The 144,179-nt window shown below is 40.4% G+C and overlaps 4 protein-coding genes across 15 annotated transcripts; 1 reads left to right on the top strand and 3 right to left on the bottom strand.

The window, feature by feature from the left end:
- Window positions 1–6,290: 6,290 nt before the first annotated feature.
- MEP1B (meprin A subunit beta) lies at window positions 6,291–33,312 on the bottom strand. Of its 2 annotated transcripts, none has more exons than XM_079982690.1 (15): window positions 31,034–33,312; window positions 29,453–29,471; window positions 28,180–28,230; window positions 28,020–28,063; window positions 25,821–25,899; window positions 23,214–23,331; window positions 19,470–19,648; window positions 18,490–18,708; window positions 15,157–15,309; window positions 13,592–13,807; window positions 12,340–12,777; window positions 10,369–10,533; window positions 9,244–9,376; window positions 8,203–8,404; window positions 6,291–6,722 (listed from the first exon to the last, which is right to left on the bottom strand). In XM_079982690.1, the coding sequence occupies exons 1-15, from the start codon at window positions 31,073–31,075 to the stop codon at window positions 6,708–6,710; spliced, it is 2,073 nt and encodes a 690-aa protein (XP_079838816.1). In that variant the 5' UTR covers window positions 31,076–33,312; the 3' UTR covers window positions 6,291–6,707. The 2 variants fall into 2 exon arrangements, with proteins under 2 accessions (XP_079838816.1, XP_079838815.1); XM_079982689.1 differs by lacking the exon at window positions 31,034–33,312 and adding an exon at window positions 30,860–30,960.
- A 7,877-nt stretch (window positions 33,313–41,189) lies between these two features.
- RNF138 (ring finger protein 138) lies at window positions 41,190–52,029 on the bottom strand. Its single transcript, XM_079982769.1, is given in 9 exon segments — window positions 41,190–41,349; window positions 43,737–43,844; window positions 45,080–45,185; window positions 47,431–47,502; window positions 48,249–48,364; window positions 49,108–49,273; window positions 50,555–50,681; window positions 51,856–51,961; window positions 51,964–52,029. Coding segments are annotated over 9 exon segments (921 nt in total). The 5' UTR covers window positions 52,015–52,029; the 3' UTR covers window positions 41,190–41,280.
- Window positions 52,030–55,670: 3,641 nt separating this feature from the next.
- Window positions 55,671–69,202, bottom strand: RNF125 (ring finger protein 125). Of its 2 annotated transcripts, none has more exons than XM_079983875.1 (6): window positions 68,610–69,202; window positions 61,265–61,418; window positions 60,713–60,807; window positions 59,820–59,910; window positions 58,687–58,794; window positions 55,671–57,442 (listed from the first exon to the last, which is right to left on the bottom strand). In XM_079983875.1, the coding sequence occupies exons 1-6, from the start codon at window positions 68,756–68,758 to the stop codon at window positions 57,350–57,352; spliced, it is 690 nt and encodes a 229-aa protein (XP_079840001.1). In that variant the 5' UTR covers window positions 68,759–69,202; the 3' UTR covers window positions 55,671–57,349. The 2 variants fall into 2 exon arrangements, with proteins under 2 accessions (XP_079840001.1, XP_079840002.1); XM_079983876.1 differs by lacking the exon at window positions 68,610–69,202 and adding an exon at window positions 61,517–62,322.
- Window positions 69,203–81,914: 12,712 nt separating this feature from the next.
- TRAPPC8 (trafficking protein particle complex subunit 8) lies at window positions 81,915–141,082 on the top strand (the record flags this gene model as incomplete). 10 transcript variants are annotated; one of them, XM_079984858.1, is made up of 32 exons in its annotated part: window positions 81,915–82,331; window positions 85,965–86,159; window positions 97,641–97,724; window positions 102,316–102,405; window positions 103,259–103,433; window positions 106,395–106,548; window positions 107,073–107,163; window positions 109,891–110,144; window positions 113,287–113,402; window positions 115,087–115,237; window positions 117,653–117,753; window positions 118,297–118,402; window positions 119,371–119,391; window positions 120,162–120,293; window positions 120,872–121,096; window positions 122,809–122,917; window positions 124,240–124,434; window positions 124,611–124,741; window positions 125,577–125,651; window positions 126,154–126,280; window positions 127,497–127,654; window positions 128,160–128,599; window positions 129,878–130,025; window positions 131,582–131,678; window positions 132,150–132,218; window positions 132,311–132,351; window positions 132,994–133,179; window positions 133,660–133,761; window positions 134,373–134,420; window positions 136,414–136,559; window positions 137,775–137,864; window positions 139,971–141,082. In XM_079984858.1, the coding sequence occupies exons 1-32, from the start codon at window positions 82,175–82,177 to the stop codon at window positions 140,203–140,205; spliced, it is 4,449 nt and encodes a 1,482-aa protein (XP_079840984.1). In that variant the 5' UTR covers window positions 81,915–82,174. The 10 variants fall into 10 exon arrangements, with proteins under 10 accessions (XP_079840984.1, XP_079840983.1, XP_079840982.1 ...); XM_079984857.1 differs by having other exon boundaries at window positions 132,147–132,218; XM_079984856.1 differs by having other exon boundaries at window positions 109,888–110,144.
- Window positions 141,083–144,179: the final 3,097 nt, after the last annotated feature.

Raw genomic sequence — 144,179 nt, 5'->3', positions numbered from 1 at the left:
ACAGAACAAAATAAAAAGTCAGTTATATAAAACACAGTTTAGGGTCCTGAATCAGCCGTCAAATAGTGGACCTTATTCTGATTGCCCCAGCTAGAAACCTTGCAACCTTTGTAATCATCCGCTCCTCTTGATCTGCCAGGAGAAACGACACTGTGGCAGTGGTTGGGTGACCCAGAATGGTCAATAAAAGAGGCATGATAATATTGTTCCTCAGGTCTTTGTAAAGCATGAACGCTAGGAGGGCATGTGCCACTGATTCGCCACTGATTATGGCCCCTGTTCTATTCATGTTTGATAAATAACTAAAGTGCTGTCTGAAAGCAGAACTGATACTGCTTTTTGTTTCGGAGCAGTGCGATGGACATAGTTTTGTATTTAATCATCTTGCTGCAAAATCCCTTTATGTGCAGCACATTAATACCTTGTATAATAGTCCTTTATATATGGGTGTTCTTGTTTTCACAACAGGATTTCAGTAGGTTTTCCTTTAAATAGGAGGCAGTCTGGGAGTATTGAGGCCATCCATAAGATACCTGTAACTGTTGCTCTGGTGTGGCTAATCCTATAGTGCAGTGTAATGTGTTTAGTTTCTTTAAGATGCTTACAGTGCAGCCCTAAGTCTGTTTACTTGGAAATAAGGCCCATCAAGTTCAGGAAGACTCCTGTGTGCATACTTGGGATGGAGCAGCCATGCTTAAGTCTGTGGAACATTCTTCCAAGTAAGAATGGATTGTACATAGGGGCGGCATCAGACTGCTAATGGCAAAAACTAAAGCTTTAGGACAGATGTGGAGAACTTTGGCCCTCCAGATGTTGCTGAACTACAGTGCCCACAGCCCCAGCAAACATGGGCAAATGCCAGAGATTATGGGAGTTGTCGTCCAGCAACTTCTAGAATGCCAAAGAGTTCCCACACTTGTCTTAGTGAATGTTTGCTTAATTGCATAAGGTAAATGCACTTTTGAAAGCCAAGGGGGCAACTAAATTTGGGGGGGGGGGGTTAAAGCTAAATTTATAACAAAGTCCCATAATATGTCTATGATTATGGTATATATAATGCTGTATAATAAGATTTCATAATGGCAACAGTTTCATTAGAAGTAGCCACAATGATCGAGTCAGTGGTTTGGGTTGTAAGGTAAGTTAACTTCAGGACGTTCAGGAAAGGAAAGTTTTCCATCCCTTCTTCCTCCCTGTAGGTTATGAATGCAACCAGTTTGTTTTCAGATACAGTAGGAGGTGGAGAGATGTGTTGGCCAAACAGACTTAGGCACTTCACAGCATTGCTGAATGGATGTGGCTCTATCTCTCAGTTGATCTGCATTTCCAGCATACACAAGTGTAAGTGGGTTCTTAACAGTTGCATCGCGAAACACAGTAGTAAGTCATACCTGATGCAGTCTGGACCATGAAAACTTCTTAACGTCAGCCCCAAATCCCGTAAGAGGTTTGGAGAAACAATCCTGCATCTGATTAATTACTTGTACTGCCTCGGGGAAACTAGAGGTGGCAAGAAAACCTTTTTAGTATGAGGAACAAGCTGCCTCTTAAGTGGCAGGGTGTGAGAGTGGGATGGATGGACCTCCAAAAAAAAAAAGTGATACTCCCTTTCCTACCGCCACTACTAGTATTGTACTGGGGCAGTTGCAATATGAGCATTAACTTCCACAAATTTAAGGTGTGTCAGTTATGAAACTGAAATGTAAAGTTAGTATTTCAGCATGCAGTTGCCTTATAGTTGAAACACTACAAGATGAGACTATAAAGAATAACAGCAAAGTAGTAAAAGACCCTTTTCATGCATACATCGTGCATAAATGAAACACATAAGGCTCAGTAATATCTAGAACAAATGAGCTTTTTTAAAAAAATGGAACTCCTTTAATTCTTAAATAAAGAAGCTGATTAGACATTAAAGAATAATGGCAAAATTTTAGCTTCTAGGCTCAACTATTCAATTTCCAAATGGGTTCCATGTATGCCAAAAATAAACAAATTTCAAAACAAAACCCAACTTATTGGCTTAGTAAGTATATTCTATTGTTAAAACTAAGTATGTGTTTGTGAAAGTATGTGCCGGTTTGATAATCTCTTTACAGGTTTTGGGGTGAGGAACATTTATTTAAACCAGAAGCAAATAAATAACCCTACTATGTATATGAACAAATGTCAATGGTGTATTGTAAGTATATATATAACTGTATATTAAAGATATTATTTTCATGATATTTTAAATGTGTAGAGTTTATTATTTCATCCAGAAGTTAAATGGACAGATTAGAAACACAGTATTGGCATGCTAAGGTCTTAATTGCTAGATTCTTTGGGTAAAATAATTGAAGTGAAACACAGGAGTTCTTAAAATGAATTTCTTTCATTAAGTTGGAATACTGCCAAAGTGCAAAGCTGATCAATTTGTCTGCATACTTATGAGATCTGTTTTTTTAAAAAAAAGGACTGCTGGTTTTATTGCACATCTTGATCTTATCTATTTTCAGGACTGTTTCTTGGAATCTTTTTTAAAAATACTCTCGTGCAATCTTAATATATGCATCTGTGTCTCAGAATCTGTACAGATGTATGGTCTGGTTTCTGTCCTAATTCAGAAGTAATGGGAAACTGGTATAATCACAACTTGTTATCACTAATGATAGTTTAAACAAACTACAGTTCCATGAATTTGGACATCCTCGGAAGCTGTGATTACTTTAAAAAGGAAGCAGACTCTTTGCATTTCCTGTGGCATATAAAAGAGGGGAAAATGTATGAGCCTGAGGCTCACCACAACTTGTTGGGGACTGTGATTTCCTGTTAAACTAGCCCTGTCCATTGCTAAGATCAGACTACTTCTGCTATTTCACTATTACTTGACCGCCAGTCACAAGTATAGATGCACAGGTGGGTCTGCAACAAAATGTAATTGGGTGTTATGCCATGTTCTCCTTCAGTAGTTCATTCCATCACTTCCCCAAGTTTTCCATTTTTCTTTTCCGAATGACAGTAAAAAGTCCATGGCTACTAAGTATGCTCAGGCCTAATTTGGGTTTTGGAGAAAGGGTTTGCCCTCTTGGGCTTTTTGTATTTTTTTTTTTTTACCTTCTGCAAACCTTAAGAGTTTTTCTGAGAATACTGACACATCCCTTTTGTTACAACCCTGCTGGCATTAACCATCCTAGTTTGCTATCGAAAGAGTTGCATTTGGGGCTGTGTTAGTGTTTAGAAGATTAGAGAAGATTTATGATTAGAAGATGGAGCATTTCCTCAGTCAGATGGATTTCTCCAACTTAGCTTAACTGTGATGCAGCATTTCATCTGAACTCACACTAGCAGCCTGAGAAGCTGTGAAGTTGACCCATACTCCTGCTGCATTTCCAAGTGGCTTTCTCCCATCACTGTGCACACCAGTGCAAAAGTGTGTGTGCCTTCACTTGATTTCTTTCCCTGCGCCATGTGAAGCCATCATCTGTGCACCTGCAAAAGCCGCCCAAACTGTCCACAGCACAGCGTCGCTTCCATTTTCAAACTGGATGGGAGCTGGTTTCAAGAAAAACACATCAAAGAGGAGTTTTCCCTAAAAGCTGCAGGACACAGGTGGATTGAGGCTGATGATGTGTGAACCCAGCTTTTAAAAAAACAGTGGTAGGAGCATGTTGAGAGTCACAGTAAGTAGTAACATGAACATACCCTAATATTGATCAACCAAGATTTGCAAACCTATTTCTAACCTATAGTAGGTTAGTGCATTAACAACTTTTAAGATTCAATTTTTCAAAGGCTGAGCCATAATACAGGGTTGCAAATTTCAGTCATGCCTACCATATGCAGCTTGACATTTTTAATCTGGGTTGTGTGCAGAGAACAGAAGGAATATAACCGCTAGCTGTTAGCACCCAAGAAATTGTGCAAGTGTTTATGTCATTTTAAAGAAAGCCGGTTTAGAAACTACCTGAATTTTTCCTGTGCATCCTGAACATCTTTAGATTTAGTTTCATTTTTTAATGTATGCTGTAGCCTAATATGTAGAACAAGCTCTAGGAGGATACCTTTTATTTCCCTCAAACACTTCTTCCAAGGAGCTCAAAGCAACCTAGATGGTAACCCCTTTTTATAATTACAGCAACCCTTTTGGGGGGCTGGGGAATCCAAGAAAAGCAGTAAACTTTGAAGCAGAGTGAAGATTTGAACTCTGTGCTCTCTAACCACAGTACTCCACCGGCATTCTCATTTCTTTGTGTCTTCCACCCTCAGAGAGGCTAGCTATTGTACTCCAAGGGGAACTCAGGTGCAAATATTTGAAGAACACTGCCAGCAGCTATTTACGTCCTGATTATGGTTGTTTGGATCCAGCCAAGGTTTGTCTGCTGCCTGCCCACCTGGCAAGAGAGGAGGAGAGGAAGATGGGGAGATGGTGGTGGCAGAACCATCTGATGTACAGGCCGCATACTTTCTGAAGATACGTAAATGGTATGCAATTAATCTGTCCTCCAGTTCAGTGTGTTTCTCAGATGGTCGATAATATTTTACAGCTTAACCACCCCTGCCATAAATAACTTTATGGATGTAAATAGTCTGAAGTTTTACCTAATGTTCGTGTGTCTGATTCCTATTTAATGGCTAGCATTATCATAATGGTATTACTGCATTAGCTTAGATCTGTTACAGAAATATTTAAGTATTATTCCAACAGCATAATGATATGGGCAATTTTATTTTTCAGTCCCTAATTATCCCTATTTTTTCAGTTCCTGCTTACTGAGCTGATATCTTTATCAAGATAGCCACCCTGACTGCAAGGTTTCATTTCTGGTCTATCACCACCAGTTCAGATCCTATTAATGCATATTTGAAATTAGAATTTTCTGCCTCAAATGTGCATAATCTACAGTGAGTTGCATTGTGCCATTTTACTTCCCATTCACCTCAGTTTGGAGAGATTCTTTTAGAGCTCCTTGCAATCTTTTTTTGTTTGTTTTGTTTTAAACATCCTGAATGATCTGGTATCATCAGCATACTCTGCACGTCTTATAAGTTAAAAGGAATAGATTCTCAGAAGACTCCACTTCCTACACCCTTTCACTGGGAGAACTGTCCATTCTTTTCCCAGCTTTCTCTCATCAGCTGAGAAAGATATCAAAGACAATAATTTTAAAGAAATGATATGATAGCCGAGTTGGCAAAATTAACTGGGAAAATTTGGAACCAGCAAGACCAGAATTTCCTGAAAGATTGGAATAAATTTATGATATATTATATTTGAAAGACAATTGTAATCACTTGTAGGGTTGCAAGAAGTTTTGTAAAGAAAACTATATGAATTATTGCGAAAAAGGACTAAGAAGGAATTTGTTTAATATTTGGATTTTATAGCAATAACTATTAAAATAAAATGCAAAATCAGAAAGAAAGTTAGAAAACCATTAGTCGAGGTTGACAGAAGTCTTAGGCTGTGATAGCCAAAGGTTTGTTATATTGTATAAGATGGGCTGTTGTGTTTGGAAAACATGTGCAAAAACTACCATATATATATATATGAAGAAATGATATGGCAAAGATACGGTTTTCAGAGAATTCACATTAAAGCAACTGATTAAATTTCTAATAAGACTAACAGCCTATAGTTAAGATGATACATACATGTTTTTCTTCACTGGCACCTTTTAATACAATACATTCATGGCTGCAAGTATATTAAAGCTATTTTGTGTTTGATCTTTGAAGGTAATGAGAGTTCTTTAAAATGGGGACATTCAGTAGAGAAGATCCATCTCCTATTAATACATAGGAGCATACAAAGTTAATAAGGCATTGATGTTTTTATTATCCTTTGCTCATCATACTTGTACAACTCTGTTATGCAGTCTTAGCAAGATAATAAAGGCTAACCTCAGTAATACTACTCTTCTCCCCGTTTTGTCTGATGGCGCCTACAATAAGCTACTTTTATCCTTGGGCACATTTTAACAACCTAATAAATAAAATTGGGAAGCTCCATCATTCAGTATATTGGAAGAAAGGAGGCAGGTTCTGTTATCCCCAAAGAGGTTTTGCTAATATTTTGCACAACTGATATAGCCATCCCCAGTGGAAATGCCCTAAACACATCTTAGAACTTCGGTTACCTCCCTAGAAGGGAGGTTAACAGCTTTTTATACCTTTGAGTTCACAAAGCAGCCAGGCAGTTGATGAGTTTTTCAGAAAAGGTCTGCCACTGAAGCATATGTGATTTTCCACCCACTTTCCCCCTTGAAATGCTATCGTGCCAAATCCCCAAACAATTTTTTGAACTCAGATGTTTAAAAAGCCATTTAAAGATTCTGGAGGGGAACCACCTGCAAATGACACCCCTCTAGAAAAAAAGTAGGACACATGTCTTCATTCTGGGTCCATATTGCTTATACAGAAGGGAAACCTCCCAGTTTCGTTTCATAAATTATGTGGTGGAAATAAAGAAACCTGACCACTTTGCTTATCCAGGACATGTACCATGCTAGAGAAATCCTTAAACTTGCACCATCTCAAAATTTAAAATATCACTTTTAGCCGCCTTTTTTTGCATTGATTTAAACTCACACACAAATAATTTCCTTTCCCTTTTTTTCCTGTAAGTAAAATGTCTGTTGGCAAAGGAGAAGCTGTGCTGGACATGAAGTTATGAATAAGGTGTTCAAGTGAGGCCATCCATTTTGGTTTCCAAACTTTCACTATCTTCAGAGAGGTGTTTTCTGTCAAGAGAGCAAAAGGCATCTTCTAAATCACTTGGATAGAGTACAATTATAATAATTGCAAAATAAATGTGGCTATCCTGCATAGAGCATAGTATATTGAACACATAGCATGAATCAAGCTCAGGTTCATATTTGCCGGCCTAAGTTTATCTTGCTTTTCCATTCTCTTAGATGGGAAATGGGGGTCTCAAATTGGAGTTCCTGTGCAGAATTTTAGGTCAGAAAAAGTCACAGCTTCTTTTTAAATTTTGAGCAATTTATTTCAATTAAATCCTAGAAGTGGCATATAGCTTTTGTCTTGTTTTTAATGCAAAAGAATGGCTGTTTCCCCTAAAATTGTTTCATCCAAGAGGAGTTGCAAACCCAGAATGAGAAATACAAAAGGTGATGCTTTTCAGTAGGCTAACATACTGCTGGCAAACTATCCAAAGTTGTATACTTTGTTTCAAAACAGGTATAGAAACAGACATTTCTATGGCAAGATGGCTGATTGCTGCAGATGAGAAGAAAGGAGATGCAACTGCCATTTTGAATCTCTTTTGGGGGAGGCGAGGGGTGCAATAAAACATATTATGTACTGCTACTTCTAAAATTATTTGATGCTGCTTTGATAAAATATATTTAAGGACTGGTAAGGTAGTTTGAGAGAGCCTCATTCTTTGAAACTTGTTTAGTTCTTATACAGTTTAATCACATTTTCAAGGTGCAGTCCTTGGGAGGGTAGCCCAGGGCACACAAGATTCTTTGACTCTTATCTTCACATGCCAACCAGGAGGTCTGCCCACAGAGGCCTCTTCAATGCAGTTGCGGAAATTTCCAATGGCAGAAAGAGGGCAGGAAGTGTTTGGGTACACAGTGAGGCAAGTTTAGATCCCAAACCCTTCGCATTCCCGTGACATGCCACTGGAAGGCGAGGGCGGGGGCAGAGGGGGAGTAGAGAAAGCCAATACTCCAGTTGGGGAACAAATTTTCATTTCCATTGCATCAATGGAGAGAAAAGCCCTTTTACCCAAAAAAGGGGGGTGTCAATGAAGTTCAGTGGAACTTCCTCACACATAGGTTTGTATAGGAATGAAGTCCAAAGAAAGGAGAAGATGGGGAGGAAATCTACATTTCCCCTCCCACCTTCTACCCTGTGCAATGACCCTGGGAATCTGGTTGTTCTTCTGCCTCAGTTTCACCCTCCCTCACTTGGATTGCTGTTTCAAAAATGTAGCCGCCCAAATAAATGCCACACTATGCAGCATAAGCTAACAGAAGTCCGTGGGGCTCGGTAGATAGTGTATCCAGAGTTGTGTTAGCCTCTGTGTGCGTTGCCAAAGGCCACACAACCGTTCATCACAAGTTCCCATTTGTACAATTAGAATACATTTGAGGGCAGGCTAAGTATTGCACCTCACAATCTTACCTAGCAAGAAAACAGTTCAGTATTGCAAAGCCACCTAAAAGTTTGCACCACCGGAAGTGCAATACTTACATTTTGTAAACCCAGGCTTTCCCTGGCTTCCATTTTTTTCCTATATTTCTTTTTAATACAGCTGGTTGTTACAATGGTGATGATCAACATAACGGCAAATATAGATAGAGATGAGGCAACTGCTATCACAACTGTGTCCTGTGTGGATCCCTTCTGCTCGCATTTTTCTCCAACATACCACCAATCTGCACCTACAGGGCATCTGCAAAGCATGGCAGCGGTTAAAGCAAATCACAAACACAATTCAACACACTGCAGCCCCACCCCCAAATTAAGCTCACAGGCCAGAAACCCCCCATTCTAAGCTAAATGGCCCACAATCCTTTTCACCCAGAAGTGAGGAACCTGTGGATCCCCATAGCTGAAATGACAAAACTGCACACAGTATCATGGAACTACAGAAAGGCATTTTTATATTGGCTGCTGGAATGTTCAGTCCAGCTTTAAATAATACGGAGCATGGAATGTGCTCTCCACCATGACCCCAGCACATCTTTCCTGGTGAATTAGCACTCATATATTAGTGTATGTATGTGAGGTTAGGATCTCCTACCCTACCTGGCATCTCCTTATGTTGGCATGCACTGCCTGTTGGTGTATAACCCAGTTAAGCGTGCTTAAAGCCTGTCTAATTCTGAGAATTGTAGGGAAAAAATACGTAGGCATTCCTTCCAAGCCCATACTGGATGGAGGGAGAAACGCAAAAACAGATGAGCATGAAGGCCTAAAATAGTTAACTCCCATGCAAAAAACCCACAAACATAAACCTGGACTGGATACCGTTACTTATTGTCAAAAACAGCTAAAGGAACATAGCAGATTATTACTGTAGTGACAAATGCGGAATGTGCACAAAATGTAGCACAACTGAAGTTCAGTTCAAAATGTCCTCTGTGGGAGTACCACAAGATGAAGATCTCAGGTTCTCTCACCCCACCCCACCCCCACTTCACACTGGATTTTGAAAATAAAGGATTGCTACACACGATGCCTCCCTAGAAGGAATTCCACAATATGAACACTTAAGAACACATTGCTTACCTGCAAACTGGCTTCCCCTCTTCAAGAATGCAGATTCCACCATTTTGACAGCCATAGGCCTCACACATACTAGTGGCTGTAGTTGGAGTGATGGCTGTAGAATTTGGCTGAGTTGATATTAAATGTGATATATCTGAGGTGAATAAATGAGGCAAAACATAAATTCTTGCAGCTTAACCAATACATCTTAAAGTATTTGATGCTATTACTTTTATTAAATTAGGTTTGGGGCTCAGAATTTAGAGATCTTTTGTTTATAAGCTTAATGGCAAAGGAACAAACCTTTTCCCATTATAAAACAATTTGAAACTATGAGTGATGTAACCTTTTGGAATAAATGTTAACCTGTGATTTTTGCTTAGATACATAAAGGTGTAATACAGAATAATACTTCAGCATTATGAAAATGGGATGCAGCAAATGTCACATGTCCCATCCTTCTTCTCTGGGGCAGCCATGAGGAAGAGTTGGAAAGCTTCCAATTTTAGACTAGTCACATTATGCCTGAATCCAGATAAACTGCCGTTTGTCTCAACTATGGCTAGTCAGAAAAAGCCACCTCTAAACCTTTGTTTATGCAGTTGGTTTCTTAAAATAAAGGATAGTAAATATTCACCACAGTTTGGGGTTTGGAAGTAACACTGTGTTTAACTGAAAAGTGAAAGCTGCTAAACTTCTCACAGCTGCTCAGGGGAAGGAGAGGGGAGACACTGAATGTTTAAGTCCAAGCCTTGCCCAGGTTCATTGACAAAAGGCCTCTGAGCAGCTATATGAGTTAAACTAGGGAAATATTACAAAAGTTGCAAGTTCCAATATGTGGCAGCTGCCATAAAGGTTGATCTATTTGCCTTTCGGAAAAATTAACGCCTCCAGATATTGGAACTCTGCATATTCAAATGACTGCCTGTCTAAGCAGCTCAGCATACATTTTGCAAAACATTTCAACCAGTGGCCATCAGCAGATTCATAAGCAATCAGGACCCACCTTCTAGTCTCAACTCTTAAGTGAGAGAGAAGAAAATATACAGAACTATTTGTTTTAGGGAGACTCCCATTGACTATCATGGGATTATTTCTGCTGAATCCTTGATACTAACAATATCACTCATAGCAAAACCCACATACCTTCCACTGTTGTAAGAATGAAAATACTATCCTCTTTAACAAACTCACGACTTTCAAGCCTTTGTTGTGTTATAAAGGAACTGAATTCAGTTGCAGGACCTCTCATGAATTCAGTGCCATTAGGAAAAGTAGCGACTATTCCTACGTTGTCTGGTCTATCATATACTATGAAAGAAGAAAAAATTAGTAAAGCTAATATTTTTGGTAGAAAAGGGGTTCAGCAAAATATGAAATGATACTAACTATATACCTTTTTCCAGCAAAATAAGAAAAAAAAAAAGAATGACTCAAGATTCTTGTGTAAGCAGGAAGACAATGTGACTCAATTAACTCTTGTAGGCTGTGAACATCAAGGCCCAATGACTATCTAAGCTGGGCTGTCATTTCCAACTGGGGCAGGAAAACTATGTAGCCTGGGTAATGCTAAAAAGTCCAAAGATAACCTTCTGCATGGGCACTGGCTGTGAGGATTTCGAATCCACAGTGGCACAAAAAAATTACCAACCTCTAAAAACATTTCAGTTCCAACCCACTAGGTCTACTGCTTGAAGGCCGCAAAACATTTGGAGAGGGAAGGTTTGGCATCTCCATTATTCATCTTCCTATTCCAGAGGTTCCCTCCACTGCCATCACTACCCCATTGGCTTTGTCTTGGTTCTCAGATGAGCAACTCAAACAAGAGACTGTAAGCGTCCTTATTGCCCAATGTTGGTCTCTTACTGCCATTTTTATCTCATCCTAAGGAGCAACCTAGCAGTTCGAAAGCACGTCAAAGTGCAAGTAGATAAATAAGTACCGCTCTGGAGGGAAGGTAAACAGCATTTCCATGCGCTGCTCTGGTTTCACCAGAAGCAGCTTAGTCATGCTGGCCACATGACCCGAAAAAACTGCGGACAAACGTCAAACGTCGGCTCCTTTGGCCAGTAAAGCAAGATGAGCACCGCAACCCCAGAGTTGTTCGCAACTGGACTTAACTGCCAGGGGTCCTTTACCTTTAAGGAGCAAGTGGAGGCCCTCCAGATACTGAGGCCCAAAGGAACCACTGGCCAGCTTTGAACAAAATGGAAAAAACCTGGATATCTCATGTTTAGTGTTTTAAAAACAAAACTTTTTGCTATCAACTTCCAGAGAGTCTTTAGTCCTACAATAACTGCACCCTGCTGCAGATAAATATATGTGAAAGGAAACATAGTGCACAATAGGGATTGGCTTAGAAATGCTGGCTTTATGTAATCCTGCCTTACCTTGTCCCCACCCATCACCATTAAGGTCTAGACCAGTGAGGTTATTATTACTGGCATCTGGCAAATATACTTGACTTATGCCAGAGGTGGCCTCCACATGTAGACTACAACTCCCATGAGTGCACTTATACTGAGGAGTCAACACACATGCCTTTGCTACCTCAGGGGAAATAAAGGATTCTTACTTCTTTTCAAGGAATGGAGCTGAAAGAGGAATGTGAATCCCGGGGGGGAGAAAAACAGACCGGAGGGCTAAATGTTTACCAGAGGAGTATAGAACACACACACACACACACATATATATATATATATAAATAAAGAGTGGAGAATGATGACAGCCACTATATACCATATTTTCCCATGTATAACACGCCCCCTGTTTTGGGGGACTCAAAATTAAGAAAATGGGGGGAGATTGCCGCCGTGTATAAGACTACCTCCCCTTTTTAAGACTTTTTTTTTTAGTAAAAAAAAACAAAACCTAATCTTATACACAGAAAAGTATGGTATTTCACAATGTCTACACAAGGAGGTAGTCGGCTCAACTTTTTTTAATATAGATTATTTTGTTTTGCATTATCTGGTCTGGGGGCAGTTTCTCATGCACCTTAGGAATTTTAATACACTACTGTTGGCGAAAGAAAGAGAAATAATTTTAAGGCATTATTGAAGCATATATATATATAACCATAACCATTAGGGTAAACTGATCCAAGTATTAACCTACCTAGTTGGCTTGGGTCTGTAGTTATACTCCTTTGATTTGACATACGTTGGCGGATGTCTGGATGTTGATCAAGCAGAAGCACTGTAGCTTGTTGCCATGCACAAGGCCACTGCAACCGGTCATCATTTGCACCAGAGATCAAGTGCAAATGTATGTTTAAATTCAATGAACTGGTGGGGAACAAACCAATCTGAAATGCATACCCTTTGGGAGAGTAAAAGGGTGGGCTATATAGTATTGTAGCGCTTGAAACCAGTTGAGTGAAATTTCTTATATGCCAAACATGGTGAGGGCACTGAGTTTCTGACAGGTTGATATCATCAATGGAAAGGCCTCCATTAGATGCATCGGATCCTTTTATGCCTTCAAATATTACTCGGAATTTACTTGCAACATTTAAAGACACATGGTGTAACTCCCAGTAGCCTGCAGGTGAACCTGGAAAAGAATAATGAGGTGCATTATATTGACAACATGTTTTAATGTTACACAAACAGATTTTCACATTCCCCATGAAATTTAAAAGGGGTTAAATGTTGAACAGTTCATTTAGTCATTCATATTTGTGTACTTGAGTTTTATGCAGGACTTATCCTTAAAGACTTTTCAGTGCTTCCCCTGACGCAGACTACAGTAGCCTGCCTCCTGACTGTGGTGGATCACAGGAAACATTACTTCACAGATCTCAATCTACTGGTTTTTAAATGTAATATATTTAACAGTTTAGGCTCAAAATACAATTTAAAAGTCCATCACTACAGTGTCCCATAATAATTTCAGATCAAGACTTCCATGGATCAATACAGGCCTCCTTTTTGTGGGGTTGGGGCACGAGAAATCCATTAAAAACACCATGGAGAACCCAGACCAAAGAATAAAATACTTGTGGTCTCAGAACTTTTCTTGTCAAATGTGAAATGTTAAATTCTAGCCTAGTCCTCACCAGCATAGTAAACTGGTGTATGGACTATACAGCTTCAAACTCTATATTTTTTAATTGATCTCCATTTAAAAAAAAAAACACACCTCCACATCAAAAAACTTGATGTTATGGGGTGAGGAATGTGGCTTAATCTTCTCTCTGACATGCTAGCATTCTATACAGAGGAACGTTTTGTTATTTTTAAACAGGAGCATGCAATAATTTGAGCCCCCACCTGCAGTCTAAAGTGATATAGAGTAGGCACAGATTTACTACCCCAGTGTTAACTAGAACAAGAGCGTATACATATTAAAAATAATGCTTTCATACCTTGTATCGTTTTTACAAGCCTTTGGGTACCATTGGGGTTTGCATCAGTGTATTCCTTGACTAAAACATTCAGCTGATCACTTTCACTTCCGCTGTTGTAATAATAGAATTGTAGGCACTGGAAACCTCTCTTGGGATATAGAAATCGGCTCTCTAAAACCGCTCGTTCTGACACACTTCCAGCACTGGTGTTAAAATGCATAAAGTAGCCAGTCTCTGTCAAGGAGAAAGAGAGAGAGGAGGGAAACTTTTAGAACTTCTTCACCCTCCAGACACTGGCATGGAACCCCCTGGAACTGTTGGTGCTTATGGAGACTCTGGTGTCTTTATGATATATGGCTTGTTTACACATATATGCAACCTGAGCCTACAATGGAGGGGTTCACAGGATTAATACCACAAGAGGACCTTGCTTCCCCCATAGCTGCAACCTTGGATTCAAACAGGAATCAAACATTGCTGTCTCTCTCTGTCTTCTCAGCTTGCTGGTTTGCTTCTAGCTCACATCACTCTACTCTCAACTCTGGTTTTGTCTTTCTAACCAGCTGTAATTTGGGGGATAGGCCCCACCCATTTGCCATCTCGCACAGATCCACTTCCTTTGTTACCTTAGAAACCCAGAACTTAGTGAGTCTCCTGAGCCCTGTACAGGTGTGTCTGTTTTGCTGGCAGACAAACTGGCTAAGTTTTAGAGTTTCTACTTGGGTGTCTGTTCTTGCACCTTTGAACTGTAGCTGATTCTTGTGTGGTAAGTGCAGAAGCACAAATTCCAGCTTTGTGTGCTCTTTTTCTAGACTCCCAGTTCCATCAGACTCTGCCTAGCAAAGCCTTGCTGGAAAGAGGCAAGTCTTTTTCAGTCTTCTTTCTGGATTTATGCTAAGCATTCCCCACTTCTCCTTCCTGCAGTTAGGACAGGAAGGAAAGGAATAACCCCCTCTTCACCTTGCTGCCTTCTTCTTATCAATTTTCCAACTTCTACTTTTCCAACTTCTACTTCTACTATTCTCCTCCCATGCAAAATGAAACATCACTGTGCAGCTTCCTTGGCCTGCCATAGTTTCACACACACCTCTCCTCCAGAACAACTTTCAGAATTAAATTACCATTTTCAAATATTTTTAAAAATAAATCACCAGTTCTTGAAAAACTCTAGTCTTGCCTCTGTTGCTCCCCTGTGTATCTTATGAGGACACTTCACTATCCAGGCTCCAACCCACGTTTATGCATGTTGTTCTCCAGCGTATTTTGGTAAACATTCTAGTTTATGGAACAGCTCTACGGAAGGGGCAACATCCTGTCTTCCCACAAGAACCAAGGTCACAGTGGGAAGTGGCTCCCCCAGCCATTCAAGTTCTGAAAACAGCTTAATTCCCTTAACATGGAAAAGTAGGTTGCAGACATGTATAGAGATACGACTTGAAATAATACGGTAAACATTCTAATTATCTAACAGGCATGGTTAACAACGCAATAGCAATTTATCAGCAAGTTAGTGAGGTTATGAAGATCAGATACATCCACAGAAAATACTTATCTAAGAGATAATCATAATTGCTGTACATTACCTTGGCAGATTCCAACATAGGTGTGATCCGTTTGTGGTCCACTAGGAACCTGGGTTATGCGCTGCCAGTCAGCATTATCTTCTGTACTTTGAATCATGCCACACACGTTTTCAAATTCAAAACTGCACGTCTCCATAAAGCTTAAAGACGAAGCTACCAGCATTAAAAAAAACAGAGCAGATACAGTGTTTGTTTACTTTAGTGGGACTATTCAGTCAGCTGCATCAGGAAATAGTTTGGACCCAACTAGATATGCCATCAGGAGATCTGTGACCCATTTGTACTTTTAAAATACAAAAGCTGCTGTAAACAGTGGCGAAGTAAACAGTCAAGGAGCCTGCAGGTGAGATGGCTAAACCCTTTTCCATCTCACTTTTTTCCTAATCTATATCCCCACCAGCTGCTAGCTGCCTTGTAGGAGGAAACCTGTCTGTCTGGTATTGTTTTACCTCTAGTAGACAAAACAGTTTTGGCATGAATGGCATGAGAGAAAGGTTAATCTCCCCTAGGACCATTGTTCCATATAATTCTCAACCTTCACCCGGCAACTGCTGTTAAACTTTTTTTTTTCAAAGTGGGAAATCCAATTACAGATCTTCTCATATCTCAATTAGTTAGAAAAACCACAATGTCAAAAGAACCAAACTCTGTTCTAACTCAAGGTGGGTTCACATCACAGAGAAGTTTCCGTTTTTCTGTGCATTTTAGTGCCCCCCCCCAGCTGTTCACAACAGCATGGCTTCTTTAGTATCTGATTCACATCTGTTGGGGGGGGTGTTGACAGGCAGGGATGTCTTTATAGTATGCAAAGGTTTTCACACCTTGGCTAGAGATAAATTAGGAATGGCCTGAGGACTCTGATTGCTGGTTTGGGAAATAACACATCAAACAGTAGTATTTTATAACAAAGAACAGGATATATACACATTTTGCATGTTGTCGTGTGAACACGGATTTAAAACCCAGTACTACACATGCAATGAATGCATGGTAACTGAAAGTGTGAACACAGCCTCAGTCACTCTATGATCAATCTTTTTTTTTTTTTTTATAAATATTTATTGAGATTTTTTTAAAATACAAAAATACAAAATGCAAAAATAATAAACAATATAACATGGATCATAACACATTTTTCAGAACTTCTTTGGACTCCCTCGCGTCTCCCACTCCCACTTACATCGTTGTAAATTTTTTCCAGCAATTTATCCTCTTGTTTATATTCTTAAATTTTATTCAGTTAATTTAATCTATTCTCCACAAATTTATGTTTCCCTCAATCTCACTTATCGTCAAGTTCAATCTAATTCAATGGTAGGCAATTATTTATGATCTAGCATCCTTCTTAGCATTCAACCAAATTACAATACTTTTGTAGATAAATCTTGAATTTCTTCCAGTCTTCTTCAACCCTCTCTTCTCCCAGGTCTCGGATTCTGCCAGTCATCTCGGCCAGTTGCATATAGTCCATCAGCTGCATCTGCCATTCTTCCAGTGTGGGTAGATCTTGGGTTTTCCAGCTCTTGGCAATGAGTATCCTTGCTGCCGTTGTTGCATACATAAAAAATGTTCGGTCCTTCTTTAACACCTTCTGGCCGACAATGCCCAGAAGGAAGGCCTCTGGTTTCTTAGTAAAGGCACTCTATGATCAATCAGTGCTATTAGCTGAATCCATAAACCACTTCAAGTAGAAGTAAATGAGTTTCATTTTAAAAGAAAATAAATAAGCTGGCTTGTTTTATAGAATGAGCAGTATCCTTCTTTCACTACTAGGACAATCAAAAGGACCTTTAAAGGGCAGATTTTGCACGCTCAGCAATTTAGTGTGTGGGTGTGGGTCTGTGTGTGTGTATATATATATATATATATATATATATATATATATATATGAAAGAGTCGGGTGGCACCTTAAAGACTTACACCTGTATTATGGCATTATGGCATGTGTTTTAGTGGACCACATTCCTAACTGAATTGGATGTAAGTAAAATCAACTGACCATATAATGACCACCAGGCCACTTATACTGCTTTTCAGCCTTAATTTTTTCTTCTTTCTTTGTTTAGCATCCTACCTGAGGAAGCAGTAGCTTCATGCAGAATCAAACCATTGGTCCATCTGGGTCAGGTGTAGTCAGTGCAGCACCTTTCAGTTATTGTTGCACTAGAATTCCTATCAGCTACGGTTGCCATATTTCAAACAGTGAAAAGTTGTTGAACTTTTTTTTTTTAGTTTTGCCCAAAGTTGTTGAGGTTTTTTGGGCAAAATCACTTTAATAAATGCAAAAAATGGCACTGCCAACATGCGCACCACCCGGACACTGCTGCTGACAGTGTCCAGGGAAATCCAGAAGCATGAGAACGTTATATCAGCCTCAGTCACATCAGGCAATCCCAAACAAACAATCCTGTGATCCTTTGCAGCGCTGGTTTCAGTTCAAACCACCAAAGCACAGGGAAACTTATGCTTACAGCAAATCCCACTCTGGGGTCTGCTGTAAGTGCAGATCCCAGCCAGCTTGCTGTAAGCACCAATCAGCCGAGTGGCATATACAGGCAGTCTGCTAGGGGTAGGCATTGCTTGCGCTAGAGAGTTCCTGACTAAGAGTACAGTCAATCCCAGCCACCTTGCCATAACCGCCAATCTACAGCCCTTACAGGAAGCCAGATGGAATCAGTTTGTGCTTCTGAGCTGGTAAGTGCTAACAGGAAGTTAGCTAAGGCGCCCATTTGTTTTCTGGCAGCTAATCCTCCACCTCCTCAAACCTGACATCACAAATTATGTCAGGTATGGGACAGGTGGGTGTGCTTTGGGGAGAAATGGCACTGGAAACCCAATGGGGACATGTGCTGGGCCTAATTGGGTCCTTGGGCTGGAGGTTCCTCACCCCTGTCTCAGATGCTAGTGGGGAATTTATTTGCTACTATGAAGCTACTGTATTCCCAGGCAAAAGAGCAGATTTAACTAACAGGCACTGCTAGTGGAAGCCTGTGCAAGCACTTCTGCTAGCACCAGAGGACTCTTCCCCTCTCCTCCCCTTGTGTGCCCCCAAAATTGGCTCAGGTGGAGGGTTGGGAGGAGAGGAGAGATTGTTCCACCAGTGCAAGCATCTCTGGCTGCCAGATGGAACAATCAGAAGAGGGCAACACTGAATTCGTCCCAAAGTAAAGTTCAGAAATGAAACCTAAGCAAACAAATCATAGAATTGTGGAGTTGGAAGGTACCCTGAGGGTCATCTAGTCCAACCCCTGCAATGCAGGAATCTCAGCTAAAGCATCCATGACAGATGACCAAAGGAGGCTGAAAAGATATGATGGGGTTTCAAACACTTACTGCAGTTGTAGAGTCGACTCAGCTTCCGGATATCATATTCACTGAAATCCATGCGCTGTCCAATCACATCAATGAAGGCTGGTATATTTGTTACTATTGTTGGTTCTGTTCCATTCCTGAAGGCATTTTTACTGTAGTGCATTACAGAGTTATAGTCATATGGGACATTAAGGAAGTCAGATGTTTTATCATTATATTTGTTGAAGTTTCCTTCCTTACCTGAAAGAAGCAGAAGAACTTACCACGGTGACTTATACAGATCACAATCCAGCCAAAGGAAAGCCCTTTTCAGTCCCACTGGTTTAGGTGACAGATAAGCACACTCTTCAATATCTCTCCCATTGCAATGTAACAAATTTATAATTTATGTGCTTAGCCTGCTGTCCCATCGCTGCTTCTTTGAATTCCATACAGAACCACAGAGTATTTATTTATTATAGTAGTTCCCAATTTACAATGCTTTGCAAGCAGAAAGAAATGAGAGAGACTTGATGCAGCAGGCATACACAGAATTCCAAATAAGTCAAGCTTCTTGGTAAAAGGAGAGGGGGCAGATGTAAGGTACATGTACAAAGAAACAGAAGTTTCCTGTTTTAAAGAGAAAGGGGAGTTTCTAGCTGGAGCATGGTGAAATTGGAGGTGCAGCCTGGAAGTAGATCAAGATGCAATTGTGGGGGAGATCACTGTAGAAGAGCCCCGTTTACCTTCACTCATGCTCTGCTCACATATTGAGAGGTAAAGCAAATATTCTAAAGATGCCGCAAGTGTGTGTGCCATTACCCAGAGGGAAACCTAAACCTGGCAGCACTGCCCCTTGAACTTTTCCCTGCTTGGAGGAGCAGGGAGTATATAACAATGCATCAAATTTTAGACATTGCCATCCAAGTCAGAAAGATTTAATGAGATTCAAGTTGAATGAGAAGCTGTACAGATGAAATCTATCAATGGTTTTAAATTAAAAGGAAGGTAAATTAGCTTACCCTCCTGAATTCTGTCTCGCATTATTGTGACATAATCATCTCGATCAGATCGTGACTGTTCATGCCAGAATCCCAGTGCATGAAGGAATTCATGCTCAATCGTCCCAATCCTGTCACAGTTGGCTCCTATGGAGAGTTCTTGCCTCCCTTTTCGGCGGTTTCCCACAGAGGACCAGCAACTGACAAAAAATGCAAGAGTGTTCAAAATCTGTGCTGTATACAGTCTTGCCCTAGTCTAATTATCCATCAAAGGGTTCACTCAGAGGAAACCCTTTTCACTTGGTCACACTAATTCTGCAAGGCAGAACTTGCAGAGACATTGCTTCTGCCCAGATTCCCATGCTGGATTGGGTACTGTGCATACAAACCAAAGGAGATGCACACCTGTACTTAGAGAGTTTAGAGAGAGATCTGAAACACCTTCCATTTGCTCTACAAGGCGTGAATGGTGATGGCATAAATTCCCATTTGCATTGTAAGGCCTTAAGCAGTGTACATGTCTTTATGACTATGTATCTAGTAAAGCTTTGGTGTGAAAAGATGAATTTTATATGATTATATGGTTATAGAATTGGGGGTTTGGTCTACATGTCATATTTAGGACCCCTCAAGGCCTGTGGTTTTACATCTGTAAAATGTGATTCTATAGCAGAAGGACTGACTGAAATGGTCAAACCAGTTCCTTTATTAAGTGAATGGGGCTAGCCAAGTCTGTTAAGTTATCTCTTTGCACAACTAAAGACTTGGTCAAGTATAAGTGTGTTGCTGTAGAAATGACTGGCTAGTGATGTTCCTAGAGGGGAACAGCCCCCACCCCCATTGCCTGGAGATGCGGTGATGATTGGTGGGTTTAGGAGAACCAGTATTGTCTCATAGTGAGGTAGATTTGGAAAGAGGCTTGACTTGCTCTCTGTGCTGAAAGCATCTAGAAACGAATGCAAAAGCGAAATATGCTGAGGTGCTAATGTTGTGAGCCCTTTCATTTTATGCTTAGTTAGTGTATGTGTGTGAATAACACCACCACAAAGATATTCCAGTGACCTTCTTTCAAAGGAAACCAAACCTGAAGTGTGTGCTGGCACCCCTTACATCTTTCATAACTTGGAAATCAGGGTGTGTTTAACAATATTGTATGTCTTGAAACTTTATTCATTCAGTGATTTGCCAGCTCCAGGTTTTGGGAAGGCCTTAAACAAGATGTCTTCAGTGCCTCCTCCTGAAACGAGCCCTTCTCTCTTTGGCACAGTCACTGCTGCCCGTTCACTTGCCTCCTTCCTCTGGGCTTAATCTGCATGGCCACCTCTAGAGGGAGAAGGCAAAGTGGGGTCCTCTTGCTCCTATCTCTAGGCAGAAGAATAGGCCATGGCAGCAAAGAGAAGCAGATTTCAGGAGTTGAGAGTGGGGAAGCAACTAAAGATATGGCCCACACAGGTACCAGGGAATACTGACTTCTGACATATAAGCCAGATTCACTGGGTTGTGCCCAACCCATTAATTTCAGTGGGTCTACTCTGCATAAGAGTAGCATTAAAATCAACTCAGCATCTGCAGAATGCCTACAATACAGCCGGAATGCCCATTGAATTATGTGCAGAAAGGCTCTGGGATAGAACAGGATGTTGAAAGTAAACACATGGTCACTTTTAGGAGTGTTCCATATGACCAAGCAGTCACACAGTAAGCACACATGGCAACCAACTATGCATGTCTGCTGTACAGCATCTTCAGTTTTACTATGCCATTCAGAAATGTGAGTGGATCCAAAACCCAGAATACACACAAATGAATTGCCATGAGGATCAGCCACCATATAGATCAGTGAGCAAACAGGAATGCTGTTCTCCAGCCTTTGTTTCTCTCACAGAGAGCCAAGGCAGATGGTTTAAATAGATCAGTATGGATCCGGCAATGTCCTCCAGCAAACACCATGTTTTTTAGAGACACGGGGAACATTACTCAATCCACCAGGCAAGCTGCTTCTCATAACTTGCTGGCTGTGTGGGCCATCCATGTAGGAGGAATTTTAAGTAGCCTCCACCCAGCCACTTATTCTGTTCAGCCCTGACTATGCAAAACAATGCAGACATGGATGAAAGGAAAACAGCAGCCTTTTGTGGTTAAGGGACTGAATACACCTATTGACATTCTCTCAGCGACTTACAAATTTTAAAATAGAAAAATACAATTAAAATAACAAAACAATAGAAACAAAAACAAGGAAACAAGGAAACAAGTAAAACTTACCCACCCACCCCCACATATAAATCCTTCCTCACTCAACTAAAAGATGAACACTGAGATGAGCTAAACATCACATCACATCACATCAATTAATATTAACTCCTTGCTTATGAATTTTGTAAAATTAGCTCCTGACTTTATCTGAACTTCAAAACAATAGCCAAAAGACCAGCCTCCATATCCTGCAACAACCTTTCAGAAAAACTTACAGGAAGTTCATGATCTTTTATCTCAGCTGATTCAGTTCTCAGAATCTGACAAACTCTGAACTTTGAACTCAAGGCCCAAACTGAAATACAAGTTTTATTGCTTTTCACAGTTGCAAAAATAATAATAATAATGTTTGAAGTTCAGCCAAATCTTAAACAGTTTATCACCTTTGATTGGTCAAACATTCCTTTAACAAATGGACATTGAAACCTGTGATTTTGCAAGGCAATGAGAGTGGAATCGGGTTTTTTTTAAAGTATTTCATGCAGCCATTCCTGCAGACTATAAATTCATATTGGCTGGGTAAATAACTTTTATCACCAGTTTATCACTGTTGCTAACAAGCCACCATAAAAAGCAAGAACATACAGCACTTCGTAGAAAACAGAATTCTGGATAAATGTTATTTATAAATCTATAAACAGTCTACTCTTGTTCAGCACTCTGAGCAATGACAAGGAACTTTTGGTTGAAAGGAAGACAAATTCCAAGAGCAGACAAGATGAATAAGCAGCCTCTCAAATGTTAAAGTAAATATGATCCCAGCAGAAGAAAGAAACATACTGAGACTTAAGAGCTGCCTTGACTCAACACAGATTTCTTCATTGGTTCCCTACTTTTATCCTTTAATGTAATCCAAGCCAAAGGTTTGCAGTATAAATCACAGACGACTCCAGGTGACCTGTTTATTGAGCATTCAACCTAATTTGCTTGCTTACGCAGAGGTTACACTATGACTGTCCTTAACTGGGTATTCCTTCTGCTTTGCTTGCAGGGAGGTTATACAACAATGAGCATCGAAGCTGATTTGCTGTGCACTGCTTATACATCTTCCAGTTATTCATTTGTTCATCTCACTTTTCAGTGCATTTTCCCATCACACAAACTAACTGTTGTTTTTTCTAACTAGGCTTGCTGCATAAATCCCCTTTAACTGGGCAAACCTAAATTTCCATTATGCACTTGAATCCCTACCACAAAATATTGACAGTCTGGAGGCAACCATATAACTACTTTGAATGGGATGTACAAAATACTCTTATCAGCACAATGCCACAAAGAATGAATGTTGCACCAACGTTCAGGCTCATAAACCCAGAGTTGTGACTCGACCTGACAAACATCTCTACAGATAAGCAAAGTTTTAAAAACTTGGAGATTGGAGTTGGTGGGGCAGTGCCCCATTTGCCCTAATGAGCCAGTCTCCACTGACAGGCACAGATCTCGTATGTGAGACTGTACAGAGACTATGAAAAAGAAAGAAACATTACTTAAAAGGATGATTTCTCTTACCCACTCCCTTTGAAGACAGATATGTAATTTGCTTCGCCTTCCCAGGGTTTGAAATCAATACAGGATTTTAGGCGATACTGTTCAAATGCATTGAGGATCAGCCCCTTTGCATTCATATCTGGAAGAAAAAACAACGGATTGGTTATCGCTCACCTAAAGGAGCGCCCTTTCAGCTAACCCTCCACATAGCAACTGGAAACTCTGCTATTAGTACTAATGAGTATAAATTTGGTAGACTAATATAATTTAAATTGTTGGGAGAATTATTAAAGCCTTTTCAAATATGCCTTTAGCATAGGAAAGTGGACTGTAAATACCTATTTCAGAAGTAACCCAATTTGCTCTACAAAGCTCTCTTTTGCTTCCTTGGATTGTTTTGCTACAAGCCTTCAAGCTAAGCAACTAGTTCTATTTTCCAAGCCATTATACTCTGAAATGTACTGGGATCCAGTAGAGCTGTTTTAACACTGAGTTTCTGTCCTTCCTGTAACTGGCTACCGTCACCAATCTGGCTGCAGCATCTTATAAAGTGATAAGCAACCAGATCTTCACTGTTAATCCCAAATTGGCACTTTTGAGTTTGAGAGAAGGTGCAAGATAGTGACATAATTACTTTATTACTACAAGCAGCATACAGTAAGTGGAGTTTGTTGTAAATTTGGAAGTTGGGCAATCTTTTGCCTCTATTTCTTTGCATTGCTACTCTTACCCCAAATCTCTGAGCTGCTAAGACACGACAACTTTCATCAAGGCTTGGTTTCTTTTAGAAGGAGGTCACTAGAAGCTTACTGGTGAGTCATAATATTGGAGTGTAATATTTATACCCCTGTTTGTATACAGGCTGAGCTTAATGAGGCATAGCTTAAACATTCAAGCAGTCAACCCAAACCCACGGCTTGCGCATCAGACCTTCTAGGGTCCTGGCCAGAACTCTAAGATGTTTACAGACCCCAATTTCAACTCTTTGTGTTTCTATGCCTTTGCAAGTCTCTGTTTCAAAGTACAGTGGTACCTTGGGTTAAGAACTTAATTTGTTCTGGAGGTCCGTTCTTAACCTGAAACTGTTCTTAACCTGAAGTACCACTTTAGCTAATGGGGCCTCCAGCTGCCGCCGTGTGATTTCTGTTCTCTTTTTTTTATCATAAATTTTTATTATTTTTCAATACAATCATACAATTTTATCCAGATTTTAACTGATTTTAACAAAGTACAAATTTTGGTCTTCCTTCAGCTTCTCTGGTAATCATCCATATTTACCCTTCAATACGCATTCCTTTAATTGCATTGCCATTTGTCTTCCCTCCCTTTTCTATTTTCTTTTAACAATACCTCTTAAAATTTTACAGTGCTTCTTGAAACCCCACTAGCGTTGTTTGCACCTCACATATATTTTTCAGATAATCTATAATTTTTCCCCAATCCTCGATGAACTTTTGGTTTCGCACATATCTAATTTTCCCAGTCAGTTTGTCCAGTTCCGCATAGTCAGTCAGTTTCATTCTCCATTCTTGAATCGTCGGTATTTCCTCTTGTTTCCATTTCTGGGCGAATAAAATTCTTGCTGCCGTAACTGCATACTGGAAGAGTTTATAGTCTTTTCTTCTTATTTCTTTTCCTGTAATCCCTAAAAGAAAGGCTTCTGGTTTCTTAACAAAAGTATATTTTAACATCTTTTTCAATTCATTATATATTGCTTCCCAGAAACTCTTTACTTTCTTACATTCCCACCACGAATGGTAGAATGTTCCTTCTTTCTCTTTACATTTCTGTTCTCATCCTGAATCAAAGTTCTTAGCCTGAGATACTATTTCTGGGTTAGTGTAGTCTGTAACCTGAAGCATCTGTAACCTGAAGCGTATGTAACCCGAAGTACCACTGTATGCATTGTCCTGTTGTTCATGGTCCTTCTCCAGGCTATAAGAAAAGAGAATCTGGAGGAGTCATCTCTTCTGACAGCCCATAAAAATCTGATAGAAAACTCATAACTGCTTTGCTGACTCATGGCACATTGCTTATAATGAAAGATACAGTGGTACCTCGGGTTACAAACACTTCAGGTTACAGCTAACCCGTAAGTAGTACCTCGGGTTAAGAACTTTACCTCAAGATGAAAACAGAAATTGCGCAGCGGCGGCAGCAGGAGGCCCCATTAGCTAAAGTGGTACCTCAGGTTAAGAACAGTTTCAGGTTAAGAACGGACCTCCGGAACGAATTAAGTTCCTAACCAGAGGTACCACTGTATATCATATCTGTCCAAGGTTTGACTAAACCAGATGTATCCTTTACAACTTTTTGAATAGCGCTGTTACCTTCCACATGCAGGCCTAGCTGGTTTTATTTACAAGTTGAGCTTGCATTTTTATCAAATGCTGAAGTTTATTTTTCTCCATATTGCTGTATTGAAAGGTGGGTTTTGTAATATACTTTTTAAAATTGTTGGTAAAAATCAAAGTTTAAGAAATTATATCCCATTTGTTCTTATGAAGTAAGCCTTTTACCCCAAATCTTGGCAAATATACCACCAAAATTAATACTGAAGAAAAGAACAAATGTTCATACTGAAGGTTGCTTCTGCAACAAGTGATCTTTAGAAATTAACTGCCGTACCTAGGCTGTCCTCAAGGACATATGGAATGGTGTGAGGCCATCGATATTCGTTGCCGATAATGGAGTTACGTTCTAGTCTCTGAAAAGGAAGGCAAATCCAATAAATTCAGAGAAAGAAAGCACAAGAGTTGGCACTGTGACTCCTCTGAGTTCAGACTTTTGCTCTTTAGGCACCTGCAGTGTGGTGCATCCAGTTCCTCATTGTTCTTGCACACTGGGATTGGATAATTGGGGCTGGTCTGTTGGAAGTGCCTCAGTGTCGCAGAGTTGCAGCTATATGCAAGACTGAATATTCTGTGCACCCCTGGGATTTCTTTACAAATGTAGACTCAAGACTCAAGCACTGAATGCAACATTTCAGAAAGTTGCGCACTCAAGTGAAAACACACACACTACCTTCATGTTCCTTATAGCTATTACGAAAAGGTATTCAAATGTGTGCCTTCCGCATGGTGCAATTTCTGTTGCAGTAAAAAACACCTGATCTTACTCAAGTAGTCAAGGGCAAAGCTCACATGGTTTCCCAGTGGCAATCCTTGAAATAGTGTATTAGTCATAGGCATGAAATCAGTTTCTTTAGATGCTTCATTGTGACATCCCAGAGGTCTTTTGGAAGGCCCTTAACCTCACATTCCACATGTCATCGCTTGATATGCCAAATTAAATGGGGGTTTCATTGCTCCAGTTTTTCTCTGGGACTAGATTCACCCTAAAAAGAGTCAACAGCTGCTGCCACATGCTAAGTTGTCAGAGCAGTAGGGCTATTAAGTATTACAAGGTGTAAGATTTAACTGGGGCACCAAGTCACTGCCATCTTCTAGTATCCCTGCATCAAATTCCCCTGGAGGGTCGTCAGTACTTGTTGTTAACTTGGAAGAGTACCAAAGTAATCACAGGGAGTAAGAAACATTCTAAATTCTCTTGGACCGGATCATACCAGTTAGCTAATAAAAACCTTAGATTTATTAACACGAAGAACGCAGAATTCCAAACAATGAAAGAAAAAGATAGTATGTTTAAATCATTGCTCTTGCCCAAGTTGGTGGAATAGGCAGGCAGGTCTTATCTCACATGGTGCACAGGATTCATTTTTAGAAGTAATAGTTGGAATGAGGGCGGGGGGGACTGTATCCACTTGTAGTTGCAACATAGACTCCAGGGAGCATTGCTAACTAACTCCAGCCAGACATTAAGAAACGGCATTGTTTATACGGCCTTCCCTGAAACACTGAGGCAGTGGTATGTCTGCCTGGGCAAAAATCAACAATGGAACCACAATTTAATCTGCTGCATCCCAACTTTGCATGACACTTAAGTACAGGGTTATAACTTTCTTTGGAATCTTCTGACCATACAAGCCTGTTAAATACAGTGGTCTAATCATTGAACTGAATTGAACTATCAGCATAAGATTGGATGAGATGTACAGGCTGTAAATCTCTCTCTCTCACTCACTCTCTCTCTCTCTCTCTCTCTCTCACACACACACACACACATACACATACTATAAGATATACTGTAAACCTCTCCCATCCACTGTGGTCTGCACAGGGTTAGCATTTTTGCTTTCAGCGTTGTACTGGCATCTATCTCAATGCAAGGGAAATTAAAATGCTAATAATGGTAACCTAATGGCTGAATTGATTATATTCGGTGTCATGCTTCCACATTTTTACAGTACTCTTTCCTCTTTTATTATCTCAGACATTCTATATTAATTCCTCTCCAGACACTTCCAGTTATAGCTCCATAAAGAAAACATTTATAGCTAATAAACAGGGTTAATAGCTCCTCACTCTGATGGAGCTCTTGTAGCCTTAGGCATCACATGGAGGAGGAAGCTCCTGGCTCAACCTCAAGGTCTAACTTTCCCAGCCACTGGACTGATGTGACCTTTATGCCCATCTCATCCTTCCTTTCAACTGCCTGGTGTAGTGCAATGCTAAAGATGTAGCAGTCTCCATCGGCAAGGCACCAAAAATAATAAAGTGTGAGGAGTAGAAGGATGGGAAGCTTCAAAGGGGCTGCAGTGAAAGGCGGGCATTACAAAAACAGCCAGGAGCTTCATCAGGAAGCTATGAAGCAAGGGAAGATCTCAGACTAGGGCAAAATCCTATCACCTTTTTACAATAGGGAAGCATGGGCTCATCATCCCCAAGTTAGCAGTCATTTATACTGCTGCTTGTCATTTCAACTCACCTCATCAAGTTTGATATCACCCTCAAACAAGTTCAGTCCCAATGCTAAAAAAGAAACCCACAGAAGGTTAGTGCATTTTAATCCATGATCACACACACACACAAACACACACACAGTATTATAAAAGACAATAATAATTAAAACATTAGGCTGAAAAAACCTTCATTGATATCAAAGATATCTTGATCTATTCCACTGTCTTCATTTCTTTCTGAAAAACAAAAAGAAAACAGAGATAGTTGCAATTATAGCCATTATATTTTATCCAATACAACAAGCCCTGGCAGGGCATCCTAGCAGTGGCATACCAGGGTGCAGAGGTCAACGGAGCCCACCATGCCATCTCAGTCCTTGCTGCCGCCACCAGAGCAACCGCCTTACCGGAGCCAAGCGGGCTGCGCTGCACCACCTGCCCGCCTACGCAGAGGGGAGCCCAGCTGGCCAACACAGCCCTTGGGTCATCCCAACCTTATAAAGTGGCTTGAGGCTGGCAGAGTGATGTGGGAAGGATGCAGCAGCCATGCACCCTTTGATCCCAGTCTCCCAAAGCGAGGGCAAGACTGGGATTGAAGGCCACATGGCTGTTGCTTCCTGCTCGTGCTGCCCAGCCAGCCTTATGAGGCTGGGATCCGATCTGCATGATTTGCCCTGTGAATCATTCAGATCTGATCCTATCCTCACAAAAAGCAGCACAGGCTGACAGGGCAGTGTGAGGAGCCAAATGCGCAACACCTCCTAAAACAATGTGCCTGGGGCTATTGCCTCCCCCCCACACACACACACACTATGCCCCGGCATCCTAGAGGCCATACTTTTCTGTGACTGTTCCTCTCCACAGGGGGAGAGAGAGGTCCTTCCACAGAGAAGGGAGATCAGACCTTGTAAGCCTCCTCCATGAGGCTGCAGAAAGATGCATAGCCAGTGTTTTTTTCCCAATAGAGCCCCAATGTCAAGAGGTCAAAAAGGAAGCATGCGGAAGTCATGCTAGGAGAGGTTTTGGATTTGCCAGATCCTAATTCTTTTTCTTTCTGTTCCCCCAACACAACTCTGGAACCAGGGACAAACCACACCAGACCTGGAACTGATGTAGCCCCTCCAAGGTGATAAATGGAAGGGCAAAAGTTGTTCAGAAGGAAAGCTCCTGGAACTGGGGTGCGGGGAGGGCAGAGAAGGAAAAACAGACCCCACCTTCCATCTGGTCAGTGCACACCTTTGGTTCTCCCCACCTCTGTATTGTTCTAGAAGCATACCTATTCAGAGGCAAGTTCCACTCAACTCAATGGTACTTAATTTCCAAGTAAATACACTTAGGATCAGAATGTCAATCTGCTAACCATAATTATAAATCAGCTTTTGAGTCTGCTGTGTTCATGAGCAGCTGCTTTTGTTGCCCCTATTTTGTTACAATTAGTAAGATACAAAATAGAACTCACCCTGTAGTTCTTGAACAGGCTAGAATAAAAGAAAGGAAGAAACAGTCAGATGTGCAATCTGTTCTTTATAGATTACATGTGATACCTAATGGCAAGTGCAGCCATTCTATCAGCCAAATTCATTTGGCAAGTTTTGCATCAAAAGTTTAAAGTCAGATTCAATGCAATATTATACACCTATGTTTTTCTGTGCATATATGAAAACATGTTCTACCTGAGACATGGGACTAAACCCCGTTTCTTGCTATATTTTAAAAATATTGGTTAACCATTGCTTTCTCTTGTTGATATATTTATATATTAGAAACTGTGGTGATAATATTCCTGATGGTGTGCTTAGCAATTGCGTGGAGCTGGGATTAAAATTCCTAATACTCATTCTATCACAGAACAGTTTAAGAGAATTTCTTTTTCCATAATCCTACAATTGCTCAACTGGAAAGGAAGAGGAACTAGTGTTGTACAAAACAAGAGAATGGTGTGCATATGGAGGTGCAAAAAAGACACAGCATCATTTCCCAGGCCTCAGCTCAAGAAAATCACTATAGCCTGGATTAGGTGTTTAAACAAAATTAAATATTGGTCGGTAGGATACTGGGATATTATACATAACCTAGCATATATGAAAATACTGGATCCTTAAAATATATTCATTACCCACACTTCATAATAAGGATATTAAAATAGCTGGTGTGCCGTTTGTCTATCATGTTGTTCTGTGGATACAACACTGTGGTTTATACTAGCCTCTTGGACCATACAGTTTAGCCAGTTTGTTATATTAGAACACATACCATTATAATAAGTGGGAGGATACAAGTAGAAATAACACTATGGTACAAATGTTATTTCAGATATTTATTCATTAACAACTTATAACAATGCAAGCTTCTTTTTTTGTATTTGTATAATTACACTTTGAAAACTTTTAAAATTGTTTTAGCTTTTGATATACAAAACAACTACTCTAAAATAGGGGACAGAACACACAGGCTGCATTTACTGTGATGGGAACCAACATATCCTGCCCCTAGGCTCATGCACATCCCCCTTCTTTTCTGGCATAGATAAAATTAACCACAGTTTAGGTTAAGCCACAATGCTAAACTGTTGTGTAAGTTGGAAGTAAAAGCTTCTGATCTCATCCTTGTGGCTGCACCAGAAGTGAAGGGAGGGAGAAGCATGCAGTCTTGGGCAGAAGTTAACTCCAAAAGAGTGATTTGTGTCAGAACCACAGCCAAGGAGAAAATGATTAAACTCTCCCTCCCCACTGCAACCCCAATAATTATGACCCCTGGCCTCGATTTACAGAAACTATTGGCATTTTTTAAAAATATGCACATTAAATACAAATGTGCTAATTCACTCTAATCCTTAAGAATTAAAGTATGCTTTTTATTGTCTTACCAGACAGCAAACTATCTGCAGAATAACCCCGCTCAGCAGCACATAAAATAGCCACAAATCCATGATGTACAACTTCAGTAAGAGCTGTAATCTTTTAATTTTTGTGCATTTATATCTAGAGTGCCATCATAAATGAAAACTTTGACCTTTGTATTGCAGGTGTTTGATATATACCTTTTGACAGAATGAAGCAAGAGGGCATTTCAACTTTTTCATCGAACATCAGTGCCAGAATAAAACGACTGTTGATTGGTCTACTTCTACCTTTATATATTTCTCATTGGATAAAGATGGTGGATGTAACCAAATGCGATGCCTCAAACGAGGTATCTTCACGATGAACCTAGACAAAGACTCAGTTATTTGAACAGCCACATTCAGCCACATTCCCACATTCTGGGAAACCCAGAACATTTAGGGGAAGGACAGCAGGGATCATTCCATTTGGGAAGCTGAAATGCTTATGCTGACAGTATTTTGGACACAGTACATTTAATTTCTCCCCTCCTCAAAATCTCTTTGGTTACCTTGATCAGCCTAGTTCTAGGATCCTGCTGATCTTTGTAGAAGTGAAGATCTTTATTTAGAAGCCAGTCTTAAAATCCTTCATCGGATTTTGTCTGTGTTGCCTACATTTCTCTTCAGTTATTGTTATGGGAACACCTTGGTCAGGATCACACTGCAATTGACTCCACCCCTATCAGTACTATTACGTGATGGCTTATCCAGATAGTTATGGGGTAACTATTCATCAACCTTGATCATTTTTCAGTGGTGACCCTCTTTTTCATTAACTCCACTGAAATAAATCTGTTTCCTGCCGATGACTAGAAGAGGAGCTCACCTTGGCCCTAGCCTGGAACATCTCCCAGGAAGGGAAGAGAACCCTTGCAGTTATGGCTATTTGACACTTGCAAAATGGAAACTGCCAATCCTACCTTGTCTCTTGAGTAAACAAAGTGGGCACAGCATCCAAAGTTTGAGAAATACAGATTATGTCTAGCATAAGAGGATCCATCTCATTACAAAGGCGTACATCTTCAATGCCAGCTTTTGGACCTTTCAAAGTGCGACGTTCAAAGGCTGTTTGTGTTTCGGTTGTCATATTGTTTCAGAAAGCATAAATTAGGGTAGGTTGGCTTTGAAATGGAAACTGAATGAAATTACTCCCCCATCCCTACTCTCAGGTAAGTGTATATATAGGATTGCAACCTTAATGTGTGTGATGAAGTAGCAGGCTGCTATGTTAGAGAGAAAAGTAAATGCTAAAAAAATATATCCATAGATCAAATAGCCCACAAAGAACAGAATAAATTCCAGTTGCCAAGCAGATAACATGAATGAAATTATTGCTTATACTGTAATAATTTACTACCTATGTTGTACTTCTCCCTTAATCAAAAGCCAACTGTTCATTCTTTACTTCTCTCTCCCAGCAGCTATGAAGTGAGTTCAGCATGGTTATTTTGAAAGAAAAACACTCAGCTCTCAATTTGTACTTTTCCTGTATTGTTTTTTTAAACAGTAGAAGCCACATAATTCGGTAGAAAAAGGGCAATCAATAACCTTCTCCAATCAACTTCTCCCACATTAACAAGAGAAAGCCACCAGATTCAGAGAACTAGTAAATGGGATCATAAAACTGAAAATGGAATTATAGGCACATGTAATCCATGCAATCAGTCTAATGCACATAGCTAGACTTCTGCTCATAAAACCAGTCGAATGAAATTGAATTAAATACAAAAACTGCAAACTGCATCAGTGCATTTTTTTTATATTAGTCATTGCCATATATTGCAGATTGCCTGCTTTCTTGGATATAAGCTGCTTTGTAGTATGCACAAAAGGTTAAAGTGAAGTTTTAGCATTACTTTCTTTACCTGCAGGCAATTTTGCACTGCTCCTTGGAACGTGGGGGGGGGGGGGTCTGGACTCAATGAAGCACACCTTCCCAGCCCTTCACAAAGCTGTGCTGTGGCAGAGCTGTCAGGGGCAGACTTTGGTCTTTCACATTTCAGCAATGCCGTGCGAAGACAAAATTCAGCCCAACACACACACACACACACACACACACACACACCGCCTCTCACCTTCCATTCTGCTCAATTCACAATGTCATAGTTGCAACCCCCTGCAGCGTCCCATAGGCTTGGCACCCAGTGTGGCAGAACCAGCCATGCTGCCCTAAATTCGCCTCTGGAGCAGTTTCTAGGAGTATCTCAGTGCTTAGCATTAGACTGGCGAGGGAAAGGGCTTGTACTCACTATAACAGGCTGATTCTTGACCTCATCATCTAGTAGACTTTTGTTACAACAGTTTTGATGGGAGGATTCCCCAAACGACTCAGGTTACTGGCCATTTCATTCCCATAAAATGTTCCAAGTCAATGTTGAAAAACTGGAAAGGCTGGGGGAGGGGGAATAGCCAGGGGGCAATCTAGTTATGTATCCACAGTGGTGTACCCACATATGTGCAATAATATAATAATAATAATAAATTTTATTTATATCCCGCCCTCCCCAACCAAAGTCAGGCTCAGGGTGGCTAACAACAATAAAACAGTACAAAAGTACAACACAAACAACACTCTAAAATCATTCATTATAAAATTAATTCAAATCAAGCCACTGGCAACCATTGGGCCAGAGCTCCACGAAGATTGCCGAGGGAGGGAGTCAGGCTGTGCCCTGGCCAAAGGCCTGGTGGAACAGCTCTGTCTTGCAGGCCCTGCGGAAAGATGTCAAGTCCCGCAGGGCCCTAGTCTCTTGTGACAGAGTGTTCCACCAGATCGGAGCCACAGCCGAAAAAGCCCTGGCTCTAGTTGAGGCCAGCCTAACCTCTCTGTGGCCTGGGACCTTCAAGATGTTTTTATTTGAAGACCGTAAGTTTCTCTGTGGGACATACCAGGAGAGGCGGTCCCATAGGTACGAGGGTCATAGGCCGTATAGGGCTTTAAAGGTTAAAACCAGCACCTTAAACCTGATCCTGTACTCCACCGGGAGCCAGTGCAGCTGGTATAGCACCGGGTGAATGTGATCTCGCAACGAAAACCCCGTAAGGAGTCTCGCTGCAGCATTCTGCACCCGATGGAGTTTCTGGGTCAGTCTCAAGGGCAGCCCCATGTAGAGCGAGTTACAATAATCCAGTCTGGAGGTGACCGTCACGTGGATCACAGTGGCTAGGTCAGGGCGAGAGAGGTAAGGAGCCAACTGCTTAGCTTGGCGGAGACGGAAAAATGCCGCCTTTGTTAATAATAATAATAATAATAATAATAATAATTTATTATTTATATCCCGCCCATCTGGCTGGGCCTTCCCAGCCACTCTGGGCGGCTTCCATAAAAACCAAAAATACAGTAAAATCACACGTTAAAAACTTCCCTGAACAGGGCTGCCTTAAGATGTCTTCTGAATGTCAGGTAGTTGTTTATCGCTTTGACATCTGCTGGAAGGGCGTTCCACAGGGTGGGCGCCACTACCGAGAAGGCCCTCTGCCTGGTTCCCTGTAGCTTTGCTTCTCGCAATGAGGGAACCGCCAGAAGGCCCTCGGCGCTGGACCTCAGCTGCAATCTGCACCTCCATGGAAAGGGAGGTGTCGAAGATTACACCCAAACTCTTAACGGACGGTGCTGGCACTAATTGCGCCCCTGCAAGAGATGGGAGTTGCCCCCCCCCCAATCCCGTATCGTCCCGTCCCAGCTACAGGACCTCTGTCTTCGAAGGATTTAGCTTCAACTGGCTCCCACGTAACCATCCAGCCACAGCTTCCAAACATCTGGTCAGTGTGTCTGCGGCTGAGTCAGGATGGCCATCCATCAACAGATAGAGTTGGGTGTCATCAGCATACTGATGGCAACCCAGCCCAAAACTCCGGACAAGCTGGGCGAGGGGGCGCATAAAGATGTTGAAAAGCATCGGGGAGAGTATCACACCCTGAGGTACTCCACACACCAAGGAGTGGCGCGATGACAATTCTCCCCCAAGCGCCACCCTCTGTCCCCGACCAGAGAGAAACGAGCGCAGCCATTGAAAGACTGTGTCCTGGATCCCCACGTCGGCAAGGCGGTGGTCCAGGAGTTCGTGATCGACCATGTCGAAAGCTGCTGACAGATCTAGAAGAATCAGCAGCCCCGACCTGCCTCAATCCAGCTGTCTACGAAGATCATCTGTTAGGGCAACCAGAGCCGTCTCAGTCCCATGACCAGCACGGAAGCCGGACTGGAATGGATCCAGAGCCGATGTTTCATCCAGAAACCCACCAAGCTGTTCAGCAACCGCTCTCTCAATCACCTTACCCAGGAACGGAAGATTGGAAACTGGGTGGTAATTGGATAGATCTAAAGGATCTAATGATGTTTTCTTTAAGAGCGGGCGCACCACTGCCTCCTTCAGTTCCCCTGGGAATGTCCCCGTGCCAAGGGACAAATTGATGATATCCCCCAGGAGGGCCCACAACTCGTCTGGACACACTCTAATCAGCCAAGACGGGCACGGGTCAAGAGGACAGGTGGTGGGCTTTCCAGCTCGGAGGAGTCTGTCCACATCGGCTGGGGATATCCAGTCGAAGTGGTCCAATACTGGACCCGAGGACAGTCGAGGGGCCTCCAGTTCCTTTATTGTATCCAAATTGGCAGGGAGGTCATGGCGGAGCAACAAGACCTTCTCCGCAAAAAAGCTCGCAAATGCCTCACAGCTGTGTGTCAAATTGTTATTTAAATTTGGCTGTCCCTCAAGGGACGTTAAAGACCTGATTATACTAAATAATTGCGCCAGGCGAGAGCTAGCGGATGCAATGGAGGCCGAGAAGACTTCTTAGCAGCCTTCACCGCCATCTCGTAGGTTTTCATAAAAGCCCTATAAGATGTCCTTGAGGCTCCGTCACGGGCACCCTGCCATACTCGCTCTAGCCGTCTGAGGTCCCGCTTCATTTTCCGGAGCTCCTCAGTAAACCAGGGAGCCCGGTTTCTGCGGGGTCGCAGAGGGCGCTTAGGTGCGATCTCATCGATGGCTGCCAGGAGCTGGATATTGCAGCCCTCAACAAGCTCAGTCAATGAGTCGCCAGGGGGAGCAAGGTCCCACAAGGCTTGGCGGAATCTATCAGGGTCCATCAGCCTCTGCGGGCGAGCCCAAATCGGCTCGCCACCTAAGCAGGGTGGGGGTGAAAAGACAATCCTGGCTTTCAGAGCATAGTGATCAGACCATGGCACCTTCATCGAAGGAGACATGATCACATCTATACCTACACCAAAGATCAAATCCAGCGTGTGGCCTGCTTGATGTGTGGGGCCCGAAACAAACTGGGAGAGCCCTAGTGTCGCCATGGAAGACACCAGGTCCAGAGCCTGTGAGGAGGGAGTGGCATCAGCATGGATGTTGAAGTCCCCCAATACCAATAGGTAAGGAAACTCCAAGGCCCAGCCGGCCACCGCCTCCAATAGGCCTGACAGGGTGGCTGCTGGTGCACTAGGTGGTCGGTACACCAGCAAGAGAGAAAGAAAATTAAGTCTAAACACAATACATAGCTTTACACTTTTGATATTGTTGTGTTGAGACGGATATAGCAGTGTGCCTTACCAAGATGAACAAGACTGGCATCTTGCTAAGTTGCCTGTAAGTTGCAATGTGCCAACATAGAGTGATTGTGGGTTGTATTTCTAGAACATTGGGTTGGAGAGCTTGCCTATGGGCATGCCTTGAATCTTCCCGGTTCTGTCACATACAATGATTTTGTTTCTGGTTATGGTGGCTGTTTCCTGCGGAACATTTGTGCAGCTTCTATGATCATGCCAAAGGTTATTAAGAAAACCTAAAAACACTAAAAGGGAAATTCTGTTTATCAGAGATGCGTTAAAATCCAGTTTACTGCAGTCTTACCCTGCATAGAAAAAACTAGCAATGTTTGTTGCCTCAACGTCTACCACTAGGACTGGGAGTGTTCCCTGTTTGAAAATCCTGTAGGTGCTCCCAGTGTACACAATATTGAGCTAGATGGATCAATGGTATTGTATATAGGGCTTCAAACGTTCCTTCTTTTCTATAAACTATGAACACCCTTGGAAAACACATTTCATTTGCAGTACTGTCATGCAGATATATTCACAAGCTGTACAAGACACACATTTGACTGAAAAATGTGCAAATTAAAAAACACCACAAAACCAGAACAAACACTTGTGGAATGAATGTAGAGGACAAAAACATTTTCGGAATATTTTTTTTAATTGTATTTTAGAGCAATGTCTTTAAAAAGTGCTTGGTGCCCCCTAGTGACTGAATCATATTATTTTTAGGGAAGTTAGAAAAGGAAAAGTCAATACTGTACCATTCAACTGCTGAGAATCAAACTTTTACATGCGATGTTCAGAAGAAAACCAAGGATGGTACTCAACAGGTTTGACTCAGAATAGACCCACTGAAATTAATGACTAAGTTAGGGCCATTAATTTCAATGGACCTACTCTGAGTAAAACTTGGTGGAGTACCACATGTCAAATTACCAAACCTCTCAATCCCTTGGCAGCATTGCCTTTATAAAGTAACCAAAGTATCCAAAGATGTAGTGATCATTTCCAGAAAAAAATATGCAGCCAAAAAGCCATGGAGAAACAGTTTGACCTTTGCGGAGAAAAGTTTTTGACCTCTACTTCTGTTCCACAAGTGTCTGTTCTGGTGAGTGAAACCACACATTGCCTTTCACAACCCACCCAAAGGAAGCAAAAGCCTGAGCTAACCCAGCTTCAGCCAACAATGGGTGGCACCTAGCTCAGAAAAGGCCCGTGGAGAGGCCTAAATTTTAAAGCCACAACAGTGCTAAAACACAAAAAGGTAGATTCATTTTTGCTAATGGCAAAACTAAACTGACAATTGGCTCCATATATGCCCCAAACACAAAACAACTACAGTTCATCCAGGAAACACTAAACAAATTCCTTCTCCAAAGGGTAAACAATCCTAGGAGGTAACCTCAACCTCAACCGGAGAGGCATCCCTAAAAGACATCCATCCTACAACCCCCTGGGCAACCTTCCTCAGAGGGAAACCCCAAACAATTAGAGACACTGACCAACTACCGAAAATGCTAAAAACAGAGGCCTTTGTGACATCTGGGGAGAAAAAGAACCTGGGAGACACCAGCCACATTCCAGTCTGGATGTCCCGGCACCATGTCCTGACTGGACAGCATTCTGCTCACACAGAAACCACAAACATTGGTAACATTAAAATCACAGATCATGCCTCAGTAGATGCTACCCTCAAGAGAGGAAGCACAAACTACCCCAGCATGGTCCTTCAGCCCCATCCTAACCACAAACCAACTAGCTAGAGAGAGTCTCTTGAAAACTACTTTTAAGGACAATGAAAGTGGCCACGAGAGGAGCCTGTATAAAGGAGAGGGCATCTCTTAAAAAACAAACCTCCTCAAAAATTGGTAAATTAGAACAAGTCTCTCAGCACACTACAAACAAGCAGGAGCAAAAAACCCCAAAACCAACTCCTTAAACTCATAGAACACAAAAGAACAAAAATTGACTCTCTAAAAATCAATAAAACAATGATTAATATCTTATGCTCTAAAAAATGCTTTTACGAATATGGAGGAGAGAACTCCAGACTATTAGCAAATAGATGCAGGGGGAAATCACTCAAAACAATAATACACTGTCACTAAAAAAGATGGTGGGATGCAGGTGGCGCTGTGGGTTAAAGCCTCAGCGCCTAGGACTTGCCGATCGAAAGGTCGGCGGTTCGAATCCCTGCGGCGGGGTGCGCTCCCGCTGCTCGGTCCCAGCGCCTGCCAACCTAGCAGTTCGAAAGCACCTCCGGGTGCAAGTAGATAAATAGGGACCGCTTACCAGCGGGAAGGTAAACGGCGTTTCCGTGTGCGACTCTGGCTCGCCAGAGCAGCGATGTCACGCTGGCCACGTGACCCGGAAGTGTCTCCGGACAGCGCTGGCCCCTGGCCTCTTAAGTGAGATGGGCGCACAACCCCAGAGTCTGTCAAGACTGGCCCGTATGGGCAGGGGTACCTTTACCTTTACTAAAAAAGATGGTAACATAACATCCTCCACCAAAGAAATAATATTGTCCCCCAATACCTCTTACTGGCAAGGAAATGTAATAAACAAATAGAAAGAGAACCTACCCAGTTGACATGGACACAAAACCTCACAAGTACACTATATAAAAGAATATAAGCCTCACCACCCCACCCTCTCCCACTTTCTTCCCCAACCTTATATACAGTATTAACACTAATGTATCACAACAAATGTAAGTGATTTGGAAGAAAGACTGTATAAGCTGAAAAAAAAGACAAGGCATGTACTAAACCAAGAAAATCTTTAATAAAAACCAAAACAAACAAACAAAAGGTTGCCTATAGAAGAGTGCTACACATAAAAGATGATTTTGGCATTTTTCAGTACAAAGAAAAAGAGAAATGTGGATTATTTAATAAATTTTATTCAGAATTACACAGCTCACCATCAACGTCTGTGTTTGCTATCAATGACTATTTAGATAAACTTCATTAACACAGTTAGAAATGGATCATATGCAGTCTTTGAATAAATCTATTAAAGGAAGTGCAAATGGCTATTAAAAAACTATGAGGATAGAAAGCACCGGTGGCTGGCAGTTTTACAGAAACGTTCTATAAACATTTTAGAAATGAACTGTCTCCCCATCTAGCCAAGTTGTTTAATGAAGTTCTTTTGGCGGAACTTCCACATTACTGGCATTAATCTAAAATAACAGTACTACCAAAAGTTAGAAGAAACCTTGACCTAGAGGGATTGTGGCATCCAATTAGCCCTGTTATACCAAGAAGCTAAGATGTATACAGCCATTTTAGCAAACAGATTAAATGTGTTCATTACAAATTTTATGTCCCCAGACCAGGTAGGCTTTCTGTATTGCTGGCGTAGTGGATCCAGTAAGACACCTATTGAATGTCATTTATTATAGTAAAAAGAAAGGTAAGCCACTTGCAATTATCTCATGGGATTTTTACAAGGTCTTTGACAGGCTGAGTTGGTCATTTTTTAAATCACTGATGTATAGACTTAACATCAGAGTGGTTTATTAACTCGACTTCTGAAGTATACAAACATTGCTTTGCTACAGTCTTATGTAATGATCTCAACTCAGAAACCTCTATAAAGAGTAAAACAAGATTGTCCTTTGTCTCTGCTTTTATTTGCCTTGTCTATTGAACCATTGGCAAGTCATTAGAAACAATGTGAATATAGAAAGTGAAAAAAATTAAAGTAAAATGCATACTAACCTTTTTGCAGATGGCATAGCTTTCATATTATCAACACCGGAATTGGCAATACCTGAAGTGATTAAAGAACTAAATAATTCTGAAACCAAATCTGAAATTATGTTTATTGTGGTCTTACCAGTCTCAAACTTTCATACAAAGCACTGAGGGTTTTACAATCTGTCCTCAAAAGCTGAAATATCTGGGAATATTTATATCAAAATTCTTGCACTCTTTAAGGAAAGCAAATTTTGAGTCTTTGTTATCTCGGACAGGAACTGAAATCCTGGGAAAGTCTAAACCTTTCTTGCTTGAGCCACATTGTGGTTATGAATATGTTGATCCTTCTGAAGTTTCTCTGCCTATTTCAGGTCCTGCCAATAATTATAATGCCTAACAATTTAAAATCTGGCAAAGATAAATTTAAAATCTGGTCTGGGAGTGTGCCACTTGCTTATATACTATAAGGCATTCCAAGTCTTGGTGTCTTTGATTCAAGATCCAGGAGGAAAACAGTGGCTATAATTACTACAAGTTTAGTAATATGCCATAGCTAGTAGTAGTATGCCATAGCTAGGAAGCCTCAAGATTGTGGCTACTTAAGAGATTCTTGACAGCATTGAGAAAACCCCTGTGTGCATGTTCTTTTATGTAAACACTAGCTGGGGCTAGAATAGTATTGGGCTAGAAATTATTGGTTTTTTTAGCTTTTAACATAAATTTACTAAGCGTAGAAGAAGTTATTTAACTTATCCAAAAAAGAATAAAAAACACCACCCTGTCCTTATTATCTGTATGTCAATACTTTGTCCCAGTGCAATTTTTTTCTCTATGGTGTAACACTTCTTTAAAAAGAACAAAACAAATGATGCAAAATGGCTCTTAATAGCTTTATCTCAAAGACAGTAACGTTTTTGCCAGATATCTGAAATATTTCTAATATCATGTGGAGGAAAAAACACCCCATATTAAAGTATTATAATATAACATGCTTTTTTGTTAGTTTAAATAAAAAGCATTTTAAAATAAATTCAAGGGAAAGTAATACTGCTATACAGTTAAACTGGATACAAGCGTTCCCTTTTATTAACACTGAGACCACTGATGCAGCTTCTCCCCTCGCAGAAAGCAATGATGTGAACAAATTAGAGATTTCAAAGGTTCTCTTGACAAGATTCCTCAACAGCATTTTGGAACAGAGTTTCCTCATCCAGCTGAGGATTCTAAATACAAACAACAACAAAAATGGTTTAGAATTTTCCCCCAGACCAAGTTATTACACTCTACAGTTCATGTTGTTTTGGAACAGTATTTTTACTTGAGATAATGTTAAGGAGCAATTATTAGTTATGTTATTTGGTATTAATTCAGCGGAAATTTAGGGGGTATAAAACAGAATTGGTTTTGATATGATTTACTCAGAAATAACTCCGGTGAAATAAATGAATCTTCCTACTTACTGAGAAAAAAATGGATTTCCCTTCCCCCCCCCCCTTCCTAGTCTGCTTGACATCACTGGGCCATCATCTAATAATACATAATAACAATAAAACCAAAATATATGATACAAAATGAATTAGCAAATAGAACCATGAAGTCATGAAACACCTTACACTAGGAAGTTAAAATTCCTACACCGTACTTTTAACACAAGGATAGTTTTTTGTTTATTAAAGTTGGCAAAATGTTGTGTGTGTTTTGTTGAGAGTTGTGAAAGTACACATGCTTAGAGTATTTGTTGCTGCTTGGATCTGTGCAACTTTCTTTTGCTGCCAGGAGCAAAAGCCTGCGTACACTGTCTTCCCCTCCCTGCTTTTACCTTCACAACAGCCCTGTGAGGTAAGATAGGCTGAGAGTTGGTAGTTCAGACACCAAAGCTGTGAAACTGCACATATTTAAGAATATTTTTAAATGTTGTTATTTATCAGGATTTGCAAGCTTTTTGTTTCATTTTAGTATTTTGCTGTAAATATCAGAATTATGGCAGAGTTGCCATATTTCAAAAAGTGAAAATCCGGACAGAAAAGCTTTTTTTTTTTTTTTTGAACTCCCTTTATGTTATTTATTTTTTGCAGTAACGCAAAGAAATTTTTTGTTTATAATATATTTCTGAGGAAAATGATTTTCCAGGACATTCCACCCATTTCCACCCAGACACTGCTTGCAGCTGCAGTATTCTGGGTATGTCCAGGAAATTCTGGACATATGGCAACCCTAGATTACGGAACACTGCAGTTAAAGCAAGATGGGAAAGGCTTTTCTGGATTTGAGCATGTTTCCTTTTGTTTACATTAGCTGTGATATATATTTATATCTTCCTCTTCCAGTGAGGAGCTCAAGGTTGGGTATATTATCCTCCCTTTCATCTTTATAATGGCACTGTAAGATATAGGTTAAGGTAATATATAATAATAATAATAAGGTAAGGGACGCAGGTGGCGCTGTGGGTTAAAGCCTCAGCGCCTAGGACTTGCCGATCGAAAGGTCGGCGGTTCGAATCCCTGCGGTGGGGTGCGCTCCCGCTGCTCGGTCCCAGCGCCTGCCAACCTAGCAGTTCGAAAGCACCTCCGGGTGCAAGTAGATAAATAGGGACCGCTTACCAGCGGGAAGGTAAACGGCGTTTCCGTGTGCGGCTCTGGCTCGCCAGAGCAGCGATGTCACGCTGGCCACGTGACCCGGAAGTGTCTCCGGACAGCGCTGGCCCCTGGCCTCTTAAGTGCACAACCCCAGAGTCTGTCAAGACTGGCCCACAACCCCAGAGTCTGTCAAGACTGGCCCGTACGGGCAGGGGTACCTTTACCTTAATATATGTACATAAGCCTAAATTCTTCCAACAGACTGCTGGGGGGATTGCAGAGGACCCAATCTAAGTAAAGTGTAACAGGTCCAGGAAATCTTGTTGGCATCCTAGCACCACAGACTGTTCCCCAGCCAGGCAGCAGAAGTAAACAGATGACATCTGACAGGGTGAGAAACTAGACCTGCCGAGACACCATCTGCCTTTCACTATCACCACAGCCATGCCATCAGGCTACAGACCAGAGGAGAGGAGAGGAGAGAAGCAGGGCTATCTATTCTGATCAGGTTTGTTGAGGCTGGCTGGTTATGACAGTAGTCATTCCATGAAGCTGCCTGAACAACTTCCAATTTAGCTGGTTGTTATATGAACTGTAACTTTTGAGAAGAGTGACCAAGTCTGCTTTTCCTGTCCTTTCCCATCTTTTTCCTCGTGTGTCCTATCTTTTAAATTGTAAGCTTGAGGGTAGGGTAGAGACTAGTGTATGCATGGTTTATTGAGGTATAAACTGACTTTGGAACCTTTATGCCTAAAGCAGGGTAGAAGTGTTTTAAATGCATAAAATCCCCTAAGTGCTTTTCTAGCTTTTTCTCCAAATCTACCTAGGAAAGAGATTTCACAATTTACCAGGGCAGCTGTAGAACTTGGGTAAAGCAAGGCTTCTAGGTAATTTAAATCTGGCAAGCTAATATAGAAGGTGCTTTTACCAAAATTAATCCAAGATGAATAGGGCTCTAATTTAGTCTTCCAGCATAGAGATTAAAAAATGTCAACATTTTAAATAGGGAGCAAGAACAAAAGAAAAGCTCTTACCATAAAATCTCCATACTCAAACTGATGCCTTAGATTTAAATGGCCAACAAAATCTCTAGTAACCCGGTTAGGATCTCCCCATGGAAAAGAGACACAAATAGGACAGATCTTTAAAAGAGAGAGAGAGAATCAAGAGGCAGACAATTGCTCACATAAATTTCATAACTAGATAGTAGATCAACATTAGTTTCTATGAAAATCATACTACGTAGAAATCCTTTAAAATGGACACATTCTTAAAACAAAAGGATACTCCTGGAAGGAATGTGAATAGAAGAGATTAAACTTAAAAAGTTAACTACACATACTTTACATCCTTTAAAGGAAATGACACTGAACATTTATGTTTCTAAAGAAGATACTACTTGTCTATTTCTGCCCTTAATCTTAAGCAATCTTTTTACATAACGAATCTTGGAAAATGGGACTTAAGACAAACAGTTTTTAAAAGAGTGTATGTCTCTAATATCTCCCATTTAAACAATACTGGGCACTACTTGTAAAACAGGGCACCATCCTGCCCAAGCTGGGCACTCCTTAAGTGCTTAGTCCTTCTACTGAACTCAAATGGAGTTAAATGTGTCTAATAGCAATGTATTGTGTGACAAATTGAGAAAAAATAGAATGAAGGGCAGTCCTTTAAGAAACATAAAGGTAAAGGTAAAGGGACCCCTGACCACTAGGTCCAGTTGTGACCGATACTGGGGTTGTGGCGCTCATCTTGCTTTACTGGCCAAGGGAGCCGACGTTTGTCCGCAGACAGTTTTTCTGGGTCATGTGGCCAGCATGACTAAGCCGCTTCCAGCGAAACCAGAGCAGTGCACAGAAATGCTGCTTACCTTCCTGCCGGAGCAGTACCTATTTATCTACTTGCACTGTGATGTGCTTTCAAACTGCTAGGTTGGCAGGAGCAGGGACCGAGCAACGGGAGCACACCCCGTTGCGGGGATTCAAACCGCCAACCTTCTGATCGGCAAGTCCTAGGCTCTGTGGTTTAACCCACAGTGCTACCTGCGTCCCTTAAGAAAACTCATTGAATACTAAATAAAACAATGATAATCCCAAACTGAAAATGGAAAACATGTCTTGTAATTACAAATCTAAGTACTTCAAAAAAAAAAAAAAAAAAAGATCGGAAAATGTCATTCAGTATAAAACTGAGGAAAATGCTGTAACTGCTAGATCCATCACTGAAGGGAGAAGAGGGTGGCTCATTCTTTCTGAAAATATTGCTATTGTCATAGAATTAAGATAATTTCCACACACACAAAAAAAGACCGCTTAATTCACACATACTAGGATAAAATCTTCACAAATTTTCTTTTTTATATACACATACTCACTACTGGAACTAGTTGATAAAGGTGCCTATCATTACAGTGATCCAATAAGTTCTGCCTTGTAAAGTTACTTTCTTGACACAGAGGGCATTTGAATGTAGGCTGTCCACTGAAAACAAATATGAGAAAGAGGTACACATGGATGAAAATCCCTGCAACAGCATGTTACATGTTCAAGGAACTCTGTCACCCACAATCATTTCCCCATTAATTTCAGCAAAAGGAGGAAATGCATAAAATGAGACCAAAACACATATTGAGGAACAGTGACCACATTTGGACATAACACTAGACCATGGCTAAATACTATGTGTATGAGACACAATGAGTCTTGAGCATGAATGGTTCCCCTCCTCCCCCTGGGCATTCAGGAGGGAGGAAGCACACAGGCTTGAGGCTTGCTGTAGTGAATTCATATAGCACTAAGTCAAAATTTAACATATTTGAATGCCGCTGGTATGTATACAGTAAAGCAAGTATACAGTAAAGAGGGTGTGGGATGTGGAAGGAACAGCTGAATTAGCCAGTGTACATTTGGAGAATTTGCTAGAGGACCTGACCTGAAAATGACAAAAGCATGTTTTTTTTATTATCATGTTTTGAGTATCCCTTTTAAAAATCAATACATGATAAACTGTGGGGGGAAATGTACTACATAACCCAAAACTGAAGTGGAGGGAAGTCAATAACTTACATGTTTGTCTTTGTTGGTTTTTTTTTTTTGTTTTCTTATAATTAAGTTATGTTGTTCTTATTATTGTGTTTTTTTTCCGTGAAGAATTTATTTTCTGTACATATGTGTGTATATGTGTGTATGAAAATTAATAAAGAGAAATTTTTTAAAAAATAAAATAAAAATCAATACACAAGTGTTGTGGAATCATCTCGTTCACGTGTACACTGCACAGAAATAACACCCATTTAATAATGAGACTCAAATGACATTTAAATCTGTTCATTTGAAGAAGTCTGAATCCTCCCTTTTCTGAGGATCTTGGAAGTTCTGACTTAAAATCACTGAAATACCTCCTAATCTATTACATTGTTCCTTCCAATACGAACACATGTGGTCCAATACAATAAATGTCTACATGGAAGCAAACATGACTGAAGCAAATTCTATCAGAATCAAATAAGTGCCACCGTGATTGAGGCATAAACGCCAGCCTAATCCTTGGCATCTCTTCCTTTCTGTTGCCCAAGCGCTTGCTGATTTATTTAAGGTATTTAAAGTGGTACCTCGGGTTACATACACTTCAGGTTACAGACTCCACTAACCCAGAAATAGTACCTCGGGTTAAGAACTTTGCTTCAAGATGAGAACAGAAATCGTGCTCCGGCAGCGCGGTGGCAGCTGGAGGCCCCATTAGCTAAAGTGATGCTTCAGGTTAAGAACAGTTTCAGGTTAAGAACGGACCTCCGGAATGAATTAAGTACTTAACCCGAGGTACCACTGTATATAGTCTGTTCCTAATATCCCAGGGCAGTTTACAGTGCGATTTAAAACAAAAGAATAACAGAATATCTACTAAGCCAATGGAAGAGAGGTCATGCTATGTATTTTTCAGTTTAAAGCTTCATTGGGGTGTTTTCTTAAGATTACCTAGTCTTTCAACAGGATCTCTTTCATCTATCACCAGCAGCTTTTGCAGTAAATCACAAGATTACTTTGCACTACTTCAAATATAAAAAGTTGTTTTCTTTGGAATATCTTTTTCTAAGAAACAAATCAAATTCCATTTTCCTGATTTTAACTGACCTAAATATATTATAAGGTATCACATACCTATTTATACTTCACCTTGACACAAATCTGTTTTAATACTTTAAACCCAAAATTTGAATTTTGATAAAATCCAAAATTCTGCCTTGTTTTGAAGTATAACTGTAGCGTGATGTGCTTTGTGCTACCTTCACATTAGGGGTTTCCTATGCTCAAAAAGGCTGAAAACCACTTTTTAACAAAATATTCAGGTTACTGATACAGGAGTATAATTCTCCATGCCTTACACATATGTGAAAAGACCTGAAGGTAGATAAAGAAAGCCAAATGGGCCCCAGTCCAAACCTCACGAGGCAGTCAATGTACGCATAAAGTTCTGATGAGAAATAGCTTTTTTATTTACTTTGTCACCTGGTAATCTAATACCTGACACTGAAATCAGTAAGGAAGCATCTCCTTATTCAAAGCTTGGGATTCACACATTAAAGTCCCTGCTTGAGCATACATCACAGCCATTGGACTATGATATTTGTTTTGAAATTTGTCTTCTACTGAAGATTCCCTTCATTTGTTGGCACTCCTTCCCACCAATACCTAAAACCACAGTTACTGATTTCAAAGGTAGTCCTACCTTGTAGCTTCTTCAGGAACATGTAGATTAGAATTTTCTCCAACTTCCGAAGTAGAAGAGTCACTTCTAAAACTTCATACAAAGCATGAGAATTTATTTTCAAATTAAATACAGAAGAGGTTGCAATTCAAAACAGTATGATGAATAAATTAATCCCATTGATACTGGTGGGACTTACTTTCAAAAACTGCATGTTTAGAATTGGACTATAGGTGTTCTTATCTAAATAAACATATATTTTTTTAAAAGTTACTTCAGAAACATTGCATAAGGTGTTGGGTGGCCACCATGGATGAAGCTGAGCTTAGCTCGCATTCAAAAGTGCTGCTGCATGTCCATGGAAGTGCATCTGAGTGGAGGACAGTGAGTGGCACTGGGAGCACCAAAGCAGCAGAGAAGGATGTAGCTGCCACCTAAAGCAGGACTGAGCCCTGCCTTTGTTTGAGGAGGGGCACTATCACCATTATGCCAAGGGCCACTGAAGCCTGGTGCCCATACTGCAAACAAAACAAAGGTTTGCAATACGCAAAGTAATTTTTGTTGATTTAAATAGTGATTTTTGGCATTTCATAATCAGAACTAAGTTCCAAAGCCTAAAAGATAATTATAACATTGTGTCGGAAGTTCTCATTTGGATATAACATAATAAAGTGTACTTTACTGTCACACTTCAACCACCCTGTGAATAAATTCTAAGCTACATTGTTTAACAACTTCCCCCATGCCAAATCTAAAGAACACAATATATAATAGTTTGGGACATTTTTTAAAAAGGGAAACATTACAATGTATAAAGCTACTTGGAAATAGGTATTTACCTGTTTCCTGTTGAATCCTGAGATATGTCTAAGCTTGGAATTACAGAAGAAACACCATACTCATCTTGATACTTTTTACAAGATTTATAGTGCTGTCTCATACGCGAGAATCTTATCTGTAAATAAAGTTGTGTCTCATTTAGAGTTGAATCTGATTTATGGGCAGTCCTATAGTTACCTAAAAAATGATGTCAACTAGTTTATACAACATTCTTCTAAATTCCCTTGATTTGCAATACTGAAAGCTCATTCAACAACTAAGCATTAACACATATTTTCTTACGTGCCTTATAAATATTTTTGTTTTACTGAGCTCAACACAGGACAGGTAGATCAGGTGACAACTAGATCAGGTGACAGATCATAAAACTCTACAGTATTCTATGGTTTGAGCTTCCCGAGACCTTAAGATAGATAAAAAGTTAATGAACATATGGTTAGCTGCATCTTTGTATATTTAGGGATTGTTTTAGCTTCAATCAGGTAATTCAAAGTGTATACTGGTTAAGATTGTCTTACAGTCACTGCTCACGTCATTCTTGTACCTCCACGTCTTCTTCAGTATTATTAACAGTTTTAATTTACTAGAGTGCTCCCAAATCAGAACAAAAAAAGTGAAGGAATACATTCTATCAGTGCCTAGTTGCAACACTTGTTTGTTATTCAAAGTCAGTCTGCTTTTTCTCAGAATCTTCATAATGTAAAATGTGGTAGCAGATGATGGTGCACTACCCACCTGTCTGCAATAATTATTATTTCAATGTAATCCTATGCATGTTTTCAAAAGGGCTTACTTCTAGATAAGCATACAGAGTTTCAGCCTCTGCCCACTTTTAACACTATTTTACATCTACTATACCTGTTTGTCGCAGCATCTACAGCTCCCCACCAATTTCTTCATGTTGTTTTCAACATCTAAGGCTCTGTTAGGACGTGCTTTTTCTTTTCGGGTGACAATGCCTCTGCATAGTGGGCAATGTGTTCCACCTTCTTTCATAGCCATTAAGAAACATTTCCTGCAAAACCTGAACCCAAATATAAAGTTGAGTACAAAAATAATGTTCTGCTTTACTAATTAATAGTCATTCTAATCCCATTATTATTACTACAGCATGCCACTTTCACCAGTCTGTCATAACTCATATACTCATGATTTAAAGTTGGGGAGAGCAGTGAAGCAGAGAAATTTGCAGATTACGGTACATATTGAGGATGGTAAAAATCCAAACAGACTTCCCAAACATATCAAAACTGTGTGAATGGGAGGTAGGGGTGACAAAGGAGATTCAAAGTGATGCACACTGAGACAAAAAAACCCCTAACTTTAGGGGATCAAAACTGCCAGTTACTCACCAAGAAAGATACTGAGGGGTTATGACAGAGTACAAAATGAAAAATGAACCCAGTGCACACCAGTTGTGAAAAGGGCAAACTGTACACCAAGGATAATTACAAAATATATTCAAAATTAAACCGCCTTTCAAAAAAAACACCTTTATATAGATCTGCACTGGAGCCAGATCTGAAATAGTAAGATACAGATAACTACCAGTGATTAGAGCACTTTTCTGATGAGAAAAGTCATCACATTTGGATCTTTTAATAGTGAAGAAAAAGGCAAATGAGGGAGGATGGGTAGGAATCATTGTGTAGGTTTATAAAATTATGCTTATGTTGAAAAAGTGAAAGGAAGTTTTCGCCATCTCTCATAGTATTAGAACTCAAGGTCATCCAATTAAACTGAATGACAGAAGATTTAAAACATTCTTAAAAAAAAAAACACTTTATCACACAGCATGTAATGAATTTATGGAATTTGCTTTTATGAGATATTGTGCAGTAAGGCTATTCTTATCTACATCCAAAAACTAGAATTATTTCCATTCTAATTAGCTTTAAGATTATCTGGGTTACAACACTGAAGATGCTTAGTAAAGCTTAGCAAATGTTCAAATTTGTGCTGTGCATGGGAACAAACGGAACTCAAAAGGCCTCAGTAGATGTATTTTAACAAGCAAGCACAAACTTCATGGAGGGCTTCTGTGGGGATTGTTCAAGAAAAAGTATCTTATGCAGCATGTACAAGAGTAGAAGCACTTACAAAAACTTATGAATTTGCACTTGTTTAGCATACGTAAAAGTAGTTTCATCCTCCTCAAAAGTGGGGTTAACAAGAGAACATCCTCCTTAAAAAATACAAATGTTTACTGAGATCAGTTAGATAGGAAGAGTATGAGGGAAGAGAGAAAATATATAATTAACAAGGGAGGGGCAAATAAAAATGGGCCAGAGCCATAGATACATACACATGCTGACAAGCAGAAATCCTCACAGGCGTTTTAAACACATCTTGGCAAACAGGACAGTAATAATCATCTTCATTGAAACAAATAGTGGCAGGTTCCTCATTCATGGCAGCAAACTGTTGTACTTCTGAAAGAGCAATGGAACAATATATAGAGAACAATTATCACCCTAACTACTGGGAACAAGAGCACAAGACAGTGTTTATCCTGTCTTTTGTCTTCACTTAATTATTCACTTCCTTGAGTACAGTATTTGAGAAGGCCATGAAAGCTTGCCCCTTAAGAGTACAGAAGAATGAGTGCTGTGACCCCTTGACATATATGACTTTGCAAGTGTGACTAAAACTTTGGGGAGACACACGTCTCAGCTTGGTTTCACTATGTGTGAAACTATAGCTGTCTACACTATGGATGAGGATGATTCAAAGGCCTGAAGTGAAGAATGAATGGACTTCTGGTGGTGGCAAAGGTACATTTAATTTTTGCAGTACCGCATGGGAGCTACCTACCAGTACCTAGTGCTGTTTTGCCCCTACTGCTATTGGTGCAGTAAAATGCCCTAAAAATGGGATGGAGAACTTGTGGCCCTCCTGGTTTTGTTGGCCTCAAACTCCCACCCGTTCCAGCCATAATGGCAGATGGTCAAGGTTTGTCTGAGGTTTGATTATAGGAGCGTTCCCTTCTGTATCCTCCATTCTGTTCAGGTTATTTTCCATCAAAGGCCTTTTTTCACATGGCCCCATAACTCTGCTACACCCTCCTGCAAGATGGCCCCTCTTGCCACGAATAATAAAAAAAAAAATACATATCTATTGGCGGCCTAATTCACCTGCCCTTTGGCATTTTAGGCTGCGACCCAACACAAGTCTTACTTGCCCCATGTAACGCAGGAGGGCTTACTTTGGAGTAAAAGGGAATTTATTCACGGCGAGCCTCACGCAAAATATAAATTGTAGGCCATTATTTTGCGGTTTTCTTAATGCACTGAAAGCAACGTACCGGTGCTGGTTTTTGTTACCACTTCGGAAACTTTAACGAAGTCGGCATGCAAATAATAACGTGTTTTCATATTTATATTACGTACAATTAAAGGAAATCCCACCGTCGCGATACTGGCGGCGCGAGAGGGAGGCGAGGCCTTAAGGGCCCCGAGGAGGAAGAGGAGCAAGAGCGAGGCGACTCTTCAAGCCTCAGCCCCGCGCCGGCTTCTCGGCGTCGATGTCCCCGACAATCCGAATCCCGGCCCCCACCTCGCAAAAATAAAACCACGCCCGCCCTTCGCCTCGAGCCCCAGCCACTACCTTTCGGGAGAACGGGAAGGTCGGTCGCAAGCTTCGGGGCCGGGCCGGGATCTTCAGGGCTCCCGGAGGCCAAGCCGGTCAAACCGCCGCCGCTCTCCATGTAGGTCTTAGGCCGCCGCCGCGGCGGCCTCTTCCCAACAGGCAGGCCGGGGTTGCCATGGCAATAGTCCCCCCCCTCCCCTCCGGCGTGAATTGTTATTGAACAAGAGTCGTCGTCGCCGCCTCCTCCTCCTCTTCCCTCCGCCTGCCTGGCTGCCTGGAGGCGACGCGGAAGCCGCTTTTTCGACCGCCAGTTTCTTTTAACCGCTGGCGGGCCTCCTCGCGAAAGGCTTAAAGTGGCACGTTTGTGAGGGGCTCGCCAAGACCTAATATTTCACCACTGCCCTCCTGTCGCGTGAAGGCGCAAGAACTGGGCTCCCAAAAGACGGCTTGTGGGGAATGGATATATGCACAGCACAACCCCCTTCAGTTCCGCAGCTCCCTTGTGGAATGGCATATACGTACCCTGCTCGCTTAACTGACCATAATAAACCCCACTGAACACAGATTTGCTGCCTAGTTTAAAAACACACAGAGAGAGAGAGAGAATGAACTGCACTGTGAAGTCTCTAGTCCTCTCGGTTTGGGGAAGAGGAAAAATATCAGGGGAAAACAGGATTCCGGACTGTGTTCTGAACGCAGACGGAAACGTTTAATTCATTAAATGCCTGCACATCTTGTACCCTTCTTTCTGCAAACACTTCTCTTAGGTGTGGCTTGCGGATAGCGATTGAATTTGCTTTCTGTGCAGGGTAGGCAAGGAGCTGGGCCATTGTGTCTCAAGCATAATTGTGTTTGTATGCTTTTTTCCCCTTCGGTGTAAATCGCATTGAGCCGTTTTAACAGACACGTGGACAAAGGAGATACAGAGTTTCAAAGGACCCCCGATATCGGGTTATTATCAGCCCTGAGACCATAGTAGGCCCGCCTTATAACATAGGTGCCATGATGAGGCCTTGTCCGGAAGGGCGGAAAAAAACCTTGGCAGGCCCCATTTAGGTGGACTATGCTCCTTCTCTCCTTTTCTAACGTTGCTTTCTCCCATTGTTACCTCAGAAATTTGTGCTTCGGCGGCCAGTCTCTGCATGGGTGTCAAAATAGGGTTCTTGCTTAGGAGAGCGGAAGAGACACGGTCTTCTGAGAAGTTAGCCGCGCGGTTCCCCAGCAGCTGCAGCAGCTCTCACCGCCCTTCTGCTTCCTGAATTGCGACTGCCCTCTAATGGCTGCTTGCATGATACATGTCAGCTTGCTAACAGCGTTAGCCGGCATTGTGGGGGAGATGGACCCATCAGGGAATGGAGAGATTGCTGATCAAAGCATGTCAGCTGAAACAAGTCTTAGGGTGCACAGGAAAGAAAGGCATGCCCAAGACAATAAGTCCTGGGGCCAGGATTACACATTGCTCCCTTCACTCACGTACAGCCAGTCTTAGATCCGGTGTGAAAGGATCTTGAAGCGCCAGCCAGGAGCAGAAGACTGTAAATAGGGCAGTGTGTGTGACAAAATGGAAGGATGTTAAAGACTTGTTATATTCGAAAAAAGCAGGATTAAGGCTTCACTCTTATACACACACACACACATAGTGGATGTCCCACAGTTAGATATATGCCCCTCATTTTAAAACAGACATATAAAAAGTATATCATGACTAGTTTAAGAGTACATACTGGATTCTCATAGTTGATTTTGATAATATGGTGCTACTGAATTTTTAAAAGTTTTTATCTTTTGCAATAAGTGCTGTGTTGAAACACAGGCAGCAAACTGTTATGAACAAAAATTATTTGAAGTAAAACATTCTAAATCACTCATTTAGTGACAATAAAGGATCCCACCATTTATATATATTTTAATATGATTTTCATCAAAATCTTCACACATAATTTACACGTACTGCTTATTCTGAAATGACCCATTATCTCTACGATAAATATTTATTTGTTTATCTCTGCCTTTCAAGTTACCTTCCGCTGCTGAAGCTTCCTTAATTCAATGCAGGAAGAAATAGAAACACGTTTTATACTCGACCTGAACATACTTGTCCTGAACAAAGTCCCACGGATTTAAATAGAATATATTTCTATACTTCCATAGGCCCTCAGCTTAATGCCTTGATCTTGAGCTACAGAATTGGCGAGTGACCCACATGATTGAGCAGTTGGGTTCTGCTTGCCCTGGGACCCAGTATAATGGTCACTGGTGTTGCTGGGTCAGCAACACTTTTTCCCAAAGCTCATACATTGCACTACTGTTCATATAGTATGACTTTTACTTCAGTGTTACATTCAGTATTAAATTTGCAGTAGTTTTACTCAATGCAGCCCATGAATCAGAATGATTTGACCCTATAAATTGTAAGTTACATAGTGAATACCATTAGTTGACAAGGCTTCCAAATAATTCTCATTTATTGTGAGGGATGAGAACTGTTAAGTTACTTATGTGGCCCACCCCTGCATCACTGAACTACTGCTTTTTCACAATAATCTTTTGACACAGTAGCCAGGATCTGAACAATGGTCACCAGCCCTTGAAAAAGGCTATCTATGTATCTACACTAACAAATGAAGCTAAAAGACCTACATTCATGGCTGCTACTTTTGTTTCCCTTTTCCACAAATCCAAACCCGATGAGACTCTGCATTTCATCTGATGTTTGGATTGGCTTGCTTTGGGCCACAATGTTGGTTAAAATAAGGTAAGTTTCATATATGATTGAAGGCTAGGAAAATGTCTAGATTTTCAGAACTTTCTACTACGTGTGTAATATATTTGGTATTCTGAATGACCTGAAAGTACCTTGACCACCTAGGGTGTTGTCATCTTGTCCCCAATTAAGACTTTTCTGGTAATCAGAGTGTGGTGGACTAGTTTATGTCAAATATTTGTCTTCTATGGACCCTAGAAGTGTCTCCACTATTTGCAGGGGGTATACTTTGAATCTGCAACTCTGTTCAGTTTTGTTAAGTCTCTTTAAAAAATGTTACCCTAGCTGTGAGGGAACTGCTTTTCTGTGAGCACATGCAGTGCACCTGGGAACCCTAACCCATAGAATCAGCATTCCCCCAGAATATGGAGACTGAGGTTAGCACCCATGCAATTCCAGCCCATCTGTATGGTTAAGTAATGAAAAGTGGCATGGTTAGGTAACATTTAAGGAGCACCTCAGACAATAGTGTCTCGTAATTTGGTGGGGTGGAGGTTAGGCTGTATGCCAAAGTCCCTTCTAATTCCGAGATCCAGCAAGAATTCAATTGTTTGAATAGTCAGGCCAGCTTCTTGGTGAGTTAATGCCCCCCTTAGGGTAAAAAAAGTTATGTGGCTTTGTGCCAGAAGGCAAATGAATGGGCCCCTCTCCAGCTGCTGGTGAGAAGGACAGAGGCAGAGTTGTGTGTGAGAGAGCTAGAAGCTGGAGGCAGGTTTCTGGCCTGAGAAGGAGAACCGTGCTTGATTTCTGCTTGAGTTCAAGGCTGTGGCTATGGGAGAAGCAAGATCTTCTGGGGTGCTGTAGGATCAGGGCTGTATATGGGTGTAAGCAATCCATAATCATTCCAAGGAATCCAAACCCTGGGAAACCACCTGCCACCCCTGGAATCTTGCAGTGCTTGAAGATTAGGGTGGTGTGCAACATTATATACCAAATGTCCAGGCTTCCTAGTTCTGTGCAAGATCCTACCAATTTTGATGCCTTCATGAGTGAGTGAATCCATCAGAGCATTTAATATATCTATATATAAGAATAGATTTCTCATAAAGTATTTACACCATTTCAGGTATTTATGTACAAATGTGCACTTTAATTCTTATAAAATATATTTACAGTTAACTGCATCAATGAAAAACACTTAGGCATTATTTAACCAATATATATGTATGTCATATTAGTCTGCTACAACAATTGAATACAGCATGGAACAAAACAGGAAGGCACAACCAATCTCTTATTAGGAGCTGCTGATTTTGGCTTTACTACTTTCCCTCACTAAAAAATTGCACCTTATCTTCAAGCTGCTCTATCAGTGTAAAATATGCTGTTATTAATAATTCTCCTGAAGTCCTCAGAACTGTAAAATGATATAGTACTATTTGTCAAACATTAACTGTAGCTTCTCTTTTTGAACTCTGATCTGTATTATGACACTTCAGAAAGTAAACAGTTGTTTGCTCTCCCTCATTGGCATTGCAACATCTAAATGATCATGAAAACTCTGGCCTGCCCTTTGAAAGCATAGTCACAAGATGCTCTGAGCTTTGGTCATATATTTTTTTACCAAAAAAAAAAAAAAAAAAAACAACTTCAGACAAGAGGCTTCTTAGTAAGCTTTGCTGCAAAAGAAACAGACAGTAAAAAATAATTTTTAATATTCAAAAGAGTGACAGTGTTATTTTTCTCAATGTAATGTAGCTCTTTAAACAATATAATTAGGCAAGGCAAAATCCATTTCTAATTTTGATGACAAATTTGAAGGTACATTGAAAATAAATCTTTTTGATGGCTAATTTGGAAGATAAATTTTCTCAGCCTTTAATGTTTTGAAAATTTGGTAGTGGATTAGGTTATATAAATCAAGTGGAGGTTATCTGTAAAATGCTACTTTGTATCATAACTCACTAATAGCAAAAAATTACGTTTGACTGCTCAAACAAGTCCTGCTGAGTCCAATGGGACTTACTCCCAGGTAAGTATTGTTACATTGCAGCCTAAAACACCAGTGGATGTTGTAGAAACAGACCTTGAGGTGTGTTTTATGCTGCATTAATTATTTTGCTCATCTTTATATTGCATTGAGACCACACCAAATTCATGTGCTTAATTGATCCTCATTTAGGCCCTATTCACTTTTCAGCCTTTATTAGATGCCACCTAAGACAAGTGTAGGAACCGTTGGCCCTCCAGATATTGCTGAACTACAACTCCTATCAATCCCAGCAAACATGGCCAATGGTTAGGAATGATGGGAGTGTTCAGCAACATCTGAAGAGTCAAAGGTTTCCTATCCCTGCTCAAGTTTTTAGCATAAATGTTTCCCAGAAACTAAATAAGTGAATGCAGGTAGAAATCAGGTGCAGCTCTCACATGGCTGTGCACTCCTGAGAATCCTTGATGTAGTGACATCCCGAGAAGAGGAAAAATACTCATAAGCAGTAGCAGCCCATCCAGAAAGATGGCCCTAACTGCTTCTAATCAGTGCACATTGTAGGAAGAATCCTTGGGTGTGCTCAGCTCAGTAGGTCACAACTCAACAAGATTACCTTCTCAGAAGGTCATAACCATTCAAGATTGTCATGCCTATACAATATAACAAAATAATGAATTTTGACAATGCTAAAAATAATTTGTTATTAGGGAGGCTGAACTATAATCCTAAAGAAGTTGACAACAATACTTTACAAGCAACATTTTAATTCACAGTGTAGCGAATCCATTTGGTATGTCTTCCAAACTTTGATAGGATTACGCTGTATTTGGATTGGGCACATGCATATACTCTATTAATGACCGATCTAGAACTCTTTCAACGAGAGCTTCTTCCACTATGCTTATATCCTGAAATAAGAAGGGAAGATAGTCAGACATGCAAGTAAAGCAAAAACAAAACAAAATCCTGCTTAGCAATAAAAGTAGTTCTATTAGGCTGCAACCGTAGTTGAACCGTTATTTAGACAAACACCAATGAGACCATAAGCACCAATCTTATTGATATCTAGCATCATCTCCCCTTGAGCCTTCCTTATCTACCACCCAAATTTAGATTTTCCTGCACTAACATTTCCAAGGAAAGCAAAACCATATTTGGATACAATTTCTGATTACCAATAAATATTTGCAAAGAGCTGCAGAATGTCAGTGAGATGTTTACTTCTACTGCCCTTAAGTGCTAGTTTTTCAAGAGTGACTAGACATCAGGCATAAGGGTGACTCTGTATCAGCCCAATTCCAGCTTTCTACCTTTTGAGAAATTTGCACCAGCAGGGCAAATTTTGCTAACATAACAGCAAGACAGTCTGAGATGTTTGTTTCTACTGTTTATGTGATGCCACCAGTGATCTAAGACAAGAGGTTCTCTAGTGAATTACAGTACAAGAAAATCAGGGTTGGGCTAAGTGAATTATTATCCCATGCAATTATACTCTATGAATACAACTATAATATTCTTATTACACAAGGTGATTTCCTTTCTTGCAGAAATAGGCAAACAAGAAAAACAGAATGATTTGTCTAAGTTAGCATGGTTGCTTAATTTTTGTATTATGCTCCATTTTATGTTTCATTGTATTTAATGTCATTTATTTCTATATTGGATTCCCCCTATCATATACTACTTACTGGAGCTTATCTGGAAGCGAGAGACTACAGCTCTAGACCTCTGGCTCTAATGTTTGCCCTAAACTATTAAGAACAATGCCTCTCACTTGCTCCCCCACACCCAAACTTGGTCCCCTAATTTTCTGGGAAACCTGTTGCAGTTATTTCAAAAGCATACTCAAACTGGGGTGGGTGGGGAAGGATTAGATCAGAAAGAGAGATTGGAACAACTCCTTCACTAATTCTTGGACTGGTATTCAGGAAGTTAGGCTTCTCTGCATGAGTGTAGCACCTTTGAGCTATTTGATTATTTCTCCACTGAAGTTTCTTAAGGCTTTGTAACCTTTCTAATTCCCCAACCATGACATTCTTGCAATCTACATATGTCCTCATATGACTTATCAAGGAGATATGGGGGAGGTGGAAGTTGTAATTAAATGACTCTTAGCAGGGGGTTAGGAAAAACAACCAGGCAATTTACTCACTATATAGTCTTCATAATAGAACGTATGTCTGAGCTGAAGGTGCCTTAAGAAATTCCTGCTGCAATAACTTGAACCACCACCAGGTGATAAGCGACAAATCGGACAGTACTGTAAATAGTTCAAGGGGGAAAAATAAATGCACTAAAAAAGAAAGTGTTTTCACAGTAGCAAAAGAAATGATTATTGCTAAAGAAAGCAAAATCTCCATATCCTGAGTGACTAAAAATATATTAACTGATGTTTGTTACCAGTAAATTCAGATAATTCCTTGCTGTTTTGTATACAACTAATAAAATGCCTTGTAAACCAGTCTCTCATGCTTAGATGTTGTTGGTTTGCTTTGGGGGGGTTGCATAAATGAGGTACACGTTCCTAGCTATGGAGTGCTTTTTTTTTTTCTTGTGTGCTCTTTCTATGCTATCTGACAGAGCTGGCCCAGGAGGAGATCATGGAACTGACTGATGCTAAAAGATTGAGTAACAGCAGCAGGGTCACAATCTCCCTTTCCCTCTCCCAGTTAATCCATCAGGGCAACTAAGGCTGATTTATTCTTGAAACCCATCCTGAGGTCGGACTGAAATGGGTCAAGAAAACTGATATCTTCCAATAATGCCTATAGTTGCACTGACACTACTCTCTTGATCACCTTACCCAAGAGAGTATTAGCAACTGGTCAATAATTATCCAAAGTTGTCTTCTTTAGGAGAGATTGTATCAGAGCTTCTTTTAAAACCAGAGGCACTACTCCTCCTTGTAATGAGACATTCACTACTGTTTGAACCAACATAGTCACGTAGTCAACCTCTCTGGCTAGCTTTAATCAATGAAGATGGCGTCAACTGAAACTGATCCCATAAAACTTGGTGACACGGAATACTGGAAACATCATCTGGATGCAATAGCAGCAAAGTCATATATTTTCATTTATCATATTTATTTGTCACTTACTACATAGAATGCCTTGAAGCAACTATCTATATCATCTATCTATCATCTATCTATCTATCTATCTATCTATCATCACCTATTAGTTGACCATAAATATGCATATTCTATGCTGCTACCTAATATTTCAAACAGTCAATTGATTTAAACAACAGTGCGGTTTGAACCTAAAAAAATAAGGTGTTTACCACGGCTCTCCTGTCAGATCTGTGGAAAGTGAGAAAATGATCCAGAAAATCTTCTTCGTCCAATGAATACTGGCAGAAAGGGCATGGATATCTGAAATCACATAAGGTACTATTTATATATTAGCTGCATTTTTACATTTTACAGATGGTGTAGTAGTTGCATATTAAAAGCCAATGTATTCTAGAGCTGGCAAATGAACTGGATAGTGAGCCACTTTGCTCCTGCTAAATAGGATTCTGCATCAAGTCTCTCTCTACTGGAGATGGGATGGGGACATGATGCGAGTAAAGACTGTAGGCATAAAGATATGGTTAAATATTGTGAACAGAGAACACTATGCTTTGCACAGTGCCTTCCTGTCTAACACATACAACAGAAATGGTTAAATTGTTTCTCCAAAATTAACCCCCACACCCACACAGCACAATCAAGGATGCCAACAGTTTCTTCAAAGGTTGCTGAACATTGGAATTGGTCACCAGAATTACATTACAATAGTAGTCCTGCCCATGCACTGAATCGATATAAGTATTTGAAGCAGAATTCAAGGTACTTGTTTGACTTTAAAAGTGTGAATACATGTATAGCATTACCTATTTTCTGCAGCTGCAGAATTCTCTTGCCTTTGCCTAAGTTCAAAGTATGAGAATCTTACAGAAGTTCCACAAAGCCTTTTTGTTGACCTGGCATCAGTAGTTAAGATTTAGATTAGTATCTGCTAAATGATCTGTTTGGTTTATTTAAAATGGTGAGTTATAATTTGATTTTAAACTGTATCATCATTCACCCTAAGTCACTTGGGTAAGGGAAGGCTAAGATTGTGAAAGAATAAATATATAAACCAAGCTGAGAGTAGATTCTCCCACCATTATTTTATTAAGATACACTTTACCTTGTGTCTGGGTATGCAACTTCCTGTAGGGGCCCATATTTCTCTATATATTGGTCACAAGTTCTCAGATGAGCTCGCATTTCACTGAGGAGCACCTAGATTCATTTTAAGAAACATTGTGTTAGTATTTTGCTGTACAGAATGCTATTTACTAGCAGACTAGCCCTAAAGCTTGTTTAGTAGACAGAAGTAGGTCACATTTAATTCCAACAAAATATGCTTAGGATTGTAGTTGGGTTGCCCAAACTCTCCAAGCGGAAGTGCCTTGTATTTCTTCATTCTAAACTACATGAAGTGATTCAATATGTTAAAATTCAACATTTACAGGTTAAATTGCTAAAAGGGAAAGTGATGGTTACCATAGTTTTCCTAAAGGTAAAGGATGCAAATGTAAGATCAGGATTTGTTAAATTGGGGAGAATGTACATTGAGAATTCTATAAGTGTTGCTCCCAAGTAAATGTGCTTAGGGTTGCTAACTTCAAATCCCCATGCATTTCAGAATGCTTAAATTCATGAGGCAGAAAATTATGGAATGCCAATATTTATTTACCTGTGTTCCACATTCTGTACAATTTTGGTGTCTATTTTTCATCATCTTGGTAATATCAGTTGCTGGAATCCCTTCAGAAGGAAGAAACGCCCGGCAGTAGGGACATGTCCATGTGTTATTCCTTATACTTGCTGCAATACAGGAGTGGCAAAATCTAATGGAGAGATAAAAATAAATACTGTTTCCAAACAAACCACCACTTTAAAGAAAGCAATTTGAAAAGTCACAGTTATGATCACTAGTGAACATGACCTTATAGGAAGATTGGTTTCTACACCAGTTCTTGTGTTAATCATTTTGTTTACTTGAGAATCCCAGTCTACAGGACCACTGATAAAGTGAGGCTACAGAAGATAGTGTGTTCTGTTATGGGGATATCTGTGCATTAGCTAAAGTTACTCATTAACATGCAAGCGCCTGCAAACTCTCCCAAGTATTAGTAAAGCACTATGGGAGAGATCAAGCACTTCAAGCAAACAAACAAAAAAAGAGAGGCACCATCCAGCCAAAGGTTAAGCACTTTAATGTCCTGCTGAATTTAATGGAGAAGAGTAAATAAAAGGCATTTTTACTCATTTACTGAAATCAATGGAACTCACAAGTGCTTAACATTGGCTGAGCTGTGCCTGTAGCTGTTTCACTGCAAATATTTGTGCAAGATTCTGTCGTGCTAACCTGATTCACATATATACAAATAAAAAAGACACAGGAATAAATTGAGCATGTGCAGAGTATCATTATCCTTGGTTTGAAAGAGTAGTCGTCAGATACATCTTCAGTGATTATTCCCAGCTTCAGTCAGACATAAAGAGTACATGAAAATAAAGGTAGAGGACAGAAAGTTGAAGCCAATTACTTATTCATGAAATTATTGCACAAATGACGGGATGAAATCCAGTCTTCTGGATATAATCACATTGCGATGGCTATAACACCATGCACACAAGAGCTGACAGGGATATGTTTGACCAGTGGCAGACTGCCAGGAGTGTCCACATGGCTCTGGAGATAATGCCGGGAAAATGACTAAAGCTTTTACTGATGTTGTGTCTAAGCCTACTGTAACAAGCCTGAGCCCTTTAAAAAAACCAAAAAATCTTTGGGGCTTACCTCACCCCCACAGCCTTTCCTACCTCTGCGCAAGCTTAAAATGCAACAAAGTGTGTGGAAATACAGCAGAACCTCGGTTTGCGACGTAATCCATGTGGGAGGCACATTTGCAACCTTACGATTTGGCGCTTATGCGCATAGCGTGAATTAGCACTTCTGTGCGTGCACCGTAATCCGTTCCAGTACTTCCAGGTTCAGCGTGGTGCGCAACCCGAAAACGCATAACCTGAAGCGTTTGTAACCCGAGGTACCACTGTAGCCTTGAATATTGAACAAAGTGTGTGACTAACGAACTACACCAAATCTGTTAGGTTGATCTGGGAAGTGCTGACATCAATGAACTAAGGGGTTCTTAGCAGTGCTCAATCAATACATAGTTCTGGGAAATGCTCTTTTTTAAAGAAGTTGGTTGCATTAGTACCACATAAGCTTCCCTGAAATATACCTAATAAATAAAATGTTCGTGCATATTTGGCAGGTGGAGAAGATAAAAGGTGGGCTAGCTGTGGAGCAGCATTAGTTCCCTTACTCCCAGCAGCAATAGCAGCAGATGCTAATTAAACAGGAGCCTGAACAGTGCTTGGTGTGCCTTTTTTTTACTGAAAACTAATCCAGGCTGGTGGCATTGCCTGTCAGCTTCGTCCTCTGCCTCAGTGCTGCTCTTGTAGAATTCAGAAGGAGGATGGGGACAAAACTAGAATTAGTTCTGCCCATTACAGTGGTACCTCGGGTTGCAAACACCTCAGTTACAAACACTTCAGGTTACAGACTCTGCTAACCCAGAAGTAGTACCTTGGGTTAAGAACTTTACCTCAGGATGAGAACAGAAATCGTGTGCCGGTGGCATAGCGGCAGCAGCAGGCCCCATTAGCTAAAGTAGTACCTCAAGTTAAGAACAGTTTCAGGTTAAGAACGTACCTCCGGAATGAATTAAGTTCTTAACCAGGGGTACCACTGTATTGGCTCTGGCTCCACCTTCTGTTGGCCTCCCTTGTCTTCCAAGCACTTTGGGCACCAGGGCATCACTGCTCTGACCCATCCATCTACCGTATTTTTTGCACCATAAAACTCACTTTTTTCCTCCTAGAAAGTATGGGGAAATGTCTGTGCGTGTTATGGAGCAAATGCCTACGGATTTTCCTCCTCTATAAACTACGTTCATGTTATGGTCGGGTGCGTGTTATAGAGCGAAAAATATGGTATTTTGGCACATCACCTGTCCCTTTCTGTGCCCTATCTCTGTCTCTCTCTCCTGCCACTGTACCTTTTGCTCCTCCATGACATATGCCTTGTTTGTGGCAACCCAGTTTCATCAAAATGCAACACAATTATTACTGCAGCCAGCAAAACCAATATGTGCAAAACAGTTCTGCATTTTCGCCAAAATGGACGCCAATGAGACCTATTCTTAACCAGTTGCCTTGAGGGGAAAGGCGGTTTCTGCTAGAAGACCACATGATATGCATGCCAGGTTCAATCTCTGGTGTCTTCAGGCAAGGTTGGGAAAGATTTCTGCCAGAAACTGAGAGCTGCTGCCACTCCGTATCAGCAACACAGGACTGGAAGGCCCAGTGGTTTGACTCAGGATAAGGCTGTTTTCCGATGATGAGAAGTTGGTTCAATTTACTTCCATAAAAAGTTTGCAACAATGTGACTTAATTCATCCTTCATGTACAACAAAGGTAGGAAGAACAGGTAAAAGGGCTGCATTATTTTAGCCATTTAGCCATGGGCACAGCCAGGAAAAGGCAGGGAGGGGCAGCTACCCCCCATCAAGCAAATCAATACAAAATACTTAACTAACTGAGGTTGCCCCGCCCCAGCATAAAGCCTGCCCCCCAACATAAATCCTGGCTACGCCCATGCTTTTAACTGAATAACAGTCTTGTTTTTTTCACCCTACTGTCTACATTATAGAAAAGTTGTGTTGTTAAGTTATACAGCAGAATAACATGTTGGATCTGTGATGAAAGTTTCAAAGGTTGGTTTCAGTGCAACCCTGACCAGGCCTATTCAGAAGTAAGTCCTAATTATTCAGTGGAGTTACTCCCTGGTAAATGCAGTTGGACTGCAGCTTAATTTTATTTTTATTTTATTTTTTTGTATTTCTCTTGTCTTCAATCTGAATGTAAAACATGTATTTCATTTTAAAACAGCTTCGTTTGGTTCCACTTTCTAGCCCATAAAACAGTTGGCGAGTAATGTATTCCAAACTGAAAAGGTGTTTTTAGCATCACTCTTGAAAAACCTTAGAAACTGAATCCTATGTACTGTATTGGCCCAAATATAACCCGCACCCGAATATAAAGCCACACCTTTAAAATTCAAGGGGGGGGGGAGAGAATACCTGAATAAATACCTGAATAAATGTGTCCCTAAGTAGATCCTAGGAAATGTAGTTTCTCCCAAGGGGTGTTTCAGTAGTTTCCCTTGGGCTTCTTGGATGTGGCACCAGAGGGAGGTGCAAAGAGCCCTATGTCTCTTCCCTGCTGCTGTTTCCCCTCAAATTAAGAGTGTCAGCAGCAGCCAGGCATGTGGGGCAGGAAAAAGGGATTTGGAGGGTAGGTAGGTGGGTGTGAAGGAAGGAAGGAAGGAAGGAAGGGGGTATTTGGAGGAGCAGGGAACAGGCAAGGAGGCTTATGGGGAGATAAGGGAGGGAGGCTTGGGGATTAGGGCTGCTGCTGGTGGCCTCCAGTCCAAATTCAGACTGGCTCAAATACAAGCCGAGTTATTTTTTCACTTTTGCAGACAGGATGAGGAATAGAATGGCTTATTTCTGATCCAACCCTGTTTGAGGAGATGGGGGTCACCCATCACTGCTTTGCAACCTATGGTCAGGCCATAACCTTAGGGCTACATTCACATTGAACAAACACAGATATCTGTGCCTTCGAAACACGAAAAAATGTTGTGCTTAAAATACTTGTGTTGGCTTCAGGGCAAGTCCCATGGTCTGCAACTGACCTGTGCTTGGGGGAAGGCTTAGGAGCGGCGGGCGGGCTGCGTGCCGTTGCCCCGCATTCCCGGGCTGCTTCCTGGGAGGGAGCCTTGCTGCTTTGCTGGTGGCCTCCCCCCTTCCCGCCGACAGCTAGAGGGGTGCTGGGAGTGGCAGGAGGGCTGTGTGCCATGGCCTGCATTCCCAGGCTGCTTGGGAGTGGGGAGCCATGCCACTTTGCTGGTGGCGTAAGGTTGTGAATTTAAGCTGCACTTTAACTTTTCACTGTCAGAATTTGGGCGGAAAGTGAGGTTTATATTCAGGCCAATTCGGTATATTTATTTAGAAGTGGGTACTACAGAGTTCCATGGGGCTAACTCCTTAACTACCAACCATATTTGTGCATTTAAATACTAAGCTTTAGTATTCCACCATTCTTTGGCCTATAGGTAATGTTCTTCATTTCTACAAACATGGGCTTAAAATTGCTCATGTGAGACTTTAGACAGATAACAAGTTCCTGCTAATGTTTTGTTTTTACCTGCAACATTTCTACATGTACTGTAAAGGAAATGCTGCCATGGGCTTTTTGTTGTACTAAGTAAGGATTAGTCGAGCAAACTCAAATCCTCAGCCATAGCTGAAAAGAAGTTTTATCTTAGATTAATCCAAAAGGAAAGTTTCATTGTGGTTTCCAAACACGTGCAAGGTTTTAAACAATGAACCCTAGTTAATAAGTTAAGCAAAGTTAGAGAGAGTTATACAATTTTAAAAACCTACTTCTTGGGTTACATCCATAGTTCTGAACTTGCAAATCATATTTACAAAGATCAAGTGCAAGTGCCAGCTGTTTATATGTATCTGAATTTGCACATAACACAGAAGCGACACAGAGGCATACCATTCAACTGTAGCTGGTAGACTATCTACCTTCTTGGCTTAGGGTATCAGACCTTTCAACTTTTTTAGTATACAGGACTGACTCAAGATTTTTGCTGGTTTTAGCAGTGTGAAATGAAATGTCCCTGTAGGAAGTAACAATGTACCACAGAATTCCTTGTAGCATTGCATTGTGAATTAGCATTGTTGTTGTAAACTTTGCTGTCTGGTCTTTGACCTCAATAAAGATGGATTGATTGAATTAGCTGTTCCAGAAGAAACACAAAATCTCACATTTGTTCATTGTTTCTGGTATGGCAGCAATTCAGTCCCCTTGAATAATTCTGCTCCAAGCAGCTGCCTTGTTTCGCTATTTATTGGTGCCAGGATTGCTACCACATACATTGAAATATGCAGATTTTTATATTTTAAACATGTATGTAGGTGGGTGCTACAAAAATGTGCAACAATACAGGTCTTAGTCAAGTTACAAGCTCACTTCTAAAAATGGCTTTGGAGTGAAGATTTCAAAACCTTTTTTATTGGGGTCTGCCAGACACCAAATTCCATCACCCCATGGGTTGTTCATACTGCCACTCCATCCATTACTCCACCAGAGAAAATAGGCTCCAGAAGGAGAAATGGTGGCATGCAAGAACAGTAAATAAATGAATAAATACAAGTGTGCCTAGTTTGTATGACTCATACCAGGCAGGTTGAGACAAGATGGCCTGAACAATTTGGCTGGCAAAGGATCTGTACTTGATTGAATCAATCTGTACTTGATTGAATCAATCTGTACTTGATTGAATCAGTGAGAGGGGGAGGAATTGTAACTTGTGAGCATGAAAGGCATTCACAACAGTCAAACCATGGGATGGCTCTTACATCTGAACCAGGCCCCCAGATGGAATGTAAAGAAGACACAAGCAATGTGCTTTTCCTTACAAATTTGTTCTTTTCGATATCCAGTCTTCACTAGGGAGTAAAAATGGTGGTTTTGACATATAAAAAAGCTATTCTGAACATGTTTTGGTTCTTGCCTGAATATCTCCCACTGAATGCTTAACAGCATGTGCACAATTCAAACATTTTAGTACAGTTAAAAAAGTTAAACAATGCAATTGTGGCTGCTAATGATTCAACATTTAGGCCTTTCCTTTAATATAGAAAGAGGCATCTATACATTAATAACAATGTCTCAACCTTGTATGTGCTTGACCTAAATTTGTTAAGGAAAATAAATTTTAGTCCATCCACAGGCAGGCATGGGGGGCAACTCTGATTTTCCTTTTCCTACATTGGGAGAACTCCAATATTTTGGAATATTGACAGTGAACAGATTTGCACCAATATTTGCACCATAGAATCATCGTCATCGCTGAATAAAAATATGGGGGAAGACTTTCCAAAACTGGGAGTGTTCCTCCCTTGTTTTAGAATATCATGGTTTTTTAAAGAATTTTTTTCAACCAAAGTTTCTCAGGGGAAATGGTGGTTGAATTTTGCTATTAAAAATTTACAAAAAGGATACTTCTAAGAACTTGGGATGCTTCCTTCTCAAAATATACAAACGAAAGAAACATACTGGTATTTTATACCCACATGCATATTAATTTATATTTAAGACATATCAGCACATTGAGGACAATGCAATTAAATGGATCCTTTGTTCCTTGATAAAATAGAATGCAAGCAGTTCCATTTGGAGAAAGTTAAAACAGGCCCAGAAACTCATAAGAAATCTCCAAAAAGTATGTGGCACTTTTATAGTGCTTTCAAGTTTCCAAGCACATCACATCCATTCCCTTGTAATTTTTTCAACAATTAAGGTATTCACATCTTGATAGAAGTGTAGTATTGATCATTGTAGTGTAGATCAGAAATGTTTGTACTGGCTCAACCACTACACTACACCAGCTCACAAATCTAAATAAATTCGGATTACACATCCCTTCTTACCCGACCCAAATATCTTACTTAAAGCTTGTTTTCCCCAAAATATTAAAGGGAATGAAGAGAAAAAATAACGCATCTTAACGAAGGTACATCTTTTAATGCCAATCGCCTAGATATCGGATTCTGTTTCTGAACTGAATTCGCCGCGTGCAAATGTCAAGTTAAATTACTTGTTCGTGCGCTAACTTGGATCAAAGCACACACTCTTCCTGTGCTCGCATCTTTGGCATTACCACCAAAGAAGCTCGTTTTATTATCGCATCCCAAACGGAGGCCAAATGCCCTTTCTTAAAAAAAAGAAAAGAAAATTAAACGCAAGTTGGTTGGTCCCAGCATAAGTATGGAAAGAACTACAGCTAACAAAGTCGCAGCATAAGTTCAGACTTCTCGCATTGCAAAGAATGGGGATTCACTCTCCCCACCCCCGGCCTGAGCCAATTCCGGGAGGGAAGTTTCACTTACACGTGGCCGCACTGCGTCCTTACGGGCTGGTGGAGCACCTCCAAGCAGATGGAGCAGTCAAAAGATGGGACTTGCGGCTGCTTCTCCTCTTCTGCTACCTGGAGAGGGTTGGCCACCTCCCGACTGTCGCTGCTTAACGCGGATCCCATCGCCTAAACTTTGGCACTCCTGGGAGATCAAGGCTATTGGCGCCGGCTGCTCCTGCTGCGGCCGAGCGCGCAACGCGCTATGAAGCTTTGCAGCTGGAATTATTGTCTTGTATTGCGATTGCAGAATTTCGCCTTGCAGCAAAAGGAAAGCCGCGCGAGCTGCAGATCTCCCGTTCCGTGCAACGAACTCTCCGAGACCACGTTGGGGGCCGTTTGTGGCGGTTACACTGGCGACACCCTGCAAAAGCATTATTGGCGGATGCAGGACCAGTCCAAGCCGGCGCGAGGAAACCTGACACCCTGAGCCGGACAAAGGGGGCCAGCTAGCCAATCGGTGGCCTCGTTCGCTGGCTGATGCGCTGTTTTCTTTCTTTGACCCTGATCCACAGGGCAAGTCCCATGCATGTTTACTCTGAAGTAATCCCCACGGTGGCCGGCGGAACTTAACTCCTCTATAGGAAAACGAAATAGGCAGTTCACTGTCGAGCGCGTCTCTTAGGCATTCAGAAACACTCTTGCAGACTCATTGTAAGATACTAAAGCAAGAATACACATCTGTATCATTAATCTGTATTACTACTACTACTACTACTTTGGTAAAATGAAAACATTGCATCGGGATGCGTTCCATTGAAATTTTTCATTTATAATTTTTAAAATTAATTTACAGTATAACAGATATCACATCAAATAAATATTAAAAAAGAAAAAGAAAAACCTTACAATATTGTTTACACATTCAATAAAACATTCAAATGTGGGATTTCTCAAATCCCTTGACTTCCCTCTGCTCCTTCTCTTGGTTCCATTGTTTCATCATTAATTCATGCATGTCTGTGTAATGTTATTCATCTTATTGTATCCAATTCTATCTTTTATCATCGTATTGCAAATGTTTCTTAAAATCCTGCCAATCTGTTAACTTGTATACATCGCTTTGATATACCGGTATATGCAATAAAAACTTCCCATTCATTTTTAATTTTGTTATTGTCTTGATTTCAAAGTTTCTCCGTTAATTTAGCCATTTCCACATACTGTATTCCATTAATTTGTTTTGCTAATCTTCTTTTGGCTTTCCGTTGAAATCTAAGAGAGCAGATGCTAAAGCAGCACCTGCACATTTATTGAGATTTAGGGGGCAACCAAGGAGACTACAACAAAATTTAGAGTGCTCATGTCCAGGTTTTAGCTAGCCATGTCCTTTCCATAATACTCCATTCTATTTTCCTCCTCCCACACAGATGCTGGTCAGTCTGGCTTCTGAGCATCTGTTGCAGGGGTGCCTAAACTTTTTTTCAAAGAGGGTCAGATTTGATGACGTGAACATGTATGTATGAGGGCTGACCAGAGTTGTTGAGCTTTTTTGGGGGGATTTTCCACCAAGCTTTTTTTTTACGACTTAAGTTGTTGAGTAGGATTTGACCCCAAGAAATAGACTGCCACAGCAGGGGACAGATTAAACTGGCCAGGATACCGAATTAGGCCCCCAAAATGGACTTTGGACATGTCTGATCTGTTGCATCTTCATTGGATAGTTTCAGGGTACCTTGTCCATATACTCAGTTCACACTGGACTGTTATGGACTATATGCCGCCTTACCTGCTTAATTATTGTTTATACTTCTGCTAGCTTTGGGGTTCCCTCTAGCATGCTGATACTGTACTTCCCTCTTGTTTTTCAGTAGCCTCTTATTGCCATCATCTTACAGCCATCACAGCCCACCATTCAAGTTGGCTATTAGTATATACCTGTGGGACTTACAACAAAATGTTGCAGTCAGGAGTACTTCTGTTCGGGATTTGTTACAACCAACCATACCATTGCCAGGATATTCCATTCTATTTTACCTCTCTCTCTTCAATGGTCCATGACCACTGAACAGTACTCATTCAGCTGTTTTTGGAGTTCCTTCTCATTAATATTCTTTTTCTAAAGATTTTTTGTAGTTCTGGAAACCTTGGCTTTCCAAACCATACTACCATCTTGTGTGTGGATTAAGCTGTTTTGGCTGCTGCCTCCTCCTCCTCCTCCTCTTCTTCTTCTTCTTCTTCTTCTTCTTCTTCTTCTTCTTCTTCTTCCAATTAGTGTATTAATCACTGTGCCTAAACCACAGTCTCAAGGTACAAAAGAATAATTAGACTACTATATGGGATGATGACCCCTTCATGGATCACTGCCTTGCCGTGGCGAAGGGGCTTGAAGAACTCAGAGAAGCTATGAACTATGCCGAGCAGGGCACCCAAGATGAACAGGTCATAGTGGAGAGTTTTGACCAAACGTGATCCACCTGGAGGAGGAACCGGCAAGCCACTCCAGTATCCCTGCCAAGAAAACTCCATGGACAAAGACAACAGGCATATAAAAGTTATGACGCTGGAAGATGAGCCCCTCAGGTCGGAAGGCGTCCAACATGCTACTGGGGAAGAGCGGAGGGCAAGTACAAGTAGATCCAGAGCTGATGAAGCGGCTGGGCCAAAGCCGAAAGGACGCTCAGTTGCGGATATGCCTGGAAGCGAAAGGAAAGTCCAATGCTGTAAAGAAAAATATTGCATAGGAACCTGGAATGTAAGAACCATGAACATGGGTAAGTTGGAGGTGGTCAAAAATGAGATGGCAAGAATAAATATTGACATCCTGGGCATCAGTGAACTAAAATGGACGGGAATGGGTGAATTCAGTTCGGATGACCATCATATCTACTACTGTGGGCAAGAAACCCGTAAAAGAAATGGAGTGGCCCTCATAGTCAACAAAAGAGTGGCAAAAGCTGTACTGGGATGCAATCTCAAAAATGATAGAATGATCTCGATACGAATCCAAGGCAGACCTTTTAACATCACAGTAATCCAAGTTTATGCACCAACTACTGGTGCTGAAGAAACTGAAATTGACCAATTCTATGAAGACTTACAACACCTTATAGAAGTGACACCAAAGAAGGATGTTCTTCTCATTATAGGGGATTGGAATGCTAAAGTAGGGAGTCAAGAGATAAAAGGAACAACTGGCAAGTTTGGCCTTGGAGATCAAAACGAAGCAGGGCAAAGGCTAATAGAGTTCTGTCAAGAGAACAAGCTGGTCATCACAAACACGCTTTTCCAACAACACAAGAGACGACTCTACACATGGACATCACCAGATGGGCAGCATCGAAATCAGATTGATTATATTCTCTGCAGCCAAAGATGGAGAAGCTCTATACAGTCAGCAAAAACAAGACCTGGAGCTGACTGTGGCTCAGATCATCAGCTTCTTATAGCAAAATTCAAGCTTAAACTGAAGAAAGTAGGAAAAACCACTGGGCCGGTAAGATACAATCTAAGTCAAATCCCTTATGAATACACAGTGGAAGTGAGGAACAGGTTTAAGGATTTAGATTTGGTGGACAGAGTGCCTGAAGAACTATGGATGGAGGCTCGTAACATTATACAGGAGGCAGCAACGAAAACCATCCCAATGAAAAGGAAATGCAAGAAAGCAAAGTGGCTGTCCAATGAGGCCTTACAAATAGCGGGGGAGAGAAGGCAAGCAAAATGCAAGGGAGATCGTGAAACATACAGGAAATTGAATGCAGATTTCCAAAGAATAGCAAGGAGAGACAAGAAGACCTTCTTAAACAAGCAATGCAAAGAAATAGAGGAAAGCAATAGAATGGGAAGAACCAGAGATCTGTTCAAGAAAATTGGAGATATGAAAGGAACATTTCTTACAAAGATTTCCATAATAAAGGACAAAAGTGGAAAGGACCTAACAGAAGCAGAAGACATCAAGAAGAGGTGGCAAGAATACACAGAGGAATTATACCAGAAAGAAACGGATGTCTCATATACCCCAGGTAGTGTGGTTGCTGACCTTGAGCCAGACATTCTGGAGAGTGAAGTCAAATGGGCCTTAGAAAGCACTGCAAATAACAAGGCCAGTGGAAGTGATGGTATTCCAGCTGAACTATTTAAAATTTTAAAAGATGATGCTGTTAAGGTGCTACACTCAATATGCCAGCAAGTTTGGAAAACTCAGCAGTGGCCAGAAGATTGGAGAAGATCAGTCTACATCCCAATCCCAAAGAAGGGCAGTGCCAAAGAATGCTCCAACTATCGCACAATTGCACTAATTTCTCACGCTAGCAAGGTTATGCTTAAAATTCTACAAGGAAGGCTCAAGCAGTATGTGGACCGAGAACTCCCAGAAGTGCAAGCTGGATTTAGAAAAGGCAGAGGAACCAGAGACCAAATTGCAAACATGCGCTGGATTATGGAGAAAGCTAGAGAGTTCCAGAAAGACATTTACTTCTGCTTCATTGACTATGCAAAAGCCTTTGACTGTGTCGACCATGGCAAACTATGGCAAGTTCTTAAAGAAATGGGAGTGCCTGATCACCTCATCTGTCTCCTGAGAAATCTCTATGTGAGACAAGAAGCTACAGTTAGAACTGGATATGGAACAACTGACTGGTTCAAAATTGGGAAAGGAGTACGACAAGGCTGCATTTTGTCTCCCTGCTTATTTAACTTATATGCAGAATTCATCATGCGAAAGGCTGGGCTGGATGAATCCCTAGCCGGAATTAAGATTGCCGGAAGAAATATCAACAACCTCAGATATGCAGATGACACAACCTTGATGGCAGAAAGTGAGGAGGAATTAAAGAACCTTTTATTGAGGGTGAAAGAGGAGAGTGCAAAATATGGTCTGAAGCTCAACATCAAAAAAACGAAGATCATGGCTACTGGTCCCATCACCTCCTGGCAAATAGAAGGGGAAGAAATGGAGGCAGTGAGAGATTTTACTTTCTTGGGCTCCATGATCACTGCAGATGGTGACAGCAGCCACGAAATTAAAAGACGCCTGCTTCTTGGGAGAAGGACAATGACAGGCCTAGACAGCATCTTGAGAAGTAGAGACATCACCTTGCCAACAAAGGTCCGTATAGTTAAAGCTATGGTTTTCCCAGTAGTGATGTATGGAAGTGAGAGCTGGACCATAAAGAAGGCTGATCGCCGAAGAATTGATGCTTTTGAATTCTGGTGCTGGAGGAGACTCTTGAGAGTCCCATGGACTGCAAGAAGATCAAACCTCTCCATTCTGAAGGAAATCAGCCCTGAGTGCTCACTGGAAGGACAGATTGTGAAGCTGAGGCTCCAGTACTTTGGCCACCTCATGAGAAGAGAAGACTCCCTGGAGAAGACCCTGATGTTGGGAAAGATGGAGGGCACAAGGAGAAGGGGGCGACAGAGGACGAGATGGTTGGATAGTGTTTTCAAGGTTACCAGCATGAGTCTGACCAAACTGCGGGGGGCAGTGGAGGACAGGAGTGCCTGGCGTTCTCTGGTCCATGGGGTCACGAAGAGTCGGACACGACTAAACGACTAAACAACAACAACAATGGGATGATGACAGCACCACTTTCAGCAGTAATAACAGTGACCACCAGTAAAGTGCTAATCAGAGTACAGACTCTTACAGTCTGAGTATATATGATCACTTTGTGGATTACATTCATTCTTCTGAAAACTGAGTAGGAAATCTTAGGATGAATCTTGTAACACAGGAATCAATTGACTTCAGTCCTTGGCATCTCAAAGTTGGGCTAGGAGATCCCTATCTGAAACCCTGGAGAGCTGCTGCCAGCCAGTGTAGACAACAGAGAGTAAGAACTCAGCAGTATAAGGCAACTTCCTATGTGTATATGTTCTGTTTCATTCATTAGCTAGTAATTCTGAGTATTTTAACATTTCCAAACTGTGTTCAGTATCACTTGGAGCCTAGCAAATATGGATACTGTTATAGGATTGGCAGGGGTTGTTTTGGTTGCCATCTTTCGACCCTCTACAAGCCTATGGCTTTATATCATGGGATTCTGTAATGGAAGGAACTACTGAACTGGACAAACCAGTCTCTTTGTTATGTTAATGGGCCTAGATAAGTCTTTTTTATATCTTTTTACATGACTAAAGAGTTGGCCCTCCCTGTTTGTGTGTGCATGTTTTGGGAAGGCCTTCCTTGCTTACCTAGCTGGAGGCTACATTACTGTAGCATTAGAAGAACAATAGGCCTGGGGGGGGGGGCTAGTCTGGGCTAGTCTTGTCTGGAGCTGGGTGGACACAGAGGCTTGACTTGCTCTCTGTGCAGAAACCCAAGCTATGACATTGAGAAGCCCCCTGGAAGTCAAAGGAAACAGCAGCCTCTGTTGGGAGTGTTACTGTTTTAAGACTGTGGTTCTCAAAGGTGCGCCACACTGGGTGTGGCAGGGGAGGATCGCAAGTTTGGCGGGAAGGGTCAAGGGCATTAAAATACAGTGGTACCTCGTGTTGCGTAACCTCCAGCTTACAGAATCTTCGGGTTATGGCTGCGGCAAACCCGGAAGTGGGTTTGCCGCTCGCGTGTGCACAGAAGAGCTCTGTGTGCTTCACACATGCGCAGAAGTGCTCTGCGGCACTGTGTGTGTGTGTGCAGAAGCGGTCCTCCGGTTACGAAATTTTCAGGATACGGCCAGGCCTCCAGAATGGATCCTGTTCGTAACCGGAGGTACCACTGTAAACATGTAAACATTTCAGCTTAGTATAGTATAGTATAATCAAAAATAATTATTATTTGCAGAATATGGATATATTTTCAAAATGAGAACAAGAGCGTCAAGTGATACTGAGGACATCCTAGTTGTGTTTTCTGATGTATTTCTTATCAATAAAAAAATTTGGTGTGGTGTGAGCAAATTTTGATTCTGAAAGTGTGGCCTAGAGAAAAAAGTTTGAGAACCACTGCTTCAAGCCCTTCAACCTTATGCTCAGCCTGTATATTTGTGTAACTAAAACCTTATTACAAAGACACCAGTGTCTCCAGTGACCTTCCTTCGAAGGAAATGAAACCCGATGTATGTGCTACCACTCCTGAAGTTTCTTACTACTTCAAGTTTGGTGTGCTCATAGCAATAGATTTCAAGATGTTCAATTAATATTTTGCAAATATAAATCTACTTTAGAAATAAAATGTTTGTGTGGGGTTTTAAAAACAACAAAAAAACTTTTTTTCACTCATAGTCCAAACTTAGGCAGGTTTACTCAGAAGTCCCACTAGCCTACACAGCAATCCTAAGCATGTCTACTCAAAAGTAAGTCTCAATGAGTTTAGTTGGACTTAGTTCTGGGTGAGTGTGCATAGTACTGCAGCTTTGCCTTTGGTTGTTTGACATGTTATGGCAGGGATGGGTAACCTGCAGCCTATCAGATGTTGCTTAACTACAATTCCCACCATCCCTAGCCATTGACCATGCTAGTTGGGGCTGATGGGAGTTGTAGTCCAGCAAATATCTGGCGAGCCACAGGTTCCCTGCACCTAGATTATATGGGACGATCACACTGCAATCTATTGATTCTATATCTTTATATTGACCTCTGTAGCATATAAAATTCTTACAAGTTACAAGATATTTCCCCCCTCCACACCTAATGTTTATACACATAAATATGAAGACTATTAAAACCAGTGTGAATTCTGAAATTATATTTTAAAAAGTGCCAACCCAACAGTTTGAAAGCACGTCAAAGTGCAAGTAGATAAATAGGTACCGCTCCGGCGGGAAGGTAAACGGCATTTCCGTGTGCTGCTCTGGTTCACCAGAAGCGGCTTAGTCATGCTGGCCACATGACCCGGAAGCTGTACGCTGGCACCCTCGGCCAATAAAGTGAGATGAGCGCCGTAACCCCAGAGTCGGTGACGACTGGACCTAATGGTCAGGGGTCCCTTTACCTTTACTATTTAATTCTTGCTCCATGACTCAAAACCTTTTCCTGTTGCCCCAAAGGATCCAGCTGTGAGAACAAAGGCTTGCATGGCCATCAATTGTGCAAGTGCAGTTGAGCAAATGGCATCCTGGGCCTGCGTAAAGACTTCTGACGTCACAGGGATACACAGTTGACTCATATACAAGGCAGAATTCACTTAAAGTGTTTTAGAGCCTCTCTCTCCTGCAGTTTATCATCTGATGGTCATGCAGAAATATGGGTCACAACTGCATTTCAGCCATCCTGCTTTTGGTGTTGCAGTGAACAAATACGTCCCATCTGAAACACATCTAGTCCTCCAACCACCATTCCTCCCCCTGACAGAGTTGTGCACATTTGGAAATTACTTCTTCTGCCTATTTTTTCACCTTTCCTCCCTTTGCACATCATGATTTAGTGCCTAACATGTAGTAGGAGATGCAGTGCAAAAATTGCGAGAAAAGGTCAGAGCACCCAAGATGTTAGGCATGCAGATGGGAGTGCAGGAGTTTCTGAGGAGATGTTTGGTAAATATTCAGGGCCTGCCATACTAATGGGCTTTATATTGTGACTAACATGCAAATAAATAATAAATAAAAAGATGACAGTAAAATGAACGACATAGCAGAATTTAAAGCCAGAATTTATTTTACTGAACCTTTTGTGGGATTTTATTGAAATCAGATAATGCAGTGCTGTGAATCTGTGCCCCTTCAGATGTAGTTGGACTCCAGCTCTCAGCCTCAGACAAGGACTGTGGAAATTCTAAGCCAGTGGCACCTGGAAGCCCACAGGTTCCCACCCCTGAAATAATGAGTGTTATGAGAAAAAAACTGCTCCTTTTCCCTTATGGGGTACCCAAGAGCCCATATACAGTAGAGTCCTTTTGTAGGTTCTCTATCAGTAGGAGAAATAACAGAGGCCAACCAGAGAATATTGAGAGGCAAAGCAGCTATTAAGCCTGATCTTTATTAAACTGTTGCAACAGGGTCCTCGCTCACCACAAGCAGGAAAGAGGAGGAACCCAGAACAAAGATGTGCCTGCTCTCATATAGACTTTTGAATTGTCCACCCTCAAACTCCAGACCACCCCTAGAAACATCATACATCCATCACAGAAGGGGTGTAGCCCAGGACTACCTACCCAATGCATCATACATACATCAAAGTGGCGGTCTAAAATAGAATCCTGAGTGTATTATCTCAGCAGGTTATCTGATTGCATTACAGTATCTGGGTTTTGGCCACTCTTTTGTTATTATAACTACTTCATTCCCGAATCCAGGTCACAGACTCACCCTGTTCACACCTTAAATGTGCCCTTAAGGCAGGATTTGTGAGAACAGAGACAATGGGGAGGTTTTTTCCCATGTCCTTCAACCTTGTAGAGAAATATTTGAGGTCATTTTGGGAAAGACAAAATGGTTTCAGGACTTTTCTGTGGGTTTCAGACATGTAGTTTACATATTTGTATGTGTTTGCTTGGTACATTTATGAACATCTATTATATATACAGTATATGTAAGACCTTAAAATTCTTATAACACGAGTATGTGGAAATTCAGATCTATAAACCATTCTGATAGAATGACTGGATCTTATGGAATGACTTTTTGAAGTGATCCTGTAAGTGGGTTGCTGTAAATAAGCTACCAAAATAAATTGATTTGTGGTGGCTTTTCCACACCATTATTCTTATTTCAAACAGAACTTCAGTTTTTTAAAACTTCCTATTTCTTCTCCCATGTCTACTAAAACTTCCAACTAGCGTTTCAGTCAGATAATTTTTAGAAATAACATGGTAATCTGTGTATCAACAAAGATTCAAATAACAATTGGTGATAAGACTGACACAGGACATTCTGAGGTGCCACTCTGTCTTGTTCCCAGCTCCCCATGACAACACAAAAGGCTAATAATACACCAGGGGATTTCCTAGGACCATTTTCTTGCAGTTGCAAAACAAACATGCAAATTCTCCCATCCTCAAATAAAAACAAGGTGTTGGTGTTTCTGCAATTAGTTTTGTTTTTAATTTGAAACTCAGTTTTAGTAAGTTTCCTTACCTGATTCTTTGCCTTCTTAAAAACAAATATATAATCCTGCAGAAAAATATAGGACAAGGTTCTACTCTCAGGAAGCAAAGTGCACAAAGGATGTTGTAGCAATTGGCTTCTTTAAGCCTAGAACCTGAAGCCAACATATATTGCCACAGAGCAAGTTCCTGCCAAATTTCCTGGAATGCAGGTGTAATCTTTAACTTTTACCTTGTTGACTGTAAAGAAAGAGTGTCCTGTGACTTCAGTCCTTTTGGTATCTATATTTCAATGGACAGGGTAGCTAAAGTAAAATTACTTTGGGAACACATGTGACAAAAATACTATTTGCAAAGGAAAGAAATCCAGACCATACTAATCTTTATAAACCTGGATTACAAAATTGCATCCTAAGAGTCACATCTGATTGTTTGAAGCCCCAGTCACCAGGGATTTGCATTGCTTCAAGGCTTTGTCCCCATCCTTAATTCAATTAGCTTTAAAAGAGAATATATTTGAAAAGTGTCAAATCTAAATGAACTAAGATATGCAAATAAACTGTGTGCGTAGCTTCACCACATCCCATTTCCATTTCAGAATAAAAGGCCAAAATCACCTCTAGCACCTATTCTTTTAATGTTATGAACACTATGCATACAATATTTTGAAGCAAGAGCGTACATTTTTGTGGACTTGAAACAACCTTCCCTAGGCCCCAGCTAAAGACCTATGAGGTTTCACATGTGGAATATCACAGGTATCATGGAGGAGCTATGGGGTGTGTCTTTTTATATTACCCCTTTCCTGATTCTACACCTGGGATGGGGAATTTTTTTTTCAGCATTAAAACTGCATTCCCTCCTGCAGGACCTGCATGCCAGTTGTGGGTGGGGCAGGAGGCAAAGGTAGATGGATTAATGGGAAATGATTGTACTTTTGTATAGTAGGCTACATTCCAGCCATGCAAAACTCAAGATCTGTTATCACAATTCAATGCATTCCAGCCAGCCAAAAGTATTCAAGGGATGTGTGGAGCAGGCAGGTGAGCAGGGACATTTGGAAGCCCCTGATCCTTCACAATGGCAGGAGGCCCTTTCAAGGTTGCACATGGGCTACCAATGAGGAGCAGAGCAGACACATCCTTTCTCAAACTGTCCACCCCTCTGCTGAATGTGAGGAAACATTGGCAAGGGCAGGTTGGTCCTCCATTATTCTCTTCCTCCATTTTCCTGCTTCACAAAAAAATAGATTAGTTAGTGTTACGGAAGGGGGGGGCATGTCTTCTTCACCTTCTTCGCTACAATATATTTGCTCAATTTCTCTAGGACTCCATCACCCCTCCCCTGTCCTCCATAATCCCTCAAGGTGTCAAGACCCTAATCCTGTCAAATCGCTCTGATCAGCCTTTCCTCCAGGCAATGTCAGGTGGCAGACTATGCATATTTGGGACCATTGTTTTCTCATCCCCAGGAAGTGTTTATCTGTGCATATCTCCAGCTCTGCATATTCCCCCCTCCCTCCTCCATATGTTAATCTGTGTAACCCAACCTCCCTTTAATATATTCATGATGTAATCTGTGTAACCAAACCTCTCTTTAATGTATTCATGACGTGTTTTGCACTGTATTCTGGGACATGGAGGGAGTTTCAAAAACTCATGTCACCCCTTTCTCACTGTTCAATCTTGCCTTGAACCTGTTGCGCAATAAACTTGGATCTTCTGCAGTTTGCTCCTGTCTCCGGCTGAGCTCATTTTCCTCCGCAGGGACCCACGGACTTAGTCCGATGAGCTGGGTGGCAGAGCAGCCTCGCACCCAGATTTTTGCCGTAACAGTTAGTAAATAAGCCAGACTCAAAAGGGACGCAGGTGGCGCTGTGGGTTAAAGCCTCAGTGCCTAGGACTTGCCGATCGAAAGGTCGACGGTTCGAATCCCTGCGGCGGGGTGCGCTCCTGCTGCTCGGTCCCAGCACCTGCCAACCTAGCAGTTCGAAAGCACCTCCGGGTGCAAGTAGATAAATAGGGACCGCTTACCAGCGGGAAGGTAAACGGCGTTTCCGTGTGCGGCTCTGGCTTGCCAGAGCAGCGATGTCACGCTGGCCACGTGACCCGGAAGTGTCTCCGGACAGCGCTGGCCCCTGGCCTCTTAAGTGAGATGGGCGCACAACCCCAGAGTCTGTCAAGACTGGCCCGTACGGGCAGGGGTACCTTTACCTTTACCTTTAAGCCAGACTCACACAGTGCACCAAGGTGCCTCCCCTCAAACATAATCCAATCCAACAGTAGAGCAAAGGCTGCTCAGGACACGCTGGCCTGGATGACTTTCAGAACTTGCTGTTGATAAACTCAGAGAGAGGACAACACTGCACAGGCTCGGAACCAGAGCAGAACACAACATGTGATACTGACTTGCTGATAGGATGGCCATAGCTCAGCTCTATTACCTTCGTTCAGGGTGGGTGATCTGATATGCTAATCCCCTTGTCCTGAATGTCGAGTACTACCAATCATAGGAGTCAACTCCTTGGGCCTGAGATCCCTCCAACCCCCCAAATTTTTTTGAGGGTGCTGGACCCCCCCCCAGTTGATGGGCATTGCCATTCAAATGTTGTGCATGTACCAACTCTTGTGATTGATTATGCAGAGCAGGGCTTACCTGCCCCCCTCAATGTTTTATTCAAGTTGGCATCCTTGCTGCCAATCAAGAGAGCTAGATTAGGATCATAAAAGCCTGATGGATTAGGCGACTGGTCCATCTGGTCCAGCATCCTGTCCAACCAGCTGCCTATGGGAAATCCAGAAGCAGGACCTGAACTCAACAGGACTCTCCACGCTTGTGATTCCCAGGGACTGGAAATCCGGGAATTGCATGGATCTGGTGCCCAGGCAAAATGCCAGTTTTTAAAAACGTGCTCAGGTTCTCCGCCTGAGACATTTTTGGGAGGGACCTGTAATGTTTTATGAATGGTTACACTCTGCAGAGAGCCAACTGGCCACAAAAGCAGAAACATCTCCCGGAATCCCTGTAAATGGAAACAGAACTCATACAGGCATGAGCACAAGCGGCAGGAAAGCGCCTGGGCTGTGTCTTATCCTTGCAGGAACAGCCCTGGTAGAAAAATCAGGCTGCATGCGCAGGTCCAAAGTAGCACCGGCAGACCCAGATCCTTTCCCCGGATTGTTTTTCCGCTCATTGATTCTGCCCAACCCTCCTGCCTTTCCCAAAAGCTCAGCAAAATGACACTGCGCATGCGTACTTGTCTCCCTGTCCCGCCACCCCCGGTCTCCTCCTTGATTCCGACTCCAGGAGCCTCGCCCCTTCCCTCTCCCTCCGCTGTCACGTGACTAGCCGCAAAGGCTGCCGGGAGCAGGCTGACCCGGTGGTCTGGGCTCTCCGGATTCAATATGGCGGGTCTGGGCGGTCACTGAGGGGCTTGGCGGGGCGGCGGGTGTCAACACGGGCAGCCCAACTCTGCGCTCGTCTGCGGCGGGGATTCGGCCTCAGCGCTCGAGGCGGGAAGCGTCTCCAGGAGGAAAGGAGCGGGCTAAGCCGGCCGAGGGGGCCGGCCCTTCGCTTGGGCTCGGCGCGGCGGGCCGCCCTGTCAGTCGGCCGGAGCGATGGCCCAGCGAGTGCAGTCGGCGCAAGAGTTCCTCCAGGACTCGTTCGTGCCGTTGGTGGCCGCGCTGTGCAGCGAGGAGGCGGAGAAGGTCACCCGCAAAAACAACCTGGGCTTCTGCGAGCTCATAAAGCCTTTCTGTCGCCTCACTTCGGAAGGTCGGTGTCACCTGGCGGGAGCGGAACTGGGTTGTTTACATGGTGGGAGGGGAAGGGAGAGCCGCCTCCGGAGCACCCCTGCCGCCGCCGCCGCCGCCGCCGCCCCGTCCCTTCCGGGTGTGGGTGCTGCGAGGCAGCTGGGCGGGGGCAGTATGTACATCTCCAGAGCCCTCCGAGGCAGGAGCCCCTTTCACTGTGTTGACTTCCCCCTTTGCTCAAGTTTCGACTTCAGGCAGCTGCTTCCCATCCAGATCGCTTGCCAAATTCTCCCTTCTGCGAAAGCCAGGAGGGTACTTGTTCACGTGTGTGATGGCATCTTGTTTACTCTGAAGGGGGGGAGCATTGGATCCGGCTTATGCTTTCACTCCAGCTTTTTATTACTTAAAGACAACGGGCCAAATGGCTCTGAAGTGTAATGTCCAGGCGCCTTTGCAACGACAGGGACACCAGCGTTAAAGTTATTAGGACCCTCGTGGGCAGAATTACGCTCTGCTGATCGTCAATGTTTTGGTTGTATTTTGTGAAAGTGGTCTCCCTTACTGACTTACCACACTTCAGAGGCAAAAGATGACAGCCCTACAAGTGCTGGCTCAAATTAAACCCTGTTGATGTGAGCCATGCGAGTGGTTATTAGCAATGGATGTGTCAGTTGTAGCCTCAGTTATATGTACTGGAGACTGCTCCCTGTGAGACTTAGGCTGATTTGCCAAGATGATTATATAATTTTGTACCAATAGGAATATTTCATGTTTTTCAAACAAAGCAAGTCTGTTACACATAGGTGATGTTTGAAAAAGGAATAAATTACTTTAACTTGGCTGTTACAACCTAGGAAAGCACATTTAACAAAATGCTCACCTTTGCTAAATGAAAATCAGTTAGAAACATCAATTAATTTGTTTTAAACTAATTTGTTTTGGTTTGTTTTATACATTATTGCTTTGTATTTATTATGCTATCTGAACATTAAAAACATTAAATACATTTTTAGTTGGTCAACCAGTGTTTTTATTAAATATGCACATTTTCTGTTGCTGTAAAATGACTTCTATAGATAGTAATGAAATGGATCTTGATGAAAAATAACAATTTTCAGAAGAACTGCTTTTGTATTGTTCTTTTTTGCTAATGTATTACTCCAAGTAAGCAGGACATTGCTTAAAGGCACATGAAGCAGCAACTTTGTTGAAGTTAAGCAGGCTTGGATCTAGTCAGTGCTTAGATGGGGGACCATCAACGAGCTCAGTGTATGCTGTTATCATGAAATAAATATAGGATGTGAATGTAACAAATATATGCCCATTCATTTAGGATTAAGCTGTTGGAATTCTAATTGTGCACATGCTAGGCTCGTTTGAAATATACACATATGTGGACAACTTTGCTGCCCCAAAGAAATCATAAATTCTTCAACCACTCTGCTAGGATAAGTGATGGCCACTTCCTGCCAGCATTTCTGAGTACTATATTTTATACCAGCTTTTATGAATGAGTAAAGTGGAGATATTCCAGCTCCCTCCACAAACAGTAGGAGCCCTTTAGTTGCAGGTGGTGATGATATCCACACCATTATATTTCTCATTTTATAATCACTATATCGATGCAGTCTTTAATTATGTTTCTTACCTGTGCTGAACCTTCATGGTTGGAAACAATAAGTAATTACAATTGGTAGGTAAGGAGTATGTTAAGCAGGGGTGTTGGCGTACTGCCTACCAAACTGTATTTTAAGTTGCTCCTTTCATTTGCACCTTGTTTTAATGTGTCCAGAATTAGGAAATGTGAATTAGAGGCAGGAAGTTTTTCAGCTGGAGATCTACCAAGAATTTCTGCAATTCACAGATGTGCGTGTTTGGAAACATAATGAACAGGAAAAGTATACAAGGTTGAGGGCAATTTCTGTGAATTTGGAAAAGTGTCAGATAGGAGACTAGAAATGGAAGGATGTCAAAGTGACAAGTTTAGTTACAAACTAAGAATATGAATACCAGTTTTTCTTATTATTTATAACTCATCCAAAGGTGTTCAGGACAGGTAAAAATTGCTTAGATATAGTGATTGTAAAATGAGAAATATAATGGCGTAGATCTCACACACACCAAACTGCAACCAAAGGGTTCCTTTTGCTTGCTGAGGGAGCTGGGTTACTTCCACTGTTGGAGGCAGTATGTGCCTGCGTGCCTGTTGCTGGGAATCACAAATGGGAAGAGTGCTGTTGTACAGTGGTGCCTCGCAAGACGAAAAGAATCCGTTCCGCAAGTCTCTTCGTCTAGCGGTTTTTTCATCTTGCGAAGCAAGCCCATTGACGGCTTAGCGGATTAGCGCTATTAGCCTTTTAGCGGCTTATCAGCTTAGCGGATAAGCGGCTTAGAAAAAGGGGGGGGAGGAAAAAAACCCCGCAGGAACTCGCAAGACATTTTCGTCTTGCGAAGCAAGCCCATAGGAAATTTGTTTTGCGAAGCACCTCCAAAACGGAAAACCCTTTCGTCTAGCGGGTTTTTCGTCTTGCGAGGCATTCGTCTTGCGGGGCACCACTGTACTCAGTTCCTTGCTTTCAGGTTTCCCATAGTCACCTGGTTGGCCACTGTGAGAACAGGATGCTGGAGTAGATGGGCATTCGCCTGATCCAGCAGACTCTTATGTTCTTACTCATTGGAGGCTTCCAGTGGAGTGCAGAGGTTAGTGGCCTCCCCCCCCAACCCCATTTCCCCTGCAGTCCCTGTGTTACTTCTCTGAAGGCTCCTCCAACTCTTTGGAGAAGATTTTCAAGGGGATTCAGGTGGGAATGAAGAACAGCAAAAATGATTTTCCCCTTCCACTGACAGAGCATCCTATTAGTGGAACTCTGATCTTGAGATGTTGCTGCCATTGCAACCTTCATATGGATCCAAGCCATTATTATAACATATACAATATGTACTGCAAAATAATACACTCATAATAGTTTCCTGCATTAAATTTATCAAAACAGAAGAGCATGTTGTAGATAGGGCTAGGGATATAGGATTTCTTTTTAATAGAAGGATGTTTCTTACAGATATTTTGCCTGTTTGGTTATCCGTATAAAGCATAAGTTTATTGTAATGGGAATGCCTAAAATAGTATTTGCAATTGGCATCAACTCATTGTTACTAATGAGCTTTTGAAACAGAAAATTTTCCACAAAAAAGAAACACGAGAAAATTTTCCAGTGCTTGACATCACTGACAGAAATTTCTACTATTGAAAACATAAATCACTTTTAAAAATGACTTAAACACTTCAGAGGGAATGCTGTGCTGACAGCAACAACTGAAATTATGTTTCTTTGTGAAGTCCCCCCCCCCAACATCTGAATACCCTGTCCTTGGTTCCATGTTGAATGCTTCTAGCACTTTCAATAATGTAAAATAGTATAATCCCATGCATGTTAAATCAAAAGTGCACCCTACTAACTCCAGTGGGAGTTACTTCTTAGAGAGATTGCAGTCTAAAGGAATGTTCTCATTTTGAATATTTTGTGAGAGGATATCTTGCTTGCCTTTTCAAAAATTTTGAAGATACTATATGTTTTGAATTTTTTTTACAGAAATGTTATGTATTGAGCATTGCTTCAGAGCAGACTAGTCTAACACAGCTGTTTTCTTACTTTAGTGCACATGAGAGATCCCAACAACCAACTTCACATAATCAAAAACTTGAAAATTGCTGTCAACAACATTATTACACAGCCACCTCAACAAGGAGCCATTCGGAAGCTTCTGAATGATGTTGTGACTGTTAGTCAGCCTGCTGAAGGATTAGTAGCTAATGTGATTACTGCGGGAGATTATGATCTCAACATTAGTGGTATGTAACAAGACATTGAAATGTGTTAATGATTTTATATTTTGTTTTGTTTTATATTTTCCCAGTGAGAGACATACAGCTTACAGCTTTGAAAACTTGATATTGTACAGTGATTAGTTACTACAGTACAGAAAAATACAATATAATATAACAGGTACAGTTCTGCACACATAGGCAGTTTGGGAATTGCTCAGGATAAAAATACAATACAATACTGTATATGCAGGAAATGTGGGAATTCTTCAGTTTTGTTGCCTATTTCCATGTTGATAAAATTCCATATATACTGTTGGAGTTGGTTTTTTTTAAAAGCAGCAGACAGTGTTAGAAATGCTCCTACTTTGATTCCCACTCTCCATTGCTGCTTATTTTCAATTTTGGAATTGTTAATCCCAGCCAAATTTCTTTGAAGGGCAGAGGTACATGTAAGATAAATGGTTATTGCCCAAAATGTTGAGCTTTATCCTTCCCACCCTGTAACATTTAGCCATATACTTAGTGCTGTCATCAAAGTTAGCATTGTCCCACTATTGCTTCTCACCATTACTGCCCTCTCATCAATATTCATCTGGCTCATAGAATGCAGATGGACAAATAAGCAGCTGCAGACCCCCAGTCCCCATCATTTCTCCAAGTGAAGTGGCTGTCACTAGTGAGGAAGGGTTCTGGTTCTGTGAGAAGCTTCCACACCATAAATATGAAAGGAGCAACTTGCCTGATTTCTGCCCCTCCCTCCAAAAGACAGCATAAGCTTTCTGCATACCTATGTGATATTATGTAATGAGATTCCTCAGTCCACATCACTGACAGTGTCCAGGAAGTGCAGAATGCATTTATGTCAGGCCACAATTTTTTACTGTATGTTAAGAAAGGGTTGAGAACTCTAGGGTAACATACAATTCTGCCCTTAGGTATAATTACTTATAGAAAAAGTGTTGAAACCAGTACTACTTTTCTGTAGAAAAGTTGTGCAAGTGGATGTCTACTCTTGTAATGGGATTTCCCTTTCTCCTTGCAGCTCCCTGTGTTTCCCTTTCCCCCAAAATAGACTGGAGCACATTTTTTGGAGGGGATTCTGGAATGGGTGTGGGGAAGGAGAGGAAGGGAAAGTCCTGTTGTTTGAGTGGAAGTTCGTTTGGCTGGTGGATGGTTACCATTGGATGTTGCCCATTAGATCTTACTCCCATTAGCTAAAAGTACTCTGCTTTTTGCTTAATGGGAATAAAAATTGTTTTCTAAAAAACATTATTATATAGTGTCTGGATTAAGGGAGGCGAGGTAAGTGAAGTTTCAAAAAACTAAAATATAAACATATTTCTAGAAATGCAACTGCCCTATTCATACTATTTGTAACATGTAAGTGAAAGCAGATCATAGTTGTTCCTTTTTGTGTGGAGTGAAATCTGTACAAATTAAAATACATCCTATCATTTTTATTATGCTTGTATTGCTGTAGCTCTCTGTCTGTGGCTGTTCATATACAACACATCCTCATTCTTTGTTTGTACTATGTTGAAATCCAGTTAATGTGTGTAAGTTGCTTTAGATGACTCAAGTTCTGTGTATTCACTTGACTGCTGATTAAGTAAAATAATTGAGTTGGATTGAGGGTTTTTTTGCATAGTCAGTATTTTAGTAGTTGAAGACAAAAATCCTGCAAAGGCTGTCTTTAAGGCTGTAATTCTAGAAACACCTAGCTAGAAATTAAGCTCCATGAAAATAATTTTTATTACCTGAACCTTTCTGCTTGAAAATCTCCTGTACATGCATCACTTTTCTAGATTACCCCATGTCTTTATGTAATCATACTGTATGTATAAGCAGCAAATGAAACATAGAGAAAATTGTTGTTATTTCTTGTTTTATTTACCGTATTTTTCGTCCTATAGGGCGCACCGGCCCATAGGACGCACTTCGGTTTTTTTTTTGGGGGGGGGAATGAATAAAAAAATATATTCCCCCCCCCCAGCCGCGGCTGCAGCCCCAAGGTTTGCGGACACCCGCCCGAAGCACGGGGAGCCCTCCGGAGGGCTCCCTGTGCTTCGGGCGGCAGGCTGCTGGCCGCAAGCCTTGTGAGCCCGCGGGAACTCCCGCCGGGCTTGCAAGGCTTGCAGATAGCTTCCTGAAGCCTGGAGAGCTAGAGGCATCGGTGCGCACCGACCCCTCTCACTCTCCAGGCTTCAGTGAAAGCCTGCATTCGCCCCATAGGACACACACACATTTCCCCTTCATTTTTGGAGGGGGAAAAGTGCGTCCTATGGGGCGAAAAATACGGTATACTGTGTAACCAGTGTGCATGTCCTTTCAGAGTATATGAGGACAAGTCTACTCAGTAAACTTTAAATGGAATTCAGTGCCACTGTAATACAATTGTTCTGTCAGCGCAAACATTTCTACTTGCATATGGGACTATATTTCCTCTCCTCTCATGTGCTATTCTGGGGGTTTTCACGTCCCTTCAGAGCACGTTTTTTGAAGGTGGGAAACCCCATTGTGTTAGTGGAAGTCCTTTCACTGGCTTGTGCTAGTGCATCAGGTTAGTTACAATCGAAAATGTGAAAGTGTAAGCAAGTGTTTTATCACTTTATCTACCAACACCTTATGCCAAAGTCTTCAGGGAAAAGGTGTATTTTGAAGGAAAGGAGATGTAACATCATACAGATGTTCTTGGAGGCTGTTGAAGCACATGGAGTAGCATGAGAGAGAAAGGGCAACATGTTCTGAGGCTGCAGGAGATCTTCAGGTGGTAGAAAATGGTGGAGCTTTAGAAGGAAAGATCATGGGTAGAGCTGTTGGGATATAAAAAAGATGTAATGGGGTGTGAGGGTGGGCAAGGCCATGAAAAAAGGACAAGGAACTTGTACTGGATCTAGGAGTGGAGAGGTAACCGACATAGGATTTAAGAAGTGTTTTATCTATTTATCTTTATTTATTAAATTTATATACCATCTTTTGTCATGATCAGAGCAAATGACATAGGCAGCAGAGTACTAGATAGATGTGATGAGACTGAGAGACAATTAAAGTCTAGAGATTGCAGCAAACTAGGTCAGGACTAGTCTACTTCGTTTTTGCAGAAGGAAAGGATTATAGTTTTTCAGTGTTGCAAAGGGAAAAGCTATGGTTTGAATATGAGGAACAAAGATGATCTAGGCATCAAAATGTGACTGGATGGTAATAACGCCAGTGAGAAAGGAAGGGCTAGAAGAAGTAGGGCTTTGACTTCCGGTCGGCGCCAGCGCTTAATGGCGGTCCGAGCCTCGAGCTCCGAGGCAGGACTGCTCCGTTAGTTCGGGTCTCACCCGCTACGGCAAGCGGGGGACCCCTAAAATCACAGGCGCGGAGCCTGTGAACAAAGGAGATTCGGTGGGCACCCTTTGCGCCCCCCGGTACTGTGAGGGAGCCTTTTTAAAGGCTTCTGAGCGGCATCGGGGTAAGCGCGGTGCTGAGAGTCGTCACCCAGCTAGCGGAGTGAAGCCGCGTCGCCATGAGCGGAGAGCGCCGATTCCTTCCTGCAATTGGAATTTGACCACAACACCCGTGAGTAAGATTGGAAAAGCAACGGGACTTTTAAAAAATAAATTTGGCTGAAAACGGGAAAGGCAAAAATTAAGGAAGTCTGCCTCCCCGGAACTGCAGAAGGAATAAAGCAACGAAAATCAAGCTGCACTTAAAGGGAACCTTTCTAATTTTTTTAAGCTGTCAAACTGACATCGGACTTAAAATCTCCCCCCAGACTGGCAGGAGAAGGGGGGAAGGGATTGGAATGTTGTTAATCTGCTGGAAAATTAATGGAAATTAAGACCTTCCATTGCCAAATCCCCTGGGGTCGGGCTGCCCAAACAAGACACCTGGGACGTGGACTGTCAAACTTTGAGAGCGGGGACTTGTTTGCAAAAAAGTTATCGGACCTTAGATGTACTTTGCTGCATTTTGGCCACATAGAAAAATAGAGACTTTATAATTTGGACATTCGAAACTTTTGGCTACTGTTATACTCCCTTGCTTCTTTGTTTTTTTCCATCTTTGCCATTTGGATACAATTGAATGCTCCCTCTAGAGGGCTCTATCTGAAACTGTTGCACTTGAAAAAGTAACAGTGGGATTTTCCACTTGGGAATCAACTCTGTGAAAACGACCTTGAGGATATGAGTGCCCCTACAGAAGAGATAGTAACAAGGCAGAAGGCAAAACAATCTCACAAGAAAAGGGCCTCTATATCAGGAACTGCAGCTGTGCAGGAAAAAACACCAGCTTCTATGGATCCTATGACTCAGGCTCTACTTAAAATAAATCAATCCCTGGAAGCATTGACAAAACTTTCGACAGAGAATTCTAAAAAATTAACAGAGTTGACAACAAGGTTGGATGTGAATACGGTTAGTGTCGCATCGAACACAGATTCTATAAATAGATTAATTCAGGAAAATTCAGAAACACGAAAGATTGCAGAAAGCGCAAAAATAACAGCTGAAGAGACAAGGGAAAAATTTGGGCCTATTATTAAAAAAGTGAATGAGCATGATGCAGCCCTCTCCTTACTGGAACTTCAACGTAAAGAGAAGAATTTAAAATTTAGATTGGTGCCTGAAGTGGAAGGGGACAACCTTGTGAAATTTCTCACAGAGAACATCATAACTTTTTGGCGGGAGGAATGGGAGGAAGATGAGGAACTTGAGATAATATCAGCCTTTCGACTGGGTAGAAGGCAGGACAAAAAACCAAGGGACTGCCTAATTACATTGAGATCAAAAGAAGAAAGAGATAGAATATTGAATTTGCATTACCAAAAGGCACTGGTGATCCAAAATTGTCAGATACAGATTTTTAAGGACATTCCTAAATACATTTTAGAGGTGAGAACATATTACAAGAGTTTAGTAGACCTGCTGAAGAAAAATACTATACCATTCAGATGGGAATTTCCACAAGGATTGTCCTTTAACTTCAATGGAAGGAAGATTAAAATAAAAACAATTCAGGACAAAGAACTATTTCTAGAGAAGTATCTGGAGGATTTGCAGAAAGGAACCGTGGAGGAGAGGGAACCACCCGATATAGCAAATTTGTCATTTGGACTTTCATTACCACCATCGGAGGAAGAGCAGAAGCTTGGAGCAGTTGGAGGAACAGCTACCTAAATACAAAATGTCTCTGCAACTCCTTAGTTGGAACTGTAATGGTTTGAACCTTCCTCGGAAAAGAAGACAGGTTTTTCACATTTTGAAGAAAGAACAATTAGACATAATATGTTTGCAAGAAACCCATATTGCCAGGATACACAGGAAATTATTAATAAATAAGAGACTCGGTCAAGAATTTATTTCATCAGATAAAGTAAAGAAAAGAGGTGTGGTGATCTATGCAAAGGAAAAGTTGGCTCCAAAATTGATATTTAAAGATGAACAAGGAAGATACCTGGCAATTGAAATACAAATTCAAGGAGAAAAGATATTAATTGTGGGAGTTTATGCCCCAAATGAAGGGAAGGCTGAATTCTTTAGGAAGTTGCATGAGACATTAGTTGACTTTTTAGATTATAAAATCCTAATGATGGGAGATATGAATGGAGTTGTCTCAACAAACATGGATAAAGCACAGAGACAAGTGATCTCGAAAGAAGGGAGACTACCAAGGATCTTTTTTGAAATGACTGAAACAATGGACTTGATTGACATTTGGAGAACAAAGAATCCTTTAGAGAGAGAGGGAACTTTCTTCTCAGAAGCAAAAATGACATGGACAAGAATAGACCAAATTTGGATTTCTAGCAGTCTGGCGTCAAGAACAAAAAAAGTAGAAATCTGCCCAAAAACGTGCTCCGACCACAACGCGGTTAAGATGGAGATGAAACTAACAACTACTGGTTCCTTTAGATGGAGAATGAATGACACCCTATTTAAGGACGAAGAGATCCACAAGAAGGCCCTTAAAACATTAAAAGATTATTTTGAGATCAACAGGAAAACAGATGTGGAAAAAAGAATAATCTGGGACGCAAGCAAAGCCGTGATGCGAGGTTTCCTAATTCAACAAAATTCTATTAAGAGGAAGCAACAAAATGAAAAGAAGGAAAAAATTTTAGAAAAAATAAAAGAAGGAGAGAAGAAGTTGAGGTCCAAACCAAAGTCTCATGAGATTTTGAGAGAAATAAAGTTTCATCAGATGCAATATATGGAACTCATGAACCAACAAATAGAATGGAAGATAAAGCAAATGAGACAAAAAACTTTTGAATCAGCGGATAAATGTGGGAAACTTCTGTCATGGCAATTGAAAAAAAGGCAGAAAATGAATACGGTAACAAGTTTAGAAATGGATGGAAAGATTATCCACAAACCCAACGAGATCAACAATTGTTTTCAAAGCTTTTTTAAGAAATTGTATGCACAAGGGCCAACCAACGAGCAAGAAATAGAAGAATTTATCAGAAAATACGGTTTACCAAAAATCTCAGAACAAAGTAAAAGGATCTTAAATGAGGAAATAACAGAACAAGAAATAGAGGGTACCATTCAAAATATGAAACTGGGAAAATCACCAGGACCAGATGGTCTGACGGCCAAATATTACAAAATGCTGAAAGAATGGCTGATACAACCATTGAAGGAAGTTTGCAATGAAATTTTGAAGGGGAAAAAGGCACCTGAATCGTGGAAAGAGGCTTTCATCTCACTTATACCGAAAACAGAGACTGAGAAGAACCAAGTTAAAAACTACCGCCCTATATCTTTACTCAATGTGGATTACAAAATTTTTGCAGACATTTTGGCAAAAAGATTGAAAAGAGTGTTGGTAGAAGAGATTCATAAGGACCAAACAGGCTTTCTCCCAGGTAGACATATGTCAGACAATGTGAGGAACATTATAGACATTTTGGAGCTGCTGGACGTTGACATTAATAGGAAAGCAGTTTTGATTTTTGTGGATGCGGAGAAAGCCTTTGACAACATTTGTTGGACTTTTATGAAAAAGAATCTCCAAGGGATGGGGGTAGGTCAAGGTTTTGAAAACGGTATAGGTGCAATATATTCTCAACAAAAAGCCAAATTAATTGTAAATAACGTGGTAACAGAAGAAATACCTATAGAAAAAGGTACACGACAAGGTTGCCCAATATCCCCTTTACTTTTTATATCAGTCCTGGAGGTTTTGTTAAACATGATCAGAAAGGACCAGTTGGTTAAAGGAGTTCAGGTCGGAGTTAGACATTATAAATTAAGAGCATTTGCAGATGATCTAGTATTGACCTTGCAACAGCCAGACACTAGTACTAAAAGAGTTTTAGAATTAATTGAAATATTTGGTCGAGTAGCAGGTTTTAAATTGAACAGACAAAAAACGAAAGTGTTGGAAAAAAATTTAACAATGGAAGAAAGAGAGAGTTTTCAGAATGAAACAGGCTTGGAAATAACAAAAAGGGTAAAATACCTAGGGGTAAACTTAACATCTAAGAATGTGAATTTATTTAAGGATAATTATGAAAAATGTTGGTCAGAAGTTAAAAAGGATCTGGAAATTTGGTCAAGGCTGAAACTTTCCTTGTTAGGCCGAATCGCTACTATTAAGATGAATGTATTGCCTAGAATGCTGTTTCTATTCCAGACGCTGCAGATTGTGGACAAGATGGATTGTTTCAAGAAGTGGCAGAAAGATATATCAAAATTTGTCTGGCAGGGCAAAAAGCCCAGAATTAAATTTAAGATTTTAACTGATGCAAAGGATAGAGGGGGGTTTGCCCTGCCGGACTTAAGACTCTACTATGAATCAGCAGCTTTCTGCTGGTTGAAACACTGGCTACTTCTTGAGAATACTGACATTTTAGATCTGGAAGGGTATGACAATAGCTTTGGTTGGCATGCATATTTATGGTACGACAAGGTAAAGGTGTACAAAAGTTTTAAAAACCATATTGTAAGGAAAGCATTGTATAATGTTTGGATTAGATACAAAGATCTGTTGGAAAGCAAAACCCCTAGGTGGGTGTCACCAATGGAAGCTAGGGAAGTAAAAAAGCTTAATATGGATTCTAAATGGCCAAAATATCATGAGATTATAGAATACGATGGTGAAAGGGTGAAACTTCAGAGTTATGAGAAACTAAAACCTAAGGTTCGAGATTGGTTGCATTACTACCAGATAAATGAGACGTTTAAACAGGACAGGAAAATAGGATTTCAGAAAGAGAAGTCAAAATTAGAAACAGAATTGTTGGAACCCAATACTAAGAATTTATCAAGAATGTATAACTTGCTGTTAAAATGGAATACACAGGATGAAACGGTGAAATCAGCTATGATTAAATGGGCACAAGACATAGGTCATGATATTATGTTTGCTGACTGGGAACAGTTATGGACCACCGGTATCAAATTTACTGCATGTAATGCTTTAAAAGAAAATATTATGAAAATGATCTACCGGTGGTACATGACCCCAGTCAAGCTTGCAAAAATTTATCATTTGCCTAATAATAAGTGTTGGAAATGTAATGAGACTGAAGGCACTTTCTACCACCTTTGGTGGACCTGCCCAAAGGTTAAAGCTTTCTGGGAAATGATCTATAATGAAATTAAGAAGGTCCTTAAGTGGACTTTTCCTAAGAAACCAGAGGCTTTCCTCTTGGGTATGGTGGGCCAAGTGGTGTTAAGGAAGGATAGGACATTCTTTATGTATGCCACTACAGCAGCAAGAATTCTACTGGCAAAGTATTGGAAGATGCAAGAACTACCTACTCTGGAAGAATGGCAAACAAAGGTGATTGACTTTATGGGACTGGCTGAGATGACGGGCAGAATCCGGGACCAGGGGAAAGAGACAGTGGAAGAGGACTGGAAGAATTTCAAGATATATCTTAAAAATAACTGTAAAATTGAGGAATGTTAAGATGTCAGGGGGTAAGAAGTAAAGAATTGCAGCAGTAAACAAAAAAAAACTTAAGAAATATTTATGAAAAAGAACTAAGACAATGGACTTAAGGGTTGCTAAAGAATTTTAAACAAGGATGCAGGGATAGGGAGGTATGGGGAAGTCAGAGAAAAAAGGTTATGAACCGATGATTATGAAGTTATACTGTGTTACATTGTTCTTTATTTTATGTGTGGAAAATTAATAAAAATCATTATAAAAAAAAAAAATAGAAGAAGTAGGGCTTTGGGGGAAATAGGAGGTTTGGTCTTTAAACATAAAAAGTTTGAGGCTATAGCAAAGCATTCAATTAGAAATATCAAAGAGGCAGTTGGAGATATGGGATTAGAGTGGGGAGGGACAGCTTGAGGGTAGGAGAGAGAGTTGGGTGTCGTCTGCATATAAATAGGACTGATAGCCATAGAAATTGATGAGATTACTAAAGGACTATAGAGCCAGCATTGGGAACTTTGGCCCAATGTATCTCTCCAGGCTCCTTTCTGGCTGTTAGGACTTTGCCTATGCTGGATACCCTCACCCCAGCCCTGCTGCTCATTTTCTTTGAGTGTTTTTGCCCGGCTGGAATGTGTTCTACAACTGTGATCATAAAGGTAAAGGTAAAGGTACCCCTGCCCGTACGGGCCAGTCTTGACAGACTCTGGGGTTGTGCGCCCATCTCACTTAAGAGGCCAGGGGCCAGCGCTGTCCGGAGACACTTCCGGGTCACGTGGCCAGCGTGACATCGCTGCTCTGGCCAGAGCCAGAGCCAGAGCCGCACATGGAAACGCCGTTTACCTTCCCACTGGTAAGCGGTCCCTATTTATCTACTTGCACCCGGAGGTGCTTTCGAACTGCTAGGTTGGCAGGTGCTGGGACCGAGCAGCGGGAGCGCACCCCGCCGCAGGGATTCGAACCGCCAACCTTTCGATCGGCAAGCCCTAGGCACTGAGGCTTTAACCCACAGCGCCACCTGCGTCCCGTTACAACTGTGATCATGTCTCTTGCCAAATTGAGAGATGCATGTGTGTTTGTGTGTGTGTGAAACCTCTGAATTTGTTTGACTGGAAAGGAAGGGCTAGAAGAAGCCTACTGTAACAGTTTGTTGTTCTTTGGCTTTGGACCCACCACTGGCATGCAGCTTCTGGAAGGCCTGTCGTGATGGAATTTGGCCTAGATCTTGGGAATGAATAGCAGGGGGCTAAGAACATATCAGGAGAGACCCCAACAGAGGGAGAGAAAGGATTCTTTATTGAAAGTAGGACTCCAGTAAAACCCAGAACTGGAGCACTAATATGTCACTTTCCACTTAGAGGATATGGTGTGAACTACAACTCGTGTTCCTGAGATATTTCTCAGGGGGGGAAAGCTGGTGTGAACAGACTTTTTGAATAGTATATTTTAAAATACACCCAATATTTTAAACACTTAAAAAAACCCCAAAAACATTTTATATGCCCTTTGACATGTCTGAAGTATCCTACTCTTGAGTATTCAATATATTTAAAAATGCATGGCCAGTGGAAATGCTTCGGACATGTCAAAAGGCATGACTACTGACCATGTGAGAAGTTTCATTATTTGTTCCTAAAAAACTCTTGTCTCTTGTTATAGTTAGTTGGGTAATCAGTTGTCTGTCTTAGGTGTATGTCTCGGTTTTGCAAGTACATTATTTTCTGTATTCCACGTGTGTTTTTTAAATTATTATTTCATTTTATAATGTATAAAAAACAGAACAATTGTAGCAGCAGACAAAAATTAAAAGTTGCAAAACAAAACTATAAAATTGCACATGAGTTAAAATAGTCCAAGGAAAGACTATCAACTTTATCATATCATTAAGTGTAGTTTTAGAGGTACCAGGCTTGTGCTGAGTGTATGTGTGTGTGCCCATGAGTGATGATACCTGTTGAATGGAGAAAAATATAGTTAATATAGTAGTTTTTTTTAGTGATTGTGCTGAGATTGCCTTAAAAGTGTGTTCGAAGTGATGCTCTCTGTCTGGCTGATTTTCCCTGCTCCCCCCACCCCCATGAAATGCCATTTCCTCTTTCAAACAATATCTGCATTTAAAGAAGAAGATGAAGACTTAGGGGTGTGTGAATATTTCAATGAGCATAAGTCTTTTTTTGTAATAAGCCCCAAAATAAAAATGCTACTTTGGGTTTTTTTCCAGTAAGCAACGGTTGTAGATTGATACTGTACACATCCCATATGTTTAAACCTAGTTATGTTCTTAGTAAGGCACAGTTACCCTATAACAAATGCTTAAAATATTCAATGTTACTGAATAAATTCTGTCAAATACACCTGCTTTCTCAGAAGCTTTAAAACATTCTAATTCTGAAGAGAATGAGCATGATGCAGTATGCTCAAGACAAAATGCTCTTGGTTTTATATTTTTCATGTTTGGTTCTGAAAGTGTCCTATGTCCAGAGACGTCAGTGGAAGCTTAAGGGTTTACGTGTATCCAGTAGATTTTCACATGCATATGAAAGAGGCTTCCTAAACCTGAACGAAGATGAAATGTATACAAACTACCTGCTTAGTTTAATACTTCCATGTTTTCTCTGTCAGATCTCTCAGTTAAAGCTAGTGTTCCTTGGTACAGTAGTTGGAAAGACACACTGATGGGACTGAACACATCCACGTTTTATTCAGGTATTTTGTGTGACTGGTGTGGGTTTCCTAAATAGTCCTTTCTATTCCTTTGTTATGCAACCCATCCATCTTTTCTTACCACCCTATTACACTTTTCTTAGAATAGATTTCATTCCTAGAAATAAATATTGGTGATGGTTGCTGAGATCTTATCTTTTCTTTTAAATCCAATTGTGATTATTCCATAGATCAAAATGAAGAGAAAATCATTCTCTATTGACTTGATTGAGCATGCTGAATTTTAAATTGCTTGACTTTCCAGAAATGCTTGCCTCCTTTTCCTTTTTTAAACAATAACTTTTTTGTGATAATTGGAAATAATAGTAGTGTTCAGATGAGTTGTAAGCTGCTGTTCACTACCTACCATATTTTTCTTAGCTGGCTTGTTGTTGTTAATCATATTTTGTTTTAGGGTCTTGTAGTTTATAGCTTAACAAATGTATAGTTGCTCATTTGTTGTATGGAATTTGGATGTCTTTCACTACAACAGCATTCCTGTTTGTGATATATTGCATTTGCCCAGCACATTATTCCTGGGAAAACTTAGTTCTTTTTGTTGTTAACAAGGCTATTATGATTAATCTTGAATGTGATTGTGTGATAAACAGAAACTTAATTGACAGTGCTCGAGACATCAGTGGTTACTATTTTCTCCCTTGTCAAACCACTCGGGCTGCAAAAAGGGACTTGCATGGAAGGAAGCATTGGTACTGAAACTAAGGGAGAAGTTTGCTGGTTTCCTCTTCCCTAAATTGATTATGTGTTTGGCAATTCCACTCTTTTCTAAGTATGTCTCAGATGGAGGAAGCAGGCACTAGGAATTTGAGTTCATTTTAGACTTTGGTTAGATCCAGAATGTGCAGAGGATTTTTCTTTTCTTTTTTATTTTCCGTGCTATTAGGTCTTCTTTAATAGTGAGAATCTCAGTGATAAAAATGAATATCCTCCCAAAAATTTATTTCTGTTCCAAACAATCTCAGTACTTAACGATGTACACTGTCTAAAAGAATGGCAAGAATACCTGTCTAAATTTATATGGAGGAGGAAACCCAGGATAAAATAATATTCCTATTGATATAAAAGATAGAGGGGGTTTCTCACTCTCAGACTCAGAGTTGTATTTTGAAGTGGCCTGCCTGTTTTGGATAAAAGATTGGGTGCTGCTGGAAAACACACAGTTGTTAGATTTAGAGGGACCTGACGTCAAACATGGTTGGCATACATGTATTTGGTACGGCAAAGCTGGAATACATAAAAGTTTCTCTAACCATGTTATTAGGAAAAATCTCATTGTAGTACCATGTTATTAGGAAAAATTAAATTAGAGAATGGGGAAAAATATAAAACCTTATTGGAAAACAAAACACCAAGGTGATTATCCCTGATAGAAGCAGAGACAAGGAAAAAAATTAACATGGGGGTTAAGTGGGGTACCTACAATGAGTTGTTAGATTTCTTAGAAGGAGAACTAAAAATGAAAAAAAGAAGAGAAGAGATTAAAGAATTTATGTGTTGAATTGGCTAAATTATTATCAAATTAACTCCAAATTTAAGGCAGACAAAAAAGTGAGATTCACAGAACAACCATCACAATTTGAAAAAGAGATATTAAGATCTAACCTAACTAAAATGTATAAAATATTACTTGAGTGGGAAACGAAAGAAGAATTAGTTAAATCATCCGTTATCAGTTGGCACAAGATGTGGATCACAATATTGATTTAAATCTGTGGGAGCAATTGTAGAAAATAAATTTAAAATTTACTGCATGTTACGTGTTAAAAGAGATCTATTTAAAAATGATCCACAGGTGGTATCTGACGCCAAGCAGACTAGCCAAAATATTTAGATCTAAAAGTGACAAATGTTGGAAATGCCAAGAAACAGTTGGTACATTCTATCAATAATAATAATAATAATAATAATAATAATAATAATAATATATTTATACCCCTCCCATCTGGCTGAGCTTCCCCAGCCACTCTGGGCGGCTTCCAAAAAAATATTAAAATACTGTAATACATCAAACATTAAAAGCTTCCCTAAACAGGTGATTGTGGAGGAGAACAAAATAATTCTGGGACAATAGTGTATAATGAACTTAAAAAAATGTTTAAAAGAATGTTTACCAAAAATCCAGAGGCTTTTCTTCTGGGAATAGTAACAACAGAACACACCCCCCCCCAATTACCCTATGGATGTGTGTGACTACAGCTGCTTGAATTCTATTTGCACAAAAATGGAAAACAGATACACAACCATCAAGAGAAAAATGACACCTCAAAATGTTAGAATACTTAGCCAGTATGACAGATAGATTAAGAAATAAAGATGCTAAGAGATTGAAAGAGGATTGGATATTATATCGGGATTATATGGAAAAATATAACAAGAAAATAATCATAACGGATTGAACAGAATACTCAGCAGTAGATGTTACAATGTGAGATTATGTAAGGCAGTGGTGTCCAAACTTTTCAAAGAGGGCCAGATTTGATGAAGTGAAGGACCAACCTTTTTTTTTAGGATTGAAGTTGTTGAGGGTTTTTTTTTTAGGATTTTACCCCAGGAAATAAACTGCCACAGCGGCCGGATTAAACCGACTGGTGGGCTGGATTAGGCCCCTCAAATGGACTTTGGGCATGCCTGGTGTAAAGTAATGAAAATAATTTAGTAGAGTAAGAAAGCAGTTAAAAGGATAGTAGATAGGAAACCATGGAAAGAGTGGAAGGGAAGTTTAACTCAAGATATATGTGATTTAAAGAATCTTGGAAAAATATAGCTATGTTATTATTACCATCATATGTTTATGACCTATATCCATGGTATTTATTTATTTTTATGTATGACTGTAACATAGTATGTGTTGACGACGAGATATAACAGAAAAACAAATAAAAAAACACAAAAAAACTTGCTTTTAACTTACTTTGATCAATATTTTAACGGGCATTCTTTATTCTACATAAACTGCTTATAAGTTATGGATGATTAAGTGGTATATAATTACGTAAGTAAAATATATTCAAATTTTGAGATTAGAAACCGCTACAATACCTTTTCTCGAATGAGGAGCAGTATGATGCTTTAGTGATTAACAATATTACTTTTGAAAGTCATAGGAGGACTTCTTTTTCTGATATTTTGGTGTCTTGGATATAAAAAGTGATGATGGTTATGCTGAATGGTACAAAAGTAGTGTTTACGTTCCAGAATTAAAATATTAAAATACTGGGTTATGCTTTAACAAATGAATTGGGCCTTTACTTGAATGTGAGGTGCCTGTGAGCTTCTAATGGTATTTGTGAGAAAGCAATGCATTTACAGTCTTAAAAAAAGAAAAAAAGGTGAAATCTATACAGTGGGTTTACTAGAAGGGAATAGTAGTCTTGTTTTCTATACTTGTGGTGGTAACAAATCCTGAAAGGTGCCCATCTAACCACAACCATGACAACAAAACAAATTCCTGTTCTATGTTTTTCAAATTTAGAATTATACTATACCTATAACCAGTTTCATTGTGATGAACATGTGATTTTAGTAACATTGAATGTACATGACCAATTGTGACCCTGCCGGACCTATACCTAGCATCTGGGAAAAACGGCCTTGCGGGCCTAATGAGTTCTGCAGCCTGAAGGTTCCCTTTGTCAGTGTTAGATCAATGTATGCTAGCTATATTGCTTCTTGTTTAATATATTTTGATTGTTCTCTGAATAATCTCAGCATTAGATCATGTTTCTTAAGTGGAGCTTACTTGTAATTTGGAATTGCAAAAAATGATATAACTGATTTTAGAATCTTAACAAAATGTAGATTGCAATCATATACACACTTGCATTGTAATGCAATTCACCAATCCATTTTACATTTTATTATTCTGTACTTTAAATAAAATCAGTGAATCTTGTATTGGGGCCCTGCTGTCACCTCTCCCCCCTAATTCTCTCCTCCCCTATTTTCTCCCCAGCCATTTCCTCAACTCCTTTGTATGTTACAATGTCTCGCTTAGTCTTAGTTGTTTCTGTTTATTTAAAAACTGAATAAAAATTATGTATACACACACTTAAGACTACAGACATCAGACTACATCTCATTGAACTCAATGGAGCTGACTTCTGGGTAACTTACAGATAAGGCTGTCATATTTCAAAAAGTAAAAACCAGGACACTCCAAAATTGTGGTGTTCTTTTTTTAGTGTGAATTCTGTTTTTGTTCAAATAAATGAAAAATTCCCAAAACTATACTACTGATACGCTGTAGTTGTACAGGCATGGCAGTATGAATCAAATTGTATGGAAGTAGCAGAGGGGCGAAATGGTTGCATTACAGCCATGGGATATATTGTGAACCATATGAATGAAATATTCATTAGCTTCCCTTTCTTTATGAATTGCAATCTTGAAAATAGTTTCTTCTACTCTTTGTCCAAATCATACTGCAGAAGTGCTCAATAACTAATTAGTACTACTGTTAGGCTTGATAACTTTTTCCTGCTGGCAGTTAAGTTGTCTACTTTTTTTTTTTACAGCAGAGTAGCTTGACTCTTCATTTTAAATGTTTCTGTGATATCTTTTTAATTTATTTCAGCTACCACTCCATGGTTTGAGGCTTATCGAGAGAGTTTTCTTCAGTCTATGCCATCATCAGACCATGAATTCCTAAACCACTATGTAGCCTGTATCCTTTGGAACAGAAAGATAAATGTATGTTGTATATAAGATGCTTCTGTCCTACATCTGCTAGTAAAGAAGCTTATTAAAAAAGCAGGAAACTGCAACAAAACAATTCTGTTTTCCAAAATCTTTATTGGAATTAATTGGGAGTATATGGTGCTCAAGGTCATTTTGTTTGTGTTTGAGTTGTTTGATATTGAATTGCTAATAATTGCAGCAAAAACCTGCATTATTCAGAACCTTAAATTACTCAGTTTTTATGTGTTTTTGCTTGTACAGAACCCCTTTGCACCTCCCTTTGAACGAGCCACAATTACACCAAGAAGCCCTTAATTAACTATGGTTTCACATTCCATCTGAAATGGTAAACTGTGGTTTTCAGCTTTGGAACAAGCCAGGATATTAATTCTTGGTTTGAACTTTGTGTAATATCCTGGCTTGTTCTGATGCTGATAAACATAATTGGAGGCTTCCTGGTTTAATCACTGCTTGCAATATGAGGATTGTAGCTGGGTGAAGATTCTTGGGTACTGACCAGCTTTTAGTACTTTATCAAAGAATAATCTTGCAGTTATTTAGCTAATGGTAACATAGCAAACAGACTGCAATGAGCTCATCGTTTATACATTATTTTTAGGCAGTATTTTATCTTCAGTTAGCTGCTACCTGTCTTGCTAAAGATGGATTATTATTATTATTATTATTAATCACAAGTGACTTACTTGTAGCTTTTCTTTAGATGTAATTTAGGCACAGGTTTAAAAGAAGCACTGAAGTTGTTATTGGAACAATACCCAAGCATTAACTAGTTCTTGGTTAACTTGTGAACTTGTGATTCATCCTTAATGTCAACTAAGGTATGCTCGTGGTGTCATCTAGTGAACCTGAACCTGTGGAACAGTTTTTAAAGCTTTCACAAGAGCAGCATCAGATTCAACATAGTAATGAATACTCTTATCCAAAATGGTTCATTCCAAACACCCTCAAATACTATGTGTTGTTGCATGATGTGAGTTTAGGAGAGGAACAAAGGTGAGTAGGGTTGTCTAAGTGGCTTCTCTGACACTTTATAAGATTTCTGAAATGCTGATTTTAAACTTGCTAATGTCTATGTAGTTTAAGATAATTCCATTATCCTCAGTTCTTGAACATACAGGTGTAATTCCTTCTGGTGTACAAAAACTATGTGTCTAATATAACTTGCTGTAACAAGCATAAATCATGTAGGACTATGCCACTATAAATAACCCAAAAGAGAGAGAGCTGTATTATTTTAAAGCACCGTATTTTTTGCCCCATAGGACGCACCACCCTATAGGACGCACCTAGTTTTTTTGGCGGGGAAATAAAGAAAAAAAAAATATTCCCCCCCCCCCCAAGCAGGGGCTGGCATGGGGGAAGCCCGAGCTTCTCCCGACCCCAGCCCCCAGAACAGCCTGCTATCCGCAAGCCTAGGGAGCTGCGCCGGTCTCCCCAGGCTTGCGGACATCTGTGCGAAGCGCGCCCAAGGCTTCGGAATGCAGGCAGCTCTGCGCAACCCTCCAGAGGCCTGCGCGGCTTGGCGCCGGGCTCCGGAGGGTCGCGCAGAGCTGTGCGGAACCCGGGAGCGCAGGCAGCTCTGCGCGACCCTCCGGAGGCCGGCGCGGCTTTGCTCCAGGCTCCGGAGGGTCGCGCAGAGCTGCATGGAGCCCGGGAACGCAGGCAGCTCTGCGCGACCTTCCAGAGGCCGGCGCGGCTTGGCGCCGGGCTCCGGACGGTTGCGCAGAGCTTCCTGAAGCCTGGAGAGCGAGAACCTCTCACTCTCCAGGCTTCAGCGAAAGCCTGTATTCGCCCCATAGGACGCACCCACATTTCCCCTTCATTTTTGGAGGGGAAAAAGTGCGTCTTATAGGACGAAAAATACGGTAAGTAGGTTAAATCAGATATTTTGGTCATGGAGGATTCCTAGATAAAGTGTGATTCCTCTGGCTCATGTTAAGGAAATTCTTTTAGGGTTTTGTATTCTAAGTCATACATGTTTTTTCCTTTAGAATAAAGAATGGTGCTTTTTCAGAATAATTCATAAGCTCTTCCATGAAGCAGTCAGGAAATGCAAGTGCTTGATATTGCAAAACACTCTAAAAGTTTGTTATTGAATACCTTCTGCTACCATTGTGTACAACTGGGATGTGTGCATTTTTAAAATAGGAAATTGGACTTTTCAAATTGTCAAGCTGTCTGCAGTTAATCACTCGGACCAGAATTAGCCCGTAACAATATAAAACATAAACTGGTGAAATATTTTTTTTGCATATGTGTTGCTGCTCTTAACCTGGCTTTACAATAGCAATCTTAGAAAAGAACCCTGTTCTGTCTTAAAAAAAAATAAGTGCTCAGGGTGGGGCAATTTACAAAATGGCATGTGCCAACAAAATTTTATGCCGTTTACTGCTGTCCTGGCACTGCAGGCATATTACATGGATGCTACATGGAAACTGATTCCTACAGATATTTCACATTAGAGTTGGCTTGAACATAATGGGTTAGATCAGGGGTCAGCAAACTTTTTCAGCAGGGGGCCGGTACACTGTCCCTCAGACCTTGTGGGGGGCCGGACTATATTTTGAAAAAAATAATAATGCATGAGCCCCATGAGCCCCAGTGGGTGCTTAGCTGTGTCTTGTGAGCAGCAGGGGCTGGCGGTGGTGGAGGGATGATGAATGGCATGCGAAAGGGCTCTGGAGAGCGGCTGCTTAAAACGGCTGCTGCTTGAGCGCTACTACTGCTGGCACCAACAAAGACCAGCCCCCTTCCTCTAGGCAGGGTGGGGAGAAGCCAGGAGGAGGGAGGAAGGTGCCGCCGCTGCCGCCATGTGAAGGAGAGGGAAAGAATGTGCATGCTGGCGATCCACGCAGTGATTCCCGGACCGCCAGAAGGTCGTTGGGCCTGATTCGGCCCACAGATCTTAGTTTGCCTACCCATGGGTTAGATCTAAGGTAAACATACACAGTGGAGCTAGCAGAAACAACCCTTGTTCTTTATGCACTACATTCCCAAAATCTTCTATCAGTACCATGTTTGCCTCTTCTTAAATGTTCATCTGTCCTCTTCTTTTGATTTTTCAAAATCTGTCCTCTTTTGATGTTTTTATTCATGCTGGAAGCTGCCCAGATGGGCAGGGTAATAATGATGATTATAATAATTAATAATTTTATACACACACACACACACATACATCCATACTGAATACTCTTCTGCTTGTTCAGATTTCTCCTGATGGACTTTATTATAATTCTGTTTGCCATTGTTTTCAGTCCTTGCCTGTGTTAAATTAAAATTAATATGGCTGCATTGACTTGTCAGCAGTTGCTTATTTCTGTATCCTCAGCTCTTTAAATCTCTGGTCACTTCAACAGTGTTTCTGTTTTTTCACTTTTTTTCTGATTCAATCCTTAATCTTTCTTCATGTAGTCTTCTAAGTTGGGGATGGACATTTCCTGATGGATCACTAGTTTTTCCTGACTGCTGGGATTCTTGTCAAGAATGCTTCATATAAATTGTTCTGTACAACACTGATTGCTACTCTTTTCAGTTTCTGTAGTTCTGAAGAGAAATGTTTCCTTCCTGAAACTTTGCACGTTGAGCTGAAGCAAAGTTGTTCATTCAGTATACACTAGTTTGCATTCACATGCCACAGTAAGCCATAAACCATGCACTTAACATGCATGGATGCTGTGAGGAAAGAAATCACAACCCCAGGCTTAGTTTTACAGCTTGATTGTTTCACTCCAAACTACAGTTGAACAAACTGGCCAAGTGTAATGCTGAGCCAGGAATTGTAGTTTGTTTCTTCCCAGTACAAGTGAGGAGGAGTGGATGTAGTTTGCTTGTGCCTGGTAAACTATGGTCTATGGCTTATGGCTACGTGAACATGCCAGGAATAAAGGTGAAGTTGGATTACCCATCAAGAAGGATGATGTTTGAAAATATTCTGCAATACTTTACAATTTTTAGGGCCGATTCAATTTATGAAGAAATGAAACAGAGATATGGGACTCAGGGGTGCTATTTACTTAAGATAAATTCTCGTGGATCTAATCGAGGAGCAGACGAACAGATTCCTGATCCCTGGAGCCAATATCTTCAGAAAAACACTATCCAAACCCAGGTATATTTTTTTACTTAAAACTTTTTCTGTACTATACTGAAGGGTCTCTTCACTCCTTTTGCTGTATGTGATAAATTATTTAATAAATTATTTAATAAATTATTTTGTCGCAGTTTTTAAATGTCTGAGAAAGCAGATCCACATACAAGTTGAAGTTTAAAGTTTCAGCTTCTTTTGTTCTTTCTTGGCATTATTTTATACTATGATTGATTGCTGGCTGGTACCTTCCAACACAGCTAGCCCAGGACACTTTGCTGCCTGAGGTGAGTGGAAAAGTGAAAGGCACTTCCCCTTTCAACATACATAAGCTGACTAAACTAGCAGTTCGCCTCATCACCAGTGATGAAGATTCAATGTCCCCTTCTGCCTCTGAAAACTGCAGCATAACTTAGAGAGTACAAGGCATACTCTGCAGTAGTATCCAAGCAACATTCTGTTGGAAATAAATTAGTGATTTATAGAAGTGTAAAATATGTTACATTTTCAGAAAGGTGAAACTGTTTTTGTATGTTTTATCCTGACAGGAACCTTATGAAGATGGCCCATATACAGTAATTTCAAATAAGAATTCTGATCACTTTATACCACTGGATGGGTTAGGTAATGATTCCAAAGGTATATTTCTTTTTATAACAACTTAGTTTAAAAAACAAAAATAAACTAGTGGGTTATCAGACTATTGCAGGTCCAATTTTAATCATGCCAGAACATGCCCTTATTTCATCATGGTATAATAAGGTAACTGCCATTAAAATTATGTAATATGAGCAGTGTTTTTTTCTTGGGGGATGCAGGGGGATGCATGCCCTTAAACATTTTGTGAATCTAAGTTTGGCCTCATTGAGGTGTAGTATTTCAATATTAGTAGGAAAATGATCATATCCATAAACATTTTTTTAGAAAAAAAAGCAGTGGGTATGAGCTGCAAATCCACACCTCAAATCTCAGTTCTCCTATGAGCTCTTTTGATGGCCACCGACAAACTACTAACTCACTGTCTCAGTCCCCTTTTGAAATAATACTAGCAAACTGCATAATTATTCTAAGGCTTACTAAGAATATATATGAAGTGGTTTTGAGTTTTCATAAAAGTTTCAAGTGCTTATGTAGGGATGCTTATTCCTCCAGGATTAGCTGAAAAGTATTTGCTGCAGTATCAGTGATAATTCAAATAGTATCTTGCTCTTCCATCAAACTTCACTACAGTGAAGCTGATTGGTGACTTTCCCCATCCCCTGAAATTGATCTGATCAGATCACCTAGTATGACCCTTGCCTTCCACCAAGAGTTTCCCCCTTACAAGTCAGGTGCCATTAAAAAATAAAATAAAAGCTTGTTGGAGTTGTTAAGCAAACAGTAAAAGACTACAATCATTGGTAAAAGTCTAGCTCCTTTTGAAGTGTTTCTGAAGCTCACTGTTTTTGTAGAGATAAGCCTCTGTCTTTCTAAACTGTGTTCACTAGGCTAAAATACATGGGAAGTTTATTTGTAGACCTCTCCTAGTTGAAATATAGCCAGCTCATAAGAATGTATTGCAAAAGTGGAGCATACAAGCAAATATTGTTCTGTTGCATTACAAAAATGCAAAGGAACTTCAGAAATGCATGCATTTTAAAATTAAGCTAAATAGAATTAGTGAATGTCCTGAGATTTTACAGTTACCTCAGGTAAGGTAGATCTCACAATTTACCACACCCCCTTAAATATACTCTTTTGCTAAATGTGTTTCATTAACACATAATAAATAATAAATACCAAATACATGACACTTGTTTGCTTCAGTTACCGTATTTTGTGGGGCAAACCATGCTTTCATGCTGTTATGGGACACAGGTGGCGCTGTGGTCTAAACCACTGAGCCTCTTGGGCTTGCCGATTGGAAGGTCGGCAGTTCGAATCTGCATCATGGGGTGAGCTCCCTTTGCTCTGTTCCAGCTCCTGCCAGCCTATCAGTTCGAAAGCATACAAGTGTGAGTAGATAAATAGGTACTGCTGTGGCAGGAAGGTAAACAGTGTTTCCATGCGCTCTGGCACTTGTCACAGTCCTCTGTGCACCAGTAGCTGTTTAGTCTTGCTGGCCATATGACCTGGAAAGCTGTCTACTGTATGGACAAACACTGGCTCCCTCAGCCTGAAAAGTGAGATGAGCGCCACACCCCATAGGCACCTTTGACTGGACTTAACCATCCAGGGGTCCTTTACCTTTACCTACCTTTTACCTTTAATGCTGTTATACAGTTCCTAGTTTATATATCTTTGGTATCACCATAGGGTTCTTTGCAGATGGTGCCATTTCAGATTTCTGGTTTTCTTGGAGAGGAGGGGAGCTTAAGAACATGTGAGTAGGAATGTGGGGAAGAGAGTAGGACTGTGACTGCCCTTACCTAAATAGTGGTGGTACTTTCTGGAGCAGGCATAGGCAAACCTGGCCCTCTGTATGTTTTGGGACTACAACTCCCATCATCCCTAGCTAACTGGACCAGTGGTCAGGGATGATGGGAATTGTAGTCTCAAAATATCTGGAGGGTCGAGTTTGCCTATGCCTGTTCCGGAGACTATAATAATGTTGGTAATTGTTGGCTGAGTTTGGTCTTGGGTCTCTTTAGTTGTTTGATAATGCATATATATGGGTTTAAAAACCACATTTGTTTGTTAGTTAATATTTGATTTGGTGCTTCTCTTAGAGACATTTCACTGTCTCCCAGCTGAGAGCTGGCTTTAGTCTCTTTCCAGTTGTAATTCCAAGTTGTCAGAATTCTAAGATTATACCTTATCCTTTACTTGGAATCTCCATGTTACCTTCAGATGCCATGAATAGAATTTGCATGTTCAATAGAATTTGCATGTTTCAATATGTTGAGGTCATGACAGCTCTGAATCATATTAGGTTGGCCAATGGCTAGGGAGGGTAGTCCAATGAGAGGTAGTGGCCAGCTAGATATACCTTTTCATTTTCTATTGTTTTCCTCTTGTAAGTTTGGACATTATTTGTTTGCAAACTTTCATATTATGCACTATAATTTGGCATAACCATTGCAAAATGTCATTAAATAGTATCCATGTAGACTGGGAAAATCTAATATACACATATATTTTATTTTTCATATTGGTATAATTATTTGATTAAAATACTATTAATCTAATTTGGAATGGAGTAATAGTAGCTGTAAAATATGTTGTATACAGAGGATTGACCACTCTGAATTATAGTAACTTTCACTACATTTTAGAAAGGTGGGATGTCAATTAACTCATAATCACTTAGTAAAATCTTGCTAAAATTCCAATCCTTAGTATCAGAGCTTATTTAAATGGGTGTTTACATATTTTGTTTTTCAGTAGATGGTTTATCAAATAATTTTAAGAGTCATCCACTTCAATTGGATCACACCAGTGAGAGTGGTTGTTTTGATGGCACTGATTATGTGAAACCAAATTCATCCATGCATGAATCGAAGAAGTCAAATACATGGACACCTCATGGCACCTGTTTGACACTCACAGATCATGATCGAATTCGACAGTTCATACAGGAATTTACCTTTAGAGGGCTTTTGCCACATATAGAGAAAACGATCAGGCAACTTAATGACCAGGTAAGTCATTCACCCTCTAAGCTTTTTTGCCTAGCTGATAAATAAACTCAGCAAGATAGGCACTTTAATCTGTTTTATCTATAGTAGATGTAACAGGCATGTAGTCAACGTCTATGCTTGCTTACAACAAAGTGGTCTGCCTGTTTTCTGGAGTTAATGCCCTCCTGATACTCCCTCCCTCCTTGCTTCAGTTCCAGTCAGGCTGTTTGGGAAAAAAACCTGAGTGTTTTCTTCAGAAAAGCCTTGTGTTACTCCTATTGGTCTGGTGGCTCTGGGTGGCACTTCTGATCTGGCCATCATTTGTTATTTTTGCTTCTGGCCTCCAGATGGGATCATCTGTCGCCCTGAGTTATTTTTTGTAGGAACCCAAACCCATCTGACAGAATGTGAGTCATTTGCTTTTCCTTCTCCCATCTCAGGGGACCTGTGGCAGGCTTAGAACTACTTTTGGATAATTTTTTTTCACATGCATCAAGGAATCAGGAAGGCTGAGGTTGTCAGATACTCTAAAATCACCATCTTGAGACTCAGAGGTTGAGCCTTGAAGCTAAATACTTCAAGGACCACCTCTCCCCATATGAACTGACCCAGACACTGCCATAATAATATTGACACCCATCTTGGTGTGCCCCCTCCACAAGAGGTCCAGGGTATGTGTGACAACATGAGAAACAGCATTTTCTGCGGTGGCTTGCCGTTTGTGGAATGCTTTCTCCATGGTACCCTTTGGGGTTACTTAAAAAAAAAGGAAATAGTGCCGCTGCTGCTGCTGCAGCAATAGAAATCTGTCCTGTTTAGACAGATCCCAGAACTTTATTGCTAAATTAGTAATGAGGGTTGGGATTTACAAATGACACTGCTCCTTGGGACACGTCTGCTTTAGCCTGTTTCCTAATCTGGTTGTTGCTAGTTTCTTCCATTAAGACACTTTGAGGTAGTTGGTAGTGATCCCTCTGGTAGGTTTTTAAATTTGTTAATTCGTCTTAATTTTTTTCTGTAGTAATAGGGATTTTTGTAGCATTACTGCACAGTACGCCTTGTCTGATGAAAAATTCCTGTGTTTTGCTACAGCATAGGTGGGGAATCCATTTTGTCAGGACAGGCTGGATTTTTATCTTCCCGTAACCCAGGATCCAGCTTTGACAGATGGGTGATCTCACCCACTTGTAATCCTCTGATTTCTTTATGATACCATGTGATTGATTGATTGATTGATTGATTGATTGATGGGTGGGAGGGAGGGAGGGAGGGAGGGTAGTTCTGCTTACCTGTCAAGGTTTGCCTGTCTGGGTGTGGTTATCTAGAGCCCTAAGTATTGGTTGATGAGTGGGAAGTTCAGGCCTGCTTTCTACAAGGTTTGGGTGTGCCCATCTGAACCATACACTGTCGTACCTTAGTTCTCGAACGCCTTGGTACTCATATGTTTTGGCTCCCGAAAGCCGAAAACCCAGAAGTAAGTGTTCCGGTTTTCGAACGTTCTTTGGAAACCGAACATCCGACGCGGCTTCTGCGGCTTCTGATTGATTGCAGGAAGCTCCTGCAGCCAATCGGAAGCTGCGCCTTGGTTTTTGAATGGTTCCGGGAGTCGAACGGAGTCCCGGAATGGATTAAGTAGGACAACCAAGGTACCACTGTAATACTTTTCTGCATCTTTACCTTGCACATATGATATGAGTTGTGGGGCAGTAGGTATTGTTTTTGGAAACTGGACTTACAGGGCAAATGGAAAGGCTTGGCAGGCCAAATTTTGCCAGGGCTGGAGGTTTTCTATCACTGTTATATTTAGATAAATGCCTGCTTAAGTATTAAAAAGTGCAACACTTCATTTTTTGTGATCTATACAGCTCTGAACATATCTTGCAGCTTTTCATAACATTTAAAAACTTCATAATAGAGGGTCTAACTCTACAAAACCTGCTTTCTCTTTACAATTGCCCATGAATGGCTTCTAGCACTAGGACCATGAAACAGTTGCAGTACATAGTGCCTTAAAAATAGCAAACACAGCCTTATTAGACCTATCCTTTTCAATATTTTATATTCAAAGGAATTTTTTCATAAATCTTACCACATTCAAAGGAAAAATCACCATCTTGTTCCTTTGGAGGGCAGGTAAGACCCACATAAATAAAAAATGTTTGTGTGTTTATTTCCTACTAGGGAAAATGTGTGTTGACTTCTAAAAAACAACAACCTTTGATTTAGCTCAGAACTCTGTTTCAAAAATAACACTTGGTTGTTTCACTAAAGCTTTATTGCAGTGCATGTGCAAAATGGGTTCAGAGTCGTGTTCACATTTGCAGACTTACCCTTAACCTATAGAGTAGAGCATGACATTCAAAGCTTATTCTAAAGAGTTTTGTTTCTTCAGCAGTAGCTGTGAAATGTAACATTTCCTGGTCTCTTGACCCTGATTAAGAGATCAGAAGAGCCTCATGTAGATTTATGGCTCCCTTCACCCAGTCCCTCCCATTTCCAGTGCCAGTTCTCTCCACCATTCCCCTGAATGACTGAAGCATGTTGAAGGGTTACATCAGCACTAGCTTCAAGCATGGTGAATGCTAATCCAGCCCCTCACGCCATAATTTCTGGTCATTCTTACATTGGTAAACCTGATTCTATTTAGTCATCACTTTTATACCCCACCTTTCCTCCAAGGAGCTCAGTGTGGCCTATATGGTTCTCTTTCTCTCCATTTTATCCTCACAACAACCCTCTGAGGTAGGTTAGGCTAAGAGACCAACTGACCCAAAGTCATCCAGTGAACTTCATTGCTGAGATCTAACCACTACACCACACTGGCTTTGTTAACCATGGTGAAAGGTGGTGCAGATGTAATATTTAAGGCTGTCTGAGGAATAGTGGGATGAATTAGCATGTGAGAGGGAAAGGACTGTGTGATAGTCACCATTCTCCTGATCTTTTAATTGTACTTAGAGATTGCGCCCGGACCAACACACAAACATTAAAAGCTGTGTTCTGAAGACTACATCAGAAGTACACTTGAACATTTCAATTCTTGATTTTGCAAGGGAAGCAGTATTTAAATTGGTTTAAAAATCTTTGTAACATTATTTGCTCATAAAATAATAAACTATGTTGCAATTCAGTGATACTACAAGATGTTCATTTTATTTTTCAGTTGATATCCAGGAAAGGCCTGAGTCGCTCACTATTTTCTGCAACCAAAAAATGGTTTAGTGGCAGCAAAGTTCCAGAGAAAAGTGTAAATGAGCTAAAAAGCACTTCTGGCTTGTTGTGAGTAGATCTACTTGCCATAAAAATATCAAGTACTTGATTTCTATTAGGATTTGCCTTGCTGATTTCCATATGTTCCTTGTGATTTCTCTTGTCATTGATTCACACATTGGCTGTATTCAGACAATAATATCTCTTCTTAGTAAGCTCAAATGCGTATAGACCTTCTGTTAGCACACAGAACCATGTCCCTCTGAGATTAATTAAACCAGAGAATAAACTTTACACTGAGATTAAACTAGGAAGTTTTCAGTTAACCATAGTTTCTCATTATATCTGAACCAACAAACTGTGATTACTGGCTTGGAATAAATCAAGGTATTAGACTTGCTTTAAACTGTAGTTTAAGATCCTGGCTTCTTTAGAAGCTGGTGACAACAATTTCCAAGTTTGTATGTAACTATGGGTAATTGAAAATTCCATATTTAGGTGCAGCACATCAAAAAAGGAAGAAGAAAGAGGCTACATGTATTGACAGAAGGCCTGTGCACATCTTGGCTTATTAAACTGAGATATGATCCTTTGCATCAGGCAATTAAGTTTGTATCCTAATCTGTTCAAAGATTAAAAACTTGCATCCACTTTAGGCTTGTAATTTTTGTTTTTAGTGGTGATGGTTGTGTGAAGATTGTCTTAAAAGGTATTCATTAACAATAGTAAAGGTAAAGGTAAAGGTACCCCTGCCCGTACGGGCCAGTCTTGACAGACTCTGGGGTTGTGCGCCCATCTCACTTAAGAGGCCAGGGGCCAGCGCTGTCCGGAGACACTTCCGGGTCACGTGGCCAGCATGACATCGCTGCTCTGGCCAGAGCCAGAGCCGCACACGGAAACGCCGTTTACCTTCCCACTGGTAAGCGGTCCCTATTTATCTACTTGCACCCGGAGGTGCTTTCGAACTGCTAGGTTGGCAGGCGCTGGGACTGAGCAGCGGGAGCGCACCCCGCCGCAGGGATTCGAACCGCCGACCTTTCGATCGGCAAGCCCTAGGCGCTGAGGCTTTAACCCACAGCGCCACCTGCGTCCCCTATTAACAATAGTAACACCAGTTAAATACATGTTCTTAACTACCTCCATTGCATGCCTTCTGCATTTTAAAAAGTAGGTGAGGTTCATCTACATGCCCTGGGACTGCTGATTTAACAACTATTCCTTTTTTAACTTGTACAACTATTGCAACTTAAAAAAAACAACAAAAGTTGACAATAATCCTGCTATTTTAATCCACATTGGAATTCTGTATTGTATTTTTGAGCATGACTGTAAAAACAAAAGCAAAACTCCGTCCTTCAGATTACCGTTGAAATTAGAGGTGATGTTTAACACTTTACAAAAAATATTCTATTTGCCTTTGGTCACTGAGTTGGGTCCAGAGTTTTTGCTCTTTGATTGGAAGGAGCTTCCTGTCACTGGAGGACTTCTTCCATGGAGTCTCTCATTTTGTTCATGGGATGAATTCATCCACATCCATGGAATCCATCCATTCCATGTGTTTGGAAACAGCTGCTAGATACTAACCAGGGATGGTGGTCACTTTAGTGCCCTTCTTTTGAGCATTCAGAGGTTGGTAATTCGGGGAAGCACAATGTTGGAGTATCTGTACCTTGGTTTAAGTCTTGTGTTATTAAGAATGCGGTATGTTCTGTTTCCCTCAAATTTTGTTTTTCATAATGTCTTACATTTTTAGGTATCCTCCAGAAGCACCAGAGCTTCAGATCAGGAAAATGGCAGATCTGTGTTTCTTGGTACAACATTATGAACTGGCATACAATTGCTACCATACAGCAAAGAAAGACTTTTTAAATGATCAAGCAATGCTTTATGCAGCAGGAGCACTGGTTAGTTCATTAATATTGATTGTTTTGGAATGGTAAACAATTCCTATTATCTATATGATAACTTCCCAATAACCTCTTTTTAGCTAAAACTAAGTTTAATGGGCCTCCTAGTAAAATGAAATTGTTGTTTTTCTCATGTAACACACATCTGTATATGTTGAGCTTCTGGAATTAAGCTAAATATTATCCAGAAACCTTGAAAGTTGTTGTCACAAGCATAAAGGGATTAGGCAGATTCCCAGAAGAGAGGTCTATCAGTCACTAATAGCCACGAGTGATATAGTGAACCTAATAGGTATAGCAGGAGGCTCTTAATCTCAGCGTTGTGGGTTCAGATTCCTGCATTGCAGGGGTGCGGATTAGATGACACTCGTGGCCCCTTCCTACTCTACAGTTTAATGATTCAAGCGGTATGCCTTTGAACACCAATTGTTAGAGGCAAATGGTGGCAGGGGAATGTTTTCGCCTTCCATGTCCTGTTTCTGGGCGGGGAATCTTGTTGGCCACTGGTATAACTAAATGGACCTATTCAATCTTGTCTCGCAGGGATTCTCTACACTCATATGAAATCAATGCTGATATTTGCAGAAAGTCAAACATTTCAAAGCTATTGCCAGCCAATTATAAGACCTAAATTTAATAGATCCATGACTTTTAATTTGTTAGTAATAGCTGATGTCAGAGTAAGGTAGTGCCTTGATTCAGTTATTTTGAAGACCAGAGACAGGTAGTGCTTGATTCAATCCCAAGCCAATTTTTTAAATCTGGTGTGAATAGTGTTTTCCAGGTGTGGGGGAAAGGGGAGTGAGGTTTGGAAAGAACTGGCAAATTAGAATTGGAGAGAATAGGGAGTTTTATCTCACATACTGCCTTCCCACATAGAAACAAGATGATACTTCATATCCTATGTTTCTAATTCAAACAGGTTGGGTGGGTATGTGGGTGATTTGTAGGATTGGCATTTACCCAACTTTGGTCATGTTGCATATCATTTGTGTCATAGAATCAAAGAACTGTAGAGTTGGAAGAGACCACAAGGGTCATATAGTCCAAACCCTTGCACATGAAGCACATGAAGCAATCCTTTGCCCAATTTGGGGCCTCGAATAATAATAATAATAATAATAATAATAATAATAATAATAATAATAATATACCCCGCCATCTGGCTGGGTTTTCCCAGCCACTCTGGGCAGCTTCCAACAAAATATTAAAATACAATAGTCTATTAAACATTAAAAACTTCCCTAAACAGGGCTGCCTTCAGATGTCTTCCAAAAGTCTGGTACAGTGGTACCTCGGGTTAAGAACTTAATTCGTTCTGGAGGTCTGTTCTTAACCTGAAGCTGTTCTTAACCTGAAGCACCACTTTACCTAATGGGGCCTCCCGCTGCCGCCGCCGTGCCATTTCTGTTCTTATCCTGAAGCAAAGTTCTTAACCCGAGGTACTATTTCTGGGTTAGCGGAGTCTGTAACCTGAGGTACCACTGTAGTTGTTTTCCTCTTTGATATCTGGTGGGAGGGCATTCCACAGGGCGGGGGCCACTACTGAGAAAGCCCTCTGCCTGGTTTCCTGTAACTTGGCTTCTCACAGCGAGGGAACCACCAGAAGGCCCTCGGCACTGGACCTCAGTGTCCGGGCAGAACGATGGGAGTGGAGACACTCCTTCAGGTATACTGGGCTGAGGCTGTTTAGGGCTTTAAAGGTCAGCACCAACACTTTGAATTGTGCTTGGAAACGTACCGGGAGCCAATGTAGGTCTTTCAAGACCGGTATTATATGGTCTTCGCAGCCACTCCCATAACCCTGAGATTAAGAGTCATGTTCTACCAACTGAGCTATCTAGTCCTTCTACGGTTTAGAGTATTTGATCTGCTATTGTGAAAGAGAAGCATATAACTGTAGCATGTGACCAGAGTTGGAGGAGGGGGTTGTTGGCATTTTAGATGGTGCAATTAAAATGAACAATCAGAGAAGGGAATCAGAATTTAGGAAGCAGGATGCAGATTTCACATGGCACCTTCCAAATTCCCCACGTTCCCTTCTATCTTGGTTTGATCTTACATGTGACTGTTACTAGCCCAGGTTAAATAAATCAAAACAAAACTGACTCAATTTTAATCAGTTTTTTCAAAGTGACTTTAAAGGTAACCTGAGCATCCTTGCTGAGTATCCATCATTATTTCCTTGTAGAATCATCTTGTAAATTCTGAGGGTTTGAAGATTTGTGGGTTTTTTTTGTGTGTGAACCATTTAAACTTTATACAAGCATATGTGAAAACACAAATCACCCTGCTGCAAAATGGAGTTGAATCATAATAGAGTGTGTATGTGAAATTTACTTGAATACAGTTTGTTTGTAATAAAAGCTTTGTAGCAAAAATAGTAGATAATGACCAATTGTTGTTTTATAGGAAATGGCAGCAGTATCTGCTTTTCTGCAGCCAGGAGCACCTAGACCATATCCTGCCCATTACATGGATACTGCAATTCAAACATATAGGGATATTTGCAAGTAAGTGTGGCTATTTATTTTCAGTTCTTCCTGGTAGAAGATAGACTATAGTCTTACTGAATATTGTTTTAATTCCTCAATGGGTATGATTACTCTGGGTAATACCAGTAATATAGGGTGCTGGCGGTGGTGGTGTTGTAGTTCAACTTTTGAATAAAATTGCTCTGGTTGACTAGGCAGAGTCCAGAGCTGCAATAAAGTTACTTTTGGTCTACCAGAGGAAAATCCAAATACTCTAAAATTAATCATGTATTTAGTTCTACAAGAACTCACAAGTTTTATAATTAACTTATCAAAGAAGAAACCTGGTTAAATCCTGTGCAGATGCTCCATATAACTTATATATTGCAGTGCTAGTTAGTCCTTCTAGCCCTGAACACAATGAGACCACCTTTGGTAAAGGAAGGGCCGTGGTAATTCTGTTTAATTAAAATGTGCCATTCATATACTAATCTGACATTCATATACTAATCTGTCAAGCACCACTGATAAAACATGCATTATAAGATATATGTAACTGGGCTTAAATTTTATGTCTTTTAGGAACATGATGCTGGCAGAGAGATGTGTGCTGCTTAGTGCTGAAGTATTAAAAAGCCAAAGCAAATATTCAGAGGCAGCTGCTCTCCTGATACGTTTAACCAGTGAGGTAAAGAAGATTTCTATTAGCTGGTCTTGTGCTTTGAAATGAGACAGGCATTCTTTGAACTTTTTCTAATAAATAAATAAATTATAAAATAGAGCTTTCTAGATAGAAAGTTGTAATGGCCCTTGGGGGAAAAAAGATTATCATGTCAGATGTTGATTCTAACTATTTCCATTCCATTGCATAAAACTATTCTGCTGCTTCTCCTCTGCATCTGTTAATTTATGGGAAACCCACAGAACTCTTGTTATGACCACAAAATAAGGAAGCCTTTGCCAGCCTGATGCCCTCAATATGTTTTGGACTTCCACTCTAAAACATCTGGGCAGCACCAGGTTGATGAAGGCTGGAATAAACTCTCATCTTGAACATTCTGCTAGCCTTCTTGAAGGAAAGTTGACAGGAGGTTAAATGTATAGTTTGCAGTATGCTGCAATCTGTGGTTATGAAGCACACACGCTTTCAAGTAGGATAGTATAACTATTGAAGAAACTTTGAGCTACTGTTTTGCTCTTCACATTTTCTTGTGGCTCTTAGAATCACACTTTTAGATAGCAGCAGAGTAGTCTTAAAATGCAGTATAAAACTCCCAAGATGCAATATAAAGATCCCCCCCCCCCGTCTAGTAGACATGAGATTAGAAAGACCAATAGTGAATACAATTATTTTGTGTTGGGGATCTGTTAAGATTGTTTGAGGCTACTTTGCATAGGTAACTGAATAAGAGGAATTATTCCTGTGTCATTTTAGAATTGCCCAGAAATTATTTTGAAACCATTTTGAAGTTATGTGAGATGTTTCAGTTATAAATTAAAAAGATAACATAGCTCCTGTTTAGTCTTTCAGAATTACAACTCAAAGTTAGCTTGTAATATTCCATACTTGTTCCATGTCTTTTTTGCTTTTTGTTTAATTGAAATATGTTAAAGCTTATATTCTTATTCTTTAATTTTTCTGTTGAAAAATGGCAGCAGAGCGCTTGGATGGGAATGGTGAGTGTTAGAAATGTCAGCCTGAGTAGCTGGAGGTTTAGGTAGTGCGTTAAATTTGTTTTTACTCATCTGTATGCCACTGTGTTTTGATATCTGGATATTGATTAAAATACCAGTGTAAGAGAATTTTTTCATGTTGATGATTGTGTGTGCTTCTAGATACTAACATGAACATCACAGCACTGTTGTGCTCATTGGAGAACAGTTCTCATTTGCTGAACTATTGGTAAATGAGACTTAGAAGGAACACTACATTTTTGCAACAAGCTCTGTGGAAGGAAGCTTCTTAAAATGTTTAAGCTTTGACTCATTTTTATATTGTTTCTACAAGCATTTTCCATAGGGTTTATTCAGCTCCTTTGTTTGAGGCATCACAAGTACTGAACCAAGGACAAAGGCCATAAAACTTCCTTTTTATACCAGCTCACTTTGATCTTTAAAAAGTCAAGCAGAACCAGTGAAATAGAAAATAGTTCACTTTTTGACATGCAGTACAGAAAACATGGTTTGCTATTACTTGAGAAATAAATCATCAAGGGTACTGTTGTAGCTCTTTGCAGTGAAATTTGGATGCAGCGTATTCAGTGTTGGCTAGTGAAGATTTATAAAATTGGCATATATTCACTGCATCAGTAATACTATAGAGCCTTGCATTGTTTCAGACTTCAGGGCCTTCTCTGGTAATAGGGAATTTATATTTAAGAATATGGACATCACTGTGCTTTCTGGGTAATTGTAACTTGTCTCTTATCCCTCACTGTTTTTAATAGGATTCAGATCTGCGGAGTGCACTGTTGCTCGAGCAAGCTGCACATTGTTTTATAAATATGAAAAGTCCTATGGTTAGAAAATTTGCCTTTCATATGATACTGGCTGGCCATAGGTATAGTAAAGCAGGGCAGGTAAGTTTTCTGTGTTAGGAAATAAGTACATATTCTATAATTTTCCAGTTCTCTTGATAGTGTTTTAGCACCTTTGAAATACTTGATCATTGTTAAATACTGCTTGAGTTGAGTGGAAAGTTTTATTCTACATCTTTGGGAGGGGAAACTCAGAAATGAAATGTTTCCCATTCCATCTACTGAAGAGAAGATAGGTAGTTGTATCTCAAGTGCTGGCTACCTTGACGCAGGTGGGATTAGCACTCTGTATTGAATTACCAAGACCATTCTTATGCTAGATATTGGGGAACCCTTCAGAGCAGATTAGGAGGGGTACAGGGGAAAGGTAAATTATCGGAAATTGCTTTCCTAGCCATTCTGCTGATGCAACCCTTACTATCAGTTTAGGGACACAGTTGGCTTGTGTTGATCTGCCCTTATTTTCCCCAGTATTCAGTAATCTCAGAAAGCTGTTTAAGGTAATGGCTTCTTATACTGACATAAAATATCCTTTTGAACTTTTTGGGTTTTTACTCTTTAGCTCTAAATACATCGGCAGGTGGAATTGTATTTACCGTGCTTCACTTTTTATCTTTCAGAAGAAGCATGCTTTACGATGTTACTGTCAAGCCATGCAAGTTTATAAAGGGAAAGGATGGTCACTTGCAGAAGATCATATAAATTTCACTATTGGTCGGCAGTCTTTTACACTTCGGCAGCTTGACAATGCCGTATCTGCCTTCAGGCACATTTTGATCAATGACAGCAAGCAAAGTGCTGCTCAGCAAGGTGCCTTCCTCCGAGAATATCTTTATGTTTATAGGGTAAGATGTCAGTTTTTATCCTCAGTGTTCTGCAATTGTCTTTTAACTTTTTCCTGCTTGATACTAAAATGTAAGTTAACCTTACCTGATGACGTACGCAAAAATGCTGTGTTGAATGCTTACAGCTCATGTTACTTTATGTAGGGCCATGTCTGGCTAGCATCTCACTGATGCCTGTCAGCTAGCTTCTGTATTAAGAAGTTTTTTCCAAAAAAGAAGGTCATTTAATATGGTCACAATATGATGTTCTAAATTCTATCCCACTACTCAAAACTTGTATATAGTAATAAGTATTTGTAAATTGCTATAAACTCTAGTCCTGGTTCAAAGCACTGCATGACTAATTTCATGTATCAAATGGGACTTTGGTGTGTCAAAGAGTTTATTTTTCCATTTAGTAAACCTTTTCTTGAAACAATGGAAATTTAAAATGATATTGTATGGGGAAAGGCGTTAACATTTGTCTGTTGGAATCTGCATGTGTGTGCACCTTGTTAGCACCCCCTAAAACATGTTTATGTGAGAGGCAGACCTTTTGCAGGTATCAGTCATATGTTACCCTGAAAATCTTTGTAAGCAGTTGAACCTCAGAAATAAACACCAACATAAAAGCTTCCTTTGAATCCCCAAGTAAAATATTTATTACAAAGAGATAATGAAGAGATTTTTAATCGCAAATTAATTAAGGTGGTATAGTTTATATATAAAGTTGTGGGTACATTTAACCCAATTTCCTAACACATTCAAAATCCTAATGTAAAGATATAAGAGTACATATCCCATAAGATGAAATAAAAGTGGTGAAGAAGAACAATTTACTATGAGACTCCCAAGAAAATGGAGATTATGAGCGTTCCTGCAACTTGATAAATATGAGTGCATGATGAAGCCAAGGCACAAAGTCAGGGTCAGGAATGGCTAATACTAAACTAATTCAAAGTACATTAGTACATTCTGTTGCTTATGTAACCCATAATGTTGACTTCTTGTATATTTATGTTAAATGAAATATTAACTGAAAATATGATAAAAGCATGCTGCTTTTAGCAGCTTTCTTTAAAATTATATTTTATAAATTCCATAGTAAAAGGTAAAGGTAAAGGTACCCCTGCCCATACGGGCCAGTCTTGACAGACTCTGGGGTTGTGCGCCCATCTCACTCAAGAGGCCAGGGGCCAGCGCTGTCCGGAGACACTTCCGGGTCACGTGGCCAGCGTGACATCGCTGCTCTGGCGAGCCAAAGCCGCACACGGAAACGCCGTTTACCTTCCCGCTGGTAAGCGGTCCCTATTTATCTACTTGCACCCGGAGGTGCTTTCGAACTGCTAGGTTGGCAGGCGCTGGGACCGAGCAGCGGGAGCGCACCCCGCCGCAGGGATTCGAACCGCCGACCTTTCGATCGGCAAGTCCTAGGCGCTGAGGCTTTAACCCACAGCGCCACCTGCGTCCCTAGTAAAAGAAAGTAAATAGACAGTAAAGGGGATACATTGGAAGCTGTTGTTTGGATGGTACCATTGCAATTATAAAATAACACACAGGTTCATAAATTATTGTTTAATTATTTATACATTTTATACTGGAGGAATTTCAAGATAATTATTTTTTGCACTCCCCTAAATGCTTCTTGCTTTCTTTAGTTTTGTATATTCCAGTTCTCAATATCTAGTTTTACTTGCCAAAAGTTGACCAAGCTCTGCTTTTCTTTCTTGCAGAATGTAAGTCAGCTATCACCAGATGGGCCGTTACCACAACTTCCTTTACCTTATATTAATAGTTCTGCAACACGAGTGTTTTTTGGACATGACAGACGGCCATCAGAAGGTTAGCACAAAAAAGGAGATTTGTTCTTAAGCCATTTGAGTTCATTAGGATACCATACCTTAACATAAGGTTGGATTTGTACATGCTACAGAATGAGATGGTAGACTAGACTATACCACTTCATACTACAGGTGGATATTATACTGCTTTTGTATATACCTCTGCATCAGAAACTTCCTGCAAACAGTAAACTAGCACATCAGGGAGCAAAGTTGAAGCCCAGTCCTTTTCCTGTTGTGCTGGGGTTTTTTTTTTGTTTTCAGGAATTTTTATTTTTAAGTTTAGATGGGCATTAAAATACATTCTGAAATGCTGCAAACTACTCTACCAAATCAGCATCCTTCTTCCTCGTTTTGTAAACTGCTTTGCGGTTTTTCCTACAATCAGGTGGTATATAAGTTTTATGAAATAAATAAATAATTTCTGTTGCATTTAAAGGCCTAATTCTGTGCTATTCAAATATATAGAAAGTGAATGATTTCAGCATTTTCCTTCCTCACCTAAATGCACTTTAATAGATTTAAGATTAATGGGAGTTCTTGCTAATGGACAGATTCAGAAAAACCGAGCTGCCTTTGGTTGCTGTGAAGGGATGCTTTCACATGTAAGCTGCTTTAACTGTGGTAGCACCAGACAATAAATAGTACCTGGGCATTTTTTCCTTTTGCTGCTAGTTTTTCTGCCGCAGTTCCTATGCTAATCATGCTCATTCTCCTAATGTGTTTGAACTATAAACAGTCAGTCCAAGAGTTAGAACAGTTCTTGCACTAAACACTACAGTCAGGAGTTGCAGTTGTCTTAAAGCTTGGCTCCATCTGTGTGTCCACACAGCCATGACCCACCCCAACCCCGTCCTGGTAAGCTTAGCAACACTGATGTCAGGAGAGCAGTTTCCATCTCTGCTGCTTCACACCAGCCACTACTGGATTTTAAAACTATTGTGTGCCTTCTATCTATGACTGTAGTTTAGAATTAGTTCATAAGTTAGAAAAAAAATATTAACGATTCTGCAGTCAGAAGTTTGGGCTGGCTAGTTCAATATGTTAACCTTGGTCCCCTCCCACTGGCTTGTTCATGTCCCTACCCACTTATTGTTCTGGATTTCAATCTCACTGTCTTCCCCCAGTCCTTTGGAGTTCTGCTCCCAGCAACACATACCATCTCTTGAAAATGCATGTATGAAAAAGGCGTTTTAAGAAAATTGTATGGTCTTCCAATTGAAAGTTGATTCACCATTTGTAATAAAAACAGAAAAAGTTTTGTGTTTGGTACTCTCTGGTGTACTGAAGTGATTGTGATTTTTTATTATTATTCACAACTAGGTGAAAAACAGGCAGCAACACATATAAGCCTTGATCAAGAATATGACTCTGAATTCTCCTATCAATGGAAGGAACTTGAAGAGCAAGCTGTGGCTGCAGCTAACAAAGGCACAGCACTTTCTAATTTCCAGCCAACACAGTATTGTCTGAATAAGTATTCAGATAACTCTAGGTTTCCACTCGGTGTAGTAGAAGGTAAAAAAATTGTACAGATTTTTAAAAATGGCACATAAACTAATATTATTTCAGCAAAGTTGCTTATGGAATAGAATTGCAGTGATAAGCTTTTAAATTATGAATAGCTTGGTTTATTCTCACATCTTATAAGAATAACCTCCCTAAATACATACATTGACTTTTCTTTTTAATAGAGCCAATAACTGTGGAAGTAGCTTTTAGAAATCCATTGAAAGTTCCACTTCTGTTAACCGACTTATCACTGCTTTGGAAATTTCAACCAAAGGATTACAGTTCAAAGAATAACGGAGAAACAAAGGAAGTAGTAAGTGATTTAATCAAGTCCTCTAAGAAGACTTCATACACTACTAGCAAGATTTGTATCTTTCAAAATCTTTTTATTGAAAAGTAAATCAGTGCACGCTTTCATATGTTGATTTTCATTCTTCTTAGTTTTTAATCCCCCAGAGATTATTCACACCCTCCCCTTAGAGGACAAGGTTTAGAATCATGCACGGTCTCTGCTCCTGGTTTCTGCTCTTGGAACTAAGAGTCCTACCCCATCAAAGGGAAATTTACCTTCTAATTATTAGAGAGACAATGACTATGGTTGAAATTACTGAGACTGAAACTCCCCATCACCTTACAGTGGAGAATGGAGGCTTCTACTTTATATTAGCGGTAGTTTATTGTGTCATCCAAATCCTATACCTTAGTGAAAACAAGCCAACATGATAAATTAGGGTTTGAAGTTGGCTTGTTTCCACTAACGATACTTAATATTAGTCATATGTTTGGCAAAACAGGAAGCTTTAGTTAATCTAAAAAGAAAGCAAAAGTTTTCAAACATACGGCTACACCAGAGGAGGAAGCGGGGAGCACATAAGTACCCCAGAGAGCACTAGGCTCTTTCTCATAATGCAGAATTTGGTATAACAAACCCGTTATGTACCCGTATGTAACAAACCCGTTACATAGGATACCTGCCCCCCCAGCTATACCTAGGTTTTTGTTTTCATAAACTAGGTTTTAGTTTTCGTAAAACTATCAGACTTGAAATACATTAAAATATAATGTTCTTAGAACCACTATTGGGAACAGTTTGCTACTGAGAAATAATGGTGTGCTTAATTGAACATTTTTTTCATAATTTATTTTAGGAAACATCTGGAAAAGATATGATTGGAGCTGAAGTAATATCAGAGTTTTTGATGAACAGTGAAGAAACTAAAATGGTGAGAACTTAATTTTCTCCCCCCCCCCCCTTTAAAAGCAAAACTTTTCCAGGTCCTCACAAAAGGAGTTAGACATAAAATGCTTTTAAGCATTCCTTTTGTGAGGCACTTTGTGGGGGAGGGATTATTTATCAGTTTTAAATAACTCACTCTACTCTAATAGTGCTTACATTATTTAAGATGGTACTTGGCATTAGAGAAGCATTGCAGTTGGGATGTTCTTTTCCATGTAAGGTGCATCTGGGCAGCCCTTTAAGAATATCTGAACAAGTATGCTGTAGAATTGTAAAGACACAAGAAAAGCAATGGCAAATAGTTTGCCTATACTACAATGTTGCATTTATTTTCTGAAACACTCCTGTAGAAATATGTAAATTGTATTAATCTTGCAGATAGCTTCTTAGAATGGTAGATGTAGATGCTTGCTTTTGTTTAACTAAAATGGCGTTTAAATGTAAAATAACTACACTAGCAACAACAAAAATTTAACATATCTCCACAGGCAAGACTAAAGCTCTTTCCCCATCAAACAGGGGAGCTACACATTCTGGGAGTCGTTTACAATCTTGGCACCATTCAGAGTACTTCAGTGCTAGATGGAGTAGACCCTTCTGTTGTACTGCAAACAGGTATGCCTGTTGTATTTTTATGTCTAACACAGGGTCTAGTAACACATGGAATGTGGTCCATAGGGCTGGTTCATTCAGTTTTGCCCACTACATGGGATATAGGTATTTCAGTTCATGATTTGTTATCATGACTAGACCATAGTCTTAGCACCAAATTTGATACTTATGCCATATGAGGGTGATAAACTAGAGTTCTGGTTCCCTTGTAATATCTAGACCATAGTGTGGGCTCATGCACTCCTGTACACAAGATGTAGCTCAGAAGCATCCACTTCCATTTTCAACTAACTGCGCTTTATGGCCCATCCTGGAACTGGTTTTAGGGTTAGGGATGGTTTATTGAAACAAGTAGAATTATTAATCGCAGTTTCAAATTGACTTGTTTTCAGTCTAGGTTTAGAAATAACAAATCACATTTATTTGGAAACTCAGCAAGTGCTTCTGATCTCCTTTTCACTGATGAAACCGGTGCAGGAAAGGGGATGGTGGAATATACAATCCCAAGGATTGTGTGCATAGTGCTAAACTGGGATTTATGTGTTATTGCCAACATGGCACTAAAATACTACCTTTAAATATATGTGTTGACATCATGAGGTAGCTCCACATGAAAGAGATTTTCTTACTGCTGCAGTGTTGCCTGTTGAACTCCCATATTACTTAGTGAAAGAGGGTTTTCCAAATTCCAACTTCACCTTTGCTAGAAGTAACATGAAAAGGATACCACCAAGAAAGTCACCAGAAAACAATGGCTCCATTGGATCTGGACTTGTACAAGCAGCAGGGTGCTGTGCAGTGAGATTATCCTGCCCCCTCTTCCAGCTCCCATAAAAAGCTGCTTTTGAGGACTGGCACGGTATGTTGTGTGGAGGTTTGTAATAAGGGGAAGGAGGTGTAAAAGCCTTGTTGTGTGAGCCACCTCCTGCTTATACAAGATGGGATCCAAGCCAATCTGTTGATCATGTTGTAAAGTTAGGTTTAACATTAAAACCTCATCATTTTAACAGCCAGACACGCATACCTTTTATGACAACAAAATAATTTCATTATCTATATGTAGTTTCATCATTAAACAAACTTGTTTGGGGAGGAATGATGATGAAGATGGTTTCTTTAACAATTGTAAGCTCAACTCAATGTGATCTTAAAAACCAGCTCAAATTTTTATTATCTGCTTACTTGTTGTTCCTCAATATCCTGTTGGTTTTCTTTTCAGGAAAATTTATCTCTAATGGAATGTCAGTACGGGGGCGACAAGATTTAGAAATCCAGGGCCCTCGTTTGAATAGCACAAAAGAAGAGAAAACATCTATTAAATATGGACCTGATCGACGTTTAGATCCTATCATTACAGAGGAAATGCCTTTGCTAGAGGTACAGCTAATTATTGACAACATTGTCAAACATGTAACAGCTGCTTTTGAAATACATAGGTGTTTCTTCCAGTTTTTCCTTTATTACTCTGTATCAGATTAAACTTGTTAAGTTATAGTGCATAGGGTTGAAATTTGAAGCCCTGTTAAATTTAATTCAAGTGTAAGAGAGTGTTAAAGTGTAAAAGAGTGTAAACTGTAAAAGAACATGATGCATCTTCTTCCCCAGACTTATCACACTGAAATGTGTATTTTTTCTAAGGTTGGCTGATATCAGCTTTCTGAGAAAAAGAAAAACTATTTTGATTTCTTGTCACTTTCTACGTGGTACTCTTTTCATGTTAATTTTAGTAAAGGTGAAAATGGAATTTGGAAAACCATCTTTACGTGGGCTTGATTCTGCAAAATTTATTTCTATTGATAAATATGGACAAATAAGATAGTCCTGCCTTAATGAACTTTGTCAGTTTGTCAAAATGTGTTCCTATGTTTCTCTTCCAATGCAGGTCTTCTTTATAAATTTTCCTACAGGGCTGCTTTGTGGAGAAATCCGAAAGACATATGTAGAGTTTATGAATGTAGGCAAGTGTCCTCTGACTGGAGTGAAAGTTGTCTCTAAACGGCCAGAATTCTTTACCTTTGGTGGCAGTAGCGCTATTTTAACACCACTAAGCCCTTCAGCATCTGAACACTGTAGCGCTTACAAGACTGTTGTTAAGCATTCTACCTCCCTATATTCGCTGACGTCCTCGGCTGATTCTTCAGACTTTGGGGTTGGAACAGGCTGTCAGCCAGAAGTGATAGATGTCCCCCTTCCTGATTCTGTACTGCTCCCTGGAGCTTCAGTACAGCTTCCCATGTGGTTACGTGGTCCAGATGAAGAAGGTGTCCATGAAATAAACTTCTTGTTTTACTATGAAAGTATTAGAAAACACTCAAAAATGTGGTAAGCTTAACATTCTTCCTTACTTCTGAGTTAAGTGGAGTTTTGTTGGGGTGGATCCAGACATGTCCCTCCACAAACAGCAGGATGTCAGCCAGGAATATCTTTCTGCAGAGTGTCCTATTAGCTTATAACAATAGTTTTATTATTGGCTGTAATGTTGAATCCCATTCAATTGGTTATATGCAGACACTTTTGCATGGGCAGAAACCTATATTCTTCTCATTTATTTAATGTGTAAAGCCAGTATTTCCTTTAAATTGCGTGTCTGGGTAGGTTACAAAATTTTGGGGTAAAACAGATTCAATACTTAATTAAATTTGTACCATTTTTAGTCAAATGACTGCTTATAGTCTTCAGATTCTGGATGAACCTGAGTATTATCATTGGGTTTAATTCTAAGCACGCAGATGAATGTATTACATGGAAAACTGGATTTATTTATTATTTAAATTTTAATGCTGCTTTTCCATATACATATGCTTAAAGTACCTCACAACAGAACAAAAATGAAAATCAATACAATGTTATAGTAAAGGTAAAAGGTAAAGGTACCCCTGCCCGTACGGGCCAGTCTTGACAGACTCTGGGGTTATAGTAGCAAATGACAAATCATTTCAAAACATAACATGGCAATCCAACAAATAACTGTTTGATTATATTAAGTTAGCATTTTAAAGTTGTCATAAACAAACCCTCAATGAAAACATAAAAATCTGTATATTTTGAAATAAAAGAATTCTATGCACTTATACATTTGGACACCTCTTAAAACACCTCAGCTACATTTGGCATGAGGCCATGGAGTAGGTTTTTGTCTATTTTTGGATACCAGTGGATACCATTTTGTAACAAAATGGCAGACTACACAGTAGTGTACCACATAGAAAAACAATATACCATAAAATAATATAAAATTCAGAATAAGTGTAAATCACAATGATCAACAGCACACACTGCTGGAATCACAGTTCAGGGAAGGCCTCTGTGATTTTTTTAAAAAGTATTAAGCAAGCACCTGAAGCTAAACGGTTATTGCTTGCCTACTATGAGTAGGAAGGGAGTCCAGTAAGGCAGGTGGCATCAGATATGTGGAACTTTTTAGAGTGAATTGAAACTTGATGCAAAGCTCCTTTCAGTGGGCATGTAGATGCATCAGAGCGAATTTCCCCTCATTTTTAATGCAAACCACATTAATTGTTAGTGAACAATTTCCTGGTGCTGAAGTGCATGTGAGGGAAATACAAAGGTGGTGAAATGTTACATATTTTCTCTTTCTAGTCACAGAGTATTGAGACATACTGCTGTTATTTGTACCAGTCGATCACTGACTGTACGAGCTACCGTATATCGAAGCAATGCTCTTGAGGATGAAAAAGGTGATGGCGACAATATGCTAGTGTTTGTGGATGTGGAAAATATCAATACCGTAAGTCTGCTTAGAACTCGGTCCAACAGTGATTGTATTTTTAAATTGAAGCTTGCTGTCCTCAAAGAAAATGTTGGGAGTGTGTAAGATATCCTTAGGTGTGAAAAGAATGCACACACCCCTGCTTGAAGGCAGGATCATAGAACCTTTAAAGGAAGTTGTTGTTCCTTCCCCTGGAGCTTCAGTTTGCTCAGAGCACATTGCTTATCTTTGTCTTCTCTAACTTTGACTTTTTAATATATATTTATAGATATGTGCATAGTCTCTTAAAACTAATTTTCAAAAACTAATTTTACTGGATTGAAAGTTCAGAACAGGCATAGGCAAACTCGGCCCTCCAGATGTTTTGAGACTACAATTCCCATCATCCCTGACCACTGGTCCTGTTAGCTAGGGATGATGGGAATTGTAGTCCCAAACATCTGTAGGGCCAGAGTTTGCCTATGCCTGGTTCAGAATAAAGTAATTTTAGTATCATTCCCTGTTCTATTGAACCTTTGGTGATGCAGATGTTTAACTTCTAACAGTATCTAGGGTAGGGTGAATTTAGAAATGTCACTTTATAGTATTCAGCTTCATTATGCATAATTAAAATAATTGGCCTGTTCTGAACCTCTTCAGACGTCATTTTCTCTCTAGGGGTCTAGCTTGGGAGAGATTGGAGTGTGCTTCTGCCAAATGGGCCTCCACATCTGTACCTCACTTGGTTTGCTATGGAGGGAAGTGAATAACCAGATTTAAGAGGTTCTGTGCCTTTGTTCCTCTGAGATTAAAATCTCTAGGCAGAGGGTTTAAACTTGTAGTGTTAAGAGAGATCTCCACATTCAAATGAATGCAGGATCTTCCGATTCAGTTGCTTTCTTTTATCCACAACGAAGGGAGTAGAGGAACAAGCTGACAACCTTAAGGCCCACTTCTAGACTCTCTCCAGGCATGAACCTGGCCAGGTGGAGATAATGTGATTAAGCAGGGCTTTGTTTATTTCATTTTTTCAGTGGACAGATTAAAATAGGTGTGGAAAATGTGAATGATGAAATCTGGAAGATCTTCAGGTGCCACGACTCACACTCTCTCTTTTTATATGTAAACTTTACTTGAGTTACTAACTCTTGCAGTGTATTAAATTCTATTGAGCAAATGCAGCCAGAGTTGAATTAGGGACAATTAGGTATCCTTAAAGTATACACCGGCTTAAAGTGCTTCCTGACAGGGCCTTTTATGGCAAGCAGGCCATTGAGATTTGATTTTTCTGTGTGCATGTTTGGCATGTTAGATTGTGTACATACATGTTCCTCACCCCACAATCATAGATTGCTGTCCAGTACTAGTGGGCGAAATTTGATGGAATGTTTCTGGAGGTTTTTTTTGTCCCTACACTGTCCTTTTTCTGTTCTGGAAGCACCATTTTGTGAATTGTCCTGATCTAACCTTTTCAGAAAGGTGCATGAATATAAATACTAAATATCTTGAGTAATATCAAGTTATTGAAAATTTTCTAATATATGTCTTAAATAAATTTTCATCTCTTATCTCTCTTTTTGGTGCTTGCTTATTAGAGTGAAGCTGGTGTAAAAGAATTTCACATAGTACAAGTATCTAGTAACAGCAAGAACTGGAAATTACAGGAATCCATAAATCTGTCTGAAGACAAAGGTTTGTGAATTGTAGAAGTAGATATGGTAGTTCAAATTCTGTTTTGTATAAATGTTTAGGCTTGGATCCTAAGAACTGCAAGTTCAGCTCATCAAATGGAACTTTCCTGCTTCCTTTTGACTGCAGCTCCCTGCACCCCCAAAAACTGTTCCTGAGGGTCTGTAGGACATTATTTAATGTGGGGGGGGGGGGAGAAAACAGTAGTTGTGCCTGGGAAGTGGTGGGAAAGTTCTGGGCTAGAAAAGTTCTGGACCAGAAATTGTAACATGTCACAAGTAAAAGATTTAGAAGCACAAGAAGAATTTTTGTTAAGTACTTGAAGAATAATAATAGTATTACCCTAAAACACACACACACACGTTTGTGATTATGCTGCTGTGTGTAAAATATGTGAGCTTAACAGTTATGATGTTAAAGAGTAAACTTATATGACATGAGAAGCAATCCATATTTGGTCATTCCTTCTAGCAGATATTAAGCTGGCTAACAGAGAGAAAGGAAAATTGTGCTTGAAAGCAGTAAGATGCAAGCATTCAGTAGGTAAGTATTCAGTTTTTTGGAGTATAATATTTCTATAATTAAATCTTCAATCATTTTTATGGGCTAACATTTTTCTCCCTTTTCATTTGTAGAAAATTATACATTTGCAGATATCGTTTTTGGAAGTGAACAGGTATACATGTCATTTTTTTAATGCATTTATATATTGGTGTAATATAACCACATGAACAAAGCATTTATTCCAATATATGATCTTGGGTGATGGAAAAATAAACCTTGCTAAATCTAAAACACAGAAAAGTCAATGGTCCAAGTACCCATGTACTGAATAATAAAAGTAAAAATAAAGTATTGATATGTTTTATGTAGTTACTCACAAAGCTCAGGAGCGCTAATGTGCCTAAAGGCATTTTAAAAACCTGTGATAATTACTCAAGTACAGTCACAGTCTCTCTTCCACATTGTATATACAGTTTTAGACATAAGCAGAATATGACCACGATCAATGTGCACGTCTGAATATTTCTTTATTCAGAACAACTCTGCTGAACTGAACTGCTTTTTAAAAGTGAAGTGTGTGAGTGCACAATTACAAGCATACAGTGGTACCATTTGCCTTTTTAAATGAAATTCTTGCAGTAAATCCCCAGACTTTTGGAACTAGAGGAACATGATGTAATTCTGTGGAATTACAATTTGAGAGGCAACCTCTGAATGCACATCACTCTTGGATTACAGTTTATAGTCTGTTTTTTAAACAAATGTTTTACTGGCTATTTCTGAAGAACAACACCTCTGTTCCCTTTTTTCATAGATAATCAGTTCAACCAGTCCATGTGCAGATTTCTTTTTCCGAAGCTTATATTCTGACTTAAAAAGAACTCGATCACAGCAAAGTGTGCACACATCACAAGGAGCTGCAAAACCATCTCCTGACAATGCTGTCAGACTAATACAGAAGTGCAGTGAGGTGGATTTGAACATCATTGTACTTTGGAAAGTATGTATAAAATATAAAATATTTCCACAGATAAGCAAAACAGTACAACCTAAGTGCACAAAACAGTAGAGATGCTGCTTAATATTATTGACTGACACAGACCTAGGAGACTAGGCCCATTTTAAAATACTTCCTAAAGGATAGCATTGCCACCCCCTGGTGAATGTGTCTGGAGATGAAGTTCCACAATTGGACTGCATCAGAGAACATCCTGTTTCCAGTAACCGCCCACTTAACTACATGTTTTAAAATATGTCATTTTAAGGGTTCTTTATAAATGTGTTTAATAACCAAATAAAAGTATTGGTATGGCTATACTCTGTTAACACTACTCAACAATATATTTTACAGTAGATCTATAACAGGTTATTATTTTAACCATATTTGTGTCCATTCTTAGCTGTCAGTATTTGGAAAATTCCTGTTACAACTTACAATTTCATTTATGTTGTGATCTTTTTCAACCTTTTCCTCAAACAGGCATATGTGGTGGAGGATAACAAGCAACTCATTTTGGAAGGACAGCATCATGTTGTGCTTCATACAGTAGGGAAGGAGGCATTTTCTTTCCCTCAAAAGCAGGTATCATGGAAGAATTACTTTTTTTTGTTTTTAAGAAAAGCAAGGGTTTGTTTTTTTACATAAAAGCTTTATTGCAGTCCATAGACCCCAAAATACACAGTACAACAATAGTATATATCAGCAGTTATTAAGGTGTAAAATCGGCCTTGCTAGCATTTTAATAGATGAACTTTGAGAAATATTTGGGAGGAGGAAATCTCCTTGACCAGATGGATCTCAGGCAGAATTCTATAACATAGTATATATTAGAAGTTCCATTATTAAGAACACAATGAATGTAGGAGTACTGAGATACTGCCAAACACTTGGAATGAAGGTTGGACTAGAGTACTGCATGGGGGGGATGTGAAGAAGGGCTATTGTATCAACCTGTTTTCTTGAAGCATGTCTAAATAAAAGTTATTTTGAGTCAAGTGCAAACATAATGATGACTTCCTTCCACCTATAGATCATGACTCAACCTCAGAAAATGTTTCCTCCCTGGTGCACATATTAATCACGATTAAGGCCAGCCAGGATTTCCCTTAGCAAAATATCTTTAACTAACTTTAATTAGCATATTTGTGCATGGTGGAATATATTATCTTGCTCTTATACCTTTGTTTTTTTAGGGTTTTAAAAAAATACTCGGGAATTCTGACTGGGAAGACTTGGAACAGGTATGGGAATCCAGGGGAAAGATACATTTCTATAGTGCTGTATGGTCACCATTTCTGTTATCTGTTTTAATAACCTGCTGTTACCTCATCCTCCCTCCTCACCAAACAAGCTTTGTGTCACCACAAATAGCTTGATCTCTGCTTTTGACTTCCTTGCCTTTGAATAAATTCTTGGGAGGCTTGACACTCACACTGCTTTTAAAATTCTATTCTCCATGTAGGAAATTTATATATGCTCTTTTCCCATCCCTTCCCCAATTTGTGCATAAAGTGATATAGAGAATGACCCTACACCAGATTCTCAATAAGAATTGAGTTCTTTCATGAGTAAAAGTATTTGGGGTTAGGTTGTTCTTTTGCTTAACTATAGTGTCATTTCCCCCCACAAAGCTTAACTATCGGTAGCCTGTGCAATTCTTTAAGAGGCAGTGTAACACAGGCGATAATCTGTCCCAGTGAACAGTAGAGGTGCCATATTCTCCGCTATCTGCAACTTCCAGGTTAACCTCAAAGGCACATAAAGTGCCTATCAGTAATTTTCTCTGGAGGTTACTAGCACATGAACAACAGTAGTCAAGCTGTCCCAGTCCAAAAATGGGTCATAGATGTCTTACCATCCCAAGCTGGTAAAAAGCACTTGTAGCCACTGAAACCACCTGGGCCTTCATTCACAAGGTGACACTGAAAAGACAAAGTTATTAGGTGTTTTGAGTCCAGGAAGTATGAAGAGAGCCCATAATGGACACGGTTGCAGTCCTCTGGAAGGAACAAGTTTGGAGCTTGTGGGGTAGTCCTGGATCCAGTGCCGTCACTTGAGGCCCAGGTGGTCTCAGTGGTGAGGGGTGCCCATTTCCAGCCCTGCCTGTTTTGCCTGCTGTGGCTCATTTTGGACAGAGATAGTTTGGCCATGGTACTCTATGCTCTGGTAACTTCCAGATTGGATGATTATTGCAATGTATCCTATGCAGGGAAGTGCTTGTAGATAACTTGGAAACTTCAACGGGTCCAAAATGCAGTGGGTAGGGTTGCCTTTAGAACTCATCTTGGACTACTGCAATGCACTCTATGTGGGGCTACCTTTGAAGGTGACCCGGAAACGGCAATTAATCCAGAATGCGGCAGCTAGACGAGTGACTGGGAGTGGCCGCCGGTACCACATAACACTGGTCCTGAGAGATCTGCATTGGCTCCCAGTACATTTCCGAGTACAATTCAAAGTGTTGGTGCTGACCTTTAAAGCTCTAAACAGCCTTGGCCCAGTATACCTGAAGGAGCATCTCCACCTTCATCGTTCAGCCTGGACACTGAGATCCAGTGCCGAGGGCCTTCTGGCAGTTCCCTCATTGCGAGAAGTGAGGTTACAGGGAACCAGACAGAGGGCCTTCTCGGTAGTGGCGCCCACCCTGTGGAACACCCTCCCTTCAGATGTGAAGGAAATAAGCAGCTATCCTATCTTTAAAAGACATCTGAAGGCAGCCATGTTTAGGGAAGTTTTTAATATTTAATGCTGTATTGTTTTTAACACTCGATTGGGAGCTGCCCAGAGTGGCTGGGGAAACTCAGCCAGGTGGGCGGGGTATAAATAAATTATTATTATTATTATTATTATTATTGTTGTTGTTGTTGTTGTTGTCTAACCACTTTTCTTAAGAATACACATTGCCACTTTGTTTCTGGGTCCAATTCAAGTTGCTCTTGCTAGTGTTTAAAGCCCTAATTGACTTAGGCTCCAAATAACTGAAAGATTGCCTCCTTCCCTATGGTTCCTCTTGGGTGTTAAGATCAGCAGAGGGGGCCCTCTTGGTTGTTTCATCTCCTGCAGAAGTTTGATCGTATTGGACATTTCTTCTGCATTTGTTTTAAAGAAAGAATCAATGAACAGTTTTTTTCCTCTTACATGATTTGAATAAAATCTCTTTATGTATTTCTCACATGCGGGATTGAGTTCTTCTTGATTTTATACGACTTTGCTTATTTAACACTTGTATTCCAGGAGTCATCAGAGATAGGGCTCTTCAATTTTTTTCGGCCAGAAAACACACCGGTACCTGCTAGGCCATCTCTGGATCAGTTTTCCAGCCTTATTAAAACTAGTCTTCATTATCCAGAAACCTATAACCACCCATTTCATCAAAAAAGGTTTGGATGCTTCTTTGTTCTAATTTAAGGAATTTAGATATTGTTGAATGTGATGCAAGTAGTCTTCAGTGGAAGAACTATGCAGTGCAACACTGAACTACAAAGAACGAAAAGAAATGACCATTGTAATAGTTAGCCTTTAATTTTAATAGTTATTTAAAATTTAAAGGCTATTTTCCATCACTGTTAAATAATATCACAAAGGCCTCTTTAGAAGCGGAGTATTTGGGAGGGATCTTGAGTATGGGAAGCTGGTGTAATTCTTTTTTGCTGACATAAATTCTGCTGGGTTGCTAGGTCACATGATCAAGCTGAATGGTGTAAGGATCCACAATAAGTCGGCCCTGCCTGGTCCTGCCCCCACCGCTCCCCCAGGATGCCCATTTTCGGGACTTAGACTGGTGTAAATTCTGTTGGTCCTTCTGGCTAAGCTGAAGATCCACCACATCCTAACTAACTCATTGAATTAGATCTGGGGTTAGGCTTCCCTCCTTTGCATTCTCAAATTTTGAATAAATTCAAGAGCTGAAAGAACCATGGGAGTTTCTCATGCTAAAGATCATTTTGTAAATCAAAACTTCAGCCAACATAAACTAAGAACAACCTCATTCAAAATGTTGCCTTCTCTTATTGTGTTTTAACACCCCATGTAAGGTGGGGGTGGAGATATGGTCATGTGTCTAGTTCAGCAAAGAAGGGTACAGCAGCCTCTGCTTCAGAGTGCTGCATTCTCTTTGGTTAAACACTTGTTTCTAGCCTCATGTTGTCACTTTGCATTTGAACCCAGAAAGGAGAATGGAGGCTGTTGCAGAGCAGCTTCATTATAATTTCCCATCTAGCTGAAGAATAATGATTCCTTTCTTTATTAAGAATTGTGGATAAGTCAAAAGTAGCCTCACATGTTGATAGGTTGCCTGAGCATTTTGGCACAAGAGCATAATGTGCTATAGATAATTCTGCCATCAGTGGACAATCCCTGCTCCAGAGACCTTGAAATTGAAAGATGTTTGTGAACAAACACAGGTAACATAGCTAAGATTTATTTTGGTGATTTATTTTGGAATTATAACTGAAGGGTTTGGCCTCTGGCTGATTTTAAGTGAACAGAAGTCTTTTTCATTCTTGTTAATAAAGGTGCATATTGTGTTGTGTAGTTGTGTTTTCCAAAGTCAGAAGTATCAGGACAAAGCTTCTAATGAGACTTTTCTTTTGTAGCCTTTGTATAGTACCAGTCACTCTTCTACTTTCAAATTGCTCTCAGGCCGATGTTGATGTGATCATTGACTTGCGACATAAAACAACAAGGTAATATTCTAAAGCTAAATTTGATGTTAATGAAGCAAATCAAATTTAGATATTCACCTCTAGACAACATATCTTAATTAAAAGGGAAACCTCCTCTCTGTGTATGAACCACTTACTTCAATCTAAAGGTTTATTGAAGGCAGTGGAAAAGTTACAAATGATGAAGGAGAAATGTTATCTAAAATTTCAGCTCAACAGTTTCAAATCTCTACTCACTTGCAAAGCTTCCTGGGTGATATTGTTGCAAGCAGTATCTTTCAGCCAGTATCTCTCATCACAAACTTACGATAAAAAGAGTTGGGAATCATGTTTGCAGCCCAGACCTTGGAGGGGGGGGGATAACAGTGTAATAAATTAGTAAGTAACTAAGTACTTCACATGTTTTTCCAATTTATTATTTTGTGTTATGTAGGAGTGATTCAGAGGATTCCTTGTTAGATCCTACTCTGAAATATTATTGTGAGGAAAGTCAATCCAGTTTGTTGACTCTGACATTCATAATCTGTTGAGGGAGATGTGTCTGGTTTTACTCCTCATATTATTTCCTTTGGTTCTCTAACATGCGCACACACATGCACACACACAGTGACATCAGTACAGTTCCAGAATGTGTTTCCACATATTGGACACTGTTGATGTTTCAGGACTTAGCAATTATAAATGTGTACTGTTGCAAAATTCAACCACAAAACTGGGAAAGCAACACTGGCAGGAAAAGGGGAGGAGGGAACTCCCAAGTGCTTAAAATGAGATTTATTCCAAGCCCAACACATATACTGGACTAAATCTTTGCTTGGAGGGTCTCTTGCATTTAAGAATTGCTGCTAAAACATGTCTCTGAGTAAGAATTTGTTCTGAAACATGTTGGGCATAAATATTATTTCATGCACCTAAACTTCCCTCCCTACTTTTTTCCCCTTACCAAATTCATAACATAAAAGAAAAAACCTTGTGCGTTGTTTGTAGTATAGATGACAACCAATTATGCGATTGTGCATGTGTGCACAGCACTGAACCTGAAAGTGGCAGAAAACGTCACAGAAAAGGGGGGCAGGGCACACTTATATGTGCTCTGCTGGTGCACGCAGGGCCCAGGAACGGAACCCCCCTATTAAATGGTTGTTGACTGTAATGCTCCTTGAATTGAGTAAGGAAATACATGTTCTCCTTGAGTTCTTGGTGGTCTTAGATACCATTGACCACAGTATCCTTTTGGGAAGGCTTGGGAAGGTGGGATTTGGGGCAGTGTACTTCTTCTCCTACCTCCCAGGCCATTTCCAGAAAGTAGTTGGAGTGGGGGGCATGGCTCAACACCATTGGAGTTTCCCTGTGGTGTCCTGCAGGGTTCACCCTTGTCCCCCATGATATTTCACAACTCTCTGTAGCCACTGGGGGCTGTCATAAGGAGATATGAAGTGAAGTGTCACCAGTATGCAGATGATACCCAACTCTATAGTTCTGTTCCAACTGAATTGGGAGAGGGGGCTGAAGTCCAAGACTGGTGCTGTGATGGGCTGGATGTTGGCCAACAAATGAAAATTACTGATGTGTTCAAGTTCTCACGTTTAGGAGGTGGAACTAGATGGGGCTGTATTTCCCTTGAAATAGCAGGTTTGTAGGGTGGGGGTATCCAGCGTCATCACTGGAAACTTAGGTAGCTAGGAATGTCTATTTCCATCTCCAGCGAGTTCATGAAATACAACACCTTTTGGACAGAAATGACTTGGCCGTGCTACTCCACGCTCTGGTAACTTCCAGACTAGATTATTGCCATTCGCTCTATGTGGGACTACTCTTGAAAACTACTCGGAAATTTCAATGTTGCTTTTTAAACTTCTGTAACCTGCCCTGGAACCTTGTGGTGAAAGGTGGGTAAGAATTGAAATAGTAGTAATAGGCTGCAAACTTTGGAATGCATTAAACTGAAATTCCTTGTGGTGTGGATAAATAAGCAAAAAGCTAGTATAAATATAACTGGTTTTATTATATCCCAGCATGCTTTGATTAAATTATTGAATCACTGTCACTTTGGCTAAGTTACTCATAGGTTAATACTAACACTTTGGGGCATGAACCGAAGAATATGACATGTTTTCTCTTTTCCAGTCCAGAAACACTTGAAATCCATGGTTCATTTACTTGGCTTGGGCAAACACAATACAAGCTTCAACTGAAAAGCCAGGAAGTATCCAGCCTGCAGTTAAAGGCCTGTTTCGTCCACACAGGAGTTTATAATCTTGGAACCCCACGAGTTTTTGCCAAGCTTTCGGACCAGGTTACTTTGTTTGAAACAAGTCAGCAGAACTCGATGCCAGCACTGATCATCATTGGCAATGTTTGACTTGCTGCAGGTTTATTTAAAACCAAAAAGAAAAGAAGTGTTTTGAGTACTGTTACTTACTTCATTACTTTTAACCTGCAACCTTGGCATATGAACTGTTAAAATAGTGTAGATAAAATTCCAAACTATTACAAGTACTTGTCTCCTTCTGTTTCATAATGCCTGGTACATTAGACTTGACAGAACATTTATTTTTTAAAAAGTATTCCATTAATTAAGTGGAAATACACAATATTACTGGTGATATCCAATGTTAGTCATGCTCAGAACAAACCCAATGAAATCAATTGACTTAATTTCTGTGAGTCTACTCCATGTAACTTAATTGGATATCATCCTCCTCGTAACAGAATTGGAAACTCCTATATACCTTAGACCCTGTCAATTGCAGCCATACTGCTGTTAAAACCTGTGTTAATATTTGTGGCTGCATTAGGAAGCAATTTAGGGCACAGACCCCTGCTGGCATTTTTATTTGTTTGTTTGTTTGTTCATGAACCATCTTTTCATAACATTTCTGTGAAGTTCAGTAAGATACAAAAATAAATCCTACCCAGTTTTTCATTTTCCACTTTTAAAAAAAGTGAAATTGGGATTTCTTTCATATTCTGATAGCCAGTCCTCTTTGCAAACTGCATATAACTCCACTTAATATCCTTTAAAAGCAGAAAATCCCAGTTTAGATATGTTCTCATTCATCTCAGTACAAAATGCACTATTTCACAACCATTAAAGTTTGTCATGTAAACACATCCACTTTATTATGTAACTATAACAATTCAGATGATCTGTTTAAATTACCAGTTAATTAAGCTTTTCGAGAAATGTATTATATTTATAACAAATGTGCTGTAAATAGAATAAAATGTGCACCATATTCACTGTATTGATTTATTTCATAATGTTTCTGAAATGATGACAGAAATTAAGTAGATTCCTGTTAATGGTTTGTTCTGGACCGTTGTCTTGCCTCAGTAATGAAGCAGATGAGAGCCAAGAAATTGAAGCTCAGTCCAGATCAAGATTGAGACACAAGACACTGTTAGTAGGCGGTACCTTAGACCAGATGGATGGGAGGTGGCTTGCTCTTGATGGGGTAACACTCCCTCTGGAGGAATGGGTATGTAGTTTGGGGGTCCTTCTGGATCCACTGCTGTTGCTTGAGGTGCAGGTGGCCTCGGTGGTGCGGAGTGCCTTCCATCAGCTTTGTCTGGTGGCCCAGCTGCACCAGGATCTGGACACAAATAGCCTAACTTCTATATTCTTTGTTCTGGTAACCTCTAGGTTACATTACTGCTTCACATAATATGTGGGGCTGCCTCTGAAAAATGTTTGGCAGCCTCAACTGGTGCAGAATTTGGCAGCCAGGTTGTTCACCAGGACAAGACGGTTTAAGCATATAACACTGATTCTAGTCCAACTGCACTGACTGCAAGTTTCTGGGCACAATTAAAAATTCTGGTTTTTGACCTATAAAGCCTTAAATGGTTCAGGACTGCAGTACCTCAAGGACCACCTTTCCCCATATGACCTGGACCCCGTGATCATCATAGAGGCCTCCACTAGAGTTCTAGAGGGCAACATGAGAACATCCCTTTTCTGTGGTGGCTGCCTGATCTCCCCAGGGAGGCTTGCCTTGCACTTTTACTGCATATCTTTTAAGTGCCAGGTGAAAATGTTTCTCTGTAACCAGGCCTTTGGCTGATTACACATTCTATAGGCTTTTAAGTGTGTTTGTGGGATGGGGTGTTACTGGTTTCTTTGGGTCTTTTTATGTATTTGTGTTTTCATTTTGTATATGTTGTGAATCACCCTGTGATCTTTGGATGAAGGGCAGCACACAAGTTTAATAAATAATAATAAGTTAAGTGAAACAGAGTTGTAGGTTTGGGGTTTGAAGTGAGGAGCCCCAGTTCTGTGTATCCTCGGATTGACAGTTCACCCATGTAGGACCACCCCCAGCCAAAAAGGATTCTGCAAAGAGGTTCGCAAGTTGGCTGGGGACAAATTAGGAGCAGCTAAAGCACTCCAATGTGAAGCTGGTTTGACAAACAACACATCAAACATGAACAGGATGATTATGCATTTTGGATAATGTATGATCATGGATTAAAATCTCAGCACAGGAAATGCAGCAGGTGCACAATAAACGGGAATGTGAACAACACCTGGGCAACAATTCCTTCACCAGGGAAGCAAAACAAAACAAAACAAAACAAAACAAAACAAAACAAAACAAAACAAAACACCCCTTTCAAAATGAGCCAGAAGTACTGTCAAACAAATCAGGCATTCCTTTCTCTGTTTGAGTCTAGAGGAAAATCAGAGTAACACACACACCAAAACACTGCTTCAAAGTGAACCAGAAACTACCTTCGACAGTGTCTCAAGAAGGGACTTTCAGGATTAGTTTGAAGCCAGTTTTGAGTCTTCAGTAATGCAGGTGTAACTATGTTTCTGTAAGGCACTTGAGAATCAGAGTTCTGACTTTGTGAGCTGCAGTGCACTGCTGTTCCAGGATGTCATGAACACATCTGCCCCAAGTATAGAAACACAGCGTGAGTTTGGAAGCAGTCGGACAGCTGTGAGCAGTTCCCCTCCCCCTCCACCTGACACAGAATGGAATGTAGATAAGGTGTCAGGAGAGAGTGGGAGGGAGAGAAATCAGCCCGCTCAAGCAAGCAATCCCCTGAGCCCAAGGAGTAGATGTATGAGAAAGGTAATAGGTTCAGCATATTCTGCAGAACCAGGAAGCACTCCTTAGAAGGGCCGGCATGGACGCTTGGTTAGATGTCCGAGACTAATTGTTTGTATTGCAATAAATCTTCAAGCTAATTACAATTTGTGTGTTGTGTTATCAAGACGGCAGCCACACACAGAGAGAAAGCACTCCCTTATCTCCAATATAAATATTCTATCTAAATCGAGAGGCAGAGGAACCAGAGACCAAATTGCAAACATGCGCTGGATTATGGAGAAAGCTAGAGAGTTCCAGAAAGACATTTACTTCTGCTTCATTGACTATGCAAAAGCCTTTGACTGTGTCGACCATGGCAAACTATGGCAAGTTCTTAAAGAAATGGGAGTGCCTGATCACCTCATCTGTCTCCTGAGAAATCTCTATGTGGGACAAGAAGCTACAGTTAGAACTGGATATGGAACAACTGACTGGTTCAAAATTGGGAAAGGAGTACGACAAGGCTGCATTTTGTCTCCCTGCTTATTTAACTTATATGCAGAATTCATCATGCGAAAGGCTGGGCTGGATGAATCCCTAGCCGGAATTAAAATTGCCGGAAGAAATATCAACCACCTCAGATATGCAGATGACACAACCTTGATGGCAGAAAGTGAGGAGGAATTAAAGAACCTTTTATTGAGGGTGAAAGAGGAGAGTGCAAAATATGGTCTGAAGCTCAACATCAAAAAAACGAAGATCATGGCTACTGGTCCCATCACCTCCTGGCAAATAGAAGGGGAAGAAATGGAGGCAGTGAGAGATTTTACTTTCTTGGGCTCCATGATCACTGCAGATGGTGACAGCAGCCACGAAATTAAAAGACGCCTGCTTCTTGGGAGAAGGGCAATGACAGGCCTAGACAGCATCTTGAGAAGTAGAGACATCACCTTGCCAACAAAGGTCCGTATAGTTAAAGCTATGGTTTTCCCAGTAGTGATGTATGGAAGTGAGAGCTGGACCATAAAGAAGGCTGATCGCCGAAAAATTGATGCTTTTGAATTATGGTGCTGGAGGAGACTCTTGAGAGTCCCATGGACTGCAAGAAGATCAAACCTCTCCATTCTGAAGGAAATCAGCCCTGAGTGCTCACTGGAAGGACAGATTGTGAAGCTGAGGCTCCAGTACTTTGGCCACCTCATGAGAAGAGAAGACTCCCTGGAGAAGACCCTGATGTTGGGAAAGATGGAGGGCACAAGGAGAAGGGGGCGACAAAGGACGAGATGGTTGGATAGTG

The sequence above is a fragment of the Podarcis cretensis genome, assembly GCF_951804945.1.
Source record: "Podarcis cretensis genome assembly, chromosome: 7".
NCBI classification, from domain to species: Eukaryota; Metazoa; Chordata; class Lepidosauria; order Squamata; family Lacertidae; genus Podarcis; species Podarcis cretensis.
The sequence above is the reverse complement of the archived record's forward strand: the minus strand, read 5'-3'. Positions and strand labels throughout refer to the sequence as shown.

Excerpts from the sequence above, each read along its gene's own strand:
- MEP1B (XM_079982689.1), bottom strand. The coding sequence starts at position 30,922 with ATGGATTTGTGGCTATTTTATGTGCTGCTGAGCGGGGTTATTCTGCAG. Across the intron at positions 13,808-15,156 it reads CTATGTTGGAATCTGCCAAG|AGACTGGCTACTTTATGCAT; the intron begins GTAATGTACAGC and ends TCTCCTTGACAG. Across the intron at positions 9,377-10,368 it reads CATTCTTACAACAGTGGAAG|ATATATCACATTTAATATCA; the intron begins GTATGTGGGTTT and ends TATTCACCTCAG.
- RNF125 (XM_079983875.1), bottom strand. The coding sequence starts at position 68,758 with ATGGGATCCGCGTTAAGCAGCGACAGTCGGGAGGTGGCCAACCCTCTC. Across the intron at positions 60,808-61,264 it reads GTACAGAATGTGGAACACAG|GTGCTCCTCAGTGAAATGCG; the intron begins GTAAATAAATAT and ends AAATGAATCTAG. Across the intron at positions 58,795-59,819 it reads GATCTGACAGGAGAGCCGTG|TACTGTCCGATTTGTCGCTT; the intron begins GTAAACACCTTA and ends AACTATTTACAG.